Source organism: Saimiri boliviensis, chromosome Y (genome assembly GCF_048565385.1).
Source record: "Saimiri boliviensis isolate mSaiBol1 chromosome Y, mSaiBol1.pri, whole genome shotgun sequence".
Taxonomy (NCBI): Eukaryota; Metazoa; Chordata; class Mammalia; order Primates; family Cebidae; genus Saimiri; species Saimiri boliviensis.
Genome location: NC_133471.1, coordinates 9,996,914 through 10,141,092, shown reverse-complemented (window position 1 = coordinate 10,141,092; position 144,179 = coordinate 9,996,914). Strand labels below are relative to the sequence as shown.

The following is a 144,179-nucleotide window of genomic DNA, read 5'->3' as shown; positions in this document are numbered from 1 at the left end:
TGGAATCAAGTTCAAATTTAGGATTGAAATCATGGTCAGGGTATAGGTTAGGTTTAGGATTGGTTGGGTTACAGACATGTGTTCAGGTTTAGGGGTTTCAGTAAGATTCTAGCTCAGGTTTGAGTTTAGGCCTGGAGTGTAGGGGATCCATTTCAGGTTAAGACTCCAGCTCAGTTTTAAGGCTTAAGAGTTTGGGTTCAACTCTGGGTTAGATTTTGAGTTTGGAATTAAGGTTTATATTTATGGTCAGAGTTTATGGTATAAGGTTTGGGTTAGGGTTAATGTGGATGTTGAGACTGAGTTTTTGGTTTAATTTGAAATGTGGTTTGGGCTCAGGCTTGTACTCTGACTTGATTTTTAGGGTTTGTGAATGCACACTTGCATTCTGGTTCAGGTTCAGAGTTTGGATTTGTATTTGAGTTTACTATTTGGGGTTGGGCGAAAGGACATGATTGAAATGACGTTTGGTTCTGGGCTAGAGCTGAGGCTGGGATTTCAGGTTGGGGTTTGGTTCAGTTTGAGGTCTGCACTGAAGCTCAGGCTCTGAATGCAGTTCATGATAGGGCTCTGACCAGAGCTCAGTTTGGGCTAGAGCTTCGGCTATGACTGAGATTGAGGTTAGGTCAGAGGCTTAGGATGGAGCTAGGTGCAGGATAGTTCTCCAGATATGCTTGGACCATCCCAGTTCTCTTTTCTGGTAATTCTCAAGAATAATTGTAAAATGTCTGGGAATGCAACACCCTGAGATAAGAAGAACCAATTGGAATAGCCCAGGCTCTGTTCCAGTGCCCCTCACCCAGAACAGGATGTCATATCACACTTCAAACAAGTGGTTCCTTTACTCCACAGAGTACACACTGCAGAGCAGAGAGCTTTCCAGGATCCTTCAGTTGCAGTGCAAGTGAGGCATACACAGGCAGGAGTCTATCTACCTGTCATGAGCAGCTTTCCTGAGCCTTGAGGGACTGGCTCACAGTAAATTCTAGGCTTCTGTTTTCCCTTGCTGCCTACTTATAATTAATAAATGTGCTTCATATAACTTGTGTCACCAGACCCAGACAAGCTGGTAAGCAGTGCACAGGGAACCTGCTTTATACTAGCTTAAGACGTGGGCTGAAAATGGTAATAGGATTGGGATTAGCTGGGTTTGGATTCTAGTTCAGGTTCAGATTTGGATTTAGAGTTTTCCTGTTCAGGTTCAGGCTCTGACTTGTGTTTGGAGTTTAGTGGTTTGGGTTCAATGTTCAGTTCTGAATGCAGATTTACAATTTAGGGTTTGGGTTCAGGATTATGATTTAGATTTGAAGTCAGTGCAGGAATGATTCACATTTGGGCATGAGCTGTCACTCAGGTAAGTTTTAAATATTATGCCTGTGGTCTCGCTGTCATTCAGTATCATAGTTCAAGTGCAAATTTGATTGGAGTTTGGTTTCAGATTACAGTTAATGTAAGGGTTGAGTTCAGGTTTTAAGTTGTGGTTTCAGTTTATGTTTAGATTGGATTTACAGTTTGGGCATGGGCTTGGACTCAGACTCTGGCAATAGTTTTATGTTTAGGGATATAGGCTTGGGTACGAATTCAGGTTAGAGTCTCTATTTGGCTCCAGGTCAGACTCAGGGCATGGGTCAGGTATTGGACATATGATTGGACTGGAGCTTCAGGTTTGGGTGTGGGGTTATGTCTGGGTTTAGAATGTGGTTCAGCTTAGAGTTTTGGGCTTGGGTTTGTTCTAGTGCTCTGCTTAGACTGGAGTTGATGCCATGGATGGGGATGGAGTTTGGGCTGGTGTTGAGGCTGAGTTTGATTTTGGGACTATGGGAAAGGTTGAAGTTGAGGTTAGCTTTGGGATCAGGATTTGAGTAAAGAATCAGGTCCAGGTTTGGAATAAAGTCAGGATATGATCCCTCAACCTGGATCTAGCCTCAGTACTGGTTTCAGGGTTTGGGTTTTGAATTCAGGTTAGTGGTCAGGTGCAGTGTTCTAGTTAGGTTTGCAGTTTGACTTTAGGGTTAGAATACCAGTTTGAGTTTGGGTTCATGCTTAGGCCTTTCGGGGACCTTTTGAGATCAGGGTGTAGTTCATGCATCGGGTTTAGGTTTTGGTTTGGTTTTAGGATTCAGGCTTGGACTGGAGTGTAGTTAGGTTCAGGATTTAGGAGTTCAATTTTAGTTTCAGGTTCAGAGTTTGGATTGCAGTTCACATTCATGCCCAGACTTGGTCTCTGACTCCATTTAAATATTATGGCTAAGGGCTTTGGATTAGGATTTTGATTGGGGTTCAGGTTTTGTCTTTAAGTTTGAGTTAGGCTTTAATGTTTAGAGTTTGAGCAAGTTATGCTTTAAGTTCAGTTTGGATTTAGGTCATATTTCATGTTTAGGACTTTAGTTTGGTGTAGTTGTGGTTGGGAACAGGGTTTGGAAAACAGGGAAGTTTGGTCCCAGGTTGAAGTCAGCATTGCGGTTGGGATTCAGGTTGTTGTTTGGTTCAGAATGGGTTCTGGGATTTGGCTTTGGCTCAAGCTCAGGCTTATGTCTAGCTTGGAGGCTGCAGCTCTGACTGTTGTTGGGGCTGGGGTTGATGTCAAGTGTGGATGTGGGGTGTGAGGATCAGGTTTGGGATTAGGTTTGGGCTTTGGATTATTGGATTTGAATTGGGTTTGTTATGATGCTCAGGCTTGAGTTCTGACTTGGCTTGGTTTTAGGGTTTAGGGATTCCAGCTTGAGTTCAGGCTTTAGAAAGTCGAGTTCAATTCTAGTACAGGTTTTTGTTTATGGGTTTAGATCGGATGTTGAGGTTGGAGTTTATGGTTTTAAAAATTTAGGGTTGGGTATGTGGTAGGGTTAGGAACAGTTGGGTACAGAGTTTGAGTCAGGATCGATTTAGGAATTGGGGTAAGAGTTTGGACTCAGTCCTCAGGCTAGGGCTTGGCATGGGCTGGAGCTGGGTCTGGGACTTGGCCCGTTCTGTGAATGGACTTGGGCTAAAGCTTAGCCTGGATTTCGGATAGGGTTCAGGTTATGAGTAGGGTCTTGTTTCTGATTGTGGCTGGATTAGGGTTGTATTTGAGGGCAAAGTTTGGGGTTGGAATTCCAGCAGGAGTATTGATCAGGATTCAGCTCAAGCTGTGATTCAGGCTTGGTTTTGGCTTTTAAGGGTATGAGTTCTTGTTCAAGTTTGGAGTTTGGCTCCTGGTTCATGTTTAGGATTAAGTTTTAGGGTTAAATTTCAGGTTCAGATTCTGGTTGAGTTTGCCTATGGGTTTGAGTTGGCTTTATAGTTTAAGGCTCATGTTTGTGTTCTTTTCTGGATTTGTCTTAAGGATTTAGATGTGAAGTCTGAGTAGGAGTCAAGTATGATTTTAAACTTTAGGGTTGGTCTTGTGATCAGGGTTGTTTTTGTTGTAATGTCTAGGTTCAGGCTCAGGTTTATGCCAGGTCTGAGGCTAGGGCTTGGCTTGGGTTCAGTTAGGGTTAGGGTTGGGGTGCTGGTTTTGACTGAAACTTGGGCTAGAATTGAGTTGGGGCTGCTTTGGATTATTGTGATTATGTCCGGAATCCCAAATTCAAACTCATGTACCCAATGCACAGCTGAGGCCAAACACTGAGACAGCAGTTCTTGGAGACAGAGGAAGGTTTATTAGATTTTGCCAAAGCAATAAGATGAGAGAGCAAGATCTGTCAAATCTGCCTTAACAAAAAGATGCAACAAGGAGTTTTTATGCAGCTAAGGAATAAGGGAGGGGTTGTTTCAGAAAACTGAAGGGGAAGTCTATGTTTCTTCAATCTCAGGTAACACCTTGAACAACCAGACTTCTGGGCATCAACAGCTGGTCCTAATATCCTTCTAAACATCTATTCAGTCTGCGATTTTTTTTGGGGGGGTGTATGTGTGTGTGTGTGTGTGTGTGTGTGTGGTGTGTGTGTGTGTGTGTGTGTGTGTGTGTGTGTATGTGGCCTTGAAGTTATCTCCTCCTGCTTGACAAAGAAATAATGTTTTACTGGACCGAGCATAGAGAGTCAACACCAAGACAAAAGTATGCCAAATTGTAGGGTTTATTGTTGCAGGTGGCCACAGAGGACTCGCGTCTCTCCAACCCATGGCTGGGGAAAAGAAGGTTGCCAATACTTTTTATACCCAAAAAGCCACCTTGGAAGTGGGGGTGAGATTGTGGGGCAGGGTGTAGAGGTGAAGATATTCAGACATTCTGAGGGCCAGGTGATTCCATAAATCATTTCCTGGGCAGGGAGGAGGGTGCGGGTCTCCAGACATTCTGAGGACTAGAAGTCTTGTTGTCAATTTGATTGTTACCTAAGTGGTTTACAGAAGTCAAGATAAGCGTTAGTTTGCACATTGTCTGAGTTAACGTAGAAATAACACATTTTAGTCAATTATTACAAGCTGCAGGAGCCGGGAGGGATTTAGATGGGGATGCTTATTCTGATTATTACTGGTAAGCAAAGACTATCAACTCTGGCAGTTACTGATAAGCGGCTTTACCTTTTGCATTTTGCAAAGTAAACTAGCAGTTATATTTACAGAGGCCAAGGCCCACAGTTATTGTGAGGAGAATGGGGCAGCCTTTACAATTTATTTAAAAAAAAAGCTTTTTCCTTTATAAAATGGCATTGCTCAGATTCTAACTTTAGGCTACCTGTGCAACAGTAATATATCAGCAGTTTATAATCATAATGTGGAAAATAGAAATAATGGACAAAAAAGTGAATAGTTAACATGTGTAAGCAATAGTCTGATCAGAATTTTCATTATTTCAATCACTAGAATGTTGGGATGCTGAAATCTCAAGGGGTCTGATTACAGTTGGATTAGGGTGGCATGAGGTCAAACTTGGGAAGAGCATTGGCCTTGATATAGACTGGTGTTCTGGTTCAGGCTTGGGCTCTGACTTTGGCTTGGTTTTAGGGTTCAAATGTTTAGATTCAGGTTCTGACTTATATTCAGTGTTTGACTTTTAGTTGAGATTTGGAATTAGAGTTAGTATTAGGATGGGTTTGGGGTTTGGCTTGTTTGTCAAGTCGAGGTTAGAATTGGAGGTCTAGGGCTTAGTTTTAGGGTTTATGGGTTCAAGTACATTTTCTGGTTCATATGTAAGTGTACTGTTCTGGGATTTTGATGGAGATCACATTTGGGTTTGATTGGGGATCGTGGTTGAGCTTGAACTTGGTCTCTCACTTCTGCTCAGTTTCAGTGCAGAGGGGAGTTAGTGTGCTTGTTCAGGTTTAGTGTTTCAGATACCAGAGGCAAGATCACAGTGGTAGGGGACAGATTTAGCCAAGAGTAGGGCAGATGTCAGAGCACAGAGGGCAGGGGTCCTGAGCTTAAAGGCTGGTGCTGTCCTGGAGTTACAGCAAAGAGCCTGGACCCATATGGCAAAGTTGTGGAAACAAAAGGCTGAGCCCCATGCACATAGGCAAAGGGCTGAGGTTCAGGCCCAGAGTGAGGAGTTTCATCCTTAGATAGAGGAGCAGTGGGTGAAGCTGGGAGCAAAAGAAGGAGCCATTTCCCCAGAGGGCAGAGCTACAGGCCCAGATGTCATTTTTATGGTTAAGGGCTTGATTTTGCATTAGATTGGGATTCATGTTTGCGGTTAAGATTAGGGGTACAGTAATGATTGTAATTGGAGTTAGGACTGGGTTTGGGTCTGAGTTTGGGGTGTGGTATGGTTCAGATGACTGGGTTTGGGTCCTGACTTAAGCTTGGTTTTAAAGTCTAGGAGTTTGTACTAGGGCTTTATTCAGTTTCAATGTTTGGCTTCAGGTTTAACTTGGGTTTAGAGCTTAGGTTTTGGGTCAGGTTACATTTGTTTTAAAGTTTGAGTTTGTGTTCAATTCTGGTTAAGGATTTTGGATTTGTATAGGGGTCATGGGTCAGGTCATAATGTGTTTGGAATTCAGAGTTTGGGTTTGAGTTCAAGTTTGGGATCAAGGTTTATGATAAGGGTTGGGGTTGGAATTGGAATTGGAGTTTCATTCAGATTTGGATTACAGTTTATGTCCTGGCCTGTGCATAGGCTCTGACTGAAGCTTGACTTCTGAGTTCAGGGGTTTGAATCAGGATGTTGTTTCATGCTCATAATTCACCTTCTGGTTCAAGTTCAGGTTGGTATTAGTGTTATGGTTGGGATCAGTTTTGGTGTCAGTGTCTGATTGGAATCTGTTTGGGTTTTGGGATTAGACTCTGACTTGGGCTGGGTTTTTAGGGTATAGGACTTTGGCCTCAATTGGGCTAGGGTTTAGTGTTTAGGACTAGGGTTCAGATATGGATAGGATTTGTGGTTTTGTATTCGAGTCAAGGTTATGATTGAGAAATAGGTCGCACGAAGAGTTTAGGATTGTGGTTGGGACTTGGGCTTAGGTTCAGGATAGGTTTTAGTGGTTATGGTTGGATCCTAGTTTACATTTAGATTAAGTGTCAAGATTTCTGGATTTGTGTTCAGCTATGGGGATGGTTTTTTAAGAGTGAAAAGGCAAAATAATAATAATAATAATAATAATAATAATAATAATAATAATAATTAAACTAATGTAACTAATTCTATTTTTGTTTAAGTGACCTTTACGCATTCTGGCCCATAGGCTAGGATAATTTTAGAGCACTGAGATAATATGGAAAAACAGCAATCAGGTATCTTTTAAAACATACTCTGGAATTAAAGAAAATGCATGTAAACAACTAACTATTTTGTTAAAGATATATAGGAGCATTTTGACCTGAACAAAGACTAAGAATTTCCCAAACTCCTTGGGTCCTCACTGGCACCCGGATATCTGAAGTTGTTGGGCCCTTCTGGATCCCTACTCTTTCCTCTACACTTTGTCTTTAACATAAAAGGAACCTAAAATTTTTGGTCAATTGAGATGGTACTTTAGGATGCTAGCATGTCACCTTCTAGGTTTGCTGGCTTTCTTAATAAATGTGCTTTTTTCTCTCACCAACTCCTGTATCTTGAGTTTTGTCTCAAGTAGCTAGCAGCTGAACCTGGGGTCAGTTAAAATTTCAGGGTACAGTCTCAAATTCTGGTTTAGGACTTATGGTAGGTGTTACCACTAGGGTTAGGGTGAAATTGATGTTGAGTTTTATTTCAGGATAATATTGAGTTTTGATTGTTTTTGGATTTAGCCTTAGGCTTAGCTAGTGCTAAGAATATGGTAAGAGGTACACTCGAGTGGAACTGGGGAATATTGGGTTAGGGTCAGAATCAGAGGTCAGGGTCAGGTTAAAGATCAGGATCGAAAATTGTGTCAGGGTCAGGGTTGGGGTTAGAAATGTGGGTTGGGGTTGGCATCTGGGTCTGGGTTGGGGTTTGGATTGGGATCGAGGTCAGGGTTTGATCAGGGTCAGTGTCAACATAGGGCTAAGTTTAGGAGTTAGGATTAGGTTCTGGATAAGTGTTGGGATAAGGATCATTATCACATTTTTCTCATTACTTTAGCTTGAGGCCTTTAAGTTTTGGTTTATTCAATGTTGTCTATTGTAGGTTTAGAAACAGTTTGCTGGGAATTTGATTGAGATTAAACTCAACGTATAAATCAACTTTGAAAGAATTGTTATCTTAACTATGTCTAGTTACTAATGGTGAATAAGGAGTATCTCTCAATTTATTTATATATTGTTTCTTTCAACTGTGTTTCCAGGTGGTATGAATGCATATGTGTAGCTTTTTAAAAAAATGTATACTTAAGAACTTTAATTTTTAGGCCTTTTGTTGTAAATGATATAGATTTTTTTTCTTTATTATTGTTTTTTAATGCATTTTAGGTTTGGGGGTGCATGTGAAGAACATGCAAGATTGTTGCATAGGTCACACATGGCAGTGCGATTTTCTCCCTTCCTCCCCATCACCTATATCTGGCATTTCTCCCCATGCTATCCACTGCAACTACCCACCCACACTGTTCCTCCCCTATTTCCCCCAAGAAGACCCCAGTGTGTAGTGCTTCCCTCCTAATGTCCATGTGTTCTCATTGTTTAACCCTCACCTATAAGTGAGAAAATGCAGTGTTTGATTGTCTGCTCTGTGTCAGTTTGCTGAGAATGATGGTTTCCAGGTTCATCCATGTCCCTACAAAGCACATGAACTCATCATTTTTTTGTTTGTTTGTTTCATTTTGTTTTGTTCTGTTTTGTTTTGTTTTTGTACAGTTTACCCATCTGATGAAGGGCTGATATCCAGAATTTACAAAGAACTAAAGCAGATTTACAAGAAAACAAAACAAAACAAAACAAAAAAAAAAAAAAAAAAAAAAAAAAAAAACAAAAAACAAAAACAAACAAACAAACAAAAAATAATAATCCCATTCCAAAGTGGGCAAAAGATATGAACAGACACTTTAAAAATGATAAAAATGATATAGATATTTTTAAATACCATATTCCAGTTTTAAAATTCCACTTGTATCCATATATAATTGCTGATACATAGGACATCAGTTCACTTTTGTCCATCAGCAATCAACTTTGCTTTTATCTCTGTCCATTCTGTTCAAGGTGTGGGATGGTAGGTTCTCTTTCAGTTTTAACTTCCAAAATCATGGCATGAGATTATCAGAACAATGGATTTCAGAGATCCACGGGGACCACAGGAGAGGTCCATGGACACCACTATACAGAGAGCACTTCAGCATCCTGCGCTGCCCCAACAGCCTGTAGGGGTCACACAAAACCCCAAAGGATTATAAATTATTCTACTATAAGAACATATGCACACAAATGTTTATTGCAGCACAGTTTACAATAGTAGAGACCTGGAACCAACCCAAATGACCATTGATGATAGACTGGACAGGGAAATTGTGGCACACATACCCCATGGAATATTATGCAGCCATCATAAACGATGAGTTCGTGTCCTTTGTAGCAACATGGATGAACCTGGAAGCCATCATTCTCAGCAAACGGACACAAGAGCAGAATATCAAACAACACATGTTCTCACTCATAGGGGGGTGTTGAACAATGAGAACACATGGACACAGGGAGGGGAACACTACACACTAAGGCCTGTTTGGGGGAAACAGGGAAAGGACAGCGGGGGGTGGGGAGTTGGGGAGAGATGGCATGGGAAGAAATGCCAGATATAGATAATGGGGAGGAAGGCAGCAAATCACACTGCCATGTATGTACCTATGAAACAATCTTGCATGTTCTTCACATGTACCCCAAAACGTAAAATGCAATAAAATAATCCCACCTTTTTGGACCTTCCCCCCATGTTCCCCACACAGATATCTGGCGCCTCCACAGTGATGATTAAGCTTTGTTCTCCTCAGGTTTCATCCAGAAGGTGCCACTATGGCTACAGGACACCTGGGGGCCATGCCTAGGTAGGACACAAATCTCCTCCTCTTCAGGACCCATCTCGGAGAACCCTCTGTGGCTAAGGAACACCTAGGGGCTATGCTGGTGCAGCCTCAGGACACCAGAAGGTAAGTAAAAGCTTCCTGTATATGCCCTGAGTGCAGAGGAGGGAGCACTGCCATGTTTTACTTTCTCATGTTGTTAAGGATTTTTGGGGTGTCACTTTTCTGGCAGGAAATCTTTCTGGCTATTGGCACCTTTGCCTGAGTTTGTTCTCACCTGCTGAATTTGTTCTGCTCACTTAGCCTGGTAGGCTGCACTTGGCTTATTCTATGGGCCTGGAGTTCATGCCCGCCAAGGGCAAGTCAGGCATGAAATGGTGAGGGGTGGGTGAGCAAGTGTAGGATCTGGCTACTGCACAGTCAGACACACCGGCTGCTGCAGTGGGGTGGGCAGCTCCAGGTGCCAGCATGGGTGCTGGCTCTCTGCAAGGCCGTGGCTGGACAAGACAAACCACAGGCAGCTTCCACAGCTGGCACTGGGGAATACGGTGGCACTCGGAAGTAGAGGTGACAGGAACTGCAAGGCCCCAAAGAAGAAGTCACAGCCTTGGCTGGGGTAGCTCCCAGGTTGGTGCTCCCCAAAGGACTGCAGCTCTTCTCTCCTTCTCTTCACTCACAATGTGGCAAGCAAGGGGCACGTCTCAGCCCTGTTTGTGTTATAGGTCTTTTATCCTTGCCACTGGTGGATTCCAAGTTCTTGTTCTGCCATCAGGAAGAATGAAGTACACAGACAAGAGGGTGAGCAAGACAAAGAGAACCTTTCATGAGTGATAGAACAGCTCAGAGGATACCCACAGCAGGTAACTCCTTTCCACAGCTAAGGGATCTTGAAGAGTGTTAAGCTCCTAGTTGAGAGGGTAGCTCCTCTCTGCAGCTGGTCATCCCATTGTCTGCTCTGCTCTGGCTGAAACTGGGGCTTTTATGGGCCTCTGAGGGGTGGAAGTGGATGCCAGTTGGTCTGTGTGTGGCCATGGGCAGGCCTGGAAAGGGCATCACAAGTTCCCAGCATAACTGGCAGCCCAGCCTACAGCCTTCAGGCCCTCTGTGGCCTGAAGGTGGGGCCTCATCAGGGACCTAACCCCTTCTGCCCAGGAGTCTTTCTGACTCCTGCTGCCATCCGTGGAACCGTGCTTATGGTAAGGGTTACCTACAGGCCAGCACCAAGCCACCCTCAGCCCACCCCAGCACTTGTCTGTGCCCAAAGTGCAGAGGGAGCCAAGGTGGCAGGGGGCTGGCATGTAAGCTCTTCCCCTAGCATATGCACACCTCGGCAGGCTGTGGTAGCACCTGGACTCACCCTCAAACCCCCATCAGATTACAGCAGGTGCTGAGAGCCAGAGGTCAAGTAGTGGGAGCAGACACCCCCAAGCCTCTGGGGGCAGGTAAGACCCCCCTCCCAGTCCCCTGAGAGTGCAGAATGCAGAGATGACCAAGTTCTGTGCTTGGAGGGTCTGGCTCCCACTCACTCCATGGAGCGTACAGGCAGTCCCAGGTGCACCTCTTTGCAGCTTGGGGTGGGGGCTACAGGTCCTCGCTGGGCCCCTCTTTGCCTGTCCCTTCATTCCCTACAGGGCTGTTCCCCTGACAGCAGGCAACTCAGCCCAGCCCCATCATGGCAGCTCCCAGGACAGTGGGCTCCAAGGGGCTCTAGCTTGTCCCTGGCTCCTGCTGGCTCCATGGAGTGCAGCACTGCCCCAGGCCCAGCTCTGCCTCCTCCCTGCACCCTCTCCACGGTGGTGTTGGGTGAGAGCCCCAACACAGGGCTAGGGTCTGGAGCAGCAGTCTCTGGACCTGGAATAAGGTCCCATCCAGCCACAAGAGGTTGGGGGCAGCACGTTTGGCTGCCTCTGGGACTCAGGGCACAGGGGACACAGGGCACAGCCTGATGCTGCCATCAATGTTATGTTTATTTTATTTTACAAAAGTGTCCCTTCGTTGAGGGTTTGATACTCATCATCACAGCAAGCCCAAGTGTGTTTTTCCAAATTTGTGTTTGCTTCTGGGGGAAGTATTGGTACAGAGAAAAGGGAAACCCTGAAAGCATCACAGCGAGTCCCCTCAGGGCCTCCAGGACACACACTCTGCAGACTTGCTTTTATTTGTGTCTCATTGGCTTATTCTCACAGTATTAAACTGCTTGAAAATATTGAAGAGTATGTGTCTTAAAACTCACAACATTATTTTAAGTATAAATAGTATACTTATGTCTGTGAAAAGAATTTTAGGCAAAATAAATTTAAACACATTTCATTTGTACAAAAGAATGATTCATGAATTGAGAAGCTCCGAAACAGAAAACATGTTTTGGGCTCCACATTCGCAGAGTGAGCAGAGCTTTTAGAGGTAGAAGCTAAGTGAAGAAATAGCCTGATTGGCTCCAGCTAGATGACTGCCTGATTTGGAGAATGGTTCTGTGGGTATCCCTAGCCCTATAGCCAACCGACTGCTGGGCTCTTTGTGATTGACTTCAGTTGGTTCGTTAATTTTTTTAAAGTGAGTTACTAGAAATGCATTCAGGTTAAGTTTGTGTTTCCTTAGGGAAGACCTTAGTGTAATGACCTCCTCCTTATTTGCTTTAACATGTCAAAACCATATTTCATTTTCATTTTACTTTCCTGGCATTAATAGAAGTAAACTGACAACATTTTTGTTGTCATTCACAAAGCCAGTTTAATTGGCAGCGTATTTGTAATGTTACATAAAAGAACGTGTGTCTTACAATCACTGTTATCTTAGATTAGATGAAATATGTTAACTCTATTAAGCTTGTTATTAAACTGTAACACAAATTGAGTTCTCACTTTTATCCTTGGCTTTGGCCATTTAAAATACACTCAACTGTCACTTGAGGAGAGGCTTCTTTCTGAGAAATGTGTCATTAAGTGCTTTTATCATTGTACAAACATTATGGAGTGTACTTGCACAAACCCGGATGGTATAGCCTACAACTAGCCACACCTAGCCTATATGATATAGCCTGTTGCTCCTAGGGTACAAACCTGTGTAACATGGTACTTTACCAAATAATATATGCAGTTTTTACTACAATGGGAAGTATTTGTGTATCTATTTAAACATATAAAATAATGCTTTGAACCATGAGGTTATGACATGATGTCTAGGCAGAAATTTTTAAGCTCTGTATAATCTCATAGGACCACCACCTATGTATGTAGTGTGTGACCATAACATCAGAATTAATTGAAAAGATCAGCTTACATTAAGCTATGAACTCAGATGGTCCTTGGGTCTTTTCCACTGGGAGATCTTTAAGCACTGTTCCAAGCTGTTCTATGCTAATATTCATAGTTTCCTTAATTCAGAATCCATTTTGTTAATGTGTATTTTTACTAGGAAATCACCTGTTTCTTCCAGGTTTCCAGTTTGATACAGTTGATTTCTTATTTGACCTTTGATTTCTCCTCTCTTACTAGTTTTATACAGAATTCTTGATTCTATATACTTTTGCACTCTCTTTTTATGAGCAACAAATTTTTAAAATATATTTTTTAGCTTTTCTTAATGGAAGAATTGTCCTGTTTGATAATTTCTCATGACCCAATGATGACCTTAAATAATTGCTAATTAACCTCAGCTTAATAGGCTATCTTTTTCAGGACCCAACTGTTAAAACTCTGTCACATGACATGTGTAGGTTATGTTTATAACCACAGAAAAGAAAGTGACATAGAGAAAACAGAAGTGGGATACACAGACAGCTTCACTGGTTACAGCCTGGATTTGTCTTTAGGGAACCTAATTTGAACATTTGGCAGCCTAACATTGGCTGACGCTTGGCAGCTATGATTGGTTTGTCCTCAGCTATTTGTTAAAAAGACAAGATTTCTAAGTCAGATTCTCAGTTTGTTTATATGCTAAGTTAGGTTGTAGTCCTTTACAAAACTCTTTGGAAGGCTTCATAAGCCCAAATTTAATTTAACAAATCCCCATTTTTGGTCAGCCTTTCAATTTTGAGAAACTGACCAAAACTTTGGGCATTGATACCATGAGACAATTCTCTGTCATCATTGTAAATGGATTCACTTGTTCTCAGTATAAAGTTCAGAAGTCCTTATTTGGTCTCAGTTCTCATTGTGCAATAGCAGAACAGTGAGTTTTGTAAGATGGGAAGAAGGAAACAGAACAATGGAAAATAACAGCTGATTGGTTATGTAAACCAAAAATAAAATTCTAAGGCCCCCAACCACCTTCTCTCAGCCAAGGGGATTCCAGAGTTAACCTGAAAATGTAGTTCTGGCCATTATGAAACAGGGAGCTGGACATGCCTCTTTATACTCCTCCATCAGTAACATCAACACAGACCTAAGTCTGTTAGGAAAGGTGTATAATCTTTTTTTCTCTGAAGCCTGCTACTTCAAGGCTTCATCTGTATAATAAAACCTATGTCCCCACAACCCTTTATCAACCCAGATATTCCTTTCTACAGATGATAACTCTTTAAACTAATTGCCAATACCAAAATTTTTAAATCTACCTGTGACCTGGAAGCTCCCACCCCTTGAGTTTTTCCCCCTTTCCAGATCAAACCAGCATAAATCTTACATGTATTGATTGATGTATTATGTCTCCTTAAAAGGTATAGAGCGAGCTGTAACCTGACCAACATGAGCAAATGCTATCAGGACCTCTCGAGGCTGTGTCACGGGTGTGTCCTTAACCTTACCAAAATGAACTTTTAATTTGACTGAGATCGGTCACAGATATTTTGGGGTCACAGTTAATATCAGGTTATTTCAGGTTACTTTTTGCATAAGGGTTAAAGCAGAGGGGACTTTCTTAGGCTAACTCAGGTAGACTGGAATGTAGTCTTTTTCAAGAAAAAATGACTTGTTTAGAAATTTATCTGCTTCCTTAAAGCTTCAGTTTGGTTGTGTGGCATTTAGCATCACTGACTCCATTCTGGTTTGGCCTGCTCTGTTGTGGCCTACTGCAGGAGCACAGTCCAGAAAAATGGCCTGCCATAATTTGTTTGATAATTCTCCCCTTTTGGTCAGGTTCTCACCTAGGCGAGAGTGTGACCCAAATGCTGCACATTAGTAGTATTCTCAGTTGCCATCATTTTGGTTTCTGGTCTCAACACGTCATTTCAGTAAAGTCATTAAAACTTTCTTCGATTATTCTTGCCAGCGGCAGCTATCCGAGTTACCCTAAGTTACCAATGGTGAATCCATATGTATCTGCAGCAACTTCGGTTCTTGTATCCTCAGGAGAAAGAATTGCACTGAGGGATGTAAGGTGGAAGAAGGAGCCAAGGCGAGTTTTAGAGGAGGAGTGCAAATTTATTTTTAAAAGGCTTTAGAACAGGAAAGAAAGGAAAATTCTCTTGGAAGAGACCCAAGAGGGCATCTGAAGGTCAAAGACAGCATTGAACCTTGATCCTAGGACTTTATAGGCTCACCTCTTTCCCATAATTCTTCCCTTTGTGTGGGCTGCCCACATTTGCAGTGAGCACTTACAGTCTGTTTAGGAAGTTTTAAGTATGCCCATTTAGACTTTCTTCTCCTTTCTGATGGAGTATCCCCAGAAGGTCATACTTCACCATTTTGTCTCTTAAGCATCCTCTATAGTTCAACAGTGTGTAGTCAATCACCAATCAATAATATTTCTGAACCCAGTGAGAATTCATGGCACACAACTTTGTATCAGCCGATTCCTTGTCCTTCTTTTTGCTTTAAAAACCTGCTTGTAACAGAAGTTGAATGGAGCTTGTATCTACAGACATTTAGTTCTGTGTCTTCTGGGTGGGTGTTTTTATCTTGGCTCAAGTAAACTCTGAAATTCTGTTTTGTGCCTCATCTTCTTCCTTTAGGTCAACAATATGAATATACTTTAACATGGTACATTTATTCCTGATGAGCTACTTCTGTTGTACAATCAAATGTAAGGAAGTGTCAATGAAGAGTCAGAATCTGTAAAATCTTTGAAGAGATTTAATCTGAGCCAAATATGAGTGACCATGGCTCAGACGCAGCCCTCAGGAGGTCCTGAGAACATCTACCCAAGGTGGTCACGGTGCAACTTGGTATTACACATTTTAGGGAGACATGACACTTCAATCACATACATTTAAGAAATATGTTGGTTTGATCTAGAATGGCAGGACAACTGGAAGTGGGGTGGGGGTTTCCAGTTTATGGATAGATTTAACATTTTTCTGTCTAACAATTAGTTGAGTTTATCTGGAGACCTGGGATCAATAGAAAGCAATGTCTGGATTAAGATAAAGGATTGTGGACACCCAGATTCTTATTTGCAGAGGAAGTCTTCAGGCAGTAGGCTTCACAGAGAATATGTTTTAAAACGTTTCTTATCAGACCTAAAGTCTGTGTCCATGTTAATGTCAGAGAGGTATGATGAGGCATATCCGACCCTCACTTCTCGTCATGGCCTGAAACAGTCTCACAGATTAAATTTTAAACAGCCCTGGCTGAGGAGGAAGTCCATTTAGAAGGTTGGGGGAGGGCTTAGAATTTTATTTTTGGTTTACAGAAGTGTATTTTGCTTTTAATATTATCAACTGTATTTCTAGACTAACAAGTTTTCCTAGGATCATTAAATACTCTTTTGGGATTTTATTACACAAATAAGGCATAGATCCCATGTTATCATTACCTTCATTACGAGATATATTGACATCATTTCAACTGAATTTTGAAACCTTGCAAAGTTTTGTTGTACTGGAGTGAGCACAGAAGGTCAACACCAAGACAAAAGTATGCCAAATTGCAGGGTGTTTATTGCCGGCAGCCATGGAGGACTCATGTCTCTCCAACCTGTGACCCCGAAAGGAGGGTGTCAAGACGCTTTATACCCTTAAAACTACCTTGGGAGTGAGGGTGAGAGGCAAGGAGGGGGTGAAGGGCTTCAGACATTCCGATGGCCAGGGGACTTTGGACATTCTGATTGTTACTTAAGTGGTTTACAGAAGTCAAGATAAAGGTTAGTTTACACATTGTCTGGGTGTGGTGGAAATTGCAAACCTTAGTTACTTATTATAAGTCGCAGGGACCAAGATGGCCTGGTTTTGGACTGCTTGCCTGCCACATTAGGGTTACAGAGAGCAGTTTTAACAGAAAGCCGAGGTATGGTCTAGGTATGCAGTTTTATGGGGCTTTTACCATGTCACAGTTTGAGCTTCTAATAATTATTTGTGATCCCCTAAAAGGTAGATTACATTTTTCCTCAAAACATCGCAATATCTAAAATCACTCATGGAATGTCCTGTCACTTTTTTTACGTAGTTTCATCAATTTCTCTGAAGCATCACTGAGGAAATTGACTTTGAATATCCCTTTAAACTCTTCTCACTCATAGATGGGTGTTGAACAGAGAACACATGGACACGGGGAGGGGAGCATCACACACTGGGGTCTGTTGGGGGGAAATAGGGGAGGGACTGTGGGGGGTGGGGAATTGGGAAGAGATAGCGTGGGGAGAAATGCCAGATACCGATGAAGGGGAGGAAAGCAGCACATCACACGATCATGTGTGTACCTATGCAACAATCTTGCATGTTCTTCACATATGCCACAAAACATAAGATGAAATTTAAAAAAATTAAATTAAAAAAAAACTCTTCTATTTTAGAAAACATCACAAGAAAACATTGAATGACGGTGGTCACAAAATCTGTTTACATATTTCCTTTCTCTGAATATTTTTTGCAGTGACAAATATTTGTTTCTGTTGTATTACTGTAAAAATGAATGTTTGGAAACAAAATAAAGACAAAGATTTATTACAATAGCTGATCCAGTAACAATAAATCAATTTGCCATTTGACACTTTTCTTTCTTAAAGACAGAGTCTTGCGCTGTTGTCCAGGCTAGAGTGCAGTGGCACCATCTGGGCTCACTGAAACCTCTGCCTCCCAGGTTTCGGCAATTCTCCTGCCTCAGCCTCCTGAGTAACTGGGATTATAGGCACCTGCTACCACATCCAGCTAATTTTTGTATTTTTAGTAGAGATGAGGTTTCACCATGTTGGCCAGGCTAGTCTCGATCTCTTGACCTTGTGATCTGCCTGCCTTGGACTCCCAAAGTGCTGGGATTACAGACATGAGCAACTGCACTCAGTTCCCACCAACATACACTTTTTTTTAAGTTGTACTTTTGAAAATGTTCAGCCAAGAATTGAAATAGTCTCAAAAATGTGAATTTTTTCCTGATCTAAGCTGACCGGATTTCTAGGGAGTGAACCTAGGACATAAACATACCACACACACACACACAAACACACACACACACACACACACACACACACAATGATTAATAAGTGTACACAAATGTGTTCTTTTAACATTAAAATGCAAAAGAGGCATTTATTTAGAATTATATATTACTCCACATTATATACCTGACAGCATCATGAATGTTGTTATTTTTTAAATATAGGACTAGTTAGTGTCAGTTACCACTACGATTATTACTACAAATAATTAGTTAACTATAGAAATGATTTCTGAACGTAGAGTCTGAATTATTAGTACAAATAAACAGATGTTTAAAAAAATTACAATGTTTTGCATAAAGTTATTATTTTAAAGTGGTTTTAGATTCACACAGAAATTTGGAAGAAAAATGTATCAGATGTTTTGTTAACATCTAACATCACTTGTTACAATTAATGACCAGATATTGATATGTTTTCATTTAGTAAGCCCACATTTTATGTAGTTTCTCTTATTTCTATCTTTTTTCTATTCTGGGAACTCATGTAGGATTCCTACAGGACATTTAGTTGTCAAGTCAGGCTCTTGTTGCTTGTGACAGTTTCTCAGATGTTCCTTCTGATAGCTTTGACAGTGTAAGAAAGATTGGTCAGGTATTGTGTACAATATCTCTCATTGTGGTTTACTTTGTGTTTTTCTCATAATCAGGCTGGGGTTATTGGTTTGGGGGAAGCAGATCAGATTTGTAGTGCTATTCTAGTCTCTTCATGCTCTTAAGATGCATTGTCACCATTAATGTTAATTTTCATCACCTGGCTGAGGTAGTGTTTTTAGGTTTCTTACTGTGAAGTTACTTTTTCCCCATGTCCATACTGCATGTATTCTTTTGGAGGAAATAAACCTGCAGAGCCCACACTTAAGGAGTGGGGAGTTAGCTCTACCTCCTTGACGCCTGAGTGTCTACATCAGGTATTTGAAATTCATGTGTATAAGATATTTCTATTTGGCACTTTGTGTATTTACTTAATCATTTATTTATAGCAGTATAGACAACCAGATAGTTACTTCAATCGTTTGGTTATTATCCAATTGTACAGTATTTTGTTGCTTTGATTTCCTACCTGTGACCATTGGGAGCTTTTTTCCATTGGCTTCTGTTTTCCCTTGAGACAACTGAATGTTTTGTCTCATTTTGTTTAACAATTTCTTTCTGACACTTCAAGAGTATCCTGGCTCATGTATTTACTGTCTTGGCCCGAGTTTTAGCTATTTCTTCAAAAAGCACTGTTTTCCCTCATTAGAGAATAGTTTCAAGTACTTATATCTGGCAGGTAAATATGCTCATTGCATCTTCTCCCTCACAGCTGACAATGCAAGGACATATATATGTGTGTGTGTTCTAACCTACACATACACCCCTAATTATAAAGATTTCTATGTGGATCCGTCTGTGTATATGTTAAGCTACATGTGAGTTTATACTGCTGTCTCTAATCAATGGACTCTGATCCATTATCACAGGAATTATTCTAGCCTCCCCTGCCTTTCTTGTCTGTAAATTCTGACTCCAACAGCAAGAAGTGGATTCCAACATCTGCCATTTATTTAATCCCTTGTTCTAGTATAAACATTGAATTTCTTGTTGTTCATCCAAATTATAGGCTGTGATTTAATAATAAATATATGTTTGGTCTCTATTTCCTGGTGCAGAGCTCTCAAAACCCTTACAATTTCTTGAGTGATAGGGATGCTAACAGTATATTTTGTTCTCATATTTGATCTTTGATACTGGGTTCTGACACAGAGTTTCTAAATGCGTTAAAAATCTCTTGGGTGATAGGAAGTCTTTTTTTCTGTTAAGCACTCTTGGTGGGCTCCTGGATGACTTCAGGATGGGGCACAGTCACCAGAAATACCAAGCCATGATTAGAAGCTTGTAACTTTCAGCTTCATATCCTGACCTCTGAGAGGAAAGGGGGCTGCAGATTGAGTTAATAATCAATCTTCAGTGATAAAGCCTCCATATAAATCCCTAAAAGAGGTTGGAGGATCACTTGAGGCCAGGAGTTTATGGCCAGGAGTTTATGGCCAGCCTGAACGACACAGTAAGACTCCATCTCTACAGAAAATAAGACAGTTGGGTGTGGTAGCGTACACACATAGTCCCAGCTTCTTAGGAATTTTTTTTTTTCCTTAGGAATTTAAGGCAGAAGGATTCCTTGAGGCCAGGAGTTCAAGGCTGCAGTAAGCTAAAATTGCACCCCTGCACTCCAGGCTAGGGGACAGAGAAAGACTTTGTCTCTTAAAAAATCCTAAAAGATGGGGTTTAAAGAGCTTCTAAATTGATAAATATATCCATGTGTGGGGATCATAGAAACCCCAACTCCATGAGGACAGAGCTTCCACACTTGAGACCCTTCCAAACCTTGTTTTGTGTACCCCTTATCTGGCTGTTCATGTGTTGTCTTTACCATATCCTTCATAATAAACTGGGGTCTTTCAGGTTGCGGTAAAAAAATATTGTAGACTGGGTAAATTTTAAACAACATAAATTTGTTGCATATAATTCTGGAGCCTGGAAAAATCCAAGGTCTAGTCACTGGAAGATTCCATGTCTGGTGAGGGCTCATCCCTTAGAGAAAGTACCTTCTTGCCATGTCCTCATATGGCAGAATGGAGGAACAGGCTCCTTACACACTGTTTTATAATGGCATTTGTCCCATTCATGAGGGCAGAGCCTTGACGATGAATTACCTGTAAAAACCATTCTTTTAGATGTTAGGTGTGAATTTTGGGGGGAGCAAATACTGAGATCATATAACCCAGTAAACATAAGTGTTTCACTGAATTTTATGAGCCATATAGCAAATTATTAATCCTGAGGAGGAGATGTAGGACTGTTCAGTTTGCAGCCAAGCCATGCAGAAGTGTGAGTGAACTGGGGATTTACTCCTTGTGATTGGCATGTGAAGTAGGGAACAACGCTTAAACTATTAGGTATATAATAACTCCAATAAACTCGTGTCATAATTGAAATATAGGACACCCAGCTGGTGTCCAGAAAATTGGAGAATTGGTCAGTATGGGAAAACCTCTCATACATTTGGTGTCAGAATTGAACTATTGAGAGTATAGATGAAAAACAGCAGGTTTTTTTTTTTTTTTCTTTTTACAGGTATAGTGGTTTCAAAATTGACTATTACCCCTGTGGGAAAGAACTTTATAACATAGAGTCCACTATTTATATACGGTCTATTCTGCTTTTAGTCTATAGGTTCTACTTACTTCCAAAGTGACTTAGGTTAGCACTTTCTGCTCATCACCTGCAGTGAGCTTTCCCATAAATCTGTAATACATTGAGATTCTTGGTCCCATTCTATATTTTATCATTGGATACTACTATACCCTAAATAATTTGATTTAATTTGTATAGCTTGTGATTTATTTCCTGGGCTGTAAAATTCTACTCTTTTTATAAAATGCATAGTGTCAGGTAGCCACCATTAAAGTACCATACAGAATACTTCAAACTCCCACCCTATGTAACCACGGATTTGTTATTTGTAATTTTGCCTTTTCCAAAATATCATATAAAATGGGGTGAAATGGTGGATAGCCTCTTCAGACTCACTTCCTTCACTTAGCAGTATACATGCAAGATTTACCCATGTCTTTGCATGTGTAGATAGTTTATTCCTTTCTGTTTATGAATAGTACTCCATTGCATAGATGCACCCCGATGTCATTACGTATTCATCTACTAAAGGAAATTCTGATTACATTTTGATCGTTATGAATAGAACTACTGTCCATAATTGCATGCTGGTATATGTTTGAACATAACTTTTCAAAGCAATTATCTAAATACAGGCAATTTAGGGGTGCAATTGTTAGATTATAAGGTGAGAGTTGTTCAGCTTTGGAAATAAAACTGCAAAAGTGTGTTCCAAAGTTACTGTACCATTATGCATTCTACAAGCAATGAATGACAGTTCCTATTCTTCAGCCTCCAACAACTGATTTGTCAGCACTCTTTTAGAGTTCAACACTTGTAAAGGATGTGCACCTATGTCATTGTTGCTTAATTTACAATTTTCTAATGATATCTTGAGCATCCTTTTGTATGATTATTTGCTATTCTTACATTTTATTTGACCAAGTGTCCATTTAGATATTTACTTATTTTAATTGGGTTTTTAGTTATCTTATTGCTTCTTTATGAGAGTTCATTTTGTGTTATGATTATTTTTAGAGACAAAGTGTTGCTATATTGCTCAGGCCAATCTCAAACTCCTAAATTCAAGTGATCCTCTCACCTCGCCTCCCAATTAACTGGGATTATAGGTGTAAGCCACCCAACCCAACTTCTTTTTGTATTTTTAATACAATTGTTTTCACTAGATTTGTATTTTGCAAATGCTTTCTCCCAGTCTGTGTCTTGTCTTCTTTCTCTGAAAAGGCTCTTTCACAGAGCTGAAAATGTATTTTTTTTTTTTTTTTTTTTTTTTTTTTGAGACAAAGTTTTGCTCTTGTTACACAGGCTGGAGTGCAATGACGCAATCTTGGCTCACTGCAACCTCCGCTTCCTGGGTTCAGGCAATTCTCCTGCCTCAGCCTCCTGAGTAGCTGGGATTACAGGCATGTGCCACCATGCTCAGCTAATTTTTTGTATTTTTAGTAGAGACAGGGTTTCACCATGTTGAGAAGGATGGTCTCGATCTCTGGACCTTGTGATCCACCTGCCTCGGCCTCCCAAAGTGCTGGGATTACAGGCTTGAGCCACCACGCCCAGCCTGAAAACTTAGTTTTATAAAGTCTCGGTTATCAGTATTTTTTCTTTTGTGATTTGGCTTTTGGTATTATGGGTTAAACGTCAGCGCCAAATCCAAGGTAATGCAGGCTTTCTTTTAGAATGTTTATAGTTTTGCATTTCAAATTTCAGCCTATGGACTCTTGTGAGTGAATTTTTGTGTAAATTTTAGTTTGTGTGTATATTATTTTTATTCTGTATGGATTCCAAATAATTGTTCCATCACTACTTTTTGAAAAACACACGGGATAGTGAATTTCCAAAATGATGGCACTGTGTAAACGAATACTGAATGTAATTGATTTCTCAGGAGAGCCAGGAGGGGGCGCACATCCAATGATAAACTGTGAGCAAGAGCGGCCTCTGCTGAGTCCTGACGGCCACCAGATGGCAGGAGGCGGGAGACAAGAACTTCTTCCTTCAAGGCTACAGGAGGGAGATTTTTTTTTTAATTTTATTTTTATTTTTTAAGATGGGGTTTCACTATATTGATCAGGCTGGTCTTGAACTCCTGACCTCAGGTGATCCACCCATCTCAGCCTCCCAAAGTACCGGGATTACAGGTGTGAGCCACCATGCCTGGCCAGGAGGGAGATCTTAACTTGATGCTGTTCAGTGGTGAATTAAAACGTTCCTGTCCACAACTTGGAGTATAGTGGAGGCAGTCTTAAGAGTATTCTGCAGAGGAAGGGTTCATGTAGAAATATATAACCCTAAAATTCCACTGTTGCCATTGCACCCTGAGATCATTCTTGACATCCAATATATGTTCACACAATGGCCTGTAGTAGTTAATATCCACTAATTGGCCCCTATTACTGATGGAATCATGTCCACACAGTGGCGGCTAATGGAATTCGCACTCTTTTGGAGGTGATTGGTTTCACAGCTTTGGCTGAAATGGAGCCTCTATAATGAAGTTTGATGTCACCTCTATTTTCCTGATATGGTATTGATATGTCTTTTTTCATAAAGTAATTTTATTTCCAGTAAATTTATACTTAGAGGAAACTTGTAATTACAGTACAAAATACCTTTCTCCAAATACTTATTCTCTCAGATTCCCCAGTGGTTATTCCTGTACCAGATTTGCAATTTCACACAAAATACTCTGCCGTATTTTACTCAAAGTTGGGACACTCTCCCAAGTAAGCATCCTATAACCCCCAAATCAGGAAATCAACATGGTTTCTACCTGACAATCCAATCTGCCAACCCAGTTCGCTTTACTGCCTCTATCAACTGTGAGAAAAATGTCTCCTTCTCTTTGGATCCAGTTTTCTTTTCCTGGAACTGTTCCTGTGACTATCTCTCAGTTTCACAACCTTGGCACATCTAAAAAATAGAGATGAATCCAAACTGCTTCTGTTATAGTTTTGCCAATGAACCACAACATAAATGTTTCTGATTGCCTGAGGTAGTACCTGGAGTTCTTAGTCTCATGATCAAGAAACTTAAGGAATGCAGAAACCAAGGGTGAGATTGGGGTGAAAGTTTAATAAGTGAAAGAAGAAAGCTCTCCGCTATGAAGAGAGGATCCAGAAAATCATTGTAGATTTTACAGTTGAATGCAAAGACTTTTATAAAAAACCAATGAGGACTGGGTGTCTCATTTGCATAAGGTGTGAATTTCTGGTGGCTCCACCCCAACTTCCTAGTGCACCTGCTGGCCATTAGCCTGAGTTACTCCATATTGCTTTGTTCCCCTTACTGTGCGTGTGTCAGGGGATGGAATTTTCCATTGCAAGGATGTCTGGCCAAGTCATCTGTGTAGGCTTTCTTATCGGTGTGGCTGTGTGCATGTCTTAGGCAAGCCCCCTTGTGCACCTTCCCGTATCTGTGCCTAGAGGCTGTTCTTTTGTTTGAAAGGATTCGTATACCATGAAATATTATGCAGCCATCAAAAACGATGAGTTTGTGTCATTCATCCAGAGACATGGATGAGCCTGGAAACCATCATTCTCCGCAAACTGACACCAGAGCGGGCCATCAACCATCACATGTTCTCACTCAAAGGTGGGTGTTGAACAATGAGAACACATGGACACAGTGAGGGGAGCACTACACACTGGGGTCTGTTGGGGGAAATAGGGGAGGGACAGTGGGGGGTGGGGTGTTGGGAAGAGATAGCGTGGGGAGAAATGCCAGATACAGGTAAAGGGGAAGAAGGCAGCAAATCATGCTGCCACATGCGTACCTATGTAACAACCTTGCATGTTCTTCACATGTACCCCAAAACCTAAAATGCAATTTAAAATATGTATATATAATCATATAAATATCTGCAAGTTAGTGATTTTTGGTAGAACTTTGTAATAAATTCATCTTCTTAAAGTTAAAAAAAATAAATTCATCTGAAGACCCACCCTAACTGCCTGCCTACCCGAGTTTTTTTTTTTTCTTTTTTTTTTTTTTTTTTTCTTTCTCGTTTCTGACTTCTGCTCCATTTCCTCCTGAGCAGTTGCAAACACTGCACTCCTCAGTGCAGCCCACCAGGAGGAACTCAGATCTACCCACTCGCCACAGGTGATCTCAACTTGATAATGGCAAAATACTCATTTAGAAACAAAAATCTCATCTCATTACTCTCCTGATTCCACTGGCCTTAGAACAAGGTCCATATGGCTTTCCATGGTCTCCTGGCCCATGAGTGCTCCTCCCTGCTGCCCTCTCCCATTAAGTAAGCCCCAGTTACCTGCAGTCCAGTCTGCTTTCAATTACAGGGACACAGCAGGCTCATGGGTGTCTCAGGAATTTTATGCATGTTCTCGTCACCCATGCACCCAGTGCCCAATCTTATGAAATTTTTTAAGACTTGGTCCAGCTAATTCTGTAAAGTCACAGCAGTAGAAAAGTTGATCATGTGTTTTCTCCAAAGACAAAAAATTTCATTATTTGTTAGATCATCTGTGAGAAATATCCTTAATTTATAAATCAGGGAAATAGTTAAATGAAATCAAAGTCCATGTTAGGGGTGACTTATAAAGAAAAATAAAACTTCAGTGCTGAAGGGAACACCAATGGAACAACTGATTATTGCAACTTTATAAGAATTTACAGGACAGACTATTACCTTGTATTCCCTAGCCCCGTGCTAGCAGTTGCAAGGGATTTCAGGTTGAAACACTTACGTTTATGTAATCAATAGATACAGTTAACTGACAAAAGTCCTAATCTGTATCTTGAAAACCTATAGAAATATTTGCAAACATCTTTGTCTATACGATGGACAATTAGTAAAGTGAGCTTAGATATTTAAGCAGATAAATTATTAATATTTAAGTATTGAAATGCAATGAAGTAGTGTAATTATGTCAGAGCTCCTATATGGGACTTGGGGCAAGAATATATTCACGTACCCCATGAACCCAATTGCTCCCTCCATCACTTCCTGCTGGATGGCAAATTCTTAACCGATGGAGACAGTGACAAACTGAGTCACCTTTATTCAAAACTCTAGTCTGGCAAGGAAACCTTCATATCAGAATATCATTTCTTAACAGGTATTTCCTTTTCTTATCCAAGGAAACCTGCTCCTCAGCAGTACTGTCAACCTGGACATGCCTCAGGTGGAGTTAGACAGGAATAAGTGACTAGCTGAAACCTTTGGCAAATTAAATTTCTGTATTAAAATGCTCATACATATATGTACATGGGAATATATATATAAATGTGAACTGAAATGCCAGCCTCACCTTGAAACTTGAATTCAAGAGTCCCTAATTCATGTTCTGCAAATGTGATGGGAACTCAGCAGTATCTTAGTTCAGATCCCAGCTACTCCTGCAATCACTCTGTGCTCTTGGGTCATGGCCTCACCTAGTGTTATATTATTTGTCTCTAACACAGGGTAAACTGTCCAAGGGCCTTATGAATAAGTGAGATGAACTCTGCAAACCTGAAAATACAGAGGCTATAACATGCATATATTTTTTGAGGGAAGAGCATTAGGGATCAAAACCTATCGCACATCTGGTGATTATCTCTGACGTGAAGTTCAAAGTTCCATTTGGTGCTTTGCTGTTGAAATGTGAAAGCCTCTGGTTTATAAGAAAGAGCTATTTTTCTAAAGACCTTGGGCTTTGGTTCCAGATACAAGTGGATTAACCAGGGCTCACGAAAGCTGCAATTTGGCTCCATGTTCTTTGAGGGACAAGTCCAAGGCACTGGGAATTTAAAAAACACAAGTTTATTACTGAGGCAAATTTATTTGATAAAAAGTTATGATTATAACCATTTGTAAGTATATAATTCAGTGGAATTTAGTGTATTTGAAGTGTTGTGCAACCATCTAACTAGATCCAGAGCATTTTCATTACCTCAAAAGAAAACTCAGTTCCCATTAAGAAGGCACTCTGCATTCCCCCATGCTTGGCAGTCACTCATCAACTTTCTGTGTCTATGGATTTGCCAGTTTGGGGTATTATAGATAAATAGAGTTATACAATATGTGATCTTTTGTGTCCAGCTTCTTTCCCTAAGCATGCTGTTTTCAAAGTCCACTCAAGGTGTAACATACATCAGTACTTGTATTATTTTTTCTTTGTGATTAAATATAAATATACATAACATAATATTCCATTGTATGGATGGCCCATCTTGTGTTTGTTTATTCTTCTGTTGATGGACACTTGTATGGCTTTCCCCTGTTGGCTATTGTGAATCATGCTGCTATGAACATGGATCTACAAACATGTGTTCGAGTACCTACTTTGAATTCCTTTGAGTAGATACCCAGAAATGATATTTCTGGGTCATATGTTAACTCCATGTTTAATTTACACAATGGCTGCACCATTTTACTTTCATCTTTTTGGATGAATGATATCTCAGATTATTTTTTCACTTTAATTTGAGACAGAGACTTCTTCTGTTGCCCAGGCTGGAGTGCAGTGGCACAATCTCGGCTCACTGCAGCCTCTGCCTCCTGGATTCAAGCGATTCTTCTGGCCAAGCTGGTTTTGAACTCCTGACATCAGGCGATCCACCTGCCTTGACCTCCCTAAGTGCTGGAATATAGGCATGAGCCACAGTGCCGAGCTGTCAATTTGATATATCACATTCTGTTTATCCATTCATCTCTTGATGGAAACTTGGGTTGCTACCAGTTTTTGGCTATAGTGAATAATGGTGCTCTGACAATTTTTGTACAAAATTTTGTTTAGACACCCATTTTTAACTTTTTCGGAATACAGTAAGTCTCCACTTAACGTTGTCAATAGGTCCTTGGAAACTGTTACTTAAAGTGAAATGACAGAATTAAACCAATTTTACCATAGGATAATTGACATAAGCAAGATTTAAGTTCTCTGCATATTTCTGGACAAAGAAACATCACCAAATTGCTAAATAAAGATTGAAACATTTTTAATGTTAAACATTGATATTCTTTTTCTTTTCTTTTCTTTCTTTCTTTCTTTCTTTCTTTCTTTCTTTCTTTCTTTCTTTCTTTATTTCTTTCTTTTTTTAAAGACATAGTGTCACCATGTTGGCCAAGCTGGTTTTGAACTCCTGACATCAGGCGATCCACCTGCCTTGACCTCCCTAAGTGCTGGAATATAGCCATGAGCCACATTGCCCAGCTGTCAATTTGATATATCACATTCTGTTTATCCATTCATCTCTTGATGGAAACTTGGGTTGCTACCAGTTTTTGGCTATAGTGAATAATGGTGCTCTGACAATTTTTGTACAAAATTTTGTTTAGACACCCATTTTTAACTTTTTCGGAATACAGTAAGTCTCCACTTAACGTTGTCAATAGGTCCTTGGAAACTGTTACTTAAAGTGAAATGACAGAATTAAACCAATTTTACCATAGGATAATTGACATAAGCAAGATTTAAGTTCTCTGCATATTTCTGGACAAAGAAACATCACCAAATTGCTAAATAAAGATTGAAACATTTTTAATGTTAAACATTGATATTCTTTTTCTTTTCTTTTCTTTCTTTCTTTCTTTCTTTCTTTCTTTCTTTCTTTCTTTCTTTCTTTCTTTCTTTTTTTAAAGACATAGTGTCACCATGTTGGCCAAGCTGGTTTTGAACTCCTGACATCAGGCGATCCACCTGCCTTGACCTCCCTAAGTGCTGGAATATAGCCATGAGCCACATTGCCCAGCTGTCAATTTGATATATCACATTCTGTTTATCCATTCATCTCTTGATGGAAACTTGGGTTGCTACCAGTTTTTGGCTATAGTGAATAATGATTATGTGACAATTTTTGTACAAAATTTTGTTTAGACACCCATCTTTAACTTTTTTGTAATACAGTAAGTCTCCACTTAACATTGTCAATAAGTCCTTGGAAACTGTTACTTAAAGTGAAATGACAGAATAAAACCAATTTTACCATAGGATAATTGATATAAGCAAGAGTTAAGTTCTCTGTATATTTCTGGGCAAAGAAACATCACCAAATTGCTAAATAAAGATGGAAACATTTTTAATGTTAAACATTGATATTCTATTTTATTCTTTTCTTTCTTTCTTTCTTTCTTTCTTTCTTTCTTTCTTTCTTTCTTTCTTTCTTTCTTTTTTTAAAGACATAGTGTCACCATGTTGGTCAAGCTGGTCTTGAACTCCCATCCTCGAGTGATCCACCTGCCTTGGCCTCCAAAATGCTTACAATACAGGCATCAGCCACTATGCCCAGCCAAACATTGATGTTTACATACACTGTACATCAATTTAAGAAGGATTAATAAAAACAAGTAATATGATTCATTTATCCAGTTTATGGTCTCACAGGCGGCCATAACTCTGCTGAGTTCCAGCAGCTGATGGTGCAAGACAGGAACCAACCCTGGTCAGGAAGCACACACACACACACTCACTCAGACTGGAGCAATGTAGACACAGTACTTCACCTCATATGCATGTCTTCGGGGTTTGGGAGGAAACCAGAGTACCTAGAGAAAATTCACATAGATGTGGGGAGAACATGCAAACTCCACACAAACAGTGGTCCTGGCCACAAATTGAGTGTCTCCCCTCATCAGTGTTGTCATGAAATGACACTGAATGAAACAAATTGTCATCATATGGTAATTTTATTTTTAACATTTTGAAGAATCTTCAAATATGTTGCAAATAGCCTGTACCATTTCATATTCCACATACAGTATTTAAGGGCTATAATTTATCTCAGTCTTTCCAATGCTTGTTACTTTACATTTATTTAGGGTTTCTTGAATTTATTTTAGCAATATTTTGAATTTTCCATGTCTAACTCTTGCACCTTGGTTAAATTTATTCATAAAAAACACAATGATTTTTTGTTTTTGTTGCTGTTTGAGACAGGGCCTTATTCTGCTGCCCAGGTAGCAGTCTGTCTCCAGCAATCCTCCTGCCTTTGCCTCCCCCAATACTGAGATTACAGGTGTAAGCTACGACACCCAATTTGGTTTTTTGTTTTTTTGTGTGTGTGTGTTTGTTTGTTTGTTTTGCTTTCTGTTTTGGAAATTGCAAAGGATGCTTTATAGTCCATGAAAAGATAGTCCTTTGAATTGCCCAAAAGAGGCATAATGCACAAGAACTCTAAGTTGTATGGTTAACTTATTTACCATCTGGCTATAGTTCGGTTACTTTTTCAAAAGTTGTACCTAATAACCTTTCAAAATTGTTTTTAAATAAACTTCTTAAAATGTGGCAATAAAAACGACAAGACACATTTAAACAATACTGAAGTTTATCAAAGGATGTAAGAAATTTCAAGATGGAAATAGTTATCTGGAAAAAAAAAGGATAAATACATAAAACACTTATCTCCATTATTTACTTGTAGAACATGTTCAGATATGCCTAATTTTCAGCATTTACTATGTCATCATTTCTCTGATTTTAAAAGTCATATCCAAAAGATAAGGGAAAACCAGCTATGAATTGACATATTTGTTTATTTCTTGGTTTGTGAAAATATCCTTATTCTGTTGATGTTGCAAACAAGTATCAACACTGTCATGAAAAAACAAAAGGCAATCTTCTTTGCAATGAAATAGTTCCACTCCATACAGGGAATGTGCTATTCATGAAAAAAATAGTAACTCAAATAGAGGTCTTAAAGACTGAAAGAGTTAAGAGTTTATTATAATTTATTTTATTAACAATCTGGGAAGTTCACAGCCTCAGCAGCTCTAGTGCCATTTCAGGTGAAATGGGAATGTAGGAATCTCTATGGCACTGTAGGTATAGTGAAACTCGTCAAAATGTGTGCATGCTCTCTCTAATTAACCTCATTGGTTTCATTCTCAGCAAAATGACCTGGGCCACTAAACATGGGTTTCATTGTTCCTGATGTTTGGACATGTTCTCTTTTTACAACATATTTATGACTCAGAAGATATCCATTTGACATCGTTGAATCAGGACTTTCACAGCCACCATAAGTTTTCTTCTCTTTATCCATTATGTTCTTAAGGAATTCTACTTTGATTCTCCAGGAACTTTAGTTGTTTCTTGTTAGCCCCACAACCACTGCTGCGAAGAAGTCCCCATGGAGCACCACAGCCACTACTCCAAGGCCATCTCCCACCCCCAACTGCCTGCCCCTATGGGTTCCAGGGCAGTTAGAGGTATTCCAGCCTTTTATTTTTCAGAAATGAAATTGTCGTCTTAATTTTATTTTCATATTATTTATTGCTAGTGTACAGAAATATATTTTTTCATAAGCATTAGTGCTCTGTTCCTGATCTTAAAGCTTTGGGTCCCACCAATTCAGCTGATGATTGTTATGGGTTGTGCATAAAGGTGGTTTATCATGTGAAGAAAATTTGAATCTATAGATTACTGGCTGTTTTTATCATTAAATATGTTGATTATCTTTAAGCATTTTCTGTAATAGTGGAGATAAACACGTGGTGGTATTCCAACATTTTAATTATATAGTTTGTGGAAGATTAATGGCTTTAGTATGTTGAGAAACCTTTGATTTTCTGAAAAAAAAAGGTACCTCTTTTTGGAGCATAATGTTTTCGCTATGTACCAAATTCCACTTACTATGATTTGGTTAAACATTGTTAAGTCCATAATTACAAGATTTATTAAGATCTAGGTTTTTGTCCTGGTGACATTGTATGTTTGATTCAGTACTTGACTGGGATTAGAAAAAGGTATGGCTTGATGTACTATTTAGGGTATTATGGGTTAGAGGTTATAACAAAACAAAAAGAGAGAGAGAGAGAGAGAGAGAGAGAGAGAGAGAGAGAGAGAGAGAATTTTTGAGGGATTATGAGTTAAGGATAAGGATAGGATAGACGGGGATTAAGGTTAAAGAGTTAGAATGTCAGAACAAAGATTAGGGTTAGGGTGAGGGTCAGAGTTAGGGATTATGGTTAGGGTTAGGGCTAAAGTTAAGGGTTAGGGTTATGAAAAGAAAATATCTTGGGTCCCAAAATTACTACGTTAAAGGATAAGTCAAGCTGGGAGCTGCTCAGGACAAATATGCCTCCCATTCTTTTCAAAGCAATCCGTTTTCCTACTGAGATAGATGCATATTCTGATTGTTTCATTTGGGCAGGCTTATCAGAAACTTAAGAGAATGCAATCTTTTTTTTTTTTTTTTTTTTTTTTCCTGTCACCTACCTGTGGCCTAGAAGTCTTTCCCTGCTTCAAGTGGTCTCTGGATTTCCTACGGATACAGCGTACTTCTTACATATATTGAATGATGTCTCATGTCTCCCTAAAATGTGTAAAAGCAAGCTGTGCTCCAACCACCTTGAGTACATGTCATCAAAACTGAGGCTGTGTCACAGGCCCATGTCCTCTACTCTGGGAAAACAAAATTTCTAAATTAACTGAGATCTGTCTCAGATATTCTGGGCTTTCAGGGTTTAGGGTTGGGATTTTGTTAGGGGTTAGATTTAGTATTAGTAGGGTTAAGATTATAAGAACCCTTTAGGGGATTCATATAAAGGTTTTGCTGTTTATCTGAAGAAAGGAATCCATATTATGCAAAACCTGGCCCTACCCAAAAAAGGATTGGAGCTGTTATGTATTTACTGGAGTTGTCATGTTTAAATAAGATCATTACTAGTGCTGGAGAGGCTCTCTGTACCAGAGGTTAAAATACTCCCAAATTGAATCCTTTATGTGCACATTTGTGCCTTAGAAGGAGATATTTCATGGCCGTGTGTGGTGGCTCATGCCTGTAATCCCAGCACCTTGTGAGGCCATGGTGGGCAGGTCATGAGGTCAGGAGATCAAGACCATCCTGGACAACATGGTGAAACACAATCTCTACTAAAAATACGAAATTAATTGGGTGTGGTGGCACACACCTGTAGTCCCAGCTACTTGAATACTTGAAACAGAAGAATCACTTGAACCCTGGGAGGCAGAGGTTGCAGTGAGCCAAGATCGCATCACTGCACTCCGGCATGGCAACACCAACACTGATCTCAAAAAGAAAGGAGATACCTCATATCAACTATCAGCAAGTTTGTTCAGTACTAGTACTGTATTTTTCTCTCAAACAGCCTTGTTGGCACTACAGATTAGTAGGCCACACACATACTGAAGTAGATTGCTGTCTAGGAAAAGCTGTGGGATGGACAGTTATTTAGCTAAGCCGTGTCCAAAAAGTTGGGGGCTATCTCTGAATTCCTAGAACAGAATGGTGCAAGTTAATTATTAAGTTATTTGAGTATCTGGGTTTTGGTATTCAAAAGCAAACAAAAATTGGCTATCTTACTGCACAGAATGCAGAAAAAGGTATCCTTAAGATCAAGTACGGTAAACTAAGATGCGGTGGAGGGAATTTGTCCAAAAGAGTATAAGCGTTGGTGACAATAAGATGAATAGGAATAATATCTTCATTAATAAATCTAAGGTCCACTACTAGTAGGTAAGAGCCAACTGGTATATGAGCAGCAAAAATGCAAGTGTTGCAATGTGGGTTGTGAGTTGCATGGGCACAATAATCCATGAGTTAAACATTTTAGTATTAGGGGCTCTAAACATTTTGGGCTTCTGGTTTCAGGGGGTATTGGTGGTTCTTGGGGACTTATTGGGATTTTTAAGCTGAACGATAAAGGGAGAAGCTGATATTGAATGGCCAGAAATAGAATTATTGCAAATCTCATATGGCACTTGTTTTAGAATGTGAGAGTCTATAGACCATAGCGGCTCTTTTAGTGAAGTGTGAGTTCATAGTTAGAAGATAGGGCTTTAGCTATAAATTATCTTGTAAATTTTTGAGTAAGTCACGACCTAATAATTGAACAGGAGAACTTGGCAAGACTAAAAAAGCGTGGCTAAAGACATAGCCTTCCCTTTCACAAGAGATCAATGGTGTAAAACAGCCTCGTTTGCATTTTCCATCAATACCTGATATGGTTTGGCTCTGTGTCCCTACCTTAATCTCATGCCAAATTGTAATCCCCACATGTCAGGGGAGCGACCTATTGAGAGGTGATTGGATCATGGGGTTGCTTTTCTCATGATAGTGAGTTCTTATATCTGACGGTTTTCTCATGATAGTGAGTTCTCATGATATCTGATGGTTGAAAAGTGTGGCACTACCCTGTTCGCCCTATCTCTCTCCTGCCACCACGTAACATGCCTTCTGCCATAATTGTAATTTTCCAGAGGCTTCCCCAGCCATGTAGAACTGTGAGCCAATTAAACCATTTATCTTTATAAATCACCTAGCCTCAGGTAGTTCTTTGTAGCAGTATCAAAATGAACTAAGAAGATTGGTAGCAGGAATGTGGGGCATGAGAAAACTCGCTATCATAAGAAAACCATCAGATATCTGAAAATGTGAAAGTGCCTTTGGGATTGGGTAACAGGCAGAGGTTGAAACAGTTTGGAGGGCCCAGAAGAATAGAGGAAGATGAGGGAAGGTTTGGAACTACCTATAGGTTTGTTGAATGCTTTTGACCAAAATGCTGATAGTGATATGGTCAATGAAGTTCAGGCTGAGGTGGTCTCAGATGGAGATGAGGAACTTATGGAGAACTGCCACAAGTCACTCTTTGTGTGCTTTAGCAAAAAGATTGGTGGCATTGTGCCCCTGCTCCAAGGGATCCATAAAGCTTTGAACTTGAGAGGGATGATTTAGCAAATCAGGTGGAAGAAATTTCTATGCAGCAAAGCATTCAAATGCCTGGCTGCTACTAATGGCACACAGTCATATGCATTCACAAACAGATGGTCTGAAATTGGAACTTATGCTTAAAAGGGAATCAGAACATAAAAGTTTGGAAAATTTGCCACTTAGCCATGTGGTAGAAAAGAAAATCCCATTTTCTGGGGAGAAATTCAAGCTGGCTCCGAAATTTGCATAATTAACAAGGAGCCAAATGTTAATAGCCAAGATAATGAAAACAAATATCTCCAGGGCATTTTGTGGTCTGGACCTAAGGCCCTGCTGATTTGTGCAGCTTCAAGGCATGGTACCCTGCATCCCAGCTGCCCCAGCTTCAGCCATGGCTAAAAGGGACCGGGGTACAGCTTGGGCCATGGCTTCAGAAGTGAAAGCCCCAAGCTTTGGTGGCTTCCACATGGTGTGGGGCCTGCAGGTGTGTAGAAGGCAAAAGTTGAGGCTTGGAAGACTCCATCTAAATTTCAGAAGATATGTGGAAACACCTGAATGTCCAGGCAGAAATCTGCTGCAGGGAAAGAGCCCTCATGGAGAACCTCTACTATGGCATTGTGGAGGGAAATGTGGGAAGAGAATCCCCACACAGAGTCCCCAGTGGTGCACTGCCTGGAGTAGCTGTGAGAAGAGAGCCACCATTCTCCAAACCTCATAATGATAGATCTGCTGACAGCTTGCACCATGCACCTGGAAAAGCTGCAGGCACTCAACACCAGCACATGAAAGCAGCTTTGGGGCTCTACCCTGCAGAACCTCAGGGCCAGAGCTGCACAAGCTCTTGGGAGCCCATGCTTTGCATGAGTGTGTCCTGGATGTGAGACATGGAGCCAAAATAAATCATTGTGGAGATTTATGATTTAATGACTACCCTGCTGGGTTTCAGAAATGGGGCCTGTAGCCCCTTTGTTTTGGCTAATCTGTCCCATTTGAAATGGGAACACATACCCAATGCCTGTACTCTTATTTTATCTTGGAAGTAAATAATTTGTTTATTTGTATTTATTTATTTATTTATTTATTTATTTATTTTACAGGCTTATAGGTAAAAAGGGACTTACTTTGTCTCAGATGGAACTTTGGACTGTGGATTTTTTTAGTTAGTGCTGAAATAATTTAAAACTTTAGGGAACTAATGGGAAGGCATGATTGATTTTGAAATGTGAGAAGGACATGGAATTTGGAAGGGGCTAGGGAGGAATGACATGACTTGGCTCTGTCCCCACACAAATCTCATGGCAAACTGTAATTTCCACATGTCAGGGGAGTGACCTGGTGGGAGATGATTGGATCATGGGAGCGGATGGCCTTCATGCTGTTCTTGTGATAGTGAATGAGTTCTCACAAGATCTAATAGTTTAAAGGTGTGGCAGTTCCCCATTTGCTCTTTTTCCCACCACCGTATGAGATGTGCCTTGCCTTCCCTTCACCTTCTACCATGATTGGAAGTTTCCTGAGGCTTCCCCAGCCATGTGGAATGGTGTGTCCATTAAACCTCTTTTCTTTTTAAATTACCCAGTCTCAGGTAGTTCTTTACAGCAGTGGGGAAATGGGCTAATGCTATACCTTGAGGAAAATGGAGGACTGTGCGCCTTAATGAACATTTAAAGCTTAATAACTGGGCCCCATATCAAGAAGGAATATTATCTCTGGTTCAGTCACAATAAGATTTGCCTGAAGCTCATCCATGGAGATGGAAATGGTAGGAGCCTGGACGACCTCAATGCTCTATCAGTCATCTAGAGGATGACTTTCAGAAGCTTGATTAAAATCCAGGAATAGAGTTAGAGGTGCTTGTCCTTGCCCTTGCCCTTGTCCTTGTCCTGTAAGACCCCTTGTTAGATAAGTTGGTGGAGTTGTTCCTGTAACAGCCTAGAAGAAAGAGCTGCCCCTACACCCGAGAGAGAGAGGAACACTTACTCTTCTAATGACCCTCTTGTTTGCAATGAGGAAAGGATCCTGAGAGTGGCTTGCAATGCAGACGTTTGAGACATTCTCTACTCCAGAGTACTGGATTCCTGCAGTGATGACAGGCTCCTATTCTGTTAATATTATAGGAATGAGTCTTGGGTTTATTAGCTAACAAAAAATACTGCACCAATGCCTTTTTGGGATTTTTGGGAGAATCTATGAGTTGCATATGTGACTCCCAAGTGAGTATGTGAAGGGTATAAACTATCTGGATATGGGTGGGTTGATTGGGGGATGGAGCAGATGGAGAGGGTGTGAGTAAAGCAGGAGCAGGCTGAGGGGAGTGTGATAGGCAAAAGGAAAGATCATCTAAGACATCAGAAGCAGGGAGCGAGAAAGTTCCTCGGAAGCATACATAATAATTTTTTTTCTCTTTAAAGATAGGGTTTCATCATGTTGGCCAGGCTGGTCTTGAACCCCTGACCTCTGGTGATCTGCCTGCCTCAGCCTCCTAAAGTGCTGAGATTACAGGCACATAATAATTTTTAAGTAATTTTTGGTTTTGGGATAAAGCCAAAAAGGCCTGAACATACGGGACCTCTAAATAAAAACAAAAAAAAAAAAAAACAAAAATTATACACTTCTTTTAGAGAGATTGTGGGTTAAAATGAGGTCAGTTTTTGGCACTGCAACCCAAGGATGAGTAGGAATGAATTGAAAAATGAATTGGACCCATGTTGGGTTTAGATAAGGGACTATGAGATCTCTGAGATGTCTCTGAGTGATTTGGACCTCCCTTTTTCCTGTGGCTAACTCTATTCAGGGTTGTTTCACCATCTCTGCTCACTGCAACCTCCACCTCCTGGGTCAAGCCATTGTCCTGCCACAGCCTCCCGAGCAGCTGAGATTACAGGTGCATACCACAATGCCCAGATAATTTTTGTGTGTTTGTGTGAGTGTCTGTGTGTGTGTGTGTGTGTGTTTGTGTGTGTGTGTGTGTGTGTGAATTTTTAGTAGAGATGGGTTTCACTATGACACCAAGCTAATTTTGTGTCTTTTTGTTTTTGTAGAAATGGAATTTTCACCATGTTGTCCAGGGTGGCCTTGAACTCCTGGGCTCAAACAATCCATTCGCCTCAGCCTCCCAAACTGTTGTGATTATTGGCATCAGCCAGCATGACTGACCTATTCCTTTGATTTAAGCTGTATTTTTACTTCTTTGTAGATTGTGGGGGTAGAGAAGAGACAATGAGGGGTGGGGAGGGGGGGTGGGAAGGTATAACATGGGGAGAAATGCCAGATATAGTATGCACCTAAAGTAAAATATTTTATTTTTTAAAGATGTATTTTTGTCTTCTTTTCCTTTTGGGATTTTTTGTTTTGTTATGTTTTGTTTTGTTTTGAGACAGAGTCTCACTCTGTCACCCAGGCTGGAGTGCAGTAGAGTGTTCCTGGCTCAGTGCAACCAACCTCTGCCTCCCAGCTTCAAGTGATTCTTCTGCCTCAGCCTCCCAGGTAGCTGGGATTACAAGTGTGCACCACCATGCCCAGCTAATTTGTGTATTTTTACTACAGACAGGGTTTCACCATGTTGGCCAGGCTGGTCTTGAACTCCTGACCTCAAGGGATATACCTGCCTTGGTCTTCCAAAGTTCTGGGATTACAGGTGTAATACTGCACCTGGCCTTGGTTCTTTTGTATAGTTTTTGTTTCTCCTCTGATACTTTCTGTCTATTCATTGGGAGCATATTTTCCTTTATATCTTTAAGCATAGTTAGAGTATCAGCTTTAAAACTTTTGCTACGCTCGGCACAGTGGCTCACACCTGTAATTCCAGCACTTTGGGAGGCCAATGAGGGTGGATGATGAGGTCATGAGTTTGAGACCATCCTGATCAACATGGTGAAACCCCATCTTTTCTAAAAATACAAAAAAAAAAAAAAAAATATAGCTGGGCATGGTGCTGTGTACCTGTAATCCCAGCTACTCTGGAGGCTGAGGCAGAAGAATTGCCTGAACCCAGGAGGCAGAGGTTGCGGTGAGCCGAGATCACGCCATTACACTCCAGCCTGGGTAACAAGAGCAAAACTCCTTCTCAAAGAATAAAAAAAAAAAAAAAAAAAAAACTTTGCTATTTTCAAAAACTTATTCTTAGAAGTCAATCTTCATTGATTACCTTTTCTCTTAAGCACATGTGACACAGTTCTGTTTCTTCATGTATCTGATAATTTTGCTTTTGAAGTTAGTTAGAAATTGTGCATGACATTCATTGTTGAGATTGTGTGTTCTAATTCTCTGGAGAATGTTTATTTTTTTTTTAATTTTGTTTTTGTTTGTTTGTTTGTTATTTTAGCAGTCAGCAAACTGTCCTGAGGGGAACAGCTGAAACTTTTATTCAGATTGTAGGCCATCCAGAGATTTCGGTAGAATTTAGATGCATAACTTGGAGCTCTCTTCTCTGGTTTTTCTTTTGAGAATTTCCTTTAACCCTATCCAGCTCTTGTAGTCTCTGCTTCTGAGTTTATGATATGGGTAGTGTGGTCTGCTGGTCTTTAGTTAATAGATTCTGGTTTCAGTAAGGCAGAAGGCACCCTGACAGTAAGAAAGAAGCTGTCTTGGTAAGGACACTAGTGCAGGGATGGCTCCAGTGAGTAGAACAATATATGCTTGTAGCAGATAAGATGGGAGCCTAGTTGATTAAAATTCAAATGTTAGAAAGAAATGTGACATGTCCCTTGTCATTGCTAAGGTGTTTGTTTCATGGGTTTGAGCCTTTGATTCAATCTCTTCATGTGTCCTGATGTTCTCAGACTCCAGAGAGCTACAGTCTTACCTAAACCTTACCCAAGATGTTGTGATGTGCACTACCCACACAAGAACACACACATGTGCATTTATGTGCTGTCATACATACATGTGTGCAGTTACACTCACACATACACACACTACCATATACATACACATACACACACTGAAATATGACCTTATTTGGGACCCCAACGAACACACAACTAATAAATACATGAAAAGATGCATATCTCGAGTAATACTCAGGGAAGTACAAATTAGAACCACATTGAGATAGCTTGCCTATTAGATTGGCAAAGATTAGAAAGATGGATAATGTTTACTGTTGGTGAGGATTTACAGGCAATCTTACATTGTTAGTAAGAGTAAAAGTCTATGCAATTTTTTTTTTTTTGTAGAGCCACTTCTCAGCTTTTATCAATATTTTAAAATGCTAATCCTGAGACCCCACAATTCCACCCTTAGCAATTTTTCCTATAGTAGGACTCACTCTGTTGGTTGAACATCCATGCCCAGAATTGTTCACTACCTTCATTTAAAATAGCATATATGTTTGAGCCCAGGAGTTTGAGGCTGCAGTGAGCTATGATCATGTCACTGCAGTCCAGCCTGAGTGAATAGCAAGACTTTGTCTCTTAAAACAATGAAAATAGGCCGGGCGCGGTGGCTCATGCCTGTAATCCCAGCACTTTGGGAGGCTGAGGCGGGTGGATCGCGAGGTCAGGAGATGGAGATCATTCTGGTCAACATGGTGAAACCCCATCTCTACTAAAAATACAAAAATTTAGCTGAGCATGGTGGTACGTGCCTGTAATCCTACTCAGGAGGCTGAGGCAGGAGAATTGCCTGAACCCAGGAGGCGGAGGTTAAGGTGAGCCAAGATTGCACCGATGCACTCCACCCTGGGTAACAGGAGAGAAACTCCATCTCAAAAAAAAAAAAAAAAAAAAAAAAAAAAAAAAAAAAAAAAAAAAAAAAAAAAAAGAAAGAAAGAAAGAAAAATGAAAATAGCATGTACAGACAACAATTCAAATGTTCATTGCAGAAATTATGATTATTATCGTTTTTCTTTTAGAGACAGAGTGTCAATCTGTTGCCCAGACTAATCTTGACCTCTTGGGATCCTCAAGGGATCTTCCAGCCTCTGCTTCCCAAAGCTGTGGGATTACACCTGTGAGGCACTGGGTCTAGACCATTGCAGGGATTATTAAACCATGACATATACTACCATTAAAGTCATGATGGCCATTTTGTTGTTGTTGTTGTTGTTGTTGTTTGTTTGAGATGAATATTTGCTCTTGTTACCCAGGCTAGACTGCAATGGCGTGATCTCGGCTCACCAAAACCTCCGCCTCCTGGGTTCAGGCAATTCTCCTGCCTCAGCCTCCTGAGTAGTTGAAATTACAGGCATGCGCCACCATGCCCAGCTAATTTTTTTGTATTTTTAGTAGAGACGGGGTTTCATCATGTTGACCAAGATGGTCTCAATCTCTTGACCTCGTGATCCACCCACTTCGGCCTCCAAAAGTGCTAGGATTACAGGCTTGAGCCACCACACCTGGCATGAGGTCGGTTTTATGTGTCAACCTAGAAAGAAGGTGCAAAACCATAGGGGAAAAATTTTTGCATAGACTTTTACTCTCACCAGCAATGTAACAATGCCTGAAGAAGGCTGCAAAGTGATAGCACAGCAGGAGTCTTTAAGAAATATGTATTTGTTTCAGCTCAAGAAGTGTCTGGACGGGTGCCATCACCCACACCTGTAATCCCAGCACCTAGGGAGGCTCAGGTGGGTGGATCACTTGAGATTAGGAGTTTGAGACCAGCCTGGTCAACATGGTGAAATCCCATCTCTAATAAAAACACAAAACAATCATCTGGCCTTTGTGGTGGTTGCCTGTAATCCCAGCTACTCAGGAGCTGAGGCAGGAGAATATTCTGAACTCTGGAGCAGAGGATGCAGTGAGCTGAGATCGCATCACTACATTCCAGCCTGGGTGACAGAGTGAGACTCAGTGAAAATAAAAATCAAAAAAGTAAAAGCAAAAGTGTCTCCATGCATTTGTGCCTAACTGCTTACAGTAGTTAATTCTGGGGGAAGGAAAAAGGGGACCCTGTTAAAAATGTTCTCTTCTGTATTGTTTTTCTTCAAATGAGTCTGCATTGCTTTTATGTGTAATACTCTCCCAAAGCCTGATGTTCAGTTTGCCTTACCTGATGGAAGGAGAAACTGAACCTCGGGTTTTGGGAAAGCATACGAGAGAAGGGCACTGCTCTGCACCTGCACTGGGTCCTCGCTTCCTGGGGCCAGTTTAATGCATGTCAGTGGTGTTTCCTGGGAAGAACACAGAGGACACTCACTTGCCAGTCAGTAGACAAATCACTGAAGTCTATGTCTGGCAGTCCTCAGTGTCACAGGGACTGTCATGTCTCACAGTTCCCTGGGTTACAAGATCAGCAGTGGCAGACACTTCTCAGCTCTGCTTGCGAGAGCAGCTCTGTAATGTGCTTGTGGCTTCAGATGTGGGCGGCCTATGTGAACTTGTCGTGCAAGGCTCACATCACCAGCTGCGGCAGTTATCTCCTGAATCAGGCTGAGGGTCTTTGCTGTGCAACCAGAGACATTTGGGTGAAAGTCACCTCCAGGTTGGGGGTGCCTCAGATTTGTGATGGGACTGGGCAGATGCATCTGGGAAAGTGAGTCTGTGCTTTGGGTTTCTCAACCTCTCCAGTCAGCATGCAATTCAGGAGGTAGAGAAGGACAAGTGGCCCCCCATCCATGGGCCCAGGAAGCCACTGTGGAAGCATGTCGTTTTAGAGCACCACCCTAGCTTTACCTCCTCTGGTGTTCTGGCACTGGGTATGTATTAGAGATAGCAAAATTTGCAGAGCTGACCTCAAGGATTCCAAACTAATTTCCAGACCTGTAGGGGTCATGGGTTCTGCTGTGGCCAGTGTGAACATGCTCCAAGTGGATGGAGGGAAGGGCATTGTCTTTGTCAGACAGAATTTCTAATTATGGAAGGAACTCTGCTTCCTCGATGATTGAACTGACTTTTGTGGGGGTGAGAATAAATGAGCATACTTGGGCTCCAATTGTCATGGCCACAGGGTGGAACTGAGGTCTAGGCCCAGGTGCCGGAAAGCCTCTAGCAAACACCAGGCATCTGGTTGTTTTAGTGCAGAAGAGGAGCCAGAAGGATTGGGATACCCCACTGGACCTGTTTGTGGGGCAGCAGGTGAGGGTGGAATTCCAGTTGGAGGGTCAACCCAGCCAAGCAGAGGAAGGGGAGGAGAGGGTTTGTTTCAGAAAGAGCATAGCCCTCTCAGTTTCCTGGGAAATGTGTAGTCTGGAGGATGTGGGCCCTGGTGGGATCCTCCTGTGCCGTCCCTGCCCCCTGCTCTTCCTGTGACGTATGCTGTTCTGGGCTCTCCCTTTCTTCAGAGTTTAGCTACATGGGGTAGATTAGTACCAAGAGTGGGTATCCTCACAGCACGTCTTTAAGTAACATCCCAGAGCCCTGCTTCTGGATGCTGACAACATGAACATCATCCAGAAGCAAGGGCAGCCTATGCCAGAGTGGAGGGGTTGGAGAAAGATTTATCAAACAGTTGAGATGGGTGCAGGGAATGCAACATGATCAGACAGGGTCTTGCCTCAAGGAGCCTCATGTAGGGACATCACACAGGGATGACCTTCAACTACAGTGGGGTAGCAAGGCTGTGGGCAGAGCAGGCAACACATGGGTACCTCTTCACAGAGACAGCAGGAAGAGGATGGGCATCATTTTTCCATCTCAGCTTCAGACTCCAGGAATCTGTGCCAATACATTTACTCCAGCCCTGGCCTATGACCACTGCCCAACCCTTGGGTCCTGTCAATTCAGGCCCCTGCTCCCATTTCCAGACCCATCTTCTGTCACAGCTTCCATGACCCCAGGCTCCAGGTGCGTCTAGGGTACCAGGGTCTGCATTTCTTCCTCTTCCCCCAGCTGACAGAAGAACTTGCTGGACAAGTGTCCACTTAAATAGCAACTTCCACCCTATCCACCTCAATGGCTGCCAGCCTACTGAATGGGCTAGAAGAACCAGGATATGCTTCCCTGCCCCCATTACAAAAGACAAAATTAGACCAGGTGTGTTGGCTCATGCCTCTCATCCCAGAACTTTGGGAGGCCAAAATCAGTGGATCACTTGAGGCTGAAAGTTTGAGACTAGCCTGACCAACATGGTGAGACCCTGTCTCTACTAAAAATACAAAAATCAGGCCGGGAGTGGTGGCTCACGCCTGTAATCCCAGCACTTTGGGAGGCTGAGGCCGGTGGATCACTAGGTCAAGAGATCGAGACCATCCTGGCCAAGATGATGAAACCTTGTCTCTACTAAAAATAAAAATAAAAAATAAGCTGGGCATGTTGGTGGGCGCCTGTAGTTCCAGCTACTCAGGAGGCTGAGGCGGGAGAATCACTTGAACCCACGAGTCGGAGGTTGCAGTGAGCTGAGGTTGTGCCACTGCACTCCAGCCTGACAAATGGTAACAGACTGAGATTCTGTCTCGGAAAAAAAAAAAAAAAAAAAAAAAAAAAAAAAAAAAAAAAAAAAAAAAAAAAAAAATTAGTGAGATGTGGTGACACATGCTTGTAATCCCAGCTACTTGGGAGGCTGAAGCAGGAGGATCGCTTGAACTCAGGAGGTGTAGGTAGCAGTCAGCCGTCATCACACTACTGCACTCCAGCCTGGGTGACAGACTAAGATGCCATCTCAAAAAAAAAAAAAAAAAAAAAAAAGTTTATATAATGAGCTCTGTGTAATTGTATAAGGTCAACTTGGAGAGTGTGCTTCATGTCACAGAGGAGCCCACGGCTACCTAGCCAGCCTCCCTGATGGTGGCCTGCTCTGGTCTAAAATTCTGCTTGGTGTTACGTGAGTGCTCAGGGGATGAGGGCCAGGGAGGGTGAAGGGCTGAGCCTGTCTGAAGACCCTCCTGTGGGTGTGGCAGAGCCTGTGGCCTGAGGCAGGGCCCCAAGTGCAGGGCAGCCCACAGCTTCACAGTGGCCCAGGAAACCAGGGCAGGCAGGCCACGAGGCACAGTAGCCATCTGGGCCAGAGCTTGACGTTGAGGCCGTGGAAGAGATAGGGATCTCAGAAGAGACCAAAAAGTGACCCATGGACAGAAGGCTATGACCACAGACCCAATCTGGGAGAGGCTGTGCAGGGCAGTGATGTCAGCCAGGCTCCCCAGCAGGACTGGGAGTGTCAGGGGCAGCTCTGTCCCAGGTTGCAGACACTGGGTTTCCCTCCTGCTCTCACAACCATCCTGTGAGCAGGTGTTGTTTGAGCTATGGTGAGGCCTCCCTGGTGACATCCAGGAGCAGGGAGGCTGCAGGTCGGGATATGTGCACCTGCCTGGACTGATTGGCCCTGTGGTCCAGGATGGAGGAAGGGACCTCTTCCTTCAGCCACCCCATCCCACTCCTTGCTCTCAAGCCATCTGCTTCTGGGTTAGCCTATGGCCGGCCTGGCCTGATTCTACGCAGATGTGGGTGTTTCTCCACAGTTGGTGTAGCGGTCATTCTTCTTGGGGCCTAGGTCAGCTCTTAGGTGTGGCTGTTGTGCCTGGGCTTCCTTACGGTCCTGGTAATTATTCTAACCCTGCCTTCACATATCCCAAGAGGTGGCTGACTGTCTTCCCCATCTTTCCGGTAACTGCTGCAAGAAGGAACAGACACTGCTGCAGATAACTTGTCATGGTGTTTCATGCTGTGCCTGGTGGTGACAGGCTGCACGCAACATTCTAGGGAAGGGTGAGACTTCCTGATCATCAGTCTTAACGGGGGACTGTCCTGTGGGTACCTGGATACACTGCCGGGAGTGGTGTGTAGTGGGGTTAGTGTAGTGCCCACTGTCCATTGAGGATGTGCATGTTTCTTAAGGGTGTGCTTGATGTAGTTTGCATGCATGTCTGTTTTTATTTCTCCTTCCTTATCACTAATCAGTCTTGTATAACTAGGCTGGCCCTGCTTCCTGCCTAGGGGTTATCCTGCCTAGTAGCATCTGGAACTGCAAATGGGGTGATAGGGCATCAGCAGACTTCCCACGCTCAAGTACTTTCTGACACCCAGCCCCTCATCTCCAGCCAACCTCTGGCCCCCCCAGAGATCCTGGGGCTCAGGCCTCACACTTCAGCATGGGGGCTTTGCCCTTCTGGTGATCCTCTTCCTTGGGACAGATATCCTGCTACCATCCTTGTCCACCTTCCTGGGGCAGAACCCTGTGATGGGTCTTTAAGAAGACAAAAAGGAGAGAGAATACATAGAGGCTGGGCACGGTGGCTCACACCTGTAATTCCAAGACTTTGGGAGGTCAAGACAGGTGGACCCATTGAGGTCAGGAGTTCAAAACCAGCCTGGCCAAAATGGTGAAACCCCGTCACTACTAAAAATACAAAACAACTATCCGGGTGTGGCGGCGGACACTTGTAGTCCCAGCTACCTGGGAGTCCAAGGCAGGAGAATCACTTGAACCAGAAAGGCAGAGGTTGCAGTGAGCCAAGATTGCACCACCGCCCTCCAGCCTGAGCAACAGAGGGAGACTCCATTAAAAAAAAAAAAAAAAAAAAAAAAAAAAAAAAAAAAAAATTATGTAGAGGTTGTCTGTGTGACCCTGGGCAAGCCATCTCCCCTTCTCAGGACTCAGCTCCTTGACTGTGAATGCGAATAACAAGTTCTCTCAACCCTGACTCCACTGTGGGGGTGTGGGGAGATGGGCTGGCTGAGGCAGATGTGGAGACCTACCTGAGTCAGAGTACAGGATCTAAGTTTGAGGGTGCACCTCGCACACTGCAGTCATGAGTTTTGCTGGGTCAAATGGCTTTTCTGAGCTTCAGTTTCTTATGAGTAAAGCCTGGGCAATGGTGCCCAGTGTCTTTCTTTCTTTTTTCTTTTTTTTTTTTTTAAAGAAATTTACAAAATTTACAAAAAAAAAAAAATTGTAATTTAGGTTTTGGGGTACATGTGAAGAACATGCAAGATTGTTGGATAGGTACACACATGGCAGTGTGATTTGCTGCCTTCCTCGCACTCACCTATATCTGTCATTTCTCCCAATGCTATCTCTCTCCACCCCTACCCCAGTGTGTGATGCTCCCCTCCCTGTGTCGTGTTCTTGTTGTTCAACCCCTGCCCATGTGTGAGAACATGCAGTGTTTGATTTTCTACTCGTGTCAGTTTGCTGAGAATGATAGTTTTCAGGTTCGTTCATGTCCATACAAAGGACACGAACTCATTGTTTTTTATGGCTGTGTATTATTCTATGATATATATGGGAATATATCCAAAGGATTATAAATCGTTCTACTATAAGGACACTTGCAAACGAATGTCTTTTGCAGCATGGTTTACAATAGCAAAGACCTGGAACCAACCCAAATGCCCGTCAATGAAAGACTGGACAGGTTGCCCAGTGTCTTTCACAGGACACTGTGTGAGTGGGGAGCACCCCTCCAGAGCAATTCATGGGGAGCACCCCTCCAGAGTGGGATGGTTCACTCGCACAGGGCCCTCAGCCCAGTCCTTTGCAGGCTGGACCTTGGAGAGTGAGGCCCTGAGGCAAGTCATGGGCACCTGGCTCCTGGCCTGCATCTGCATCTGAACATGTGTCTGCTCAGGAGTCTCCATCCCAGGGGAAGGACGAGCTGAGGGCTGGGCACTGGTGTCTGTGTGAGATGGGTGGAGAACTAGGGCATGTCTGGGGGACTGGATTGTCCTCTGTTGAGCCCCTAGGAAAAAGTTTGGCCCAAACTACTGGGGCATGTCCTCTAGGGGTCAGCCTGGACCTCAGTCTCTAGTCTCCGACGTATACCTCCCTACCTTCAGCGTCTGGATTGACCTTAGTCTCATTTCTTTCATCCTCTTGACACCTCTCTGAGTCTAACTGGCCCAGGCACCATGAGTCAGAGCTCATCACTTCCCAGGCCTATCAGTGCTTCCCTGAATAGATTCTGGGATCATTGACTGGTGACTGCCCTGCGAAGGTGTCAACCATAAGATCCCCCCAACCCTCCAGCTCAGCTCTGCCCTGAAGCACTTACCGTTGGCTCCCAACCATCATTATTTCCAGGGCCAAGGGCTGAAACCTTTACCTGCCTCACCAACAACATCCTGAGGATCCATTGCCACTGGTCTGCCTCAGAGCTGGCCTAGGGCTCCAGCACCTGGCTCCTCTTTACCAGCTGAGGATGGAGGGCCATGACCACCTGGACAGGGATGAGGGAGAGGTCTCCAGGATTGCAGCAGTTGCCCCAGAACAGTGTAGCAGCCCCGTGGTTCTGATACACACCCTTTCTAGCAACCAGGTGCCTGGTGGCACACATAAGTGCATGTTGCAGGGCAGTGAGTGCACTCTACTGCTGCCACCCGAGGCGGTGATCCTGCCATCCAACAATTTCACCATCACTTTCCACCACTGCATGTTTGGGAGGGAGCTGGTCAGCCTGGTGGACCCACAGTACCTGCCCCAGAGACACGGTGAACAGCAGCTATAGGTCTGGGATGGACACCTTGGCAAGAATATCCTGGCTGCCTGGTAGCTGGGGGCAACACCCCAGTGGCCCAGTGAGTGTTCTCAGTCCCTGCCAAGTGAGATCCAGGGCTGGGGGCAGGGTGGCCCCTGGGAGGCGAGGGCCCACATAGTTACTGCAGGGGCAGGGATTTAGCATTAAATAAAGATGCAGGGCTGCTAGTTGGGGCACGGCTACCATTTAAGTCATGGGAAATGCTCTTCAGTCATCCCAGGAAGGACTCCAATAATATGTTGGGAAGAACTTCCAGCAGTTGACTGAGAAGGAAAGGGAAGCAATATTTAGAAACCACCTAATCACGCTGTGGAGGCCAGTGGAAGTGATTGCTGTCCTGTCCCACCTGGGGCTTTACTGGACCCGTCTTCCAGTCAGGTGTCTGGTTGGAGAGGGTCTTGACAATCCCCCTTGGGAATCTTTCAGATCTCCAGTCTTGGGTGTGCTGACTGACAGACCCAGACCCATGGACCTTCAGCCTCACATGGATTCACTCTGTTCCAGTTAAGCTGGATCCTCCCTCCGACTTGCAGAGCAAGGCCAGCACTGGCACGCTGACCTGGATCATCAGTCCTGCCTTGGAGCCAATGACCACACTTCTCAGCTATGAGCTGGCCTTCAAGAAGAAGGAAGAGGTAACACTTTGGCTGGTTTTCTCCAGAGTCCTCTCTCCTGGGAACAGCAGCCCAGGGCAGAATCCCCACTCTACACAGGGAGATGTCAACTGGCAGTAATGAGGAGGGGAGGAACTAGAGCTAGGTGTGTGTGTACATACACATATACTGACATGCACATGTGTACGCTTTGTGTGCGTGCATGGGAGTTAGGGTGAGTGTGCCTGTCTCTGTGGGTGTGTGCCCATAAGTGTGGTGAGTGTGCATGTATGTACTTATGTGTGCACGCATGGAAATGTGCACACTTACGTGTTTGCACACCCATGTTTGCGTGTTTATATGTAAGTGTACATGAAAGTGTGCCAGTGCCTGGTGTTTGTATATGTGAGAGTGCGTGTGTGGATGAGTGTGTATGCAACTGTGGTGAGTGTGGTGAGTGTGCTCATGCATAAATGCATGTGCTGTGGATATGAGTCTGCATGCAACTGTGACGAGTGTGAAAGCGTCCCTGTAGATGTTTGCCTGCGTGTGCATATGTGTATCTGGGGCAAATGCAGCTGTGTCTGTGTGTGAGTTTCAGTGTCAAAGTATGCCTTCTCTGTGTGTGCACAAATGAATGTGGCAAGTGCGCCTGTAGGTTAACACAGGCGTGTTATATGCATATAATAATACATGTGTGTATTCTCGATGGTTGAAGGTTGAAGCCCCACCTTCAGTCCCTGCTAACTGTCTCCACCCCCACAGCGGGCCCAGCACAGGGATCACATTGTTGGAGTTACTGGGCTTATACTTGAAGCCTTTGAGCTGAGCTGAACCCTGGCTTTATTCATGAGGCCAGGCTGTGTGTCCAGATGGCCATGATGGAGGATGACATGGCGGAGGAGGAACGTTATACAGGCCAGTGGAGCTAGTGGAGCCAGCCTGTGTGCTTCCAGGCTCCCCAGAGAAAAGGTGGGCATTGCTTTGGCTCCTGCACTTCTAGAGTCTGGGCTGTGTGTCCTCTACCCTGTTCACCTCACCCCCACACCCTTTCAACCTCCTGGAAGCACCCTCCTTGAAGCAGTCATGCTCCAGTTGACACCCATCCTCTGTAGCTCTGAGGTCTAAATGGAGGAAGCAAACACCTGTCAACGCTGGGGCTTCCTGAGAACTTGTAGTCAGTGGCACCTGTTAGGACTGAGGTCGGCAGGGCTGCACACCAGGGCTGGTGCTCCTGCATGGAGGCTGGATGTGACCTCAGTGTCCTTAGTGAGAGCTGGGCTGACCCTTGTGCATTGCAGTGCTGAGAGGTCCCATGGACCTTATGACCCAACATGTGGAAGATGGGATGAGTGAGGCCCAGGTATATGGCTCATAAACAAGGTCCTTCAACAGGTGACACAAACCTTCAAGGCCCATCACAAATCTTCCACTTTGGCCCAGGGCACTGAACGGTGCACCTTTGCCATGTAGGTTTGTGGGGAGCCTCCTGGCACTGAGGCTGCTCACAACCCTGTGCCCTTCCTGCCCATAGGTCCTCTGATCCCACCCTTGGGGCACCCAGACAACATCCTTGTTGCTGTGTCTGTCTTTCTCCTGCTGACTGGCCTGATCTACTTTCTGTTCAACCTGCCACCCAGGTAGGTAGCTGGTGTGTGTGTGTGTGTGTGTGTGTGTGTGTGTGTGTGTGCATGCGCGCACACTTGTATGAAAGGGTAAGGGTGTACATATCTTACTGTACGTGTGAAGATGTATCTCTATGTGCATGTGTGAGTGTGAGGTGGGTGGGGTATCAAGGGCCACCCCTGTCTGGTTTCCTCCCTTCCCCTCTCCACTGTCGAGGTTAACAGTGGAGTGGGCTTCTCCAGTCTTCCCCGTGGGACAGAAGAGGGTTCTCAAGTTGCCAGGGGAGAGAAGGGAAGGGGCATCTAGGGCAGAGGCTGAAGATAAGGACAGCTTGGTCCCAACCAAACCCAGAATCATGGAGATCAGGAGCCCAAGGTCCTGGTCTCCTGCTTCTGGAGGAGCTCTGTTCGTTCATCTGCTCACACATTCTACAAAAGGACATTTGGGGCATCTGGTGTGCATGGGACCCTGTTCTCACCCTGGCAGATGTGTTAGAGAACAAGCTGGACAAGGGCACTCCTTAAATAAACCATCATGCCTCATGCACCACATGTCAGGTTTCAAGAGAGGGTGCTGGGGCCATGTCAGGGAGTAGATGTGAAAAAGAGGGTGTGGGGACAGGGGTGTTGGCTGGGGCCAAGTGGGAGGGCACTCGGCTTCTCCTTGGAGCAAAGGAAAGTATGAAACTGTGTGATACAACCTACTTTATCTTTTGAGGAATGGATCGCTGGACAAGGGGACATGGGAGACCTTCTGGAGGCAAATGTGCACCAATAGGGTACCCACCAGGAGATGATTTGGCTTGAGCCAGCCGAAGAAGTGGAGAAAGAGCAAAGAAGAGGGAATTGCAGGGTCTTAGGAGGAGAAATAGAGGGGACATGTGGCTGGTTGAGATATAAGTGGTGACCCCTGAGGTGGGGAAAATGGGAACAGCCTTGTTGGGAAGTTGGTGAGGTCTCTTTGGACCTGCTGGGTTGGAGCCCCAGGTGACACCCTTTTGGGAGAGTCAGTGGATCCTCAGCAGCAAGTCTGGTGCTCAGGGAGACACTGGGTGGCGTGGGAGCTGCAGACCTCCTGCTGATGACAAAGACAAGTTTCTGGAGGTGCCGGCTCCCTCTGTGGACTGAGGACACAGCCGGTAACTCTCTGTTCTGAACCTGCCATTGCAGGTCACGCTGTCAAGGACGTGTGCCTCGGCATAAATCAGTCCCATGTGGCCATTAGGCAAGGAGGCCCAGATGGGTCCTGACCCGAGAGTGGGTTGGGATGTGATGAGATGGAAGAGAGGCTCAGCCTCTGCAGTGACCTCAGTCCACTTGCGTTGCCATAGGCCTCTGACTGGCCCCTTCTGGCCTCAGGGTGAAGAGAACCTTCTACCAGAACGTGCCCTCTCCAGCGGCATTCTTCCAGCCCCTCTACAATATGCACAATGGGAACTTCCAGGTGGGTGCAGAGACCGTGGCAGGGTGTGGGGGGCAGGGGTTCACTAGAACACTGGCCTGCTCAACATGTTGGCTTTCATGAGGGCTGGCGGCCAGTGTGGGAGCTTTGTTTATGCTTGGAGTCCTTTTTGTATATTAAGTGAATTTCGATTTATACCATGTCTCAAATGGGGAAAAATTCGTTTTATTTTTCCATTGCTGATGCCTTTTTGTTCTCCTGTCTCCAGTTCCGTTGTTGATGGAAAAAAAATGTAAATGTCTAATGACTTATCTCTGTCTCCTCTGGTTTGTACCTGTCTGCACCCACCACATGCCTCACCTCCTCCTCCTGTGAAGTTGTTTGTGGGGAAAGGTCTGTGGTGGATGCACTGCCATTGGGACTCTCACTGCCACTGGGCTCCTGCTCTGCCTAGTCCCCTGGTCCCCCTCGGATCACACTTTCCTCCCTCCCCCCAATGTTGGGCTCTCAACCGAGGAACCAGTGAGCAACTGGGCTGGAGGTTCATGCCCTCTGGGTGGGAGGAGGGGGAGAGAAAGGGCTCCAGTGATCTCTGGTTTTTCCCTTTAGACTCCTCATTTTGGGCAGAGGACAAGAAGCAGTGAGTGTTCCTTCCTGTGGTCTGAACCAAGTTGGCCCCTCTTCTCCAGGATCTTCCCTGCTGGATGCCCTCGGGCATCCCTGGACCCTCTGTGGCAAGGATGTTCCCTCAACACCACGGCTCCTGCTTACTGTGCAGAAAAATCCTTTTCTCGCTCAATAAGGAGCCTAGTTTTCAAGATTTTTGTCCAAAAATAGAATTTGAAACATGAACTGACACCTGGCTTCTTTCAGAGTCCCCCTCTTTTCCTAAGGTGGTAGGTGTGACTCTTAAGAACCTGGGCAGCTGAGAACAAGGCTGAGTAGGGCACAAATTGTGATGGTCACCTGGACTGTCATCCTGTTGCAGGCACCAGCCCTTCCCTAGAGAACCAGGGCACTTGCCAGGGGTTATTTAGACCTTGGGCGGGGATCTAGTGCCATAGGTTGTTCTCCAGAAAGTAGTGCAATGATGGAGGGTGTGGTGTGTGTGGTGCATGGGCTGGAGGCTCCTGGTCCCACCAAGGGAACAGCTTCTTTTTGGATGTAGGGGGCCCCCTGTGGCCCCACAGAAGGATTCAGTTCTGCTGGTCTTAGCCAAGTGCTTTGAAAGTCACCAGTCCTGACAGCGACTCTTGTGTGTGTGTGTGTACCTGTGGGTCAGGTAGGAGTGCCCAGTCTCAGTAGCTGATGAAAGGCCCTGAGGCACATGCTGTCAGACGTTGGCTCTATCCTGGGCAGATACCACCATCTGTACCTTGGTTCAGGCTGTTGTGAGCACCAAGCCCTTTGCTGGGGGAGTCATGAGGGCCCAAAGGGACTCAGGGTTCCATGTTCAGGCTGCGATGGTACATGGAGCAATGACAGAATGTTCAAGACACAGGTGCTGTTTGGCCTCTGGGTGTGGACTTCAGGAGGGCTTCCTGGAGGAGGAGGGAGGCTGGGCTTGCCAGAAAGGAGGCAGCTGCTCCCACGATGAGTTCTGAACATGCTGCCTGAGCCCTTCCTTCCTCCCACACTCTGTTCCAGACTTGGATGGAGGTCCACAGGACCAGCGTGCTGCTGAATCAAGACTGTGAAGGCACCTCACGAGGAGCCTTGGAACCCTGCATCCAGGAGGCCATTGCACTGTTCACCTGTGGCCCACTGTATCCTTGAAAATCTGTGTGTCTGGAGGAAGGAGAGGGCACAGCCGTTTGCCTATCTGCCACAGGAGGACTGGACCCCCATGTCCCCCACCAGGCCAGCTCCCCCAAACTCAGACAGCAGCAGCAGGAGCAGTGACTACTCTGGTGTCTTGGTCTGCTATGGGGGACGCCATCCCTCAACCTTCCGTAGAAACATGCAGAGCTCTGGGCCCATCCCAACCCTGGCCTGTGGCCTTTCCTGTGAGCATCAGGGCTTGGAGACCCATCAAGAAGGTTCCTGGATGCTGGCTGATCACTGCCAGAGGACTGGGCTGCATGAGGACCTCCAGGGAATGTTGCTCCCTCCTGTCTTCAACAAGTCTCGGTCCTGGACATTCTACATCCCTGATGTATCATGTCCGTTTGGGAGAAAGGACTGAAGTCTCTGGAGTCCTTCTCTGGGACTGAACCTACTGAGAAGGGGCCCCCTAGCAGTGGTCAGAGGTCCTGTCTGGATGGAGGGTTGAGCTGGTCCCAGTGTTCTCCTAATCCTCCTTTCTAGAGATTAAAAGGGGCTTGATGGCTGTTGCAAGGTATTAATAACTGGGAGGAGGGGTCAGAAGAGTAGTGAGGGGTGGGGTTTGACCAGCCCTGGGCTTTCTGGGCTCTAGAACTAGCACAGTGGAGGCTCAATGACTTCTGGGGACAGCGGTGCCTTAAGGAGGGTGCCATGCATAATTTATGGGTTAGGAGAGTGTCATCACAAATATGGGGGACGGTGATCAGATGCATTAAAGAATCAGGCTAACACATACATTGCGTGATTAGTAAATGGCAATAAGCTCTTCTTTGGGTGGAGACTTTAGTATTATCATGAGGCCAGGGGTAAGTATTATCATAAGGCAATGGTCATTCTCCTGGCCTTGTGCACCAGCAGATGATAGGGTCAACTACATTATGGTGGGATGATGATGCTTTTATTTTTTTCTCAGACAGTTGGCAAGGTCTAGTCAGCTAGTATGGCACCTGGAGGGTGATGCTGCAAGGTCTGGTGGTCAGTGGGCATGTATGGAACATGTTAGTGGGAGTGGGCCAAGTCCCATTTCTGCTCTGTCTCAGCAGGCGTATGCTCCCTCTGAAGATACTAAGGAAGGATCCGTTTCAGGCCTCTCTTCATCTTCTGTTACTTTCTTGGCTTGTGACAGCAAAGCTCCAATCTTTTTTGTTTTGTTGCCCAGGCTGGTGTGCAGTGGCACAATCTTGGCTCAATGCAACCTCCATTTCACCTCCCGGGTTCAAGCGATTCTCCTGACTCAGCCTCTGGAGTAGATAGGATTACAGGCACCTGCTACTGTGCCTGGCTAGTTTTTGTATTTTTAGTAGAGACGGTATTTCAATGTGTTGGCCAGGCTGATCTCAAACTCCTGACATCAAGTAACGCACCTGCCTTGGCCTCCTAAAGTATTGGAATTACAGGTGTCAGCCACCATGACTGGTTAAAGCTCCAGTCTTTAAATGGATTTTTCCCTGTCTGCATTTGTTTCTAAATCCCGCCCCTGCCAAGTTTTATTTATTTTCCTTTATCTATTTATTTGTTTGTTTGTTTGTTTGTTTGTTTGTTTGTTTTTTGAGACGAAGTCTCAGTCTCTCTCGCCCAGGCGCAATCTCGGCTTTACAGCAGGAGCATAGCCCTGCTGACACAGAGCAGATCTCAGCTCACTGTGACCTCCATCGTCCAGCAATTCTCCTGCCTCAGCCTCCTGAGAGCTGGGATTACAGTTGCATGCCATCACATCCAGCTAATTTTTGTATTTTTAGTAGAGTTGGGGTGTCACCATGTTGGTCAGGCTGGTCTTGAACTCCTGAACTCGTGATCCACCTGCCTTGGACTCCCAAACTTCTGGGATTACGGGTGTGAGACATCAGGCCTAGCCAAATTTCCCCTTTTAAAAATCATGATCATAATGGATTAAGGCTGGCCTTAACAATTTACTCCTAACTTGATCATCTGCAAAGATACTATTTCCGTATAAGGACATATTCACAGGTACTGGGATTAGGACTTCAACCTGGGGGCTTGACTATTGGTTTCACACACCATAGCCTCTCCTAGTGTGTCCCATCCTCTTCCTGGGTGTCCCAGGCAGAACACAGGAGGGCCTGAATGCAGGACTTTAGGCTGGCATTGGGATGATGATCTGCCTAGCTAGGGCTGTGACCAGACTCAGATAGGAGGTGGGACCTGACTCCTGAGGCAAGATTTGAAATCTGGACCAGATTACAGACGAGCTGATACAGGAAAATGGCAAAAGCACCCCTCCATAAGACACACCCACCAGTGCCATGTGAGTTTGCCATTCCATGGTAACACCTGGAAAATACTGTCCTTTTCCATGACAATCACCTGAAAGTTACTGCCCTTTTTCTAGAAGTGTCTAAATAACCTGCCCCTTAATTTGCATATAATTAAAAGTGGGTATAAATATGATTGCAGAACTGCCTCTGAGCTGCTACTTGGCTCACTGCCTATGGGGTATCCCTGCTCCATAAGGGTGTCCCCTGCTGCTGCTATGCACAGCTGCTTCGATAAAACTTGCTGTCTAACACAACCGACTTGCTCTTGAATTCTTCCCTGGGTGGAGCCAAAAGCCCTCCTGTATTAAGCCCCAATTTCTGGACTCACCTTCCCTGAATCAAGAGTGCTCTGGTGTTGGGAGCACTCAAATTTTGAAGGTAGGGTGAAAGGGAGGCTGTTTTCTCTCTGGGTCCTGAGCTCCCTTGGAGTCTGTGATGCTCCCTGCAACCTGAGCCAAAAGAATTACCTGTAGCCTGAGGCCCCTAAAGGCAAAAGCCCCTTCTGTGTCAGATAGGCAGCCCTTCTACCCTGCATGACTGCAGAGCTTCTGGGGTTCTGTGGGGAGCCTCAACAGAGCTGGATCCCGGTCTGTGGAGATGAAGCAGGCCCCAGAATACATCTTTAACATACAGATAGTGGGAGGGTATGGATGGAAGAAAGGTACAGGCATCCTCAGCTCTAATCTAACCAAGTATAAAAATAGGAGTGTGAATACACTTCCTGGAGATAGGCTCTGGGGAGTCCTGGGCTGGTTTATATATAACAGGATCTGTGTGGCTCATGAGGCTCCTTGTGGAACCTGGGCTACCTCATGATCACACAAACGACCCCACAGTTGGGATGCCGCTCCTGTGTGGACCGAACACATCTTCATTCAACTCACGAACTTTCCCTAAGTGGCCCCTGGATACCTGGTTCTGGGCTGGAACCTGAGTGTGAAGCCACTGGAGGCTGAGTCATTGTAGGTGAGTTAGTCACCTTAGCCTGGCTGTCCTCTCTGCATAGAGCACTAGCCATACCTAGCAGACCGATATGAGTTCACCTGAGCAAGACACCTGCACACAGTGGTACTCAGAAAAAGCTAATAATTCCTTATTGAAATGAGACGGGGCGGGCATGGTGGCTCATGCCTGTAATCTCAGCATTTTGTGAGGCCAAGGCAAGCAGATTGCTTGAGCCAGAAGTTTGAGACGAGTCTGGGCAACACGGCACAATCCCATGTCTACAAAAAACACAAAAGTCATTAGCTGAGCATGGAGGTTCTTGCCTGGAATCCTAGGTATTGAGGAAGCTGAGGCAGAAAGGCTGATTAAGCCTTGGGAGGCAAAGGTTGCAGTGAGTCGAGATTGTGCCACTGCACTCCAGCTCGGGTGACAGAATGACACCCTGTCTCAAAAAAAAGAGAGAGAGGAAAAAGAGAGGTGCGACAACTCTTGGTGATCATGTGATGAGGTGTGGTTTATAGCAGGGCAAGTTGCAAGACACTATGAGCCCGAGGAGGTGTTGCTGATCACTGGGCATCTGTGAAGGCCTCAGAGAGAAAGTGACCTGGACCCAAAATTACCACGCTGTGGGTTTAGGAGCTGGTAGACGGTGTGGTTGGAGCACAGGTCCATTGTGTGGTTGGACACGCACAGGCAGCACTGGACTGTGGACAAACTTGAATGCCAGGCCAATTCCTGGTGAAGGAACACTAAGGGACTGGGTTTTCCTCTTTTTATTTATTTTATTTTTATTATTATCTATTTATTTATTTTGAGACGGGATCTTGCTCTGCCGCCCATTCTGGAGTGCAGTGCTGAGATCTTGGCTCACTGCAACTTCCGCCTCCCAGGTTCAAGCAATTCTCCTGCCTCAGCTTCCTGAGTAGCTGTGATTACAGGGGCACACCACCATGTCCGGCTAATTTTTTTTTTTTTTTTTTTTTTTTTTTTTTTTTTTTTTTTAGTAGAGACAGGGTTTCACCACGTTGACCGGGTTGGTCTCGAACTCCTGACCTTGTGATTTGTCTGCCTCAGCCTCTTAAAGTGCTGGGATTACAGGCGTGAGCCACCACACCCAGCCTCCTCCTTTTATTGAAGTAAAAATCACATACTATAAAATTAACTGTTTTAAGACGTACAATTCAGTGACATTGCGTGCATGCACAATATTGTGCAACCATCACCTGTTAGTTCCAAAATATTTATATCATCCCAAAAGGAAGAGCCACCTATTAAGCAGCTAAGACCTAATCTGCCCTAACCTCTGACCCCTGACCACCACTCACCTGCTTTCTATTGCTATGGATACCTATTCTGGATATTTCATATGAATGGAAACATATAGTCTCTAGTGTTTTGTGTACAGCTTCTTCCAGGTTGTAGCAAATATGAGCACCTCAATCCTTTTTACGACTCAATATTATTATTCATATTATTGTATAGATATACCACATTTTGTTTGTTGAGTCATCTCTTGATGGACATTTCCATTTTTTTGGTTATTGTGAATAGGGCTGCTATGAACACTTATGTATGTGTTTTTTTTTTTTTTTTTTTTTTTTTTTTGAATACTTGTTTTCAATTCTTTTATGATGTGTCTAGAAAAGAAATTGCTGGGTCCTATGGTAATTTTATGTTTAGCCTTTTGCAGAACCTCCAAACTTTTCCATAGGCTGTGCCAGTTTACATTCCCATCGGCAATGTTCACATTTCTTCACTTCTTTGTCAACACTTGTTAGTTTCTGTTTGTTTTGTGTTTTTGAGATGGAGTCTCACGGTGTCACTCAGGCTGGAGTGTGGTGGCACAATCACAGCTTGCTGCAACCTCTGCCTCCCAGGTTCAAGAAATTCTCCTGCCTCAGGCTCCCCAGTAGTTGGCATTACAGGTGTGTGCCACCACTCCTGGCTAAGTTTTGTATTTTTAGTAGATATAGGGTTTTACCATGTTGGCTAGGCTGGTCTCGAAATCCTGGCCTCAAGCGATCTGCCCGCATCGACCTCCCAAAATGCTAGGATGGCAGGCATGAACCATTGCTCCCAGACTTCTTGTTGTTGTTTTTGGTAATAATTCTTCTAATGGGTGTCAAGTGGTATCTTATTGTAATTTTTATTTGCTTTTCCCTGATGGCTGGTAACGTTGAGCATGTTTTCATGTGCACTTTGTGTATCTTCTCTGGAGACAAGTCTTTTCAAGTCTTCTTCCCATTATAAAACTGTGTTGTTTGTCTTTTTGTTGAGATCTTTATATGTTCTGGATATTATACCTTTATGAGATATGACTTGCAATGTTTTTCTCCCATATAATTGGTTTCATTTTCACTTTCTTGGTAGTGTCCTTTGATGTACCACGCTTAAAATTTTTTACCTAAGTTTTAAATTTTGATGAAGTCCAACATATCTATTTTTTCTTTTGTTTCCTGTGCTCTTTGGTGTCATACTTAAAATCATTGCTAAATCCAAAGCCCATAAACACGTGGAAAGAGGCTCAATATCACTTGCCATTAGATCAATGAAAATCAAAACCACAATGAGATACCATTTCATACTCTTTGGAGTAACTATCTTTTTTTTAAAAAAAATGGAAACTAACCTAGTGCCATGGAACGACACACTTAAAAATGTTTAAAATGGTAACTATTATGTCATGTGTCTTTCCCCATAACAAATGATTAAAACGGTAAATTATGCCACACAGAGCACAGTCTTCTCAAGAACTTATCCTGAAATAGTTCCATGTATGACGAAAGGAGACCCTTATCTCCTAAAGTGACAAGTAGCCTTTTTGTTCATCCTGCCACTGCATCCCGCAGGCTCTCTCACACACACCCAGCACAGTCGCACCCACCTGAGTCCACTCCCACCTGGCCCATTGTGCCTCCTTCCATCAATCTATTCCCCTGTTTAACTCATCCCTCTACCCCATACAAACCACTGCCAATCACAGATCTGTTTAACATCTCTGTAGTTTTTCCTTTGGGATCATGCAGTGTGTGATCTCTTCTGACTGCCTTCTTTCACTTAGTGATGTGTATGTCAATTCATCCATATCTTTGCATGGCTTCATATATCACCCCTTTCTCTCTCTTTCTCTTTTTAATTTTGAGACGGAGTCTTGCTCTGTTGTCAGGCTGGAGTGCAGTGGTGCGATCTCAGCTCACTGCAATCTCCACCTCCCAGGTTCAAGCAATTCCCCTGTTTCAGCCTCCCAAGTAGCTGGGACTATGGGTAGGAGCCACCACACCTGGCTAATTTTTCCTATGTTAGTAGAAACGAGGTTTCACCATGTTGGCCAGGATGGCCTTGATCTCCTGACCTCAGATCACTCCTTTCTCTTACTGAATAGCATTCCATTCCATGGATATACCCAGCTTGGTTATTCGTTCACCTATTGAAGGCCCACTTGACTCCTTAAAGTATTTGGCCATTATGAAGAGATCAGCTGTACATAATTGCATATTGGTCTTCATTTGGACCTAAGTTTACGAAGCAGTTGTCTATATAGCTAGGAGTGCAACTGCTGGCTTTTATGGTGAGAAAATGTTTAGCTTTGAGAAAAATCTGCCAAATTGCCTTCTGAAGCCGCTGTACCGTTATATATTCCAGTAGCACTGAATGAGAGTTCCTGTTGCAATTTTTATCGCATTAAAAAAAGATTTTAGCCATTTTAGTAGATGTTCAGTGGTTCACATTGTTACATTAATTTGCTTTTCCCTCATGCCAAGTGCTATTGAGCATTATTTTGGATGCTTGTTTGCCATCTGTGTATTTTTCTTTTCTTTCTTTCTGTCTTTCTTTTTCTCGAGGCAGAGTCTTCCTCTGTTGACTGGGCTGGAGTGCAGTGGCATCAGCTCAGCTCACTACAACCTCTGCCTCCCAGGTTCAAGCAATTCTCCTGCCTCAGCCTCCTGAGTAGCTGGTATTACGGGCACGTGCTACCACGCCTGTCTAATTTTTGTATTTTTAGTAGAGATGAGGTTTTGCCATGCTGCTGGTCAGGCTTTTCTTGAACTCCTGGCCTCAAGTAATCACCTGCATCCACTGCCTAAAGTGTTGGGATTACAGGCATGAGCCTCTACACCCAGGCATAGCATCTGTATTTTTTTGGTGAGGTGTCTTTATATTTTAATTCAGGCTTTTTTTTTTTTTTTTTTTTTTTTTTTTTCTTCTGCTTCTTCTTGTTGAGTGTTAGAATTTCTTTGTAAATTTTGCCCACAAGGCTTTTTCAGGGTTGTTTTGTGAATATTTTCTCTCAGTGTGTGACTTGTTTTTTGATTCTCTTAACAAGATGTTTCACAGAGTAGTCATTTTAAATTTTAATGAAGTCCACATTATCATTTATTTCTTTTATGGACTGGCTTTTGATATTGTATCTAAGAAGTCATCACCAACCCAGTCATGTGGATTTTCTTCTGTAACTTTACAATTTTATATTTGAAAATTTAAGTCTACAGACTGTCTTGAATGTTTTTTTGGGGGATTGACTATGAGGTTTTGGTCTACGTTTATTTTTTTTCCCTGTGGTTTCTGATTGCTCTGTCACCATTTGTTGAACAGACTTTTATTTCCCCAATGAATTGCTTTTGCCCCTTTGACAAAATAAGTTGACTGTACTTACTCAGGGTTTTGGGGTTCTGTATTGTGTTCTGTTTATCTGTCTGTCCATTCCTTCAACAATATCACTCTCGTCATTACTTTAGCTTTGTGGTGAAGCTAACATTAATGAGTGTGCTGTTCCTACACAAGGAGTATTTACATTCATTTATATATTTATTTATTCTTCTCATCCGTGATCCAAGGTTTTCTGAATGCATATTTGTATGTATTTTGTTAGATTTATGCCTATAAATTCACTTGTGGGGGTGTTATTGCAGATGGTATTTTTTTTTAAATTTCAAGTTCAAATTATTCCTATGCATTGTTGCTGATAGACAGAAAATCAGGCATTACACCTGTAATCCTAGCACTTTGGAAGGCCTACTTGGGAGGATCGCTGGAGCTTGGGAGTTCTAGGCCAGCTTGGGTGTCATAGCTAGACCTGCCACAACCCTAAAAAATGTAAATAAATAAATAAAAGAAAATCAGATGGTTCCAGGTGTGGTGGTGCACACCTGTAATCCCAGTGCATTGGGAGGCTGGGGCTGGAGAATCTCTTAGAACCCGGGAGCTGGAGGCTGAAACTGGGAGTTGCGATTATGCCACTGCACTCCAGCATGGGCAATAAGAGTGAGACCCTCTCTCTTAAAAAGAAAAGAAAGAAAATCAAGTAACTTTCATCTACTGATCATTTTTTTTTTTTCTCTTTTGAGACAGAGTCTGGCTCTGTCACCCAGGCTGGAGTGCAGTGACAGGATCTTGGCTCACTGCAATCTCCACCTCACGGGTTCAAGCAATTCCCCTGCTTTAGTTTGCTGAGTAGCTGGGATTACTGGGCACCGCTGCTTTAGCTTGCTGAGTAGCGGGGCACCATGCCCAGCCAACTTTAGTATTTTTAATAGAGATCAGGTTGTGCAATGTTAGCCCGGTTGGTCTTGAACTCCTGACCTCAAGTGACCCGCCCGCCTTGCCCACTCAAAGTGATGAGATTACAGGCGTAAACAAATCATTTTCTTTGCTTGCTACCTCCGTGCGTTCGGATCAAGGCATGGGACAGCGGATTCGATTTCAGTTCAGTTCAAATGGAGATCATTAAAAACTCTGGAGACAACAGATGCTGGAGAGGATGTGGAGAAATAGGAACACTTTTACTTTGGCGAGAGTGTAAATTAGTTCAACCATTGTGGAAGACAGTGTGGCGATTCCTCAGGGACCTAGATATAGAAATTCCGTTTGACACAACAATTCCATTACTGGGCATATATCCAAAGGATTATAAATCGATTGAAAATATGACTATTGCGATTAGCATCCTGCATCTCTAACAACCCAGTGCTGTAACCCTCTGAACTTTTTATGTCTTGCAAAGTTATTAGAACTTCTTAAGCCATACCACTCAGAGGGACTGCAAAATACATATTGACATCTCCTTTAGGATGTCCTTAGAGAATTCAAGGAAAAGAAGTTAAATAATTCAAAAGTGCTTTTGTGTACAGCTATTTAGCACTAGAGGGTAAGGTTAGAGATAGATCATAACGATAGTAATAGGGTTAGGGTTAGGGTCTGGGTCAGAGTCATGGCTGGAAGGATGGTTTAGAGGTAGGGTCATGGTCAGGTTCAAGATCTCAAAGTCAGGGTCAGAATTAGGGACCAGGGTAGGGATCCGTGTTAGTTAAGGTCAGGGTCAAAGTCTAGGGACAGGACAGGGTTAGGGTTAGAACCAGAGCTTTGTTCTCCTCAGGACCCAACGGAGTAGAGGCCATGGCTTTGGAGCACCTGGTAGCATGTCCACGTTGAAGACCAAAGTTTTGTTCTCCTCAAGACGGACCTGGGGAGATGTGGCTACAGGCCATGTGAGGAAGGTGAGGCAAAAACTTCCTGTATGCTCTTGGCTTTACTTTCACATATTACATTCTCCAAGTCTTGTTTTCAAAAGCAGCCCTTGCTTGAGACTTTGACTGCTCCTCACTCATAGTGTGCCATAATATATTGTAAGATTTGGCTTTGTTTCCGGGGTGATATCTTAGTATAGATAAAGGAGAAATGCTTAGAGCCGCCATGAGGACAGCTGAGATGAAAGCTGGAGATGGGCGGGCATCTTTCAAGTCACCCCAAGCCTGAGGCTGGTGGAAACATGTCCACCCTCTGTAAGCACTTTTGTTCATGTTTTTATTACTCATTTCTCTTACAGTGTTAAAGTAGTCAAAACAGTATTAAAAAGTGAAAAGTAGGCATATTAAAACTTGCAACATTATTTAAGTTTAAATATATTAATTGTACCTCATCAACGTTTTTTATTTTGTTCATAAAGTGTAAGGTTAATTGGCAATACTTGTAATAGTAGATAGAATAATGTCTGTTTTACAAACATTGCATCCTCCATTACACGTATGAACCCCAAAAATCTGAAACAGGTCTCAGATTTTTTAGGGAGTTTATTTTGCCAAGTTTGAGGATGTGTGCCCATGATGCATCTTCAGGAGGTCCTGACATGTGCCCAAGGTGGCAGGGCACAGCTTGGTTTTATACATTTCAGGGAGACATCGGAAATCAATCATTATGTGTAAGATATGTACATTTATGTGCATTGGTTCAGTCCGGAAATCAATATATGTACATTGGTTCAGTCCAGAAAGGTGAGACAACCTGAAGAGAAGGCGAGACAGGGGGCTTCTGGATTATAGTTTGATAAGAGACAAATGATTTCATTCTTTGGAGTTCCCATTACCCTTTCCAAATGAGGCAATCAGATATGCATATATCTCTGCGAGCAGACAGGTGACTTTGAATAGAATGGGAGGTAGGCTAGCCCTAAGCAGTTCCCAGCTTGACTTTTTTCTTTACCTTAGTGATTTTGGGTGCCCAAGATTTATTTTCCTTTCACAAGGTTTAGCATGTTTTCCTATGAGCATTAAGTATTCACTGTGTATTTTATTAAATGAGGCACAGATTTTACAAAAATCAACTTCATGACTGGCTATATAGACATAATTACATAGAAGTTCAACTAAATTTGGAAACATTCCAGAGTTTGGGTTTCCAATAATTCTCTGTGATTCTTTAAAAGGTAAAGTGTTTTTTCCCCATAAAACATAGAAACATCTAAAATCACCCATAGAATGTCCTGCCATTTTTGTTTCTCTAGTTTCCTCATTTTCTGCAAAGGTTCATTTAGGAAATTGACTTGGAATATCCTTTTAAGCTCTTCTGTTTTAGAAAACCTGTTGAAACATTGAATCATCATGATCACAAGTTCGGTTCACATTCTTTCTTTGAATATTTTTTACTCAGTTGACAATGTTTGATTCCAGTGTATTATGGCTAAAAGATAGGCACTGGAACAAAATAAAGACAATAAGTATTTGGAGTAAGTGATCCAGTCATAATGAATCAATTTGCCATTGGAATCTATTTTTACAAAGTCACTCTTTTAAAAATGTTTAGCCATAAATTGAAACAGAGTCTGTAAGGTTATTTATTTATTTATTTATTTATTTATTTATTTATTTATTTTTTTAGCATGGTCTAAGGTGAAAAGCATTGTAGAGAATGAACCCAGGACACAACCACGGCATAAGAAAAAAAAAAAAATAAATAACTAAGTTTATACATATGTGTTACTACTGTAACAAACATGTAAAGAACATTTATTTTTATTTATCAGTCTGTATTATTTAATTTTTTGTGTCATATATGTTCTTATTAAAAAAAAAAACAGGACTAGTTAACTGTCAATTACTAGCAATTCATGGTATAAATAATTAAACAAGGAAGTGTTCAAAAGATTATAATGGTTTAAATATTTATTTTACAGCAGTTTTTGACATACACAGAAATTGAAAGAAAAAAAATGCATACATTTCCCATGTAGCTCCAACCTAGTTTTCTCTCTCAATAACATCTTCTATCAGTGTGTCTCACATGTCCTGTTAATATCTTACATAATTTGTTATACTTAATGAACAAAAATAGACTATTATTAACTAAAGTTCATACTTCATTTGTGTTCTCTTAGTTCTGTCTTACTCTGACCCAGCATTTCATCCAGGATCCCACATGGCATGTTAATCATCACGTCCCTATGGCTCTTCCTGGCTGTGGTTCAACATGGAATATTTCTTATAATTGGACTGAGGTTATGAGTCTGGAAGTAGTAGAACACAGAGGTGAAGTGCTGTCCTTGTCATTTCATGTTCTCAAGGTGAACTCTCACCTTTGATGTTAACTTGGATCATCTGACAGAGCTAGCATTTGTCAGGTTTCTCCTGTGAAGTCACTTTTCCTCCTTGTCCACATTGCATGTGTTCTTCTCGAGTAAGTTACTACGTAAAGACCATACTTATGGAGTGAGGAGTTAGCTCCACCTTCTTGATGGCTGAGTGTGTACATCAATTATTTGGAATTCTTTTGCAAAGAAGATTTCTATTCAACTCCACTTGCTTATTCACCTACGTATACAAATGCACCTAGATAATTACTTGAAGCTTTAGTTAGTATTAAACAGTAAAGCATTATGTTGCACAATTCATTCCTGTGTTGGTCATTGGTAGCTCTCTTTGGCTCCAATTTTTCTTTGACATATTTCAGGGTTTTTTACTACTGACTTTCTGATACTTTGAGTGTATCCCGGCTCATATATTTACTGTCCCAGTTCGAGTATCAGACATCTCTTCAGAAAGCCTGATTCCATTTTGAATGGTAGGAAAACTTACATCTGGCTGCCAAATGAGCACATCGTATCTTGTCCCTCATTAGCAGTGCTGGGAAGTATAGGTGTGTGTGTAACCTACCTATACACATCTAATTACAAAGATTTCTGTGGGAACTGTATGTATCTATATTGAACTAAATATAAGTTTATGTTGATGTGTCCACCTCTGATCTACTATCACATGAATAATTCTAGCCTTCTCCCCTTGCTTATTTGTAACTACCCACTTCAACAGCGAGAGACCTAGTTTCTACCATCTGTGACTTATGTAACTCATTGCTTGATTCCAGATACAGATACTGTGGTTTTACAATTCTTCACGATTACCCTTCTTGAAAAGAACTTTATAAAATGGAATCCCGTGATGAAGTACACTTCATTTGCCTTCTGCCTACAGATTCTGTTCATTTTCACAATGACTTAGGTCAGCACCATTTTCCCTACACCTTCAGTGATTTTTTTCCCCACATTTGTGTCTCAGTCCACTTTGTGCTTACAAAACAGAATACCTGAGGCAGGGTAATTAATTTGTAAGTAAAAAACATTCACTTGGCTCATGATGCTGGTGGCTGGAATGTCCGAGGTTGGGCAGTGCATCTGGTGGGGCCTCAGTCTTTTTCACCTCATGGTGTAAAGTGGAAGGGGAGCAAGGGGTGCACCAGAGATCACAGCAAGAGTGAAAGCAAGAGGGAATCCAAGGAAGCCAGACCCTTATTTACTAACTACTCTTGCAGGAATTAATCCATTCCTGTGAGAGCAGAACTCACTCACCCTCATGGGAGGGCACTAATCTATTCATGAGGTATCAATCCCCATAACCTAAGCACCTTCCACTAGGCCCCACATCCCCACACTGCCACATTGGGGGTCAAATTTCAACTTGAGTTTTTTCAGGGACAAACCACATTCACACAATAGTAATTTGTAGCATAGTTAAATGATTTTTCACATTATGTATCTGTGTGGTGATACTCTGCATCCTGAATAAAATTATTTAATTAGAATTGAGTTGGGTTTACCTGTTCAGCTGTAAAATTCTGTGTGTTTTGGCAAATGCATAGTGGCAGGTATCCACTGTTAAAGTACCATATGGAACACTTCCGACCCCCACCCCATGCAGCCAGTGACTTCCCATCTGTGTAGTTTTCCTTCTCCAGAATCCCATTAAATGTGGTCACACTGTGTGGATTCTCCTCAGATGGTCTTCTTCCACCTAGCAATGTGCATGAAAGATTCACTCATGTTTTTGTGTGAGTTGATAGCTTGTTCCTTTCTATGGCTAAATAGTATTACATTGTGTGAATGTATCAAAATTTGGTTATGCATTTTGGGGAGCAAAATCTTCCTCTTCTAACCTTGTTCCAGGGTCGGAACCCTTCAGATTAACTGGCAATAGATACATTAGTAGTGGAGACAAAACTTGGCTTCTTGTTCCACAAGTATCGTCATGGGACAAAATTCATCAGATGACAGGATCCAGTTTACAAAGAGGTAAAAATAGCCCTAAGACAGAAAATGAGACTAGAATCTGATAACCCACAAGTGCTGGAGTTTTCCTATTTAACAACATTTTTTGAGCCAGGCTCTGTTGCCCATGCTGGAATGCAAAGGTGCAAGCTCAGCTCACTTCAACCTCTTCCTCCTAGATACAAGTGAGCCTCCCTCCTCAGCCTCCTGTTTAACTGGGACTATGTAGGCACCTGGCATCATGCCCAGCTAATTTTTGTATTTTTAGTAGAGACATGGTTTCGCCATGTTACCCAGGCTGGTCTGGAACTCCTGGCCTCCCAAAGTGCTGGAATTATAGTCATGAGCCACCTTGCCTGGCTGAGTTATTGTTTTCCATTGAAACATAAAATTTCTCTCTGTAGCAGGCATAATTTTTGATCATAGACAATCAAAGTCAGATTATTCTTATTTTTAAAATAAGTCTAGTTTTGTTAGATTTTGCCTGATTATTTGTGTAAGTGCAGCAAGAACAAGAGCTGACCAAATAGGTGCTTTCAAGCTTCTTTGCTGGAAGTTGTCATACAGAATCTCCTGTTGGACTCTTAAAGGCCTTGTTGAGACTAAAACCAAGCCAAGAACATACTGTTAAAGTTCAGCTGCAGTCCTTATAGCATTGTGTGAATTCCCCTCTTTTTGAGGTCCCCAAAATATCCCCAAATTCTTGGGCCTACAAGGAAATGGTCTTCCCTACTAAACTGTAAGGCTGTGAACCCTCTAATCTAGGTATCAGGCTGGTTTTTCTCAGAGTGCTTTGTAAAGATTGGCTCCATAAAAAGTCAACCCTATGACTGATGTCTTCCATAAAGATGAAATAGAACTAGCCTAAAATGACAACAAGTTTTGTGATGTGGACTGTACTTACTTAGTACCATTTGAAAGTAATGAAAGATTTGATTTTCACAGGGAGCAAATTGGTGACGCCAGCCCCCAGGGACCTTGTGTTCTACTGCAGCTCACCTCTGGATGATGAACTCCCTGACGCCATTCCACAGGTGCCCACGCATGATCCACTCATCCCCTGTCTGCAGGTAAGGCCGTGCCATTTCCACCCAAAGAGAGAACAGGAGGGAGACCTGAGGCAGAGAGTGGGCACAGTCAGCTCTCAGGGCTCCCTGGCTCCTAGAACAGAAGGAGGTTTACACATTTCTGAAATGCCTTGAAATTTAAAAATCCAAAAACATATACTATAAAATCCTCACAAAAAACTCACCTAAGTATGGAAGGAACGTATTGTTTGCAGCTTGGGGCTTTGAGCTCTAAGTGGTGGCAGCTAAATGAGGCTTCTCATTGGGTCCAGCTAGTCAACCGCCTTCAGCATTTCTAGTCATACAGCCATCGGGAAGCTGGGGTTTTGCCATTGACTGTGGTTGGTTTGTTAATTTTTAAAGTCAGTTTAAATGCCTCCAAGTTTGGTTTCCGTTTGCTTAGGCAAGACCTCAGGCTAACGGCCTCCTTTTTTTGCTTTAACATGTCAAAACCGTAATTCATTTTAATTTTACTTTCCAGCATTAATAGAAGTAAATTGACATTTTTGTTGTTAGTGTCAGGGTCAGGGTCAGGGGTTAGGGGTTGGGGATTAGGAATTGGGGATTGGGGTTAGGGGTTAGGGTTGGGGTTTTAGGGTTAGGATTTTAGGGTTAGAGTTTTAGGGTTAGGGTTAGGGTGGCTAGGGTTAGTGTGGTTAGGATTAGGGTTAGGGTGGTAAGGGTTAGGGTTAGGGTTTACGGTCAGGGTTTAGGGTTAGGGTTAATGTTAGGGGTTAGGGTTAAGGTTGAGGGTTAAGGGTTATTGTTATGGGTTAGGGTTACGGATTAGGATTAGGATTAGGATTAGGGATTAGGGTTAGTGTGTTAGGGTTAGGGTCTTAGTGTTCGGTTTAGCGTTAGGGTTAGGGTTAGGGTTAGGGTTTTAGGTTAGGGTTAGTGTTTAGGGGTTAGGGTTAGGGCTAGGCCTTAGGGCTTAGGGTTTAGGGCTTAGAGCTAGGGTTTAGGGTTTAGGGTTAGGGCCTCAGGCCTAGGGCCTTGGGCCTAGGGTTAGGGTTTGGTGTTTGGGGTTTGGTATTTGCTTTGATTCTTTAGGACCCAGCCTAACTCTCTTGAGGCAGTTTTTCCAGATATTGAATAATGTATTTTCTTAAATACATCATTGTTATTTCCTTATGCACTTGTTTCATTACTGTCTTGGCCATAAAACTTTTCATCTAGGCTTTGTCCTTAGAGACCACCATTGAATTAAATATCAATCACATCAACAAATAAGTATCCAAAACATTTATAAAAATATGAGAGCAACAGAAACGTTCTATGGGAATATGTCTCTGTATTGAATGGAAACAGCCTCGAAGTATTACTTGGAAAGTAGAAACTACTAACAAAATGTTGAAAGAGCTCAATACTTAAAACTTACATATGCTTAAAAAAACTATAAATAAAGATAAATTTAAAAGATTGCAATAAACATTATCAAGTGGATAATTTAATTTGTGTAGATATTGATCTTATGAGAATGAAAAACAGCTAAATTATCAATAATTTATCCATATAAAACTGTAGAAAAGACAATAGAAAACTGAAAATTCCAAATTAACTAATTCTTTAAAAAAATCAAATTAAAACAACTGTGCTTGCCTGCTTAACAAAAAATGTCAAGATTAAAATATTCATATTTAACAAAGATTAAGACACTTACTACTTTAATTCACTTATGGTAGGTTTAACAAATCAGAAAAATAACTTTCTGATAGGCAATTTGGTAATTAATAGAAAATGAATTAAAATGACCACATCTCATAAGTATTTATTTATTTAAAAAAATTTTTTTAGGAAGACAGACACCTTTAATGAAAAAAATAATTTGCTTTTTTTTCTGCTTAGAAAAATTGTTCATTACTCATGTTATTCTATCGCCACAAATTTTTTTCAAATGATAAACACGATGATATTAAAACAAGTATTATTTTAAAGGTAAATCGCTGTGAGGAATCTAAACAGATGATGCAGCGGATATATTCACATAATTTAAAGAAAAATAAGATATAATGATGATATGATACTCAAATAATACTTCAGCGTTTATAACACATTGACATTTATTTATTTTCCACAATGCTGTCATATGGATATGACTAGTAGTGGAATTTGCTTCCAATGCCAATTGGCTGCCATTTATTGAGTGTTTACTCTATGCGCTATGCTTTACACACATTTATCTCATTTAATCCCCATAGCAACCACATGAGATTTCTTAGAAGGCAATATTCCACTGAGTGAGATAAATACCTGCTGTATATCAAATCTATCCAAAAAATCTAAAAAAAGTGTGTTAATGCATAATTATTTTTAATAAAATTAAAGAAGTTAAATGTACAAAGATTTACTTGGAAGTATACTGTTTGGAATATAAAAATGTTGAACACTAAACATCCATTGATAAACTGGTTAAATTGCATGTGTTAATCTCCATTATGGTATACTAGGCAGTCATTGAAGTATATATTGTAGAAGTATGACAAACCATGTTTATAATATATTTTGAGTGAAAACAATCTAAGATATATACCTCTGCATCTTATGATAGCATTTTTGTGGAGTGTGTGTATATGTGTGTCTGTGCAAAACATTCAGAAGACTATTATCAAAGTTATTAACAAACAATTTTATATAATCCACAAGATGTAACAAATGTGTCCATTTGGGTGAGGATGTGGTGGTAAAAAGCTGTTAACAATATATTCTACCAAGGAAAGAATAGAACTAATTATTCTTCTCCAAATGATATTCTCAGGGCAGTACAAGCAGAGATGTTGAGGGGTATACAGTAGAGTGGGAATTTTAGCTAGGAGAAAGGCAATCCAAAAAGCAACTTGTTGCAAAACATGAATACACAAAAATGTGAATATACTTAATGCCACCAAATTGTACACTCAGAATGTGTACAATTAAAAATGTACACTTAAGAAACATTGTACGTTAAAGTGGTAAATTTTATATTATGTGTAATTTGCAACAATGAAAAAAGAAGGGGATAATAATTAATGTAGGCCTGGATGCTGAGATTTTAGGTACTTTCTACATAAAGAAGTGAGAGGTGAAAACACTTGAAAAAAGGTGTATACAAAATCATCGTTTTCATGATATAAAAGACTGTAAGAAAATCACATGAAACTACAAACATAGACATTCAATATGTTCTCTTTCTTATCCAAGCAAGCAGGTGGGGATGACCATTTTCCTTGTTCACAACGAGAGATTTTTGATCCCTTCAGTAATGAATATTCATTGCATCTATATTCCACTGAGGATCCTGTTGTATAGCTTGCCAATAACCCATCTGCAACAGCCCCATTCATTACAACAGGAGGATGCTTACAATTGTCATTATTTTCTAAGAAAAGAAGTTGTTTTAAAATTAACATAAGCTCATAACAATATAATATAGTAAGTAATACTATAGTGTCTCAATATTTGTATTATATAACTTTGGACAATTGTTTTATAAATTCGGTACAAACATATAAAACGTTATTCAGCTCAAATATTTTTAAAATTTGCTAAGTGAGAGACGAGAGCAATTACGTCACCTAAAAACAACTAGGCATATTTTTTTCTCTTTTCTCAATTGTGAAGGAATTATGATATAGGCATTTATTTTTCATCTGTAGAATGAGAAATTCTTTACTCTAAAGACTATGGTCAATTCTAAAATTGCACTTTGGAATTACCCACTTTTATTTTCTTCTTTCTCATTACTCTTCATCTCTGTTCTCAATCAACCCATGAAGGAAATACCCATTTTTTCCCCTTTTTTGGTATCTTTCTCTTACTCTGTCAATTTCCTTGGCATCCTTCAGAGCGTCTGTCTTATTCAATGAATGTCCTAGATAAATATGTCTGTTGAGATCTCTCTCTGATCTGATCAAGAAATGAGAAAGAGGATGGGAATAGTAGCCCCCAGGAATGACAGTGTATCCTGGTGGTACCCTTCAGCAAAATAAAAGATCAAGGACATGCCTCAGAAAAGGATAAGGTTAAGAATGGCCAGATGCAATGCTCCACCCTAACTTTGTAGGAGAAGTAGATAATGCCTATGGCCAGTCGCTCAGTCCACCATGCCCTTATTTACTCCTCTAATAAAGCACAACATCATTCGTGTGCTGTCTTTTAAAGCATACAGGTCATGGCATGACACAGATAAGATAATCGTCTTAGCATTATTGTGTTCAAAAAGGTTTTGTTTTGTTTTATAGAATTTTTTTTATTATTATTATGATACTTAAGTTATGGGGTACATGTGTAGAACATGCAGGTTTGTTACATAGTTATACACGTGCCATGGTTGTTTGCTGCATCCATCACTGCGTCACCTACATTAGGTATTTCTCCCAATGCTATCCCACCCCTAGCTCCTCACTCCCTGACAGGCCTCAGTGTGTGATATTCCCTTCCCTGTGTCCACATGTACTCATTGTTCAACTCACATTTATGAGTGAGAACATGCAGTGTTTGTTTTTCTGTTCTTGGGTCGGTTTGCTGAGAATGATGGTTTCCAGCTTCATCCATGTCTCTGCAAAGGACATGAACTCATCCTTTTTTATGGCTGCATAGTATTCCATAGTGTATATGTGCCACATTTTCTTTATCCAATCTATCATCGTGGGCATTTGGGTTGGTTCCAAGTCTTTGCTATTGTGAACAGTGCCTCAATAAACATACATGTCTACATGTCTTTATAATAGAATGATTTATAATCATTTGGGTATATGCCCAGTAATGGGATTGCTGGGTCAAATGATATTTTTAGTTCTAGATCCTTGGGGAATCACCACACTGTCTTTCACAATGGTTGAGCTAAGTTACACTCCCACCAACAGTGTAAAAGCATTCTTTGTATTGACTTAAATTCTATAGATGGCTACACATACACACACATACACACACACACACACACACACACACACACATATACATACACAAAGCAGAAGAGTAGGTGCTATAGCAATGTGTTTCTAATTTGCCTAAACAGTTTATTCCTAAAATATGCATATTAAATTAAAAGAATGGAAAATTTTACACCATAAGCTTAGCTATTGATGCTAATCATAGCATACATACCAACACACTCAGGAGGAAGTGTCAATTTTCCATGCCTACAAGTTATCTCATTTGATCCATGGAGAAGGTAGCCACTTTCACATGCATATGTCACTTTATCCCCATTGTAATAAATCTTAGAGTGTAAATTTGCTACACCGCTTTCAATGAAGGGTGGTTCCTCACAGGCTACCTTCTGTCCTTCTGAAAAAGTACAGTTAAAAGAGAAAAGACCATTTAGTCACACGTACAGATTTCATTTTAGCAAAGCTTCTTCAAGGTGTTACTAACCAATGCAAATAGGAGTTTGAGGATTGGAATGATAGGGTGAGGCAAGAGTTTTATAGTCATTTTTTATTTTTTTATATATGGGATATAATATCTATTGACAGGCAGGTGAAAAATATGAAGGTGCTAGAAAAATTATTGAAGGCTCTGACCAGGGTTTGCAATAGGGTTGCTGGGAACTATCCTAATTCCCTAAATGGACTGAACAGTAGTAACTTTAAAGATTTTATAGTTTTTAATTTGTGCTCAACATCCTTAATGCAGTAGTAGAGATTTTTTTAAGCAAAATTTTAAAAGCCTTTTATTTCTTTCCTTTTTTCTTTTTGAGTTGGAGTCTCCCTGTGTTGCCCAAGCTAGAGTGCAGTAGCACGATCTTAGCTCACTGCAATCTCCACGCACCATCATACCTGGCTGACTTTTCTGTGTACTTTTAGTAGAAACAGGGTTTTGCCATGTTCAGATTGTTCTCGAACTCCTTACCTCAGGTGATCTGCAGGCCTTGGTCTCCCAAGTTGCTATTTCAATAGTAAATGACAGACATCCTTAAGGCATTTTATATACCTCTCTTCCAATTTAGCCAGCATGACAACTTGCCTATTTTCTCTGGTAAACAGTGATTAGGCAATCAGCAGGCAGTGTTGTGGGCTGAGTTATATCTCTCCTACTCCTCCCAAAATATAACCACATTATAACACTAGGAACCACTAAATGTTACCTTACATGGTAAAAGACACTTTGAAGTTAACAATCTTAAGGGAGGAATATTTTCTGGAATTATTTTTTTGGACTCTAAATAGAATCACAAATGCTCTTATAAAAGAGAGGCAGAGGGAGATTGACTACAGAAGAGGAAGCAGGAGATGTGACAATGGAAGCCACAGGTTGTAATGTTCTGAGGAAGGGGTTTTGAGCCCAGTAATGCAGGTAATTTCAAGAAGCTAGAAAAGGAAAAGAAGCCGATTCTCATGTGGTTGCTATGGGGATTAAATGAGATAAATGTGTGTAAAGCATAGCGCATAGAGTAAACACTCAATAAATGGCAGCCAATTGGCATTGGAAGCAAATTCCACTACTAGTCATATCCATATGACAGCATTGTGGAAAATAAATAAATGTCAATGTGTTATAAACGCTGAAGTATTATTTGAGTATCATATCATCATTATATCTTATTTTTCTTTAAATTATGTGAATATATCCGCTGCATCATCTGTTTAGATTCCTCACAGCGATTTACCTTTAAAATAATACTTGTTTTAATATCATCGTGTTTATCATTTGAAAAAAATTTGTGGCGATAGAATAACATGAGTAATGAACAATTTTTCTAAGCAGAAAAAAAAGCAAATTATTTTTTTCATTAAAGGTGTCTGTCTTCCTAAAAAAATTTTTTTAAATAAATAAATACTTATGAGATGTGGTCATTTTAATTCATTTTCTATTAATTACCAAATTGCCTATCAGAAAGTTATTTTTCTGATTTGTTAAACCTACCATAAGTGAATTAAAGTAGTAAGTGTCTTAATCTTTGTTAAATATGAATATTTTAATCTTGACATTTTTTGTTAAGCAGGCAAGCACAGTTGTTTTAATTTGATTTTTTTAAAGAATTAGTTAATTTGGAATTTTCAGTTTTCTATTGTCTTTTCTACAGTTTTATATGGATAAATTATTGATAATTTAGCTGTTTTTCATTCTCATAAGATCAATATCTACACAAATTAAATTATCCACTTGATAATGTTTATTGCAATCTTTTAAATTTATCTTTATTTATAGTTTTTTTAAGCATATGTAAGTTTTAAGTATTGAGCTCTTTCAACATTTTGTTAGTAGTTTCTACTTTCCAAGTAATACTTCGAGGCTGTTTCCATTCAATACAGAGACATATTCCCATAGAACGTTTCTGTTGCTCTCATATTTTTATAAATGTTTTGGATACTTATTTGTTGATGTGATTGATATTTAATTCAATGGTGGTCTCTAAGGACAAAGCCTAGATGAAAAGTTTTATGGCCAAGACAGTAATGAAACAAGTGCATAAGGAAATAACAATGATGTATTTAAGAAAATACATTATTCAATATCTGGAAAAACTGCCTCAAGAGAGTTAGGCTGGGTCCTAAAGAATCAAAGCAAATACCAAACCCCAAACACCAAACCCTAACCCTAGGCCCAAGGCCCTAGGCCTGAGGCCCTAACCCTAAACCCTAAACCCTAGCTCTAAGCCCTAAACCCTAAGCCCTAAGGCCTAGCCCTAACCCTAACCCCTAAACACTAACCCTAACCTAAAACCCTAACCCTAACCCTAACCCTAACGCTAAACCGAACACTAAGACCCTAACCCTAACACACTAACCCTAATCCCTAATCCTAATCCTAATCCTAATCCATAACCCTAACCCATAACCATAACCCTTAACCCTCAACCTTAACCCTAACCCCTAACATTAACCCTAACCCTAAACCCTGACCGTAAACCCTAACCCTAACCCTTACCACCCTAACCCTAATCCTAACCACACTAACCCTAGCCACCCTAACCCTAACCCTAAAACTCTAACCCTAAAATCCTAACCCTAAAACCCCAACCCTAACCCCTAACCCCAATCCCCAATTCCTAATCCCCAACCCCTAACCCCTGACCCTGACCCTGACACTAACAACAAAAATGTCAATTTACTTCTATTAATGCTGGAAAGTAAAATTAAAATGAATTACGGTTTTGACATGTTAAAGCAAAAAAAGGAGGCCGTTAGCCTGAGGTCTTGCCTAAGCAAACGGAAACCAAACTTGGAGGCATTTAAACTGACTTTAAAAATTAACAAACCAACCACAGTCAATGGCAAAACCCCAGCTTCCCGATGGCTGTATGACTAGAAATGCTGAAGGCGGTTGACTAGCTGGACCCAATGAGAAGCCTCATTTAGCTGCCACCACTTAGAGCTCAAAGCCCCAAGCTGCAAACAATACGTTCCTTCCATACTTAGGTGAGTTTTTTGTGAGGATTTTATAGTATATGTTTTTGGATTTTTAAATTTCAAGGCATTTCAGAAATGTGTAAACCTCCTTCTGTTCTAGGAGCCAGGGAGCCCTGAGAGCTGACTGTGCCCACTCTCTGCCTCAGGTCTCCCTCCTGTTCTCTCTTTGGGTGGAAATGGCACGGCCTTACCTGCAGACAGGGGATGAGTGGATCATGCGTGGGCACCTGTGGAATGGCGTCAGGGAGTTCATCATCCAGAGGTGAGCTGCAGTAGAACACAAGGTCCCTGGGGGCTGGCGTCACCAATTTGCTCCCTGTGAAAATCAAATCTTTCATTACTTTCAAATGGTACTAAGTAAGTACAGTCCACATCACAAAACTTGTTGTCATTTTAGGCTAGTTCTATTTCATCTTTATGGAAGACATCAGTCATAGGGTTGACTTTTTATGGAGCCAATCTTTACAAAGCACTCTGAGAAAAACCAGCCTGATACCTAGATTAGAGGGTTCACAGCCTTACAGTTTAGTAGGGAAGACCATTTCCTTGTAGGCCCAAGAATTTGGGGATATTTTGGGGACCTCAAAAAGAGGGGAATTCACACAATGCTATAAGGACTGCAGCTGAACTTTAACAGTATGTTCTTGGCTTGGTTTTAGTCTCAACAAGGCCTTTAAGAGTCCAACAGGAGATTCTGTATGACAACTTCCAGCAAAGAAGCTTGAAAGCACCTATTTGGTCAGCTCTTGTTCTTGCTGCACTTACACAAATAATCAGGCAAAATCTAACAAAACTAGACTTATTTTAAAAATAAGAATAATCTGACTTTGATTGTCTATGATCAAAAATTATGCCTGCTACAGAGAGAAATTTTATGTTTCAATGGAAAACAATAACTCAGCCAGGCAAGGTGGCTCATGACTATAATTCCAGCACTTTGGGAGGCCAGGAGTTCCAGACCAGCCTGGGTAACATGGCGAAACCATGTCTCTACTAAAAATACAAAAATTAGCTGGGCATGATGCCAGGTGCCTACATAGTCCCAGTTAAACAGGAGGCTGAGGAGGGAGGCTCACTTGTATCTAGGAGGAAGAGGTTGAAGTGAGCTGAGCTTGCACCTTTGCATTCCAGCATGGGCAACAGAGCCTGGCTCAAAAAATGTTGTTAAATAGGAAAACTCCAGCACTTGTGGGTTATCAGATTCTAGTCTCATTTTCTGTCTTAGGGCTATTTTTACCTCTTTGTAAACTGGATCCTGTCATCTGATGAATTTTGTCCCATGACGATACTTGTGGAACAAGAAGCCAAGTTTTGTCTCCACTACTAATGTATCTATTGCCAGTTAATCTGAAGGGTTCCGACCCTGGAACAAGGTTAGAAGAGGAAGATTTTGCTCCCCAAAATGCATAACCAAATTTTGATACATTCACACAATGTAATACTATTTAGCCATAGAAAGGAACAAGCTATCAACTCACACAAAAACATGAGTGAATCTTTCATGCACATTGCTAGGTGGAAGAAGACCATCTGAGGAGAATCCACACAGTGTGACCACATTTAATGGGATTCTGGAGAAGGAAAACTACACAGATGGGAAGTCACTGGCTGCATGGGGTGGGGGTCGGAAGTGTTCCATATGGTACTTTAACAGTGGATACCTGCCACTATGCATTTGCCAAAACACACAGAATTTTACAGCTGAACAGGTAAACCCAACTCAATTCTAATTAAATAATTTTATTCAGGATGCAGAGTATCACCACACAGATACATAATGTGAAAAATCATTTAACTATGCTACAAATTACTATTGTGTGAATGTGGTTTGTCCCTGAAAAAACTCAAGTTGAAATTTGACCCCCAATGTGGCAGTGTGGGGATGTGGGGCCTAGTGGAAGGTGCTTAGGTTATGGGGATTGATACCTCATGAATAGATTAGTGCCCTCCCATGAGGGTGAGTGAGTTCTGCTCTCACAGGAATGGATTAATTCCTGCAAGAGTAGTTAGTAAATAAGGGTCTGGCTTCCTTGGATTCCCTCTTGCTTTCACTCTTGCTGTGATCTCTGGTGCACCCCTTGCTCCCCTTCCACTTTACACCATGAGGTGAAAAAGACTGAGGCCCCACCAGATGCACTGCCCAACCTCGGACATTCCAGCCACCAGCATCATGAGCCAAGTGAATGTTTTTTACTTACAAATTAATTACCCTGCCTCAGGTATTCTGTTTTGTAAGCACAAAGTGGACTGAGACACAAATGTGGGGAAAAAAATCACTGAAGGTGTAGGGAAAATGGTGCTGACCTAAGTCATTGTGAAAATGAACAGAATCTGTAGGCAGAAGGCAAATGAAGTGTACTTCATCACGGGATTCCATTTTATAAAGTTCTTTTCAAGAAGGGTAATCGTGAAGAATTGTAAAACCACAGTATCTGTATCTGGAATCAAGCAATGAGTTACATAAGTCACAGATGGTAGAAACTAGGTCTCTCGCTGTTGAAGTGGGTAGTTACAAATAAGCAAGGGGAGAAGGCTAGAATTATTCATGTGATAGTAGATCAGAGGTGGACACATCAACATAAACTTATATTTAGTTCAATATAGATACATACAGTTCCCACAGAAATCTTTGTAATTAGATGTGTATAGGTAGGTTACACACACACCTATACTTCCCAGCACTGCTAATGAGGGACAAGATACGATGTGCTCATTTGGCAGCCAGATGTAAGTTTTCCTACCATTCAAAATGGAATCAGGCTTTCTGAAGAGATGTCTGATACTCGAACTGGGACAGTAAATATATGAGCCGGGATACACTCAAAGTATCAGAAAGTCAGTAGTAAAAAACCCTGAAATATGTCAAAGAAAAATTGGAGCCAAAGAGAGCTACCAATGACCAACACAGGAATGAATTGTGCAACATAATGCTTTACTGTTTAATACTAACTAAAGCTTCAAGTAATTATCTAGGTGCATTTGTATACGTAGGTGAATAAGCAAGTGGAGTTGAATAGAAATCTTCTTTGCAAAAGAATTCCAAATAATTGATGTACACACTCAGCCATCAAGAAGGTGGAGCTAACTCCTCACTCCATAAGTATGGTCTTTACGTAGTAACTTACTCGAGAAGAACACATGCAATGTGGACAAGGAGGAAAAGTGACTTCACAGGAGAAACCTGACAAATGCTAGCTCTGTCAGATGATCCAAGTTAACATCAAAGGTGAGAGTTCACCTTGAGAACATGAAATGACAAGGACAGCACTTCACCTCTGTGTTCTACTACTTCCAGACTCATAACCTCAGTCCAATTATAAGAAATATTCCATGTTGAACCACAGCCAGGAAGAGCCATAGGGACGTGATGATTAACATGCCATGTGGGATCCTGGATGAAATGCTGGGTCAGAGTAAGACAGAACTAAGAGAACACAAATGAAGTATGAACTTTAGTTAATAATAGTCTATTTTTGTTCATTAAGTATAACAAATTATGTAAGATATTAACAGGACATGTGAGACACACTGATAGAAGATGTTATTGAGAGAGAAAACTAGGTTGGAGCTACATGGGAAATGTATGCATTTTTTTTCTTTCAATTTCTGTGTATGTCAAAAACTGCTGTAAAATAAATATTTAAACCATTATAATCTTTTGAACACTTCCTTGTTTAATTATTTATACCATGAATTGCTAGTAATTGACAGTTAACTAGTCCTGTTTTTTTTTTTAATAAGAACATATATGACACAAAAAATTAAATAATACAGACTGATAAATAAAAATAAATGTTCTTTACATGTTTGTTACAGTAGTAACACATATGTATAAACTTAGTTATTTATTTTTTTTTTTTTTCTTATGCCGTGGTTGTGTCCTGGGTTCATTCTCTACAATGCTTTTCACCTTAGACCATGCTAAAAAAATAAATAAATAAATAAATAAATAAATAAATAAATAAATAACCTTACAGACTCTGTTTCAATTTATGGCTAAACATTTTTAAAAGAGTGACTTTGTAAAAATAGATTCCAATGGCAAATTGATTCATTATGACTGGATCACTTACTCCAAATACTTATTGTCTTTATTTTGTTCCAGTGCCTATCTTTTAGCCATAATACACTGGAATCAAACATTGTCAACTGAGTAAAAAATATTCAAAGAAAGAATGTGAACCGAACTTGTGATCATGATGATTCAATGTTTCAACAGGTTTTCTAAAACAGAAGAGCTTAAAAGGATATTCCAAGTCAATTTCCTAAATGAACCTTTGCAGAAAATGAGGAAACTAGAGAAACAAAAATGGCAGGACATTCTATGGGTGATTTTAGATGTTTCTATGTTTTATGGGGAAAAAACACTTTACCTTTTAAAGAATCACAGAGAATTATTGGAAACCCAAACTCTGGAATGTTTCCAAATTTAGTTGAACTTCTATGTAATTATGTCTATATAGCCAGTCATGAAGTTGATTTTTGTAAAATCTGTGCCTCATTTAATAAAATACACAGTGAATACTTAATGCTCATAGGAAAACATGCTAAACCTTGTGAAAGGAAAATAAATCTTGGGCACCCAAAATCACTAAGGTAAAGAAAAAAGTCAAGCTGGGAACTGCTTAGGGCTAGCCTACCTCCCATTCTATTCAAAGTCACCTGTCTGCTCGCAGAGATATATGCATATCTGATTGCCTCATTTGGAAAGGGTAATGGGAACTCCAAAGAATGAAATCATTTGTCTCTTATCAAACTATAATCCAGAAGCCCCCTGTCTCGCCTTCTCTTCAGGTTGTCTCACCTTTCTGGACTGAACCAATGTACATATATTGATTTCCGGACTGAACCAATGCACATAAATGTACATATCTTACACATAATGATTGATTTCCGATGTCTCCCTGAAATGTATAAAACCAAGCTGTGCCCTGCCACCTTGGGCACATGTCAGGACCTCCTGAAGATGCATCATGGGCACACATCCTCAAACTTGGCAAAATAAACTCCCTAAAAAATCTGAGACCTGTTTCAGATTTTTGGGGTTCATACGTGTAATGGAGGATGCAATGTTTGTAAAACAGACATTATTCTATCTACTATTACAAGTATTGCCAATTAACCTTACACTTTATGAACAAAATAAAAAACGTTGATGAGGTACAATTAATATATTTAAACTTAAATAATGTTGCAAGTTTTAATATGCCTACTTTTCACTTTTTAATACTGTTTTGACTACTTTAACACTGTAAGAGAAATGAGTAATAAAAACATGAACAAAAGTGCTTACAGAGGGTGGACATGTTTCCACCAGCCTCAGGCTTGGGGTGACTTGAAAGATGCCCGCCCATCTCCAGCTTTCATCTCAGCTGTCCTCATGGCGGCTCTAAGCATTTCTCCTTTATCTATACTAAGATATCACCCCGGAAACAAAGCCAAATCTTACAATATATTATGGCACACTATGAGTGAGGAGCAGTCAAAGTCTCAAGCAAGGGCTGCTTTTGAAAACAAGACTTGGAGAATGTAATATGTGAAAGTAAAGCCAAGAGCATACAGGAAGTTTTTGCCTCACCTTCCTCACATGGCCTGTAGCCACATCTCCCCAGGTCCGTCTTGAGGAGAACAAAACTTTGGTCTTCAACGTGGACATGCTACCAGGTGCTCCAAAGCCATGGCCTCTACTCCGTTGGGTCCTGAGGAGAACAAAGCTCTGGTTCTAACCCTAACCCTGTCCTGTCCCTAGACTTTGACCCTGACCTTAACTAACACGGATCCCTACCCTGGTCCCTAATTCTGACCCTGACTTTGAGATCTTGAACCTGACCATGACCCTACCTCTAAACCATCCTTCCAGCCATGACTCTGACCCAGACCCTAACCCTAACCCTATTACTATCGTTATGATCTATCTCTAACCTTACCCTCTAGTGCTAAATAGCTGTACACAAAAGCACTTTTGAATTATTTAACTTCTTTTCCTTGAATTCTCTAAGGACATCCTAAAGGAGATGTCAATATGTATTTTGCAGTCCCTCTGAGTGGTATGGCTTAAGAAGTTCTAATAACTTTGCAAGACATAAAAAGTTCAGAGGGTTACAGCACTGGGTTGTTAGAGATGCAGGATGCTAATCGCAATAGTCATATTTTCAATCGATTTATAATCCTTTGGATATATGCCCAGTAATGGAATTGTTGTGTCAAACGGAATTTCTATATCTAGGTCCCTGAGGAATCGCCACACTGTCTTCCACAATGGTTGAACTAATTTACACTCTCGCCAAAGTAAAAGTGTTCCTATTTCTCCACATCCTCTCCAGCATCTGTTGTCTCCAGAGTTTTTAATGATCTCCATTTGAACTGAACTGAAATCGAATCCGCTGTCCCATGCCTTGATCCGAACGCACGGAGGTAGCAAGCAAAGAAAATGATTTGTTTACGCCTGTAATCTCATCACTTTGAGTGGGCAAGGCGGGCGGGTCACTTGAGGTCAGGAGTTCAAGACCAACCGGGCTAACATTGCACAACCTGATCTCTATTAAAAATACTAAAGTTGGCTGGGCATGGTGCCCCGCTACTCAGCAAGCTAAAGCAGCGGTGCCCAGTAATCCCAGCTACTCAGCAAACTAAAGCAGGGGAATTGCTTGAACCCGTGAGGTGGAGATTGCAGTGAGCCAAGATCCTGTCACTGCACTCCAGCCTGGGTGACAGAGCCAGACTCTGTCTCAAAAGAGGAAAAAAAAAAAAAAAAAAAAAAAAAAAATGATCAGTAGATGAAAGTTACTTGATTTTCTTTCTTTTCTTTTTAAGAGAGAGGGTCTCACTCTTATTGCCCATGCTGGAGTGCAGTGGCATAATCGCAACTCCCAGTTTCAGCCTCCAGCTCCCGGGTTCTAAGAGATTCTCCAGCCCCAGCCTCCCAATGCACTGGGATTACAGGTGTGCACCACCACACCTGGAACCATCTGATTTTCTTTTATTTATTTATTTACATTTTTTAGGGTTGTGGCAGGTCTAGCTATGACACCCAAGCTGGCCTAGAACTCCCAAGCTCCAGCGATCCTCCCAAGTAGGCCTTCCAAAGTGCTAGGATTACAGGTGTAATGCCTGATTTTCTGTCTATCAGCAACAATGCATAGGAATAATTTGAACTTGAAATTTAAAAAAAAATACCATCTGCAATAACACCCCCACAAGTGAATTTATAGGCATAAATCTAACAAAATACATACAAATATGCATTCAGAAAACCTTGGATCACGGATGAGAAGAATAAATAAATATATAAATGAATGTAAATACTCCTTGTGTAGGAACAGCACACTCATTAATGTTAGCTTCACCACAAAGCTAAAGTAATGACGAGAGTGATATTGTTGAAGGAATGGACAGACAGATAAACAGAACACAATACAGAACCCCAAAACCCTGAGTAAGTACAGTCAACTTATTTTGTCAAAGGGGCAAAAGCAATTCATTGGGGAAATAAAAGTCTGTTCAACAAATGGTGACAGAGCAATCAGAAACCACAGGGAAAAAAAATGAACGTAGACCAAAACCTCATAGTCAATCCCCCAAAAAAACATTCAAGACAGTCTGTAGACTTAAATTTTCAAATATAAAATTGTAAAGTTACAGAAGAAAATCCACATGACTGGGTTGGTGATGACTTCTTAGATACAATATCAAAAGCCAGTCCATAAAAGAAATAAATGATAATGTGGACTTCATTAAAATTTAAAATGACTACTCTGTGAAACATCTTGTTAAGAGAATCAAAAAACAAGTCACACACTGAGAGAAAATATTCACAAAACAACCCTGAAAAAGCCTTGTGGGCAAAATTTACAAAGAAATTCTAACACTCAACAAGAAGAAGCAGAAGAAAAAAAAAAAAAAAAAAAAAAAAAAAAAAAGCCTGAATTAAAATATAAAGACACCTCACCAAAAAAATACAGATGCTATGCCTGGGTGTAGAGGCTCATGCCTGTAATCCCAACACTTTAGGCAGTGGATGCAGGTGATTACTTGAGGCCAGGAGTTCAAGAAAAGCCTGACCAGCAGCATGGCAAAACCTCATCTCTACTAAAAATACAAAAATTAGACAGGCGTGGTAGCACGTGCCCGTAATACCAGCTACTCAGGAGGCTGAGGCAGGAGAATTGCTTGAACCTGGGAGGCAGAGGTTGTAGTGAGCTGAGCTGATGCCACTGCACTCCAGCCCAGTCAACAGAGGAAGACTCTGCCTCGAGAAAAAGAAAGACAGAAAGAAAGAAAAGAAAAATACACAGATGGCAAACAAGCATCCAAAATAATGCTCAATAGCACTTGGCATGAGGGAAAAGCAAATTAATGTAACAATGTGAACCACTGAACATCTACTAAAATGGCTAAAATCTTTTTTTAATGCGATAAAAATTGCAACAGGAACTCTCATTCAGTGCTACTGGAATATATAACGGTACAGCGGCTTCAGAAGGCAATTTGGCAGATTTTTCTCAAAGCTAAACATTTTCTCACCATAAAAGCCAGCAGTTGCACTCCTAGCTATATAGACAACTGCTTCGTAAACTTAGGTCCAAATGAAGACCAATATGCAATTATGTACAGCTGATCTCTTCATAATGGCCAAATACTTTAAGGAGTCAAGTGGGCCTTCAATAGGTGAACGAATAACCAAGCTGGGTATATCCATGGAATGGAATGCTATTCAGTAAGAGAAAGGAGTGATCTGAGGTCAGGAGATCAAGGCCATCCTGGCCAACATGGTGAAACCTCGTTTCTACTAACATAGGAAAAATTAGCCAGGTGTGGTGGCTCCTACCCATAGTCCCAGCTACTTGGGAGGCTGAAACAGGGGAATTGCTTGAACCTGGGAGGTGGAGATTGCAGTGAGCTGAGATCGCACCACTGCACTCCAGCCTGACAACAGAGCAAGACTCCGTCTCAAAATTAAAAAGAGAAAGAGAGAGAAAGGGGTGATATATGAAGCCATGCAAAGATATGGATGAATTGACATACACATCACTAAGTGAAAGAAGGCAGTCAGAAGAGATCACACACTGCATGATCCCAAAGGAAAAACTACAGAGATGTTAAACAGATCTGTGATTGGCAGTGGTTTGTATGGGGTAGAGGGATGAGTTAAACAGGGGAATAGATTGATGGAAGGAGGCACAATGGGCCAGGTGGGAGTGGACTCAGGTGGGTGCGACTGTGCTGGGTGTGTGTGAGAGAGCCTGCGGGATGCAGTGGCAGGATGAACAAAAAGGCTACTTGTCACTTTAGGAGATAAGGGTCTCCTTTCGTCATACATGGAACTATTTCAGGATAAGTTCTTGAGAAGACTGTGCTCTGTGTGGCATAATTTACCGTTTTAATCATTTGTTATGGGGAAAGACACATGACATAATAGTTACCATTTTAAACATTTTTAAGTGTGTCGTTCCATGGCACTAGGTTAGTTTCCATTTTTTTTAAAAAAAAGATAGTTACTCCAAAGAGTATGAAATGGTATCTCATTGTGGTTTTGATTTTCATTGATCTAATGGCAAGTGATATTGAGCCTCTTTCCACGTGTTTATGGGCTTTGGATTTAGCAATGATTTTAAGTATGACACCAAAGAGCACAGGAAACAAAAGAAAAAATAGATATGTTGGACTTCATCAAAATTTAAAACTTAGGTAAAAAATTTTAAGCGTGGTACATCAAAGGACACTACCAAGAAAGTGAAAATGAAACCAATTATATGGGAGAAAAACATTGCAAGTCATATCTCATAAAGGTATAATATCCAGAACATATAAAGATCTCAACAAAAAGACAAACAACACAGTTTTATAATGGGAAGAAGACTTGAAAAGACTTGTCTCCAGAGAAGATACACAAAGTGCACATGAAAACATGCTCAACGTTACCAGCCATCAGGGAAAAGCAAATAAAAATTACAATAAGATACCACTTGACACCCATTAGAAGAATTATTACCAAAAACAACAACAAGAAGTCTGGGAGCAATGGTTCATGCCTGCCATCCTAGCATTTTGGGAGGTCGATGCGGGCAGATCGCTTGAGGCCAGGATTTCGAGACCAGCCTAGCCAACATGGTAAAACCCTATATCTACTAAAAATACAAAACTTAGCCAGGAGTGGTGGCACACACCTGTAATGCCAACTACTGGGGAGCCTGAGGCAGGAGAATTTCTTGAACCTGGGAGGCAGAGGTTGCAGCAAGCTGTGATTGTGCCACCACACTCCAGCCTGAGTGACACCGTGAGACTCCATCTCAAAAACACAAAACAAACAGAAACTAACAAGTGTTGACAAAGAAGTGAAGAAATGTGAACATTGCCGATGGGAATGTAAACTGGCACAGCCTATGGAAAAGTTTGGAGGTTCTGCAAAAGGCTAAACATAAAATTACCATAGGACCCAGCAATTTCTTTTCTAGACACATCATAAAAGAATTGAAAACAAGTATTCAAAAAAAAAAAAAAAAAAAAAAAAACACATACATAAGTGTTCATAGCAGCCCTATTCACAATAACCAAAAAAATGGAAATGTCCATCAAGAGATGACTCAACAAACAAAATGTGGTATATCTATACAATAATATGAATAATAATATTGAGTCGTAAAAAGGATTGAGGTGCTCATATTTGCTACAACCTGGAAGAAGCCGTACACAAAACACTAGAGACTATATGTTTCCATTCATATGAAATATCCAGAATAGGTATCCATAGCAATAGAAAGCAGGTGAGTGGTGGTCAGGGGTCAGAGGTTAGGGCAGATTAGGTCTTAGCTGCTTAATAGGTGGCTCTTCCTTTTGGGATGATATAAATATTTTGGAACTAACAGGTGATGGTTGCACAATATTGTGCATGCACGCAATGTCACTGAATTGTACGTCTTAAAACAGTTAATTTTATAGTATGTGATTTTTACTTCAATAAAAGGAGGAGGCTGGGTGTGGTGGCTCACGCCTGTAATCCCAGCACTTTAAGAGGCTGAGGCAGACAAATCACAAGGTCAGGAGTTCGAGACCAACCCGGTCAACGTGGTGAAACCCTGTCTCTACTAAAAAAAAAAAAAAAAAAAAAAAAAAAAAAAAAAAAAAAATTAGCCGGACATGGTGGTGTGCCCCTGTAATCACAGCTACTCAGGAAGCTGAGGCAGGAGAATTGCTTGAACCTGGGAGGCGGAAGTTGCAGTGAGCCAAGATCTCAGCACTGCACTCCAGAATGGGCGGCAGAGCAAGATCCCGTCTCAAAATAAATAAATAGATAATAATAAAAATAAAATAAATAAAAAGAGGAAAACCCAGTCCCTTAGTGTTCCTTCACCAGGAATTGGCCTGGCATTCAAGTTTGTCCACAGTCCAGTGCTGCCTGTGCGTGTCCAACCACACAATGGACCTGTGCTCCAACCACACCGTCTACCAGCTCCTAAACCCACAGCGTGGTAATTTTGGGTCCAGGTCACTTTCTCTCTGAGGCCTTCACAGATGCCCAGTGATCAGCAACACCTCCTCGGGCTCATAGTGTCTTGCAACTTGCCCTGCTATAAACCACACCTCATCACATGATCACCAAGAGTTGTCGCACCTCTCTTTTTCCTCTCTCTCTTTTTTTTGAGACAGGGTGTCATTCTGTCACCCGAGCTGGAGTGCAGTGGCACAATCTCGACTCACTGCAACCTTTGCCTCCCAAGGCTTAATCAGCCTTTCTGCCTCAGCTTCCTCAATACCTAGGATTCCAGGCAAGAACCTCCATGCTCAGCTAATGACTTTTGTGTTTTTTGTAGACATGGGATTGTGCCGTGTTGCCCAGACTCGTCTCAAACTTCTGGCTCAAGCAATCTGCTTGCCTTGGCCTCACAAAATGCTGAGATTACAGGCATGAGCCACCATGCCCGCCCCGTCTCATTTCAATAAGGAATTATTAGCTTTTTCTGAGTACCACTGTGTGCAGGTGTCTTGCTCAGGTGAACTCATATCGGTCTGCTAGGTATGGCTAGTGCTCTATGCAGAGAGGACAGCCAGGCTAAGGTGACTAACTCACCTACAATGACTCAGCCTCCAGTGGCTTCACACTCAGGTTCCAGCCCAGAACCAGGTATCCAGGGGCCACTTAGGGAAAGTTCGTGAGTTGAATGAAGATGTGTTCGGTCCACACAGGAGCGGCATCCCAACTGTGGGGTCGTTTGTGTGATCATGAGGTAGCCCAGGTTCCACAAGGAGCCTCATGAGCCACACAGATCCTGTTATATATAAACCAGCCCAGGACTCCCCAGAGCCTATCTCCAGGAAGTGTATTCACACTCCTATTTTTATACTTGGTTAGATTAGAGCTGAGGATGCCTGTACCTTTCTTCCATCCATACCCTCCCACTATCTGTATGTTAAAGATGTATTCTGGGGCCTGCTTCATCTCCACAGACCGGGATCCAGCTCTGTTGAGGCTCCCCACAGAACCCCAGAAGCTCTGCAGTCATGCAGGGTAGAAGGGCTGCCTATCTGACACAGAAGGGGCTTTTGCCTTTAGGGGCCTCAGGCTACAGGTAATTCTTTTGGCTCAGGTTGCAGGGAGCATCACAGACTCCAAGGGAGCTCAGGACCCAGAGAGAAAACAGCCTCCCTTTCACCCTACCTTCAAAATTTGAGTGCTCCCAACACCAGAGCACTCTTGATTCAGGGAAGGTGAGTCCAGAAATTGGGGCTTAATACAGGAGGGCTTTTGGCTCCACCCAGGGAAGAATTCAAGAGCAAGTCGGTTGTGTTAGACAGCAAGTTTTATCGAAGCAGCTGTGCATAGCAGCAGCAGGGGACACCCTTATGGAGCAGGGATACCCCATAGGCAGTGAGCCAAGTAGCAGCTCAGAGGCAGTTCTGCAATCATATTTATACCCACTTTTAATTATATGCAAATTAAGGGGCAGGTTATTTAGACACTTCTAGAAAAAGGGCAGTAACTTTCAGGTGATTGTCATGGAAAAGGACAGTATTTTCCAGGTGTTACCATGGAATGGCAAACTCACATGGCACTGGTGGGTGTGTCTTATGGAGGGGTGCTTTTGCCATTTTCCTGTATCAGCTCGTCCGTAATCTGGTCCAGATTTCAAATCTTGCCTCAGGAGTCAGGTCCCACCTCCTATCTGAGTCTGGTCACAGCCCTAGCTAGGCAGATCATCATCCCAATGCCAGCCTAAAGTCCTGCATTCAGGCCCTCCTGTGTTCTGCCTGGGACACCCAGGAAGAGGATGGGACACACTAGGAGAGGCTATGGTGTGTGAAACCAATAGTCAAGCCCCCAGGTTGAAGTCCTAATCCCAGTACCTGTGAATATGTCCTTATACGGAAATAGTATCTTTGCAGATGATCAAGTTAGGAGTAAATTGTTAAGGCCAGCCTTAATCCATTATGATCATGATTTTTAAAAGGGGAAATTTGGCTAGGCCTGATGTCTCACACCCGTAATCCCAGAAGTTTGGGAGTCCAAGGCAGGTGGATCACGAGTTCAGGAGTTCAAGACCAGCCTGACCAACATGGTGACACCCCAACTCTACTAAAAATACAAAAATTAGCTGGATGTGATGGCATGCAACTGTAATCCCAGCTCTCAGGAGGCTGAGGCAGGAGAATTGCTGGACGATGGAGGTCACAGTGAGCTGAGATCTGCTCTGTGTCAGCAGGGCTATGCTCCTGCTGTAAAGCCGAGATTGTGCCTGGGCGAGAGAGACTGAGACTTCGTCTCAAAAAACAAACAAACAAACAAACAAACAAACAAACAAATAAATAGATAAAGGAAAATAAATAAAACTTGGCAGGGGCGGGATTTAGAAACAAATGCAGACAGGGAAAAATCCATTTAAAGACTGGAGCTTTAACCAGTCATGGTGGCTGACACCTGTAATTCCAATACTTTAGGAGGCCAAGGCAGGTGCGTTACTTGATGTCAGGAGTTTGAGATCAGCCTGGCCAACACATTGAAATACCGTCTCTACTAAAAATACAAAAACTAGCCAGGCACAGTAGCAGGTGCCTGTAATCCTATCTACTCCAGAGGCTGAGTCAGGAGAATCGCTTGAACCCGGGAGGTGAAATGGAGGTTGCATTGAGCCAAGATTGTGCCACTGCACACCAGCCTGGGCAACAAAACAAAAAAGATTGGAGCTTTGCTGTCACAAGCCAAGAAAGTAACAGAAGATGAAGAGAGGCCTGAAACGGATCCTTCCTTAGTATCTTCAGAGGGAGCATACGCCTGCTGAGACAGAGCAGAAATGGGACTTGGCCCACTCCCACTAACATGTTCCATACATGCCCACTGACCACCAGACCTTGCAGCATCACCCTCCAGGTGCCATACTAGCTGACTAGACCTTGCCAACTGTCTGAGAAAAAAATAAAAGCATCATCATCCCACCATAATGTAGTTGACCCTATCATCTGCTGGTGCACAAGGCCAGGAGAATGACCATTGCCTTATGATAATACTTACCCCTGGCCTCATGATAATACTAAAGTCTCCACCCAAAGAAGAGCTTATTGCCATTTACTAATCACGCAATGTATGTGTTAGCCTGATTCTTTAATGCATCTGATCACCGTCCCCCATATTTGTGATGACACTCTCCTAACCCATAAATTATGCATGGCACCCTCCTTAAGGCACCGCTGTCCCCAGAAGTCATTGAGCCTCCACTGTGCTAGTTCTAGAGCCCAGAAAGCCCAGGGCTGGTCAAACCCCACCCCTCACTACTCTTCTGACCCCTCCTCCCAGTTATTAATACCTTGCAACAGCCATCAAGCCCCTTTTAATCTCTAGAAAGGAGGATTAGGAGAACACTGGGACCAGCTCAACCCTCCATCCAGACAGGACCTCTGACCACTGCTAGGGGGCCCCTTCTCAGTAGGTTCAGTCCCAGAGAAGGACTCCAGAGACTTCAGTCCTTTCTCCCAAACGGACATGATACATCAGGGATGTAGAATGTCCAGGACCGAGACTTGTTGAAGACAGGAGGGAGCAACATTCCCTGGAGGTCCTCATGCAGCCCAGTCCTCTGGCAGTGATCAGCCAGCATCCAGGAACCTTCTTGATGGGTCTCCAAGCCCTGATGCTCACAGGAAAGGCCACAGGCCAGGGTTGGGATGGGCCCAGAGCTCTGCATGTTTCTACGGAAGGTTGAGGGATGGCGTCCCCCATAGCAGACCAAGACACCAGAGTAGTCACTGCTCCTGCTGCTGCTGTCTGAGTTTGGGGGAGCTGGCCTGGTGGGGGACATGGGGGTCCAGTCCTCCTGTGGCAGATAGGCAAGCGGCTGTGCCCTCTCCTTCCTCCAGACACACAGATTTTCAAGGATACAGTGGGCCACAGGTGAACAGTGCAATGGCCTCCTGGATGCAGGGTTCCAAGGCTCCTCGTGAGGTGCCTTCACAGTCTTGATTCAGCAGCACGCTGGTCCTGTGGACCTCCATCCAAGTCTGGAACAGAGTGTGGGAGGAAGGAAGGGCTCAGGCAGCATGTTCAGAACTCATCGTGGGAGCAGCTGCCTCCTTTCTGGCAAGCCCAGCCTCCCTCCTCCTCCAGGAAGCCCTCCTGAAGTCCACACCCAGAGGCCAAACAGCACCTGTGTCTTGAACATTCTGTCATTGCTCCATGTACCATCGCAGCCTGAACATGGAACCCTGAGTCCCTTTGGGCCCTCATGACTCCCCCAGCAAAGGGCTTGGTGCTCACAACAGCCTGAACCAAGGTACAGATGGTGGTATCTGCCCAGGATAGAGCCAACGTCTGACAGCATGTGCCTCAGGGCCTTTCATCAGCTACTGAGACTGGGCACTCCTACCTGACCCACAGGTACACACACACACACAAGAGTCGCTGTCAGGACTGGTGACTTTCAAAGCACTTGGCTAAGACCAGCAGAACTGAATCCTTCTGTGGGGCCACAGGGGGCCCCCTACATCCAAAAAGAAGCTGTTCCCTTGGTGGGACCAGGAGCCTCCAGCCCATGCACCACACACACCACACCCTCCATCATTGCACTACTTTCTGGAGAACAACCTATGGCACTAGATCCCCGCCCAAGGTCTAAATAACCCCTGGCAAGTGCCCTGGTTCTCTAGGGAAGGGCTGGTGCCTGCAACAGGATGACAGTCCAGGTGACCATCACAATTTGTGCCCTACTCAGCCTTGTTCTCAGCTGCCCAGGTTCTTAAGAGTCACACCTACCACCTTAGGAAAAGAGGGGGACTCTGAAAGAAGCCAGGTGTCAGTTCATGTTTCAAATTCTATTTTTGGACAAAAATCTTGAAAACTAGGCTCCTTATTGAGCGAGAAAAGGATTTTTCTGCACAGTAAGCAGGAGCCGTGGTGTTGAGGGAACATCCTTGCCACAGAGGGTCCAGGGATGCCCGAGGGCATCCAGCAGGGAAGATCCTGGAGAAGAGGGGCCAACTTGGTTCAGACCACAGGAAGGAACACTCACTGCTTCTTGTCCTCTGCCCAAAATGAGGAGTCTAAAGGGAAAAACCAGAGATCACTGGAGCCCTTTCTCTCCCCCTCCTCCCACCCAGAGGGCATGAACCTCCAGCCCAGTTGCTCACTGGTTCCTCGGTTGAGAGCCCAACATTGGGGGGAGGGAGGAAAGTGTGATCCGAGGGGGACCAGGGGACTAGGCAGAGCAGGAGCCCAGTGGCAGTGAGAGTCCCAATGGCAGTGCATCCACCACAGACCTTTCCCCACAAACAACTTCACAGGAGGAGGAGGTGAGGCATGTGGTGGGTGCAGACAGGTACAAACCAGAGGAGACAGAGATAAGTCATTAGACATTTACATTTTTTTTCCATCAACAACGGAACTGGAGACAGGAGAACAAAAAGGCATCAGCAATGGAAAAATAAAACGAATTTTTCCCCATTTGAGACATGGTATAAATCGAAATTCACTTAATATACAAAAAGGACTCCAAGCATAAACAAAGCTCCCACACTGGCCGCCAGCCCTCATGAAAGCCAACATGTTGAGCAGGCCAGTGTTCTAGTGAACCCCTGCCCCCCACACCCTGCCACGGTCTCTGCACCCACCTGGAAGTTCCCATTGTGCATATTGTAGAGGGGCTGGAAGAATGCCGCTGGAGAGGGCACGTTCTGGTAGAAGGTTCTCTTCACCCTGAGGCCAGAAGGGGCCAGTCAGAGGCCTATGGCAACGCAAGTGGACTGAGGTCACTGCAGAGGCTGAGCCTCTCTTCCATCTCATCACATCCCAACCCACTCTCGGGTCAGGACCCATCTGGGCCTCCTTGCCTAATGGCCACATGGGACTGATTTATGCCGAGGCACACGTCCTTGACAGCGTGACCTGCAATGGCAGGTTCAGAACAGAGAGTTACCGGCTGTGTCCTCAGTCCACAGAGGGAGCTGGCACCTCCAGAAACTTGTCTTTGTCATCAGCAGGAGGTCTGCAGCTCCCACGCCACCCAGTGTCTCCCTGAGCACCAGACTTGCTGCTGAGGATCCACTGACTCTCCCAAAAGGGTGTCACCTGGGGCTCCAACCCAGCAGGTCCAAAGAGACCTCACCAACTTCCCAACAAGGCTGTTCCCATTTTCCCCACCTCAGGGGTCACCACTTATATCTCAACCAGCCACATGTCCCCTCTATTTCTCCTCCTAAGACCCTGCAATTCCCTCTTCTTTGCTCTTTCTCCACTTCTTCGGCTGGCTCAAGCCAAATCATCTCCTGGTGGGTACCCTATTGGTGCACATTTGCCTCCAGAAGGTCTCCCATGTCCCCTTGTCCAGCGATCCATTCCTCAAAAGATAAAGTAGGTTGTATCACACAGTTTCATACTTTCCTTTGCTCCAAGGAGAAGCCGAGTGCCCTCCCACTTGGCCCCAGCCAACACCCCTGTCCCCACACCCTCTTTTTCACATCTACTCCCTGACATGGCCCCAGCACCCTCTCTTGAAACCTGACATGTGGTGCATGAGGCATGATGGTTTATTTAAGGAGTGCCCTTGTCCAGCTTGTTCTCTAACACATCTGCCAGGGTGAGAACAGGGTCCCATGCACACCAGATGCCCCAAATGTCCTTTTGTAGAATGTGTGAGCAGATGAACGAACAGAGCTCCTCCAGAAGCAGGAGACCAGGACCTTGGGCTCCTGATCTCCATGATTCTGGGTTTGGTTGGGACCAAGCTGTCCTTATCTTCAGCCTCTGCCCTAGATGCCCCTTCCCTTCTCTCCCCTGGCAACTTGAGAACCCTCTTCTGTCCCACGGGGAAGACTGGAGAAGCCCACTCCACTGTTAACCTCGACAGTGGAGAGGGGAAGGGAGGAAACCAGACAGGGGTGGCCCTTGATACCCCACCCACCTCACACTCACACATGCACATAGAGATACATCTTCACACGTACAGTAAGATATGTACACCCTTACCCTTTCATACAAGTGTGCGCGCATGCACACACACACACACACACACACACACACACACACACACCAGCTACCTACCTGGGTGGCAGGTTGAACAGAAAGTAGATCAGGCCAGTCAGCAGGAGAAAGACAGACACAGCAACAAGGATGTTGTCTGGGTGCCCCAAGGGTGGGATCAGAGGACCTATGGGCAGGAAGGGCACAGGGTTGTGAGCAGCCTCAGTGCCAGGAGGCTCCCCACAAACCTACATGGCAAAGGTGCACCGTTCAGTGCCCTGGGCCAAAGTGGAAGATTTGTGATGGGCCTTGAAGGTTTGTGTCACCTGTTGAAGGACCTTGTTTATGAGCCATATACCTGGGCCTCACTCATCCCATCTTCCACATGTTGGGTCATAAGGTCCATGGGACCTCTCAGCACTGCAATGCACAAGGGTCAGCCCAGCTCTCACTAAGGACACTGAGGTCACATCCAGCCTCCATGCAGGAGCACCAGCCCTGGTGTGCAGCCCTGCCGACCTCAGTCCTAACAGGTGCCACTGACTACAAGTTCTCAGGAAGCCCCAGCGTTGACAGGTGTTTGCTTCCTCCATTTAGACCTCAGAGCTACAGAGGATGGGTGTCAACTGGAGCATGACTGCTTCAAGGAGGGTGCTTCCAGGAGGTTGAAAGGGTGTGGGGGTGAGGTGAACAGGGTAGAGGACACACAGCCCAGACTCTAGAAGTGCAGGAGCCAAAGCAATGCCCACCTTTTCTCTGGGGAGCCTGGAAGCACACAGGCTGGCTCCACTAGCTCCACTGGCCTGTATAACGTTCCTCCTCCGCCATGTCATCCTCCATCATGGCCATCTGGACACACAGCCTGGCCTCATGAATAAAGCCAGGGTTCAGCTCAGCTCAAAGGCTTCAAGTATAAGCCCAGTAACTCCAACAATGTGATCCCTGTGCTGGGCCCGCTGTGGGGGTGGAGACAGTTAGCAGGGACTGAAGGTGGGGCTTCAACCTTCAACCATCGAGAATACACACATGTATTATTATATGCATATAACACGCCTGTGTTAACCTACAGGCGCACTTGCCACATTCATTTGTGCACACACAGAGAAGGCATACTTTGACACTGAAACTCACACACAGACACAGCTGCATTTGCCCCAGATACACATATGCACACGCAGGCAAACATCTACAGGGACGCTTTCACACTCGTCACAGTTGCATGCAGACTCATATCCACAGCACATGCATTTATGCATGAGCACACTCACCACACTCACCACAGTTGCATACACACTCATCCACACACGCACTCTCACATATACAAACACCAGGCACTGGCACACTTTCATGTACACTTACATATAAACACGCAAACATGGGTGTGCAAACACGTAAGTGTGCACATTTCCATGCGTGCACACATAAGTACATACATGCACACTCACCACACTTATGGGCACACACCCACAGAGACAGGCACACTCACCCTAACTCCCATGCACGCACACAAAGCGTACACATGTGCATGTCAGTATATGTGTATGTACACACACACCTAGCTCTAGTTCCTCCCCTCCTCATTACTGCCAGTTGACATCTCCCTGTGTAGAGTGGGGATTCTGCCCTGGGCTGCTGTTCCCAGGAGAGAGGACTCTGGAGAAAACCAGCCAAAGTGTTACCTCTTCCTTCTTCTTGAAGGCCAGCTCATAGCTGAGAAGTGTGGTCATTGGCTCCAAGGCAGGACTGATGATCCAGGTCAGCGTGCCAGTGCTGGCCTTGCTCTGCAAGTCGGAGGGAGGATCCAGCTTAACTGGAACAGAGTGAATCCATGTGAGGCTGAAGGTCCATGGGTCTGGGTCTGTCAGTCAGCACACCCAAGACTGGAGATCTGAAAGATTCCCAAGGGGGATTGTCAAGACCCTCTCCAACCAGACACCTGACTGGAAGACGGGTCCAGTAAAGCCCCAGGTGGGACAGGACAGCAATCACTTCCACTGGCCTCCACAGCGTGATTAGGTGGTTTCTAAATATTGCTTCCCTTTCCTTCTCAGTCAACTGCTGGAAGTTCTTCCCAACATATTATTGGAGTCCTTCCTGGGATGACTGAAGAGCATTTCCCATGACTTAAATGGTAGCCGTGCCCCAACTAGCAGCCCTGCATCTTTATTTAATGCTAAATCCCTGCCCCTGCAGTAACTATGTGGGCCCTCGCCTCCCAGGGGCCACCCTGCCCCCAGCCCTGGATCTCACTTGGCAGGGACTGAGAACACTCACTGGGCCACTGGGGTGTTGCCCCCAGCTACCAGGCAGCCAGGATATTCTTGCCAAGGTGTCCATCCCAGACCTATAGCTGCTGTTCACCGTGTCTCTGGGGCAGGTACTGTGGGTCCACCAGGCTGACCAGCTCCCTCCCAAACATGCAGTGGTGGAAAGTGATGGTGAAATTGTTGGATGGCAGGATCACCGCCTCGGGTGGCAGCAGTAGAGTGCACTCACTGCCCTGCAACATGCACTTATGTGTGCCACCAGGCACCTGGTTGCTAGAAAGGGTGTGTATCAGAACCACGGGGCTGCTACACTGTTCTGGGGCAACTGCTGCAATCCTGGAGACCTCTCCCTCATCCCTGTCCAGGTGGTCATGGCCCTCCATCCTCAGCTGGTAAAGAGGAGCCAGGTGCTGGAGCCCTAGGCCAGCTCTGAGGCAGACCAGTGGCAATGGATCCTCAGGATGTTGTTGGTGAGGCAGGTAAAGGTTTCAGCCCTTGGCCCTGGAAATAATGATGGTTGGGAGCCAACGGTAAGTGCTTCAGGGCAGAGCTGAGCTGGAGGGTTGGGGGGATCTTATGGTTGACACCTTCGCAGGGCAGTCACCAGTCAATGATCCCAGAATCTATTCAGGGAAGCACTGATAGGCCTGGGAAGTGATGAGCTCTGACTCATGGTGCCTGGGCCACTTAGACTCAGAGAGGTGTCAAGAGGATGAAAGAAATGAGACTAAGGTCAATCCAGACGCTGAAGGTAGGGAGGTATACGTCGGAGACTAGAGACTGAGGTCCAGGCTGACCCCTAGAGGACATGCCCCAGTAGTTTGGGCCAAACTTTTTCCTAGGGGCTCAACAGAGGACAATCCAGTCCCCCAGACATGCCCTAGTTCTCCACCCATCTCACACAGACACCAGTGCCCAGCCCTCAGCTCGTCCTTCCCCTGGGATGGAGACTCCTGAGCAGACACATGTTCAGATGCAGATGCAGGCCAGGAGCCAGGTGCCCATGACTTGCCTCAGGGCCTCACTCTCCAAGGTCCAGCCTGCAAAGGACTGGGCTGAGGGCCCTGTGCGAGTGAACCATCCCACTCTGGAGGGGTGCTCCCCATGAATTGCTCTGGAGGGGTGCTCCCCACTCACACAGTGTCCTGTGAAAGACACTGGGCAACCTGTCCAGTCTTTCATTGACGGGCATTTGGGTTGGTTCCAGGTCTTTGCTATTGTAAACCATGCTGCAAAAGACATTCGTTTGCAAGTGTCCTTATAGTAGAACGATTTATAATCCTTTGGATATATTCCCATATATATCATAGAATAATACACAGCCATAAAAAACAATGAGTTCGTGTCCTTTGTATGGACATGAACGAACCTGAAAACTATCATTCTCAGCAAACTGACACGAGTAGAAAATCAAACACTGCATGTTCTCACACATGGGCAGGGGTTGAACAACAAGAACACGACACAGGGAGGGGAGCATCACACACTGGGGTAGGGGTGGAGAGAGATAGCATTGGGAGAAATGACAGATATAGGTGAGTGCGAGGAAGGCAGCAAATCACACTGCCATGTGTGTACCTATCCAACAATCTTGCATGTTCTTCACATGTACCCCAAAACCTAAATTACAATTTTTTTTTTTTTTGTAAATTTTGTAAATTTCTTTAAAAAAAAAAAAAAGAAAAAAGAAAGAAAGACACTGGGCACCATTGCCCAGGCTTTACTCATAAGAAACTGAAGCTCAGAAAAGCCATTTGACCCAGCAAAACTCATGACTGCAGTGTGCGAGGTGCACCCTCAAACTTAGATCCTGTACTCTGACTCAGGTAGGTCTCCACATCTGCCTCAGCCAGCCCATCTCCCCACACCCCCACAGTGGAGTCAGGGTTGAGAGAACTTGTTATTCGCATTCACAGTCAAGGAGCTGAGTCCTGAGAAGGGGAGATGGCTTGCCCAGGGTCACACAGACAACCTCTACATAATTTTTTTTTTTTTTTTTTTTTTTTTTTTTTTTTAATGGAGTCTCCCTCTGTTGCTCAGGCTGGAGGGCGGTGGTGCAATCTTGGCTCACTGCAACCTCTGCCTTTCTGGTTCAAGTGATTCTCCTGCCTTGGACTCCCAGGTAGCTGGGACTACAAGTGTCCGCCGCCACACCCGGATAGTTGTTTTGTATTTTTAGTAGTGACGGGGTTTCACCATTTTGGCCAGGCTGGTTTTGAACTCCTGACCTCAATGGGTCCACCTGTCTTGACCTCCCAAAGTCTTGGAATTACAGGTGTGAGCCACCGTGCCCAGCCTCTATGTATTCTCTCTCCTTTTTGTCTTCTTAAAGACCCATCACAGGGTTCTGCCCCAGGAAGGTGGACAAGGATGGTAGCAGGATATCTGTCCCAAGGAAGAGGATCACCAGAAGGGCAAAGCCCCCATGCTGAAGTGTGAGGCCTGAGCCCCAGGATCTCTGGGGGGGCCAGAGGTTGGCTGGAGATGAGGGGCTGGGTGTCAGAAAGTACTTGAGCGTGGGAAGTCTGCTGATGCCCTATCACCCCATTTGCAGTTCCAGATGCTACTAGGCAGGATAACCCCTAGGCAGGAAGCAGGGCCAGCCTAGTTATACAAGACTGATTAGTGATAAGGAAGGAGAAATAAAAACAGACATGCATGCAAACTACATCAAGCACACCCTTAAGAAACATGCACATCCTCAATGGACAGTGGGCACTACACTAACCCCACTACACACCACTCCCGGCAGTGTATCCAGGTACCCACAGGACAGTCCCCCATTAAGACTGATGATCAGGAAGTCTCACCCTTCCCTAGAATGTTGCGTGCAGCCTGTCACCACCAGGCACAGCATGAAACACCATGACAAGTTATCTGCAGCAGTGTCTGTTCCTTCTTGCAGCAGTTACCGGAAAGATGGGGAAGACAGTCAGCCACCTCTTGGGATATGTGAAGGCAGGGTTAGAATAATTACCAGGACCGTAAGGAAGCCCAGGCACAACAGCCACACCTAAGAGCTGACCTAGGCCCCAAGAAGAATGACCGCTACACCAACTGTGGAGAAACACCCACATCTGCGTAGAATCAGGCCAGGCCGGCCATAGGCTAACCCAGAAGCAGATGGCTTGAGAGCAAGGAGTGGGATGGGGTGGCTGAAGGAAGAGGTCCCTTCCTCCATCCTGGACCACAGGGCCAATCAGTCCAGGCAGGTGCACATATCCCGACCTGCAGCCTCCCTGCTCCTGGATGTCACCAGGGAGGCCTCACCATAGCTCAAACAACACCCGCTCACAGGATGGTTGTGAGAGCAGGAGGGAAACCCAGTGTCTGCAACCTGGGACAGAGCTGCCCCTGACACTCCCAGTCCTGCTGGGGAGCCTGGCTGACATCACTGCCCTGCACAGCCTCTCCCAGATTGGGTCTGTGGTCATAGCCTTCTGTCCATGGGTCACTTTTTGGTCTCTTCTGAGATCCCTATCTCTTCCACGGCCTCAACGTCAAGCTCTGGCCCAGATGGCTACTGTGCCTCGTGGCCTGCCTGCCCTGGTTTCCTGGGCCACTGTGAAGCTGTGGGCTGCCCTGCACTTGGAGCCCTGCCTCAGGCCACAGGCTCTGCCACACCCACAGGAGGGTCTTCAGACAGGCTCAGCCCTTCACCCTCCCTGGCCCTTATCCCCTGAGCACTCACGTAACACCAAGCAGAATTTTAGACCAGAGCAGGCCACCATCAGGGAGGCTGGCTAGGTAGCCGTGGGCTCCTCTGTGACATGAAGCACACTCTCCAAGTTGACCTTATACAATTACACAGAGCTCATTATATAAACTTTTTTTTTTTTTTTTTTTTTTTTTTTTTGAGATGGCATCTTAGTCTGTCACCCAGGCTGGAGTGCAGTAGTGTGATGACGGCTGACTGCTACCTACACCTCCTGAGTTCAAGCGATCCTCCTGCTTCAGCCTCCCAAGTAGCTGGGATTACAAGCATGTGTCACCACATCTCACTAATTTTTTTTTTTTTTTTTTTTTTTTTCGAGACAGAATCTCAGTCTGTTACCATTTGTCAGGCTGGAGTGCAGTGGCACAACCTCAGCTCACTGCAACCTCCGACTCGTGGGTTCAAGTGATTCTCCCGCCTCAGCCTCCTGAGTAGCTGGAACTACAGGCGCCCACCAACATGCCCAGCTTATTTTTTATTTTTATTTTTAGTAGAGACAAGGTTTCATCATCTTGGCCAGGATGGTCTCGATCTCTTGACCTAGTGATCCACCGGCCTCAGCCTCCCAAAGTGCTGGGATTACAGGCGTGAGCCACCACTCCCGGCCTGATTTTTGTATTTTTAGTAGAGACAGGGTCTCACCATGTTGGTCAGGCTAGTCTCAAACTTTCAGCCTCAAGTGATCCACTGATTTTGGCCTCCCAAAGTTCTGGGATGAGAGGCATGAGCCAACACACCTGGTCTAATTTTGTCTTTTGTAATGGGGGCAGGGAAGCATATCCTGGTTCTTCTAGCCCATTCAGTAGGCTGGCAGCCATTGAGGTGGATAGGGTGGAAGTTGCTATTTAAGTGGACACTTGTCCAGCAAGTTCTTCTGTCAGCTGGGGGAAGAGGAAGAAATGCAGACCCTGGTACCCTAGACGCACCTGGAGCCTGGGGTCATGGAAGCTGTGACAGAAGATGGGTCTGGAAATGGGAGCAGGGGCCTGAATTGACAGGACCCAAGGGTTGGGCAGTGGTCATAGGCCAGGGCTGGAGTAAATGTATTGGCACAGATTCCTGGAGTCTGAAGCTGAGATGGAAAAATGATGCCCATCCTCTTCCTGCTGTCTCTGTGAAGAGGTACCCATGTGTTGCCTGCTCTGCCCACAGCCTTGCTACCCCACTGTAGTTGAAGGTCATCCCTGTGTGATGTCCCTACATGAGGCTCCTTGAGGCAAGACCCTGTCTGATCATGTTGCATTCCCTGCACCCATCTCAACTGTTTGATAAATCTTTCTCCAACCCCTCCACTCTGGCATAGGCTGCCCTTGCTTCTGGATGATGTTCATGTTGTCAGCATCCAGAAGCAGGGCTCTGGGATGTTACTTAAAGACGTGCTGTGAGGATACCCACTCTTGGTACTAATCTACCCCATGTAGCTAAACTCTGAAGAAAGGGAGAGCCCAGAACAGCATACGTCACAGGAAGAGCAGGGGGCAGGGACGGCACAGGAGGATCCCACCAGGGCCCACATCCTCCAGACTACACATTTCCCAGGAAACTGAGAGGGCTATGCTCTTTCTGAAACAAACCCTCTCCTCCCCTTCCTCTGCTTGGCTGGGTTGACCCTCCAACTGGAATTCCACCCTCACCTGCTGCCCCACAAACAGGTCCAGTGGGGTATCCCAATCCTTCTGGCTCCTCTTCTGCACTAAAACAACCAGATGCCTGGTGTTTGCTAGAGGCTTTCCGGCACCTGGGCCTAGACCTCAGTTCCACCCTGTGGCCATGACAATTGGAGCCCAAGTATGCTCATTTATTCTCACCCCCACAAAAGTCAGTTCAATCATCGAGGAAGCAGAGTTCCTTCCATAATTAGAAATTCTGTCTGACAAAGACAATGCCCTTCCCTCCATCCACTTGGAGCATGTTCACACTGGCCACAGCAGAACCCATGACCCCTACAGGTCTGGAAATTAGTTTGGAATCCTTGAGGTCAGCTCTGCAAATTTTGCTATCTCTAATACATACCCAGTGCCAGAACACCAGAGGAGGTAAAGCTAGGGTGGTGCTCTAAAACGACATGCTTCCACAGTGGCTTCCTGGGCCCATGGATGGGGGGCCACTTGTCCTTCTCTACCTCCTGAATTGCATGCTGACTGGAGAGGTTGAGAAACCCAAAGCACAGACTCAACTTAAGTCTACAGAGGAATTCAACCCCCACCAAGAGATAAGCTTGGAGTCTATCTTGTTTAATTATTGGAGAATCAATTCCCAGGTCCAGGAAGAAAAACAGGATTTTAGAGAGTCGTATCAGGAAACAGACTTCCCTGCCCTCCTTAGGAATGTGACCTCTTCCCCTAAAGGACCCCTCTCCTCTGCTTCCATTAACCTAACCCTAACCCTAAACCCTAAACCTAACTCTAACCCCTAACCCCAACCCAAGCCTAACCCTAAAACCCTAACCCTAAACCTAAACCCCATCCCAAAACCCAACCCCAACCATAACCCAAAAACCCTAACCCTAACCCAAACCTAACCCCAAACCCCTAAACACAAACCACAAACCCTAACAACACATTGGATATTTCAGACATGTCTGTTATCCAGAATGTGTAAATAACTTTTATAACTCAACAACAAAGACAACACAACCTAAAAATAGACAAAGGACTTTAATACACACTTCACCAAAAAGCACATGAAAAGATGCTTAACATCATGACTCATAATTAAAACCATAAAAGATACCCCTTAACTACTCAAAATAGTCCATAGAAAGAGGCTGTAATCTGAAATGCAAAACTATAAAAACTCTAAAAGAAATCTATGTGATGTTGGGTTTACTGTTGACTTTTATCACACAACATCAAATGCCAATTCATGAAAATATTGATAACCAAGACTTTATAAAACTAAAGATTGTACTATGAAAAACCGTATTTAGAGAACAAAAAGACAAGACAGACCTGAAAAGATATTTACAAAATACATATGTGATTTTAAAACTGGGTAAATACCTGAACAAATACCCCACCTAACAAAATACACCAATTACTCAGCTAGGCATGGTGGCTTATGCCTGTTATCCCAGAACTTTGGTAGTAGGCTGAGAAGAGTAAATCGTGTCAGATCAGGAGTTCCAGATCAGCCTGGCCAACATGGCAAAACCCCATCTCTACTAAAAACGCAAATAATTAGCCACGTATGCTGGTGGGCGCCTGTCATCCCAGTTACTTGGAAGGCTGAAGCAGGAGAATCAGGTAAACATGGGATGCGGAAGTTGCATTGAGCCAAGATCGTGGTATTGCACTCCAATCTAAATGACAGAGCAAGACTCCATCAAAATAAATAAATAAATAATAAAATAAAATAAAAGTGTCAATAACATATCTGATATGCGTCGACATGTTAATACAGAAGTAAACTAGGTTGGGTCTACACAGGAAATCTGCATTTTCTTCCCAACTTCGGCATGAATCTAAAACCAGTTTAAAATAAAACCTTTCTTAAAAAATCGTAATTTTTTTTAAATATCTTTTTATTTGTATTAGTAAGTGTTAATTGACACTGCTTTTGAAAATAAGAGTATTCATGATGCTGCAAAGTAAACTATGCACTCTAATATCTAATTTCAAAGAAATGCCTCTTTTACGTGTTTTAGGTTAAAATAACACACATAAACATATTTATCACATCTTTTTTCTTGTGGTATGGTTCACTCTCTAGGAAAGCTGGTCACCTTAGAACCAGGGGAAAAAAATAATATCTTGGAGATTATTTTAATTTATGGCTGGACGCTTTCAAAAGCATAACTTAAAAAAAAAAAAGTTAAAATAGCAATTGATTGTGACCGAATCACTTATTCTAATGAATGCTTGTCTTTGGTTTCCCAGCATTACTTTTAGCTACAAAACAATAAAAGCAAATATTCAGCATTGGAAAAAATATTCAAAGACAGAAAGACGGTAAATGGATTTTGTGACCACAATTATTCAATGTTTCATCATGATGCTTTCTAATACAGAAGAGTTTATAGGGATAGTCAAAGTTATTACCCCGAAGATGCTTTGCAGAAATTGATAAAACTAGATGAACAAAAGTGGCAGGACATTCAATGCGACCTTAGATGTCACTGTGTATTTTGGGGAAAAATAATTTACCTTTCAGAGGATGAAAAGAAATACTGGAAGCCCAGACTCTGGAATGTTTCTACATTTGCATGTCAATTTAACTAATAATGAATATAATGATAAAAAGGGATCTGTGCTTTATTTGTGTAACAAAATACCAAAGCAGTATTTAATGCTCCAAAGAAAACAAGTTATACCTGAAATACAGTCGACAATATCAGAATCAAAATGTGCTTCCTGGCCAGGCATGGTGGTTCACGCATGTAATCCCAACACTTTGAGAGGCCAAAACAGGCGGATCACCTGAGGTCAGGCGTCCCAAGACCAGCCTCACAAACATGGAGAAACCCCATCTCTACTAAAAACACAAAAATTAGCCAGGCGTGGTGGTGCATGCTTGTAATACCAGCTGCTAGGGAGGCTGAGGCAAGGGAATCATCTGATCCCAGGAGGCAGAGGTTGTGGTGGGCCGGGATCACGCCATTCCTCTGCCCTACTGTATATGTAAAAATGAAGACTCACTAAGCCAAACTAAATTGTGTATTCAGTGGAAGGCTGATCAGGAATTCAAAAGAATGCAACCTTTTATCTCAGTTACCTACTTCTGACCTGGAAGCACCCCCACTTCCTGCTTCTAACTGTTCCACCTTACTGGACCAAACAACTGAATACAACTTGCACATACTGATTAGAGTCTCATGTCTCCGTATAATGTATAAAAAAGCAAGCCGTACCGTGAACACCTTGGGCACCTGTTGTCAGGACCTCCTAAGGCTGTGTCATGGGCATGTCCTTAACCTTAGGAAAATAAGCTTTCTAAATTGACTGAGACCTATCTCAGATATTTTGGGCTCACAATCCACAATCACCATGGTGTGACAGTTAACTACAGCATTCAGTACAGAGATGTGCCATACAGGTTTGTTGCCTGGGAACAATATACCATTTAACTTAGGGATGGAGGGGACTATACCATATAACTTAGGGATGGAGGGGGCTACACCATCTAGGCTTTGTAAGGACACTCCATGGTGTTCGTAGAAAGATGAAATCGCTAAGGACAAATTTCTCAGAAAGTATCCACATTGTGAGGAGATGCTTGAGTGTATTTTAAATGGTTAACGCCTGGGGGAGGTGGGGGAAGGAAACTCAACTCCCGTTATGGTTTAATAGCAAAGCTTAATATGGTTAACATATTTCATCTAAGCTAAGATGCCAGTGACTAAAAGACATTATTTTATGCACCATCACAAATAGGTTGCCAATTAAACGGACTTTCTGAATAACAATAAATATGTGAATTTACTTCTATTAACGCCAGGAAAGCAAAATGAAAAAGTACCAAGGTCATGACATGTTAAAGCAAAAAAGGAGTAGGCTGTTAGCCTGAAGTCTTCACTAAACAAATGGAAACCAAACTTGGAAGCATTTAAACTGACAAAAAAAATTAACCAACCAACCGCAGTCAATGACAAAAAGCCCAGCCGCCAGTTGGCTGTATGATGAGTGACACGGAGGGAACCATCCCACAATATGCATTCCCCTACCTGGAGCCAACGAGAAACCTCAGCCCCAAATCTTGTTTTCCATTTAGAGCTTCAGCCATGATTCATCGATTATTCCTTTGCTCAAATAACTATTTTACTATATTTTGCCTAAAAATCTTCTAATCCCTAAACCCTAACCCTCACTCTAACCCCTAACCGTTATTTTCCACGTTTGCATTGGTATGTCAGCGTTGATTATTAACAGTACTGTACCAGCAGGGCCACGTGGGTTCTGCTGGTTTTATATTAACATTTTGGTACTGAGGCCTTGCACTGGCATTACAGGTGTTTTGTACAAGAGCACCGTGGGTGCTGTATTCATATTTCGAGTGTCATATCTGCTTTGGGAACGCTCTATTTGTGTTTTGGGGCTAAGGTGCGGACTTGGCTCTGAGGCCACCTAGCATGGGGTGGGGAGAACCTCAGCGCACAGGATTCAGAGGCTTTTGATATCCAGTTTTCCACACAGAGACCTTCTTACTAGTCTCTGACCGTCAGCATTCCGGGCTGCAAACAGGAAGGATTTTACTCACCGTGAATGTGGCCCAGAGTTGTCCCAAACTGAGGCAGTGCCCCCAAGTTCTGTGTTAAGAACGCGGCTCTGCCTTTGTGTGCCTGCAGGGTCTGTGCTGAGAAGAATACAGCTCCATCCTCGTGGCGCTCCCCGCAATGCCACCCTGGGTTTTCTGGGGAGGAGGACGCAGCTCCGCCATACCAGTACCCCCAAAGTCTCTACTTAGGAGAACAAAACTCTGCGGACTGCCGTGCTGCCCCTGACGCCGGCGCTATGACAGCACACACGCTGGCGCTGTGACGCCACAGACGCATGCCGGTGCGACGCGGGGCACACTGGTGCTCTAAGGCCACACATGCCGGGGTTCCAGGGCCGCTAGCACGCCGGCCCTCCGACTCCAGGCACGCAGGCGCTCTGACGGCGGGCTCGCACACAAGCTCCCTGAAGCCACGCACACCTGTGCTGTGAACCCAGGCTCGCACGCCGGCGCCCTGACCCCACGCTCACACGCTGGCACTCTGACACGCCACGCAGACACGCCACGCTCTGAAACCCCGCACGCCTGCGCTGTGAGGCCGCGCACGCATGCCGGTGCTCTGACTCCAGGCTCACACGCCGGCACCCTGACGGGCGCTCGCACCCAAGCATTCTGATGCCACGCACACACACCGCGCTGTGACGGCGCGCTTGTATGCCAGCGCTCTGAAACCACACACGCCGGGGCTCTGTCGCCTGTGCACGCGGGTTGTGGAGCCTCGGGAATCTGAAAAGGCGATCTCGGGCGCCCCCTGCTGGCCATTAGGGTCAATGCAGGGCCCTCTGACAGCGCGGTGAGGGCATCTCCTGCTGGCAGTGCGGGCACTTGCAGAGACCTCTTATTCATAGTGTAGTGGCAGCAATAACCCTGCTGGTAACCACGGCAATGCAGGGTCTTCTCCGTGCTGCCAGACCCTCTTGCTCGCCGTGTAGTGGTGGCATGCGCTGGTGGGGGCCCTACAAGGCCCTCTGGCTCACAGTTACTTCTCCTTGAATCTAGCCATCTGACAGGGATACCAGGCTCTGGGTTAGTACTGCGGGTTGCCTGCACAGGGCCCTTTGATGTAAACTCTCTTCAGACCTCTCAGCCATGGATACCAGCACCTCTCTTAATAGAGGTGGCAGGGGAGTGAAATGAACTCTGAGGGTCCTTGGTTGTACTTGTTTCATGCACTAGTTTTCTGCTGGTTGGCCTCCTGCCAGAAGGTAGCGCTTCCAAGAGAGCATCAGCTGTGGTAGTATAGGCGAGGATCAGTGGAGCCTAGAACTTACAAGAGAATATGACCTTTGTCTTCAGCTACCAGAATGGTTATGGAAGGACCATCAGGTGGAGGCAGGGTTAGGCATGTCAGAGCTCAGACTCCTTGGGTGGAGCTTGTTGCAGCTGCTGTGGGGAAAGAGGGTGTGATTCCAAGGTCCATGGAGTTATCTTCCCAGGAGGATTATGGCTGCCTCTGCTGTGTCATGAAGCATTTCCGGGAACTGAGGGAAAGCTGGCAGTTACAGACCTTACCCAGCTCCTACACAACCCAACAAGCAAGTCTCACTTCTACCATGTTCCCACCAACAGCAATAAGTTTGTTTCCATGTGGTGGGTGAATAGGGTTGAGACCTTTCCTCAGACTACCAGCCTCTCAACTGAGAAAGCGAGACAGGCTTTTGTGCCTCCCCACCTGTTGACTCTGCACACCAGATTCACACCCTTTCCCTATTGCTGGCTGGAAAGTTTCTGTGCAGTCGAAATTGTTTCAAAGTTCACCTGGTGGTTTCCGTCTCCCTGTGATCTTTTCTCTGTTCCTCTGGCAGCCCTTTTCAGGTCCCCTGTTAGACAAGTCAGAAATGGCTTCTCTGGGGACCCAGAGAGCCAGGGATTTTCCCCCTGCTTCCCCTACTCCTGTATTTCACTCGGTTCTCTAAATTGTCTCTGCTCCAGGTAAGGTCAAATTCTTCTCTTGTAATCTAGACCTTCAGGTTCCCCAAGGGTGTGTGTTCAGGCGTGGACAATCCCTTTTCAGTGTTTGGGTATTCAAAGTATGTAGGCTGTCTCCTGGGTCATGCAGGAGCAATCCATGTCTTTCAAAGGATCTGTGGATTCTCTTGGCTTTCCTGGTGTATCCCTGAAGTGGTTCTTGGATCCAAAATTCATGATGCCAGTCTCTACACATCCTGGTTTGTCCATCCAAGTGGGAGCCCCAAGTTAATCCTGCCTATCCACCGTTTTTTTTTTTTTTTTTTTTTTTTTTTTTTGTATTTTACATTAAATCTCATTAGCATGTGAACTCCATGAGGGCAAAAATTTTATTTCTTTTCTTTTTTTTCTTTTTTTTTTTTTTTTTTTTTTTTTTTTTTTTTACTGCTAACTACCTCAATACTGTTACATTACTGTTACATACCCTGCCATTTTGTGGACATTCTAAATATTTCTCAAAAATGAATGTTGATATATTACAGTGCTTATCTCACCATCTGCCACAAAGTACAAACTCTCTAAATGTCAAATATTACTATTTTAGGAATTTTAAATAATATGATGCTATTTTCAATAATACTTTTCTGTCATTACTTGAGACAACTATGATTATATATCTCTTTAAGAAGTGCAATCTAGACCACCACATATTTCAACATCAGGTATCCATTAGCTCATGTTCCTAAGTTCATCATTTTACTTGATCAATATTGGTAAAGATCCATGGCCACAAGTGAACTTTAATCTATGAACTTACAACTGGGAACTTAGGTTGAATATTTACCTAGTTTTTTATGCAGCCTGTGTTAATTATTTATTCTGCTGCTATTGATGACCAAATCAATTATAATGTTATCATTGGACTCTGGCAAGATAAGTAATGCCAATTAATATCATTGTGTTATTTTAAAATTATTTGAAAATATTTTAAGTGAAATATAAGACTCGTTACAAAAGGACTTAGGCAGATGTAAATTATTAACTTTTTCCTCATGAGAAGTATTGTATACTTAATGACAAATTCCTAGTGGCTAGAATTGTTAAAATATTTGTGAAGCACACCACTGAGAATGAGGTTGAAAAACTTTTCTCATCGTACTAATAATCTCAGGAGAACTCTATGCAGAAGGTAAACTTAACCCCTAATATTCTTTATTCTCTAAAACATATAAATGGGGAATCTAATATTTATACAACCAAAGCTTTACTATACTTTCATTTTAATATATCAATTGTATAGCATACCTTTTATAAATATAACTTTTAATAATATTTAAACCTTTTCCTATGAGCAAAATTACTAATTAATACAGTGGCATAAGCTAGAAAAACAATTTTGTTTTATTTTAAACAAAAACGCTTGTATCTCTAGGTTTGGGGACAGGAGATCAGGATCCAAATACTTGTAAAATGTTTTCAAGCTACAGTACGTCCATTTCAAAGTCACATGTTAACATTAATTCTAAATCTATGCTAGAATCCATTCCTAATACTGACAAAACTTGGACAATTTTAATTCTGTTCATAATGTGGGAAATTTGAAAAAGAAATAGCCACCAATAATGAGCAAGATTTTCTACTTTTGAGACTTTGATTTTTATCCCAATGAATTATTCCTTAAATATTGAATACATTAAGTATTGATTAGTAGGACAACCATATAATTGCTTGTACAAACAGGGACACTGTTGAGAGTAAAAGAGGGGTCCTATTGATAATTGTTTGAACACGTATAAATCAAGACTTTCCAAACAAACCAATACCTATGGACTCCCTATTAGAACGCTTTATAGTCATATTGTCCAGTGTGTATGCTCAGTGTGAAAGTATAAAGGAGGCAGTGTACACGGGTATGTTGTTTAGGAACAATTATCAATATTATCAGATCGTAGGATGAAGAATCCAGAGACGCAATTCGCATTAGCAAGAGTGAACATACAAAGAAGAAAACTACAGCAATAAGGCTTTTCTAAAATAAACATCTTAGGGAATTTATTGAAATTAAATATATAAGTTTCAATTGTATTTTAATTGAATAATTTACTGTAAATTTTCTACCAAAACATCGAAGATTAAAATTATAAAAGTGAAAGACACAGAATTAATCTTATTGGATACTCTTAATTCTATAATGGGATGATTTTTGCATGAATTTCTTTTGATTTTATTTTTCTGTGTAAATAGGGACTGCTTAAAGACTGAGACAGTAATCTTATTTTGGCCTGCTTCTCTCAACTCTCATTGTGAACTTCAGGGGCGAGAATTCAGTTAATTGTATTTCTCATTTCCTGGTATGCAATTATTATTAACTTATGAAAGCTCACGCTCTTGCTTTACTTACACATTTTATCCCCTATTCCTAGTCTTGAAGTCCATTTCCCCTGGACCTACTATAATGTTTTGACATGTTACTGTAGTTCTCTCAACCACAAATAGCTCTGAAATGAATATTATAATATAACCAACTTATCTTTCTGTGAGAATATGGTCAGTCTGTATTCACTCACAGGTGAAATGACTGAGTCTATTCTTGTACTTGATTTCTGTGAGTCGTGACAGATTACTTAGGCAGAATGACTGTTTCAAATTATATCATCTCTGAGAGAGGATATCAGTTGCTGCTTCTCATCATCCTCACCATCACCTCATATTGTCCGTCTTTGTACTGGTTGCCATGCTATTATTTGTAATGTGAAATCCAATTTTTATTAATTTACCATTCTCTGATTGCTAATGTGTACATCTCTTCATATACTTTTTTAGATGATCAGACGTCAGTGATTTCCTGGTTTATAATTACTATATTCCTCACATTTCTCAATAATTTTTTCTCAGGAATTCATATTCTCCAAGGCATTCAAGCCTCCTTAACAAGTAATGTGCCTAGACTGGTGGTGGAGAGAGATATCCCAGGACAGAGTGTTTAAAGCCACAGCCTAGGATTGTTGTGCAAAGAGTACTTTGCTGCCCCTCCCTGACAAGCAACTGTGTATTCACCATTGCATTGCTATTTTGGAAGAGCCTTTTTATTGTAAATTCCTTGGGTTCTTGAGTGTGAAAAATGGTGAGAATTCTCAGAAAATGGGAACTTTCCTGCCCGTGTTTTTCTGTCTGCTCCATCAGATGCTGGAAGTTTGGTTACTCATCATTCCACATGCATTTCCTTCAAAACTAGGCTAGCATTACTTTTATTCTATGTCTCACGGTAGCATTAGTATGCAGTGATCAACTTAGGCACTGAAGCCACAGTAATCACACTAGATCCAGCCCTTCTTTTATCCATGACTGCTCATGTTTCTTCTCAACACAGCTCCTAGGGTTGTTCAAGCATTTCTTTAAGTGTTTTTGTGATTTTAAGATCTTCAACACAAAGATATATATATTTTTAAATATGTGTTTGATTTAGAGTATAATATATCCAGTAAAATGCAAAAATCCTAGGATACACTTCTATAATTTTTTTTATATAATTTTACACCGTTCAGATCAAGATATAGAACACTGACAACACCCCAGAAACATAACTGATGCCTGCAGGGCACTAAACCCCAAAGATAACCAATTGGAGTTCTTTTATCATGGATTAGTTTGTCTTCTTTTAAAAAGTTATGCAAATTTATACATAAGTCATAGGTGACTGGCATCTTTCACTCAATATTATGTTTATGAGAATCACCATTCACTCATTTCTGTTGTATAATATTCCATTGTATACATCGTGTAAAATGTGTTTATCTTTTCCTATTTCTGGACATTTAGATTGTTTCCAGGTTGGACTATATGAATAGTGCTGTTACAAACATTCTTTTACATGGCTTTTGGTATACAAATATATACTTTTTAAATTGGGAATATGGTTTGTCCGTGTTTTACACCAATAAATATTGCAAAAGGGTTCTCTCATGGACTTTGATCTAATTTATACTTACAATTGTATAAATATGAGAGTTCTAGTTTCTTCAGTTCTTCACCAGTCATTGAGATAGCCTGTCTTTTTCATTTCAGCAATTCTATTGGATATGCAGTACTATCTCATGTTGATTTAAATTTGCATTTCTCTGATGACTAATATCGCTAAGTACTAGGTCTCTGAACATTTAAATATCCTGTTTTGGCCGGGCACGGTGGCTCAAGTAATCTCAGCTACTCAGGAGGCTGAGGCAGGAGAATTGCCTGAACCCAGGAGGAGGAGGTTGTGGTGAGCGGAGATCACGCCATTGCACGCCAGCCTGGGTAACAAGAGTGAAACTACGTCTAAAAAAAAAATCCTGTTTTGCAAAGCTCTTGCTAAAGTATTCTATTCATTTTAATTTGTTGTCAGTTTGTTTGATTTTATTTTTTGAAAATGCTAATTATTTGAAATTTTTTAATGAGTTTGCATATGTTAAGGAGAAACTTTATCTATTCCTGGATTGTGCTGTCTACTTACAATGGGCATTAGCCACATACAGCTATTAGAGACACTACTTAAAATGTCACTAGCCCAAGATCATATGTACCGTAACTATAAATACATAGGGAATGTTAAAGAGTTAGTAACCAAAAAGGAGAATGTAAAATATTTTCAATATATTGGATCAATTAAAATATATCATAAAAATTAACTTCAGCTCATCCTTTATATTTTTATGAATGTGACTATTAGACGTTTTTTAATTACATATATGACTTTCAATACATATCTAGTAGGAAGTGCAGGTGCGGTGCAGTGGCTTATCTGTTGTAATCCCAGTGCTTCGGAAGGCCACGGCAAAAGGATCCTTTGAGTTCAGGAGTTCAAGACCAGCCTGAGCAACATAGTGTGACCCCCTTCCCCATGTCTACAAAAGATAAAGCATACTTTAGCCAAGTGTGGTGGCATGTGCCTGCAGTCCCAGCTACAGAACAGGAGGATTGGTTAAGCCTAGAAGCTCCCAGTGGCCATGCGCTATGATTTCAACACTGCACTAAAGCTTGGGTAACAAGGAAAACTCTGTCTCTAATAAGAAAAAGAAAATACTGTTCTACAGAGTTAGCGGAGCTTGCCTGAAGAAGTGGTCTGCTAAGTTTTATCATGACTGGCGGATGTTTAAAGTAACTTGCAATTATGGTAAAAGGACTGCTTGAATTGTCACAAAAGTACTTTAAACATTTAATAAAAATAAGTACCAGTTGAAGTTGCTCTAAATACTTTTAATTAGTTTGTCTTGTCATCTGATTATAAATTTTATGTTTTTAGAGATTTATTTTTTTCCATTTTCAGCTTGACATTTGCTCATTTCAGAGAAACCCTGTGGCTTTCCTCATGTGGAAAATGAAAGAATTGCCCAATATTACTACACTTTTAAAAGCTTTTACTTTCCAATGAACATAACAACAAAATTGTCATTTTTCTGCTTGGCTGGTTAGACCACCAAAAGTGGGAGACAAGAAGGGCAAACCACGTGTACAGCAGAAGCCTGGCCCCAGAACCAAGGTGCTTTAGTAAGTCAGCTGAATGTGTCAACTCAGTGTTACAATACTCAAAGAAATTTGTTTATAAAACTACGGGTCCAATGAAAATGGAAAGTGATTAAACATTTTAGTAGAGAAAATAACAAAATAACTAGCAAACTGTCTTTCTACAAATTGAAAGCATAATTTGAATTCCGGTAAATAATGCTGTTTATGTTAAAATGTTATTTTCTTTATCTGTTTTTAATAATACTCTGCTGAAGGGAATAGGGAAATAACTGAAATTGTTATTTATCACATTGCAAGGGGAAAAGATGTAATTTACTTTAAGTAATGAGAAACTTATATTGATAATTAAGCGCAGGATGCCAGAAAAGTGCTTGAAACACTGGCCTCTGGAAGGGCAATATTGCTACTCCAATGCTTTATCATTTGTAAGACTGATCTCTTCTTTGTATACCAACTTCTCTCATGATATCCATTGAAAGCTGTGTTTTTCAATTTTGAATGAAAGTTTGAGTTCAAATTTGTGAGAAGGTAATCTAATTGACTCATTTTCTTACTTTATGTCAGGCTACACTATCGTCAAACTATCAATTATCTTCCACTAGGGCAGGTGACCCAGAGTAAGGGGCTTTGATTGAGTTAGTCTCATGTAAAAGAGGGCATCAAATATGGTTATCGTAGTTGATATATTCAGCAAACCTGCCTAGAAGCAGATGTGGTGGGGATATAAATTACTATAAGAACTACAAATAGTAAATACCAAGAAAGTCAGTATTAGATTGAATTCATTTAAAAAAAATATGCAGATATTTCCAAAATGAAATTGCTAATATTAACATTACGCTTTTGGCTTAATTTTAGAAGTTAGTAAAACACAAGCTCAGTTTCATTATTAAGTTAAACAAATAAATATTTTTTCCCATAGAAAAATGCACTAAGCCTGAGCTGAGTAACGGTTACATCTCTGATGTAAAGTTATTATACAAAATTCAAGAGAGCATGCATTACGGTTGTGCTTCAGGATAGAAAACCAGTGGAGGAAAGGATGAAGAAGCGGTTCAATGTCTCTCTGATGGATGGTCTTCTCAACCACGTGTAGGAAAAAACATGGTATAATATGCATTTCCTAAAACTAAAGAGGCATTTTTTATTTAATAGAATTTATTTTTCATTATGTCTGCAATGCAGGAAGTTGATATTGCGTTACTTTTCTCAAGTGCTAAGTGTTTCCTTAATCCAAATGTTCTCAATCCCTACAACACACCTACACCAATAATTCCTACTTTGCACCAATAAAAGGAATTGGAATGGAATAAAACGAAAGAAGCTTTCTCTTTTCTTTTCTTTCTTTGAGATGGAGTCTTGCTCTGTTGCCCAGGCTGGACTGCAGCGGTGCAGTCTCGCTCACTGCAACGTCCACCTCCTGGGTTCAAACGATTCTCCTGCCTCAGCCTCCTGAATAGCTGGGACTACAGGTGCACACCACCGCACCTGGCTAATTATTTTTATTTTTTAGTAGAGATGGGGTTTCACCATATTGTCCAGGCTGATCTTGAACTCCTGATACTGTTGCCCGCCTCGGCCTCCCAAAGTGCTGGGATTACAGGCGTGAGGCACACGTCTGAGTAAAAGATTTTTTTTTTTTTCTTTCTATGTCACTATGTCCTTCATTACAGAAGAATTTAAAATCATGTACATTATTTTATGTTGTGAACCAATGTCAGATATACTTAAAGATAATTCAATAACTTAAATTTATGTATACTTTGTTAGTATGTTGTTTAAATTGTACAAATGCATAGACAGCACATACTTTAAGGATTTCTACTACACAAGCTGTCAGTTGAATTTTGGCCTTTGGTTAAGCACTTGTAGACCAGAATTTTAAGAACAGAAAACTGGTATGGTTATGTCAATAGGTGTATGAAAAAAGAGAATAGAGAGGCAAAGAAAAACTGGGGCTCTTTTTCAATTTTGCTAAGAGTTGATTTTACAATATATTCTTAAAATTCATAAAAATACATTTTAAGATTTTTAAATATTCTAGGTTATTAAAAAGGTTTATAAAATAAATAACTTTTGTAATTTTAGAAACATGTTTGGCTCCTGAGTTATATAATGGAAATTATTCCACAACACAGAAAACATTCAAAGTGAAGGACAAAGTACAATACGAATGTGCCACTGGTTACTACACAGCTGGAGGAAACAAGACCGAGGAGGTAGAATGTCACACATACGGATGGTCTGTCACACCGAAATGTACCAGTAGGTTCTCATTTGGAATAACATCTATTTTCACCTTGAAAACTTTCTCTCCTAGAAAAGTGTATACAAGTTGTCACACTAATTATGTTTCATTTTCCATACTTTTTGCCTTTAGTTTTAATTATGTTGATAGCAGTCTTTGATAGTTTAAAGCTCTCAAGTAGAAAAAATCCATTTTAGCTCACAAGATTACATTAAAATAAGAGTAATGCTATTTAACAAACACATAAAATGAATTCATAAGCTGTTTTGGCAAATTTAATTTCTATTCTAGACATATCATGTAAATAGAAAGTGAATCTGGTTCTAGCAGAAAAAAATAACAATTGTCTGTATTTTATTCATTCTTTCATTTGCAGCATTAAAGGGTTCTTCTTTAAGATTAATCAAAAATGGTCATTTTCATCCTGTAAAGCAAACCTATGAAGAAGGAGATGTCGTTCAGTTTTTCTGTGATGAAAATTATTATCTCAATGGATCAGATTTAATTCAATGCTATAGCTTTGGTTGGTACCCAGAATCTCCTGTATGTGAAGGTAAAATGTCTTTATTGGCTTTAATCTCCATTAGCGCTGACAAAATTCCTGTGGTGACACCTAATTTTTTTCCTGGGTCCTATTTTTTTAAATAAACATTGTCTTTTAAATTACTGCTATTTTCAGGAATCTGTAACACATTCCATCTGAATAAACCTTTGTTTTGTATTACTTTGTAAAGAAGTATATCTTTTATATTTATTATTTTAAAATCTCTATTATACATTTTAAATCCCTTATTATAACAAATAACTTTTCTTCCTGGGAATTGTTAGACTAATTAGTCCAATCTGGCAGCTTTGCAAGGACACTTTCTCTTAATCTGCCATATACTTCCAGATGTAAAAATTAGTCTCCAAAATAGTGATATACAAAGCAGAAAAAAACAAAAGAATAATCCCCAGAAGTGAAAATGGAAAAGAGGCATCTAGTAAAAGCTACCCCAAAATGTCGTATCTATGGTCACATTTCTATTACTAAATGTGTCTAACAGGCAATGCAGAAGACATCCATAGTTATTTAAACACACATAGATAGGAGGGTCCTATCTAGCAGAATATACAGATATGAAAAAAAAATGTTATAATGTGACAAATGGTACAATCAACTCAGGTTCAAAGTGACAGAATAAACATTAGAGATTCTGATTGGTGTGCTGTGGAATAACATTCACAGAGGTGATGGATAATATTTAGATTCGGTCTTAAGAGACAAATAGGAGTTTGAGGATTGGAATGATAGGGTGAGGCAAGAGTTTTATAGTCATTTTTTTATTTTTTTATATATGGGATATAATATCTATTGACAGGTAGGTGAAAAATATGAAGGTAGAACTTGGAAGAAAATGGTGAACATTTTGAAACAGGTGCTAGAAAAATGAATGAAGGCTCTGACCAGGGTTTGCAATGGGATTGCTGGGAACTATCCTAATTCCCTAAATGGACTGAACAGTAGTAACTTTAAAGATTTTATAGTTTTTCATTTGTGCTCAACATCCTTAATGTAGTAGTAGAGATTTTTTTAAGCAAAATTTTAAAAGCCTTTTATTTCTTTCCTTTTTTCTTTTTGAGTTGGAGTCTCCCTGTGTCACCCAAGCTAGAGCGCAGTAGCAGGATCTTAGCTCACTGCAATCTCCACCCACCACCATACCTGGCTGACTTTTCTGTGTACTTTTAGTAGAAACAGGGTTTTGCCATGTTCAGATTGTTCTCGAACTCCTGACCTCAGGTGATCTGCAGGCCTCGGTCTCCCAAGTTGCTATTTCAATAGTAAATGACAGACATCCTTAAGGCATTTTATATACCTCTCTTCCAATTTAGCCAGCATGACAACTTGCCTATTTACTCTGGTAAACAGTGATTAGGCATACAGCAGGTAGTATTGTAGGCTGAGTTATATCTCTCCTACTCCTCCCAAAATATAACCACATTATAACACTAGGAACCACTAAATGTTACCTTACATGGTAAAAGACACTTTGAAGTTAACAATCTTAAGGGAGGAATATTTTCTGGAATTATTTTTTCGGACTCTAAATAGAATCACAAATGCTCTTATAAAAGAGAGGCAGAGGGAGATTGACTACAGAAGAGGAAGCAGGAGATGTGACAATGGAAGCCACAGGTTGTAATGTTTTGAGGAAGGGGTTCTGAGCCCAGTAATGCAGGTAATTTCAAGAAGCTAGAAAAGGAAAAGTAGCCGATTCTCTTCCAAAGCCTCCAGAAGGAATGCAGCTCTCTTGACACCTCGATTTTAGTCCAGCAAAACTGAATCTCAAATTTTGGCCTCCAGGACTGTAAGAGAATAGACCTGTGCTATTTTAAGCCACTAAACTGTAATTCATCACAGCAGCAATAAGGAAGTAGTGTAGTCAATATTTTAGAGCAGGCGATTTTAATTTAGATAGACATGGGTTCAAGAACAGATCTGCTGCATGCTATTATTTACTTCATGAGTTTTAGTTTGTCTATAACATGGGAAAAATAATAGTTCCTACTTAATAAAGTTATTTTAGGAGTAAAGGAGCCAATGAATTTTAAAGGCCTGCAATTTTAATATTCTGTTGGTGCATAACAATGTCACCACAAACCCAGAATCTTAAAACAACACAAAGATATTATTTCCCATTTGGTGTAGGTTGGGAGTCTGGGTGTGGCTTAATGAGCTCTTCGTATCCATAGCTAACAAAGCTGCAATCAAGATGTTAGCTGGACTGCAGTCTCGTCTGAGTCTTGACTGGGCAAGTCTCCTTCCAAACTCAATATGGTTATTGGTAGCATTCAGTGCTTTGCAGACTGCTGAAATGAGAGCCTCAGTTTCTTGTGGCTATTAACTGAAGGCAGGCCACTTCCCTTTGCCTTGCAACACTTCTGCTTTGGAAGCTCATGATGTAGCCTCTAGTTTCTTTAAAACCAGCAAGGAGCGAGAGTCTCTTGGCAAGAAGGGCATTAAAATCTCATGTTACATAATTATGTATACATAATCAGGTACTGATCCATCACTTTTGCTGCATTTTGTGGGCTAGAAGCAAGTCATAGGTCCTACTCATGAAAAGGGGTATCACACAAGGGCGTTAACCTCAAGAGATGGTGATCAAAGGAATGCTCCTGGAATCAATCTGTCATGCTTTCTATGGTGCTTGAAATAATGAACACTTTCATTAAATCTTTATTTTTTTTGTAATTCTATGACTAAATTTGCTGATAAGGAAGAAGAAACAGATGTCCCCCTCCACCTCTGCCCATGAACTCCAAAATTCAAACCGGTTCAAGTTCAACAAGTTCTCGTCATGGAGAAATAGTTCATATAGAATGTGAACTTAATTTTGAGATCCATGGGTCAGAAGAAATACGTTGTGAAAATGGAAAATGTACAGAACTTCCAAAATGCATTGGTTAGTAACACCTTGAAGAAGCTTTGCTAAAATGAAATCTGCATGTGTGACTAAATGGTCTTTTCTCTTTTAACTGTACTTTTTCAGAAGGACAGAAGGTAGCCTGTGAGGAACCACCCTTCATTGAAAACGGTGTAGCAAATTTACACTCTAAGATTTATTACAATAAAGTGACATACGCATGTGAAAGTGGCTACCTTCTCCATGGATCAAATGAGATAACTTGTAGGCGTGGAAAATTGACACTTCCTCCTGAGTGTGTCGGTATGTATGCTACGATTAGCATCAATAGCTAAGCTTATGGTGTAAAATTTTCCATTCTTTTAATTTAATATGCATATTTTAGGAATAGACTGTTTAGGCAAATTAGAAACACATTGCTATAGCACCTACTCTTCTGCTTTGTGTATGTATATGTGTGTGTGTGTGTGTGTGTGTGTGTATGTGTGTGTATGTGTAGCCATCTATAGAATTTAAGTCAATACAAAGAATGCTTTTACACTGTTGGTGGGAGTGTAACTTAGCTCAACAATCGTGAAAGACAGTGTGGTGATTCCCCAAGGATCTAGAACTAAAAATATCATTTGACCCAGCAATCCCATTACTGGGCATATACCCAAATGATCATAAATCATTCTATTATAAAGACATGTAGACATGTATGTTTATTGAGGCACTGTTCACAATAGCAAAGACTTGGAACCAACCCAAATGCCCACGATGATAGATTGGATAAAGAAAATGTGGCACATATACACTATGGAATACTATGCAGCCATAAAAAAAAAAGGATGAGCTCATGTCCTTTGCAGAGACATGGATGAAGCTGGAAACCATCATTCTCAGCAAACCAACCCAAGAACAGAAAAACAAACACTGCATGTTCTCACTCATAAATGTGAGTTGAACAATGAGAACACGTGGACACAGGGAAGGGAATATCACACACTGAGGCCTGTCAGGGAGTGAGAGGCTAGGGGTGGGATAGCATTAGGAGAAATACCTAATGTAGGTGACGCGGTGATGGATGCAGCAAACAACCATGGCACGTGTGTAACTATGTAACAAACCTGCATGTTCTACACATGTACCCCAAAACTTAAGTGTCATAATAATAAAAAAATTCTATAAAACAAAACAAAACCTTTTTGAACACAATAATGCTAAGCACGATTATCTGATCTGTGTCATGCCATGACCTGTATGCTTTAAAAGACAGCACACGAATGATGTTGTGCTTTATTAGAGGAGTAAATAAGGGCATGGTGGACTGAGCGACTGGCCATAGGCATTATCTACTTCTCCTACAAAGTTAGGGTGGAGCATTGCATCTGGCCATTCTTAACCTTATCCCTTTCTGAGGCATGTCCTTGATCTTTCATTTTGCTGAAGGGCACCACCAGGATACACTGTCATTCCTGGGGGCTACTATTCCTGTCCTCGTTCTCATTTCTTGATCAGATCAGAGAGAGATCTCCACAGACATATTTATCTAGGACATTCATTGAATAAGACAGAAGCTCTGAAGGATGCCAAGGAAATTGACAGAGTAAGAGAAAGATACCAAAAAAGGGGAAAAAATGGGCATTTCCTCCATGGGTTGATTGAGAACAGAGATGAAGGGTAATGAGAAAGAAGAAAATAAAAGTGGGTAATTTCAAAGTGCAATTTTAGAATTGACTATAGTCTTTAGATTAAAGAATAGTTTCTCATTCTACAGATTAAAAAAAATGTCTATATCATAATTCCTTCACAATTGAGAAAAGAGAAAAAAATATGCCTAGTTGTTTTTAGGTAACGTAATTGCTCTCGTCTCTCACTTAGCAAATTTTAAAAATATTTGAGCTGAATAACGTTTTATATGTTTGTACCGAATTTATAAAACAATTGTCCAAAGTTATATAATACACATATTGAGACACTATAGTATTACTTAATATATTATATTGTTATGAGCTATGTTAATTTTAAAACAACTTCTTTTCTTAGAAAATAATGACAATTTTAAGCATCCTCCTGTTGTAATGAATGGGGCTGTTGCAGATGGGTTATTGGCAAGCTATACAACAGGATCCTCAGTGGAATATAGATGCAATGAATATTACTTACTGAAGGGATCAAAAATCTCTCGTTGTGAACAAGGAAAATTGTCATCCCCACCTGCTTGCTTGGATAAGAAAGAGAACATATTGAATGTCTATGTTTGTAGTTTCATGTGATCTTCTTACAGTCTTTTATATCATGAAAATGATGATTTTGTATACACCTTTTTTCAAGTGTTTTCACCTCTCACTTCTTTAAGTAGAAAGTCCCTAAAATCTCAGCATCCAGGCCTACATTAATTATTATCCCCTTCTTTTTCATTGTTGCAAATTACACATAATATAAAATTTACCACTTTAACGTACAATGTTTTTTAAGTGTACATTTTTTTTTTTTTTTTGACGGAGTTTCACTCTTGTTACCCAGGCTGGAGTGCAATGGCGCGATCTCGGCTCACCACGACTTCCGCCTCCTGGGATCAGGCAATTCTCCTGCCTCAGCCTCCTGAGTAGCTGGTATTACAGGCACGTGCCACCATGCCCAGCTAATTTTTTGTATTTTTAGTAGAGACGGGGTTTCACCATGTTGACCAGGATGGTCTCGATCTCTCGACCTCATGATCTACCCGCCTCGGCCTCCCAAAGTCCTGGGATTACAAGCTGGAGCCACCGTGCCCGGCCTTAAGTGTACATTTTTAAGTGTACAAATTCTGAGTGTACAATTTGGTGGCACTAAGTATATTCACATTTTTGTGTATTCACGTTTTGCAACAAGTTACTTTTTGGATTGCCTTTCTCCTAGCTAAAATTCCCTCTCTACTGTATACCCCTCAACATCTCTGCTTGTATTGCCCTCAGAATATCATTTGGAGAAGAATAATTAGTCCTATTCTTTCCTTGGTAGAATATATTGTTAACAGCTTTTTACCACCACATCCTCACCCAAATGGACACATTTGTTACATCTTGTGGATTATATAAAATTGTTTGTTAATAACTTTGATAATAGTCTTCTGAATATTTTGCACAGACACACATATACACACACTCCACAAAAATTCTATCATAAGATACAGAGGTATATATCTTAGATTGTTTTCACTCAAAATATATTATAAACATGGTTTGTCATACTTCTACAATATATACTTCAATGACTGCCTAGTATTCCATAATGGAGATTAACACATGCAATTTAACCAGTTTATCAATGGATGTTTAATGTTCAACATTTTTATATTCCAAACAGTATACTTCCAAGTAAATCTTTGTACGTTTAACATCTTTATTTTTATAAAAAATAATTATGCATTAACACACATTTTTTAGATTTTTTGGATAGATTTGATATACAGCAGGTATTTATCTCACCCAGTGGAATATTGCCTTCTAAGAAATCTCATGTGGTTGCTATGCGGATTAAATGAGATAAATGTGTGTAAAGCATAGCGCATAGAGTAAACACTCAATAAATGGCAGCCAATTGGCATTGGAAGCAAATTCCACTACTAGTCATATCCATATGGCAGCATTGTGGAAAATAAATAAATGTCAATGTGTTATAAACTGTGAAGTATTATTTGAGTATCATATCATCATTATATCTTATTTTTCTTTAAATTATATGAATATATTCGCTGCATCATCTATTTAGATTCCTCACAGAGATTTACCTTTAAAATAATACTTGTTTTAATATCATCGTGTTTATCATTTGAAAAAAAAATTGTGGTGATAGAATAACATGAGTATTGAACAATTTTTCTAAGCAGAAGAAAAAGCAAATTACTTTTTTCATTAACGGTGTCTGTCTTCCTAAAAAATTTTTTTAAATAAATAAATACTTATGAGATGTGGTCATTTTAATTCATTTTCTATTAATTACCAAATTGCCTATCAGAAAGTTTATTTTCTGATTTGTTAAACCTACCATAAGTGAATTAAAGTAGTATTTGTCTTGATCTTTGTTAAATATGAATATTTTAATCTTGACATTTTTTGTTAAGCAGGCAAGCACAGTTGTTTTAATTTGATTTTTTTTTTTTGAAGAATTAGTTAATTTGGAATTTTCAATTTTCTATTGGCTTTTATGCAGTTTTTTTATGGATAAATTATTGATAATTTAGCTGTTTTTCATTCTCATAAGATCAATATCTACACAAATTAAATTATCCACTTGATAATGGTTATTGCAAGTATTTTTAACTTATCTTTATTTATAGTGTTTTTAAGAATACGTAAGTTTTAAGTATTGAGCTCTTTCAACATTTTGTTAGTAGTTTCTACTTTGCAAGTAATATTTCGAGGCTGTTTCCACTCAATACAGAGACATATTCCCATAGAACGTTTCTGTTGCTCTCATATTTTTATAAATGTTTTGGATATTAATTTGTTGATGTGATTGATATTTAATTCAATGGTGGTATAGTAATCTCTAAGGACAAAGCCTAGATGAAAAGTTTTATGGCCAAGCCAGTAATGAAACAAGTGCATAAGGAAATAACAATGATGTATTTAAGGAAATACATTATTCAATATCTGGAAAAACTGCCTCAAGAGAGTTAGGCTGGGTCCTAAAGAATCAAAGCAAATGCCAAACCCCAAACACCAAACCCTAACCCTAGGCCCAAGGCCCTAGGCCTGCGGCAAACCCTAAACCCAAAACCCTAGCTCTAAGCCCTAAACCCTAAGCCCTAAGGCCTAGCCCTAACCCTAACCCCTAAACATTAACCCTAACCTAAAACCCTAACCCTAACCCTAACCCTAACCCTAAACCTAACACTAAGACCCTAACCCTAACACACTAACCCTAACCCCTAATTCTAATCCTAATCTTAATCCGTAACCCTAACCCTAACCCTAACCCATAACCATAACCCTTAACCCTTAACCTTAACGCTAACCCCTAACATTAACCCTAACCCTAAACCCTGACCATAAACCCTAACCCTAACCCTAACCACCCTAATCCTAACCACACTAACCCTAGCCACCCTAAACCTAACCCTAAAACCCTAACTCTAAAATCCTAACCCTAAAACCCCAACCCTAACCCCTAACCCCAATCCCCAATTCATAATCCCCAACCCCTAACCCCTGACCCTGACCCTGACACTAACAACAAAAATGTCAATTTACTTCTATTAATGCCGGAAAGTAAAATTAAAATGAATTACGGTTTTGACACGTTAAAGCAAAAAAAGAAGGCCGTTAGCCTGAGGTCTTGCCTAAGCAAACGGAAACCAAACTTGGAGGCATTTAAACTGACTTTAAAAATTAACAAACCAACCACAGTCAATGGCAAAACCCCAGCTTCCAGATGGCTGTATGACTAGAAACGCTGAAGGCGGTTGACTAGCTGGACCCAATGAGAAGCCTCATTTAGCTGCCACCACTTAGAGCTCAAAGCCCCAAGCTGCAAACAATATGTTCCTTCCATACTTAGGTGAGATTTTTGTGAGGATTTTATAGTATATGTTTTTGGATTTTTAAATTTCAAGGCATTTCAGAAATGTGTAAACCTCCTTCTGTTCTAGGAGCCAGGGAGCCCTGAGAGCTGACCGTGCCCACTCTCTGCCTCAGGTCTCCCTCCTGTTCTCTCTTTGGGTGGAAATGGCACGGCCTTACCTGCAGACAGGGGATGAGTGGATCATACATGGGCACCTGTGGAATGGCGTCAGGGAGTTCATCATCCAGAGGTGAGCTGCAGTAGAACACAAGGTCGCTGGGGGCTGGCGTCACCAATTTGCTCCCTGTGAAAATCAAATCGTTCATTACTTTCAAATGGTACTAAGTAAGTACAGTCCACATCACAAAACTTGTCATTTTAGGCTAGTTCTATTTCATCTTTATGGAAGACATCAGTCATAGGGTTGACTTTTATGGAGCCAATCTTTACAAAGCACTCTGAGAAAAGCCAGCCTGATACCTAGATTAGAGGGTTCACAGCCTTACAGGTTAGTAGGGAAGACCATTTCCTTGTAGGCCCAAGAATTTGGGGATATTCTGGGGACCTCAAGAAGAGGGGAATTCACACAATGCTATAAGGACTGCAGCTGAACTTTAACAGTATGTTCTTGGCTTGGTTTTAGTCTCAACAAGGCCTTTAAGAGTCCAACAGGAGATTCTGTATGACAACTTCCAGCAAAGAAGCTTGAAAGCACCTATTTGGTCAGCTCTTGTTCTTGCTGCACTTACACAAATAATCAGGCAAAATCTAACAAAACTAGACTTATAACAGTCAGTAGAGTGAATCGGCAACCAACAGAATGGGAAAAAATTTTTGCAGTCTACCCATCTGACAAGGGGCTGATATCCAGAATTTACAAAGAACTAAAGCAGATCTACAAGAAAAAAACAAACAAGCCCATTCAAAAATGGGCAAAGGATATGAACAGATACTTTACAAAAGAAGACATACAGGAGGCCAACAAACATATGAAAAAATGCTCATCATCACTGGTCATCAGAGAAATGCAAATCAAAACCACATTGAGATACCATCTCACACCAGTTAGAATGGCGATCATTAAAAAATCGGGAAACAACAGATGCTGGAGAGGATGTGGAGAAATAGGAACACTTTTACACTGTTGGTGGGAATGTAAATTAATTCAACCATTGTGGAAGACAGTGTGGCGATTCCTCAAGGACCTAAAAATAGAAATCCCATTTGACCCAGCAATCCCATTACTGGGTATATATCCAAAGGATTATAAATCATTCTACTACAAGGACACGTGCACACGAATGTTCATTGCAGCACTGTTTACAATAGCAAAGACCTGGAACCAACCCAAATGCCCAACGATGATAGACTGGATAGGGAAAATGTGGTACATATACACCATGGAATATTATGCAGCCATCAAAAACGATGAGTTCACGTCCTTTATAGGGACATGGATGAACCTGGAAACCATCATTCTCAGCAAACTGACACAAGAGCAGAAAATCAAACACCGTATATTCTCGCTCATAGGCGGGTGTTGAACAATGAGAACACATGGACACAGGGAGGGGAGCACTACACACTGGGGTCTGTTGGGGGGAAATGGGGGAGGGGCGGGGGGTGGGAAGGTGGGAAGAGATAGCATGGGGAGAAATGACAGATACAGGTGAGGGGACGGAAGGCAGCAAAGCACACTGCCATGTGTGTACCTATGCAACAATCTTGCATGTTCATCACATGTACCCCAAAACCTAAAATGCAATAAAAAAAAAAAGAAAAAAAAAAAAAAATAAGAATAATCTGACTTTGATTGTCTATGATAAAAAATTATGGCTGCTACAGAGAGAAATTTTATGTTTCAATGGAAAACAATAACTCAGCCAGGCATGGTGGCTCATGACTATAATTCCAGCACTTTGGGAGGCCAGGAGTTCAAGACCAGCCTGGGCAACATGGCGAAACCATGTCTCTACTAAAAAAACAAAAATTAGCTGCGCATGATGCCAGGTGCCTACATAGTCCCAGTTAAACAGGAGGCTGAGGAGGGAGGCTCACTTGTATCTAGGAGGAAAAGGCTGAAGTGAGCTGAGCTTGCACCTTTGCACTCCGGCATGGGCAACAGAGCCAGACCCTGGCTCAAAAAATGTTGTTAAATAGGAAAAGTCCAGCACTTGTGGGTTATCAGATTCTAGTCTCATTTTCTCTCTTAGGGCTATTTTTACCTCTTTGTAAACTGGATCCTGTCATCTGATGAATTTTGTCCCATGACAATACTTGTGGAACAAGAAGCCAAGTTTTGTCTCCACTACTAATGTATCTATTGTCAGTTAATCTGAAGGGTTCCGACCCTGGAACAAGGTTAGAAGAGGAAGGTTTTGCTCCCCAAAATGCATAACCAAATTTTGATACATTCACACAATGTAATACTATTTAGCCATAGAAAGGAACAAGCTATCAACTCACACAAAAACATGAGTGAATCTTTCATGCACATTGCTAGGTGGAAGAAGACCATCTGAGGAGAATCCACACAGTGTGACCACATTTAATGGGATTCTGGAGAAGGAAAACTACACAGATGGGAAGTCACTGGCTGCATGGGGTGGGGGTCGGAAGTGTTCCATATGGTACTTTAACAGTGGATACCTGCCACTATGCATTTGCCAAAACACACAGAATTTTACAGCTAAACAGGTAAATCCAACTCAATTCTAATTAAATAATATTATTCAGGATGCAGAGTATCACCACACAGATACATAATGTGAAAAATCATTTAACTATGCTACAAATTACTATTGTGTGAATGTGGTTTGTCCCTGAAAAAACTCAAGTTGAAATTTGACCCCCAATGTGGCAGTGTGGGGATGTGGGGCCTAGTGGAAGGTGCTTAGGTTATGGGGATTGATACCTCATGAATAGATTAGTGCCCTCCCATGAGGGTGAGTGAGTTCTGCTCTCACAGGAATGGATTAATTCCTGCAAGAGTAGTTAGTAAATAAGGGTCTGGCTTCCTTGGATTCCCTCTTGCTTTCACTCTTGCTGTGATCTCTGGTGCACCCCTTGCTCCCCTTCCACTTTACACCATGAGGTGAAAAAGACTGAGGTCCCACCAGATGCACTGCCCAACCTCGGACATTCCAGCCACCAGCATCATGAGCCAAATGAATGTTTTTTACTTACAAATTAATTACCCTGCCTCAGGTATTCTGTTTTGTAAGCACAAAGTGGACTGAGACACAAATGTGGGGAAAAAAATCACTGAAGGTGTAGGGAAAATGGTGCTGACCTAAGTCATTTTGAAAATGAACAGAATCTGTAGGCGGAAGGCAAATGAAGTGTACTTCATCACGGGATTCCATTTTATAAAGTTCTTTTCAAGAAGGGTAATCGTGAAGAGTTGTAAAGCCACAGTATCTGTATCTGGAATCAAACAATGAGTTACGTAAGTCACAGATGGTAGAAACTAGGTCTCTCGCTGTTGAAGTGGGCAGTTACAAATAAGCAAGGGGAGAAGGCTAGAATTATTCATGTGATAGTAGATCAGAGGTGGACACATCAACGTAAACTTATATTTAGTTCAATATGGATACATACAGTTCCCATAGAAATCTTTGTAATTAGATGTGTATAGGTAGGTTACACACACACCTATACTTCCTAGCACTGCTAATGAGGGACAAGATACGATGTGCTCATTTGGCAGCCAGATGTAAGTTTTCCTACCATTCAAAAAGGAATCAGGCTTTCTGAAGAGATGTCTGATACTCGAACTGGGACAGTAAATATATGAGCCGGGATACACTCAAAGTATCAGAAAGTCAGTACTAAATAACCCTGAAATATGTCAAAGAAAAATTGGAGCCAAAGAGAGCTACCAATGACCAACACAGGAATGAATTGTGCAACATAATGCTGTAGTGTTTAATACTAACTAAAGCTTCAAGTAATTATCTAGGTGCACTTGTATACGTAGGTGAATAAGCAAGTGGAGTTGAATAGAAATCTTTGCAAAAGAATTCCAAATAACTGATGTACACACTCAGCCATCAAGAAGGTGGAGCTAATTCCCCACTCCGTAAGTATGGTCTTTACATAGTAACTTACTCGAGAAGAACACATGCAATGTGGACAAGGAGGAAAAGTGACTTCACAGGAGAAACCTGACAAATGCTAGCTCTGTCAGATGATCCAAGTTAACATCAAAGGTGAGAGTTCACCTTGAGAACATGAAATGACAAGGACAGCACTTCACCTGTGTGTTCTACTACTTCCAGACCCATAACCTCAGTCTAATTATAAGAAATATTCCATGTTTAACCACAGCCAGGAGGAGCCATAGGGACGTGATGATTAACATGCCATGTGGGATCCTGGATGAAATGCTGGGTCAGGGTAAGACAGAACTAAGAGAATACAAATGAAGTATGAACTTTAGTTAATAATAGTCTATAATTGTTCATTAAGTATAACAAATTATGTAAGATATTAACAAGATATGTGAGACACACTGATAGAAGATGTTATTGAGAGAGAAAACTAGGTTGGAGCTACATGGGAAATCTATGCATTTTTTTTCTTTCAATTACTGTGTATGTCAAAAACTGCTGTAAAATAAATATTTAAAACATTGTAATTTTTTGAACACTTCCTTGTTTAATTATTTATACCATGAATTGCTAGTAATTGACAGTTAACTAGTCCTGTTTTTTTTTTAATAAGAGCATCGATGACACAAAAAATTAAATAATACAGAATAAATAAAAATAAATGTTCTTTACATGTTTGTTACAGTAGTAACACATATGTATAAACTTAGTTATGTTTTTTTTTTTTTTTTTCTTATGTTGTGGTTTTGTCCTGGGTTCATTCTCTACAATGCTTTTCACCTTAGACCATGCTAAATAAATAAATAAATAAATAAATAAATAAATAAATAACCTTACAGATTCTGTTTCAATTTATGGCTAAATATTTTTAAAAGAGTGACTTTGTAAAAATAGATTCCAATGGCAAATTGATTCATTATGACTGGATCACTTATTCCAAATACTTCTTGTCTTTATTTTGTTCCAGTGCCTACCTTTTAGCCATAATACACTGGAATCAAACATTGGCAACAGAGTAAAAAATATTCAAAGAAAGAACGTGATCCGAACTTGTGATCATGATGATTCAATATTTCACCAGGTTTTCTAAAACAGAAGAGCTTAAAAGTATAGTCCAAGTCAATTTCCTAAATGAACCTTTGCAGAAAATGAGGAAACTAGAGAAACAAAAATGGCAGGACATTCTATGGGCAATTTTAGATGTTTCTATGTTTTATGGGGAAAAAACACTTTACCTTTTAAAGAATCACAGAGAATTATTGGAAACCCAAACTCTGGAATGTTTCCAAATTTAGTTGAACTTCTATGTAATTATGTCTATATAGCCAGTCATGAAGTTGATTTTGGTAAAATCTGTGCCTCATTTAATAAAATACACAGTGAATACTTAATGCTCATAGGAAAACATGCTAAACCTTGTGAAAGGAAAATAAATCTTGGGCACCCAAAATCACTAAGCTAAAGAAAAAAGTCAAGCTGGGAACTGCTTAGGGCTAACCTACCTCCCATTCTATTCAAAGTCACCTGTCTGCTCACAGAGATAAATGCATATCTGATTGCCTCATTTGGAAAGGGTAATGGGAACTCAAAAGAATGAAACCATTTGTCTCTTATCAAACTATAATCCAGAAGCCCCCTGTCTCGCCTTCTCTTCAGGTTGTCTCACCTTTCTGGACTGAACCAATGTACATATATTGATTTCCGGACTGAACCAATGCACATAAATGTACATATCTTACACATAAGGACTGATTTCCGATGTCTCCCTAAAATGTATAAAACCAAGCTGTGCCCTGCCACCTTGGGCACATGTCAGGACCTCCTGAAGATGCATCATGGGCACGCATCCTCAAACTTGGCAAAATAAACTCCCTAAAAAATCTGAGACCTGTTTTAGATTTTTGGGGTTCATACGTGTAATGGAGGATGCAATGTTTGTAAAACAGACATTATTCTATCTACTATTACAAGTATTGCCAATTAACCTTATACTTTATGAACAAAATAAAAAACGTTGATGAGGTACAATTAATATATTTAAACTTAAATAATGTTGCAAGTTTTAATATGCCTACTTTTCACTTTTTAATACTGTTTTGACTACTTTAACACTGTAAGAGAAATGAGTAATAAAAACATGAACAAAAGTGTTTACAGAGGGTGGACATGTTTCCTCCAGCCTCAGTCTTGGGGTGACTTGAAAGATGCCCGCCCATCCCCAGCTTTCATCTCAGCTGTCCTCATGGTGGCGCTAAGCATTTCTCCTTTATCTATACTAAGATATCACCCCGGAAACAAAGCCAAATCTTACAATATATTATGGCACACTATGAGTGAGGAGCAGCCAAAGTCTCAAGTAAGGGCTGCTTTTGAAAACAAGACTTGGAGAATGTAATATGTGAAAGTAAAGCCAAGAGCGTACAGAAAGTTTTTGCCTCACCTTCCTCACATGGCCTGTAGCCACATCTCCCCAGGTTCGTCTTGAGGAGAACAAAATTTTGGTCTTCACCGTGGACATGCTACCAGGTGCTCCAAAGCCATGGCCTCTCCTCCGTTGGGTCCTGAGGAGAACAAAGCTCTGGTTCTAACCCTTACCCTGTCCTGTCCCTAGACTTTGACCCTGACCTTAACTAACACTGATCCCTACCTTGGTCCCTAATTCTGACCCTGACTTTGATCTTGAACCTGACCATGACCCTACCTTTAAACCATACTTCCAGCCATGACTCTGACCCAGACCCTAACCCTAACCCTATTACTATCGTTACGATCTATCTCTAACCTTACCCTCTAGTGCTAAATAGCTGTACACAAAAGCACTTCTGAATTATTTAACTTCTTTTCCTTGAATTCTCTAAGGACATCCTAAAGGAGATGTCAATATGTATTTTGCAGTCCCTCTGAGTGGTATGGCTTAAGAAGTTCTAATAACTTTGCAAGACTAAAAATTTCAGAGGGTTACAGCACTGGGTTGTTAGAGATGCAGGCTGCTAATCGCAATAGTCATATTTTCAGTTCATTTTTTATGAATGCATTCTGACTGTTCCATTGCACTTCACTTTTTGCATGGCCGTATGACATTTTTTTACTTTTTTTTTTTTTTTTTTTTTTTTGCCATTAGAGGTGAGAAGAAATAACATGTGGCTTTTCCAGAAGAAATCTCCAAGAAACAGAGTTCCATCCAGTATGCTTTTTGTTTTTTCTATAGCAGTGGGGATCTTATTGATGGTACCTCGTTCAGCCTGGATTTCTGTTAGGATGATGCAGCACAGAGTTTCCTATCAACTGACCCACGATGAGATGTAAATAAATGAGGAAAAATATGTTTGAGCCACTGAAACTTGGAGGTTGTTTGTCACCGTGATTTAACCTAGCCCCCACTGACTGATGCAGGGAAGAAGAATGAGTCAGAACTGGGTCTAGACATGTGAAGAGTACTCCTCCAGGCTAACTAAAATCAAGTCTTGTTGCAAAGGTAACAGTGAGCACGATGTGTTACTAGAGTGAGTGTGGGATACATACGGTATGTCAAGTGAGAATAATGAGAAACTCAACTTTAAAATTAGACCGAGGTAATTTGGACTGGAGAGATTCCAATGCCCTGCTTAGCATTTGACATTGTGGTGGCTGAACAAACTAATAAAGAACCCTAAACAAAGGCTTGGGACAAATATCTGAGGGTATCTAATATCCCAATTTGTCATCCTAGAATGTGCTGAGTCCTTGAAAAAGGCCTGCATTTCTCCAACAACCCACACTGAGAGACTTTCCTGCACTTTTGACCTGTGGCTAACACTCCTCACCTTTCGTTTCATCCTCAGTGTTTTGGGGACACACCTTACTTACAGGTTATCAAGTGGCCCTTATAATTCCCTCCAGAGATAGAAAAGACTAATGGACTAATGATAAGGGTGTCTGAGCTCCCAGCAACAAGCAGGCATGCATGCTCTGCATGTGGCTCATCTGCGAGGAGCTTACTAAATACCATGTTCTACAACATTACTTAACACAAGGGAGCACTCTCCTGACTCAGAGGGCTTAATTGCTCACCTACCTTCTTTTTCTGCCCTCTTGGGCTCCTATAACAGAAAGAACTCCAGGATGATAAACTGAGTCAAGGGGGTGTCAACCACATCACAGCAAAATAAAGAATCCTAAAAACTCCCTGGCCTAAGATGACAGCCTTGGCTGGGTAAGTTTGAATGTGCTGATAGTGGACATGGGAGAGTGAAGGTGGTTAAAATATTCATATTAAAGAGCTTCCACACAGATTGCAAGAAAAGAGAAAAAAAAAAAAAAAAAAAAAAAAAGAGAGCGGCATTATGAGTCCCTACAATAAAAGCGAATGTTTCAAGATCAGTTATACTTGTTCTGACAAAAATTAGAGACAGAAACAAAAGTTTAGCCTGAGTCTACAACTAATTGGACAATAAGCCAGAGGCACGTATGGCATAGAAAGATTTAAATAGTTCTGCCTTATATTAATACAAATTCTAAAATTACGAATATATGAATTGCAAATAAAACTAATATTTTAAAAAATTAAGGAATAAATCCTGGGGTCTACAGTAGTATTTAAAGGAGATCTCACAAACAGGTTTGGCTTTTGAAGGTTAGAACTGATGGTCTGGAGAATTCATCTTGTTCCAGAGAGAGAAAGAGAAGAATTTCTGGGGTACCTTCAGGAATGCGTCTGGCTTTGCCTCATCTTGTATGTTTGAACTAGGCATATGGCAGAAGACATGAAGATTTTGCAGATTTAAGATGTGAAAAGTCACTGGTTTCTTTAAGAAGCCTGGGATTATTCTGTTGAAAAAATAAGTCTGTTGAGAAAAAAATGAGTTGGTGAATTTGAAAAAATGTTACTGAAGTGAAGCAGAATTGTTTTTACTAATCTGCTTATTACCCTCACCCTCACCTCCACCCCTACCCCCACATTAACCTCCTACCCTAAACCCTAACCTGCTGACCCTAACCCTAACCAACCCCAACCCCTAACCCTACCACTAACCCTAACCCTAACCCCAACCCCTATCCTCTAGCCTAGACCCTTGACCCCAACCCCCAAACCCTGACACTAAGCCTAACCTTAACCCCTAACCCCAATCTCTAACCCTAACACTCTTCCTACCCCTAACCTTAACCCTTTACATCTGCCCAGAATCTCCAGTACAAGCAGGGACCCTTGGCTCCCAGCTGTGTACCAATGCATCTTGCACAGAATTCCATAGCAGTCCTGAAATTGGCACCTGAATGCCCACTGTGCCAGCCATGCTGTGGAAGCCCAGGGTGTATTCTCAGCTCCAGAACCAGGGCTCAGCGCCTGCATCAGGCTGCTCAGGGCTGAAGTGAGCTGGGACACCCAAGGTCTTCATAAGACCAAGGGTATCTTGTGGCTCCTGTCACAGAGCAAGACGCAGACCCAGCAGCACTGCACTCCTTGCCCTTCTCTCCGCGGCAGCTCGGCAACCTTCCAAGTAAGGGGCCTTTCCCTGATGACACTCCAAGCACGAAGCACTGCACTTTCACACAGTGAGGCTGCAGATGCCCACCTAGTCCGCTGGGAGAAAAGGTGGTAGAGGGAATCTCATATTGCCCTGTGGTATGCATGCTCTGGTTTATACGACTGCAAGCCATTTACCAGAGACTCAAGCTGAAACACTACTTGTTTCCAACGTTTTTTCGGCAGAGGATTTAAAATGTACTCTCCCAAACAAGCTAGCCACAGAGCACAGTGAGCACAGTGACTACTTCCCCTCTTAAGTCGCTCTGATGGCCTCCACATCGGTCCTAGAATCGGAAGATTGGTGGAGAGGAACTGGGATGTTGAGGGGTTATTAGATACTTGCTGGACAACAGCCTCCGCTTACCAAAGCTTATAGATGCCCAGATCCCACCTGACCAAATCAGACATTGTAACACACACAGCTCTCACTAGCAGAACTTACATATGCAAAACTCTAAAGCAAAGGATTGTCACAACTCCTTGGTGTCTCAAGGAACTAAAACACTGCCTAGCACAAGTGCACCATCAACCTTATCACTAAATAAACCTCTGCATATTTTATTCATTTGATTGTGGAAATGATATGATGAACAAAAAAATGTTTTAAAAATTGGGCAAAAGACCTTTGCGATCTCTTCACAGGATCCTATCTGGTGGACCTCCAAATCTGCCAACACAGAGAAGGCTTCCGTAAACATGTGCAGGAGAGAGGCCAGACAAAATTGTCTCTCTCAGCCTCAAAGTGGCCTGGCAGTCACAGGAATGGCCGTGTTGGGTCTGGCCTGCAGGAGGAGTCAAGCTTTTGGCTTGAGGCACCCCACTGCACCTCAAAACCAAGTTCTGCCTAACAAAGAAAAATCTGCCAGCCCCCTTTCCCTAATGAAAGGTTCTCCCCAGGGCCTCAAGGCTTGAGGTGTTAACTCCTTCCTCCTCAGGCCCGGCCCTAAAGTGCAAGACACTTGAGCTAGCAGTGTGGGTCAGCAAGAGAGCAGAAGCCAGCAGAGGGCAGGCCAGAAGACAAGTACCCTGTGAAGATCAAGAGAGAGGCCATCTAGGTCCCAGGTAGCAGTTACATCAGACTGGGACACTTCACATTTACAGGAGACTATAAAAACCCTGCCTCACCCTCACTTGGGGCTGACACCATTTTACTCTTCAGCCCATCAGCACCCAGGCTCTCATTAAGACAGTGGCTTGCTCCACACCACCTTGACTCGTTTGTTGGCCTCTCACGGTTCGAACCAATAATAGAGCCTTGCGCCTAATATCCCAGGTGCTAATCCAAGAGCAATGTCTGCTTGACACCCCTCCTCCACCTTCCATATTCAAGTGATCACCAAGGGCCTGGTAGTCTTATCTCCTAAAAGCCTCTCACATCCACTTCTCCCCCTTCATTGTGTCCAGGCCACCAGCATGACTCCTGCATGTGTGTTGCAGCCTCCTCGCAAGATCTAAAAATGCAAATCTAGTCATAGGTTCTGTGAAAGGAAAATCTTGAGGCCCCAAAACTATTAAAAAAAGGGAACAATCAAGTTGGGAAATGCTCAGGGCAAACCTGCTTTCAATTCTATTCAAAGTCACCCCTCTGCTTACTGAGATCGATGCATGTATGATTGCCTCCTTTGTGGGGGCAATTTGGAAACTCAAAAAAAATACAAGTTTGTCTCTCACCTACCGGTGACCTGGAAGCCCCCTCACTGCTTCGAGTTTTCTTGCCTTTTGGGAGGGAAACAATGCTCATCTTACATGTATTGATGTGTCCCGTCTCCCTAAAAGGTACAATACCAGGCAGTGTCCCAACCACCTTTGGCACAGGTCATCAAGACTTCCTGAGGCTGTGTCACGGGTGTGCGTCCTCAACCTTGGCAGAATAAACTTCGTTTTTTTCCTTCTTTTTCTTTTCTTTTTTTTTTTTTTACTGAATTTTAGGTTTGGGGGTACATGTGAAGAACATGCAAGATTGTTGCATAGGTACACACGTGGCAGTGTGATTTGCTGCCTTCTTCCCCATCACCTACATCAGGCATTTCTCCCCATGCCATCTCTCCCCAACTCCCCACCCCCTGCTGTCCCTCCCATTTTCCCCCAGCAGACCCCAGGGTGCAGTGCTCCCCTCCCTGTGTCCATGTGTTCTCATTGTTCAACACCCACCTATGAGTGAGAACATGCGGTGTTTGATTTTCTGCTCTTGCGTCAGTTTGCTGAGAATGATGGTTTCCAGCTTCATCCATGTCCCTACAAAGGACACAAACTCATCTTTTTTGATGGCTGCATAATGTTCCATGGTCTATATGTGCCACATTTTCCCTGTCCAGTCTATCATCGATGGGCATTTGGGTTGTTTCCAGGTCTTTGCTATCGTAAACGGTGCTGCAATGAACATTTGTGTGCATGCGACCTTATAGTAGAACAATTTAAAATAAACTGGCTAAATTGACTGAGACCGTCTCAGATATTCGGGGTTCACAAGCCCATGCATGGGACGTTCCCTGGGGGGGGACATCCCTCCTCCTCTAAGGTTAACTCGCTTCCTCCTTGTGTGTTTTCTTCAGAATAAATTTCGCAGCTACTTGGTCTACACCTGTCTGCCCCACAGGAACCACTGTTCTCCACAGGCACATGGCCGGTGTTCTTGCCAGGCTGTGTGGAGAGGACCAGGTTCCTCTCCTAATTCCTGCTCAGTCATGGCTGTCTCGGCTCTGAGTTCATAACAAATGTTGACAAGCTGAGAAATCCGCGTCCTTTGTAGGGACATGGATGAACCAGGAAACCATCATTCTCAGCAAACTGACACATGAGCAGAAAATCAAACACCGCATGTTCTCACTCATAGGCAGGGGTTCAACAATGAGAACACATGGACAAAGGGAGGGGAGCACTACACACTGGAATCTGTTGGGGGGAATAGAGGAGGGACAGTGGGGGATGGTGAGTTGCGGAGAAATAGCATAGAGAAGGCAGCAAATCACACTGGCACGTGTGTACCTATGCAACAATCTTGCATGTTCTTCACATGTACCCCAACCTAAAATGCTATTAAAAAATAAACTTAATAAATAAATGTAAATAAGTAAATAAATAAATAAAGTTGAGAAATTTGCTCAAATTTACTCCATCAAAGAATTACAAACTGTAGAAATCTGGAACTGCGCCCCCCCACTCCTGACGTGCCCACCCATCCACTCCCTCTAGGCGAGTGTCCCCCACTGAAGCCTTAGTACAACACCCACTAACGGAAGCCCCAGTCTCACACTCAGTGGCAGACGCATTCCCTGTTCACGTCCAGTCAGGCGCCGCGCTGGGCAGCCCATACCGTGGTGGGGTCCCTCAGGCCTAGGCCGGGGAGCCCGCCTTGGAGTCCTTGTGCATGGAGCCATGCAGCTGGATGAGGCTGATCCCTCACCATGCTTACCAAGCATCTGCCACTTCCCAGGAATTCTGCCCCTGGATAACCAAGGCAAAGTACATGGCTGTGCAGAAGCAGTAGCTGTGTGGAGGCACAGTCGGTAAAACTTGGGGGCCCTCTTGTTATTTTCTACCCCTGACCCGTGTGCATACTTCTGTCGTAGCTCTGACCACAGTAGATTCTGCCATCATTGTGTCTTACATCCTCTGAACCCTGTGCAACGTCTGTTTATGGTGAATGCTCAGTAAAGTTCACTTCTTGCTGCTATCTCGTCATCATATCATTTCTATGTACCCAGCTAGCTAAGAGCCTGGACTGTGGTTACATTCTCAGGAATGTTTGTAAGGTCATATTTAGGTGTGAGGAGAGCAGAACAGAGCTAGAGATTATGTTGCACACAGCTGTTGGCACTGGATGCCTGGTGAATGTCTTATGCAAATGGGTAATGTGAGGAGCAGCCTTTGGAGTAGACAGGACTTACGTATTTGTGTATAACATATTATTGATGCCTGTGTGTCATACTCTTCTACTCCCAGTTTGGTACACAGTTGCATAACATATCTGAGTCCGGCACTCAGGGAAGCAGTCTGGGTGGAGGTACAGTGGGACATGATCAGCATTTAGGAGACACTTGAAACTAGTAAAGATTGAAACACCCCTAGAGAAGAAGGTTAGGGAACTGCCTGTGTTGAGGGAGGGAGAGGCAGTTACAGATTACAGAAGGATGGAAAATGAAGGGGAGGTAAGAGGCGTGAAGAAGGCAAAATGTCACAAGTGTGGGGCAGGCATCTTTGACTGTGTGGTCAGTGTCATTCAGTCATGAGAGTTCAGGCTTTCTAACAGAGGGTGTCTTACATCAACCATGCGATATGGGCACTGTTTTTGTCTCTGTTTTACAAGTAAGGAAACTTTTGCATGTTGACTTGTAAATACAGGCTGAGCCCAGCAACTCATGCCTGCAATCCCATTAATTTGGGAGGTCGACGTGAGATGACCACTTGAGGTCAGAAGTTTGAGACCAGCCTGGCCAATATAGTAAAACCCCATCTCTACTAAGAATATAAAAATTAGTTGGGCATGATGGCAGGTACCTGTAATCCCAGCAACTGGAGAAGCTGAGGCAGGAGAATCACTTGAACCCAGGAGGTGGTGGTGCAGTGAGCTGAGATCATGCCACGGCACTCCAGTCTGGGTGACAAAGTGAGACTCCATCTCAAAAAATAAATAAATAAATAAAAGGAGAACTTGCAAATACAGAATATTGTCTCTCCAGGTAGGAGTGGGAGGTGTGACCTTAAACATACCTGCAGTAGGAAGATATCATAGGGGAAACCACCCTAAGAGAATCTTGTGTGTACAAGGTTAAAACCCTAAGGCTCAGCATGTGGCAGGCAAGTGTGTATTTTGGAGCTCACTCACATTTGGATTTGTCCTATATTAATGGATAAGGGTGTCACTGTGTTCTTGGGCCCCTCTCTCATTGGCTCATTGCCTCTCCTGTCCAGGAAGAGGAAGACAGAGATTTGGTTGAGGGGACTTATCTCTAACAGCAGCCTCTGTTGATCTTTCCAGACGAGACACCACCACCACCACCCTGGGCTGCACCCCTCTCTACAGCTAGGAGCCAATGGCAGAAGACAAAACCAAACCCAGTGAGCTGTACCAAAGGAAATATGATGCTGATGACAACGTAAAGATCATCTGCCTGGGAGATAGCGCAGTGGGCAAATCCAAGTATGTTGGGAGATTAGGGAAGAAATACCAGGCCCAGAGAGGGTCTGGGTCATATAAAAAGTCCTCCATCAGCCTGGCCAACATGGCAAGACCCCATCTCTACTAAAAATACAAAAATCAGCTGGGCATGGTGGCACACACCTATAATCCCAGATACGTGGGAGTCTGAGGCACGATAATTCCTTGCACCTGCGAAGCAGGAGGTTGCAATGAGCCGAGATTGCATCACTGCATTCCAGCCTAGGCAACAGAGTGAGACTCCATCTCAAAAATAAATAAATAAATAAATAAATAAATAAATAAATAAATAAACAAAAATAAAGGCCTCCAGAGGCAGAGGAGCATGGCTTCTCAGGGCTGGTGAAGGCGCAGTCTTGGCTGGAGCCCAGATATTCATGGGGGAACTAGGGGAATCACTTTCACAGTTGTGTGTGTTGCAGGGAGAGGGGCAGGTCATAAGGACTGAAGAATTTGAGTGTTTCCTCTGAGCCCTGTGAGAAGGTGTGGCACAGTTGAGGACATGGTATGTGGTATGCGGACGGAGGGATTACAAGGGCAGGGAGTGGCAATGGGAAGACAGAAGTAGTCAACTATGCAACCGTGACAGATTGGTAAAGGTGGTAAAGATGCTTTCTGGAGGGACTCTCTGAGATGGAGAAAACTGGGTAGAACTGACGATTTATTATGATCATTGTAAAGATTGGTGTATACTTTTAAAAAGCCAATTGCAGTTGGGGTTAGGGTTAGGAGTTAGGGTTAGGGTTGGGTTTATGGTTAGGGCAGGGGTTAGGGTTAGATGTTTAGGGTTAGGGTTATGGTTTAAGGGTTGGGGCTGAGGTTGAGGTTAGGGTTAGGGTTACAGGCGTGAGCCATGTGCCAGGTCGGGAAATGACTTCTGAATGGAAGGAACAGCCTTCCTGGTCTGTGTTTCCCTGTGCAAACACGAGTAACTGTTTGTGCAGTGTTGTGCTGAGATGGAAATAACAGATTTTAGAGCTTCACATGGGTGGTGTCTGTGTATCCTACTGATATGTGCTGTTTTGTTATGACAGGTTTATTATGCTTATTCCTAAGTTCCAGACTTGACCTGGAAACTGTGGTTGTATTATGAAACGGGAAAAGGAAGCCTTAAGTGGCTTCCAGGTTGTCAGCCTTAGGGTGATAAAGTTTGGAACAATAGGCCGGGCAGGGTGGCTCATGCCTATAATCTCAGCACTTTGGTGGCTGAGGCAAGTGGATCACCTGAGGTTGGGAGTTCCAGATCAGCCTGATCAACATGGATAAACCCAATCTCTATTAATAATACAAAAATTAGCTGGGCGTGCTGGCACATGCCTGTAAGACCAGCTACTCAAGAGGCTGAGGCACAAAAATCACTTGAACCTCAGAGGCAGAGGTTGCGGTGAGCCGAGATGGTGCCATGGCACTCCAGCCTGGGCAACATGAGTGAAACTGTCTCAAAAAAAAAAAAAATAGTTTGGGACAACGGGGAGATGGATATGCCATCTGACCACTTTGACTGTCCTGCTTACAGACTCATGGAGTGATTTCTCATGGATGGATTGTATCCTTCAAGGTTCGAAATACCCTTGGTCCTGTGGGTCTACCCATGCTCATGTATCTGTGCCCCACTGCCCACCCCTTTGTATTTATTAGCAGCCCAGGAAGGAAGATTGGTCAACTGAATGCGCAGGTTTTGTTCTGCACTGCTTTCTCGCTGATTGACCCACATGACATTGCAAATCAGTGCTGTCTATTTTGAAGCTTACTCATATTTGGATTTGTCTTACATTAAGAGGGCAGTAGAATGGCTAACACGTGGTCCAGATTTAAATCCCATCTCCTCCTCCTCCTTAGTAGCTTCTGACACTGGACAAGTCATTTAAGCTCTCTACCTCAAAGTTTGAGCAACCTACTATTGAACAAATCTCTGATATGAATGAACTTTATAAAATACCAGCCCCACCCTCCTCTCATGAATTGTTATATTGTATAGGTTTGGAGTGAGTTTATCGCTCTTACTGGGAGACTTTTTAAACAGCTTCTCAAGTGGATCCATTGAGAACCACAGATGAGAAGAGTCCTTGGAGCCTGCTGCTCCCTGTCCTAGGCTCAGCACCCCAAGGCTCAGTTGTCTTAAGATCTGAGTATGTCTTACTCCACCTTGTACCAGGTGCTTCTGCACACCCAGCCCACCTGTGTCACTTGGTTCTGCTGGTTACACCGTCTGGCATCTTGCAACCTCAGAAGGTGTTAATCCCTAGAGTTTAACTTTTTTTCTCAAGGTTTCACACATAGGCAGACTCCAAATTGATTGACAGCATGCCAGCTGTATGGCTTGTGGGAGGTTTTTTCCCCCTGGAATGGTCATGTTGCTACCTACTGTTAGGGTTTTCTTTCTAGCATGCAAAAGCTTCATCCTTGATAGAGTTGGGGCATCTACATTTGGATTTTCCAACTGCATGATGCTATTTATGAAACTTGTCTGTAAAATCCTGTTCTGTGTTTCATCTCAGACTTCAATGGCCAGGACACACTCACATCCCCTCACACCCCTAACCCTTCCATGGAGCTTGAACCAGTGATATGTGAAGCTGATCTTCTGCAACATTCATTTGATTTAAAACGTCAATAACTCCAAAGAGAAGAGGAAGGAGAGGATCCATTTCATCAAACCAAACACCTCTGCTCCCCGCTCCTTCCTTACCTCCCCTTTTATTGGGTTTCCCATCTCTGCAGAACAAATAGGAAAGAAAAAGAAGTAAAGAGCATTCATAAATGTAAGGAAGCAGTAAAACTGTCATAGATTATGTGATCCATGTTAGGTACAGAAAATCATGAGGACCCTAACCCCATGAAAATCTTATTAAAACTAGTAAATAGATTCGGCAGAGTTACAATACAAAATGTCAGTACACAATAATCTGCTGTTTTTCTAGACACGAGCAACAAAAAACATGAGAATGTAATTAAGAAAACAATCCCAGGCTGGGGGTGGGGGCTCACACCTGTAATACCAGGACATTGAGAGGGTGAGGTGGGAGGATCTTTTGAGCCCAGGATTTTCAGGCCACTATGGGTAGGTAACAGAGGGAAATCCTCTCTCTACAAATAATTTAGTAATTAGCTAGGTGTGGTTGTGCATATCTGTACGCTTAGTTACTTGGGAGACAGAGGAGGGAGTATAGCTTGAGCCCAGGAGGTTGAGGCTACAATAAGCCATGTTTGCACCACGGCACAACAACCTGGGCAACAGAGCGAAACCATGCCTCCAAAAACAAACAAACAAACAAACAAAAAAGACAGATTAAAAAAAAAAAGGAAATTCCATTTTAAAAATCAGCAGGCTGGACATCATAGCTGACACCTGTAATCCCAATACTTTGGGAGGCCAAGAGGGGAGTATCATTTGAGGCCAGCAGTTTCAGATCAGCCTAGACAAGACAGCAAGACCCCAACTGTACAAAAAATCAAAAAATTAGTCAGGTGTGGTGGTGCACACCTGTAGTCCCAGCTACTTGGGAGGCTGAGGTGGAAGGATCACTTGAGC

The 144,179-nt window shown here is 42.3% G+C and overlaps 3 pseudogenes; 2 read left to right on the top strand and 1 right to left on the bottom strand.

Annotated features, from left to right (window-relative positions):
• Positions 1–41,865: 41,865 nt before the first annotated feature.
• On the top strand, positions 41,866–53,573 carry LOC141583065 (interleukin-9 receptor-like; annotated as a pseudogene).
• Positions 53,574–71,438: 17,865 nt separating this feature from the next.
• On the bottom strand, positions 71,439–107,554 carry LOC141583064 (interleukin-9 receptor-like; annotated as a pseudogene).
• Positions 107,555–110,315: 2,761 nt separating this feature from the next.
• LOC141583063 (coagulation factor XIII B chain-like) lies at positions 110,316–122,600 on the top strand (annotated as a pseudogene).
• The last annotated feature ends 21,579 nt before the right edge of the window (positions 122,601–144,179 follow it).